Source organism: Polypterus senegalus, chromosome 2, assembly GCF_016835505.1.
Source record: "Polypterus senegalus isolate Bchr_013 chromosome 2, ASM1683550v1, whole genome shotgun sequence".
NCBI classification, from domain to species: Eukaryota; Metazoa; Chordata; class Cladistia; order Polypteriformes; family Polypteridae; genus Polypterus; species Polypterus senegalus.
Window position 1 is genome coordinate 287,936,010 of NC_053155.1, and position 105,414 is coordinate 288,041,423.

Genomic DNA, 105,414 nt, shown 5'->3' on the forward strand with positions numbered 1-105,414 from the left:
CACATTTTTACTAACTTTGTTTAGCCCTGCTGATTTAAATGTTACCTGTGTGGGGTTTGCCTGTTCAACCAGTTGCTGTGTGGATTTTCCTCCCACATTCACAGATCACGCCAGTTAGGATAAGTGGCAGTTACAAATGCGAGTGCGCCATGGGATAGACTTGTATGCTTGGGTTGTTCCGTGTTGTGCCCAGTGCTGTTGGGATAGTCTGCAACCTCATGTCCCTGAACTGGATTTAGGGACTTTGAAATTGTCACATAGAGTAGCATGTAATGTTACCTAGGACTGGATTTAGGGACTTTGAAATTGTCACATAGAGTAGCATGTAATGTTACCTAGGACTGGATTTAGGGACTTTGAAATTGTCACATAGAGTAGCATGTAATGTTACCGAGGGTCGCTTCCTCTTTGTATCCAGTTCTGCTGGCTTTTGACACTGTTGTCATTTTCATTAGTATTTTGCATGAACAGCACTAAACTGCTGCGGTGGGCTGCCTTGCGTTCTGTGTTGGCTGGGAGTGGCCCCAGCAGACCCCCGTGACCCCACAGGTTGGATACTGGATGGATGGTGGCACAGTGGTAGTGCTGCTGCTTTGCAGTAAGGAGACTGTGGAAGATTGTGGGTTCGCTTCCTGGTTCCTCCCTGTGTGGATAGCGCTTTGAGTACTGAGAAAAGCGCTATATAAATGTAATGAATTATTATTATGGATGGGCACTAAACTGGCCATTTATCTTTTCATTTATACATTCATAAAGATGTTAATTTAACTTCATTACTAATTTAAAATAAAGACACCTACATTTATTACCAAGTTGTGTGTAAGTAAATAACATTATTGGATTCGGGGACTTTTACCTGATTTTCAACTCTGTATAGTTAAGAGAGAGGCCTGTGATATTATATACTTTTTAAATGGACGTGTATTGACAAACGTAACGGATCGTTGTAAATATACTAGTATTGAAAAAGTGTAAATCTTCAATTATATTGTACTTTGAAACAGTCATGCATTTTAGCAAGGCATGTCATTTTTTAGTTTTGTTTAGTTGAATACTGAAAGGTAATGTTAAATAATTCTATGATCATTTGTCTGATTATGCAGTAACGATTAAGAAAATCCACCATAAATATGCAGGAAGTTGAGGGCCAAACACTGCTTGCAATGTAATCTGACAACAAAGAAAAGTCTCTCCTGAACTGTGACTTAGGCTCATTTTCTGGATTGGGATGAACTTTCTAATGGAGGTAAATGGGCACATCTGGGTCTCACAACGTAAATCTTCTGCAGTTGAGGTGAGTGAACGGGACAGGTTGCATTTTTAGATACGGATTTCAATAACTAAGGAAGCGGAAGGAAATTATTATTCCTTACATTTGTTGTGCTTTACAGTTCTAGGGTGTTGTACCGTGTTAGCCATTATGAATGTAGTGAAAAGTCAAGCAAAATGACACCTTTTATTGGCTAACTAATAAGATTACAATATGCAAGGGGCTTGAGTTGCCTTGAAAGCTTGCATATTGTAATCTTTGTGCTTTACAGATATTTTTTGTTGTTCTGCTTGATTGCATGATTTTTAAAGAGTTTGAAGAAATATAATAAGAAAACAAGGTTCAACTGTACTTAGCCTTAATAATTGATATTGTTGTGGTGCAGCTAACTTGTTTCAAACAGATATTTTACTTTCAATAAGCTTAACACATTTGATGGTGAAAATGATACAAGACACACAGACCTTTCTTTTAAAGTGTTTGGGTGAGGTTGTTCAATTTCTGTTTTATTTTAGGTGGTGGTTAGTTGAATTTAATTTCTCTGTATGAAATCAATACTATTTATACAAAAAACATTGTCAAAGCCACCAAATTCATTAATTTCAACCTGTCCCCACAGCATCAGGCTCAAGACAGAACTAGGGGTAGTTTATGGCGAGACCAGCGCATGCAGACACCCACATGGAGTTAGTTAGGTTTAGGGTCGTCAAACAGCTTTAGGGCTGTAGAAGGGAACGAGAGGACAGACAAGAATGTGGCAGGCTGCATGCAGATTATTGCATTATAAATAAAACAGCAGTGCTAACCACTGCAGCACACTACACATAATATTCAGTTATCAGTTCATTATTGAAAAGTTAGCGAGTATAAAATAATGGTGCCGTTCGATGAGGTTTGGCTTACAAAGAAATTATTTTAATTCTTTTCAAGGTTTAAGTTGTTAATTTTATACTCTGTCTAAAAAATATTCCTTTTGTTTCAGGTTTTTGGCTTAAATGTAAATATTTAATATTGCCAAGTCTACAATTGCACAAGCAGCAAGTTTGGGAAGCAATCCACAGTATTAGGAAAAAGACTGCTATATTCTGTTAAAGAGACTTGACGGACGGAAGCGCTCAAAAAGTTGAAAATGTGTCTGTCACCCCTTCATTTGGCAATAATGCAGATGAATGGATTGGAAGAGTGTAGTGACACAAGTTTGCTGAAAGCATTTGAGGGATTGCAGCCTGATTACGTCATTACTCTTAATCTTGTCGAGTTGAAGTTTGGTGCTGAAGGCCATACTTTAGATGGTGGCTTAATCTATAACCAGTCACAATTGTGTGAAAATGTCCCTTTTGGTGGCGGAGGTTGCAAACTGGTGGATCAGTCGCAGCTTTTACCAACTGTTGACAATGTTTCTGGCCCGCCTGAAAGCTGCACAGGCTTTCTAAAACAAAAGCAAGAGAAAGAGATGGGAAATCAAAACTCAAAGCAAGAATTACACCCAGTCTGTTATAATTCAGATCAAGAGAAAGCTGTAATGAAATCACACAACTTTAAAGAGGTGGATCTTACTAAAACAGACTACAAAAACGCACAAAGTGGAACATTTCCTTCTGTTTCGACTCCTTTTACCTTATTGGAACTGAACCAGAACCGAAACCCTCGAAGCCCTCACCCTGTGTCTCCTGATTCTGGAACTTGTCAGAATGACTCTTCTTCCTCAGTTGCAAATAGTATCAAGTCCACTGTTACAGCATCTTCTCAGCTATCCTTAAATTCAAGTCTTCCAAAACTATTTAAGACAAAAGATCACCGGGCTTCTATGAACAATGCAGACATGTTTAGAGGGTTCAAATCAAAAGGTCTTGGCAAAAGTAAAGAGGCTGTAAAGAAAAAAATGCTTTTCCACGGAAACCAAACATCAGTGTTGTCAAGTCCAATAGATAATGGGAAAGATATTTCACCTAAACCCACACATTTAAAAAGTAAACTTCATAATGATACTGACAGTCTTCGCTATAAGCTTCTAAAGAAACTCAAAGCAAAAAAACAAAAACTGAGGTCACTCGATAGGCTGTTGAACAGCACTCAAACCGTGGACGAAGGGAAAAACAAATTAAACGGACAACAAGCAAACTACAGTAATCCAGATGAACAGTTCAATTCAAGCAATTTGATTCAACAAGTCACTTTCACTGATGCAAATTCTGTGTATACAGACGGTTCTTATGCTGCAATAGACAGTAACCTAAATTATGAAGAGCTTCTTGCAGATCTTCTTGCTGCAGACGCCAGTGGTAGTTCCACAGGATATATGCAGCCTCTAGAAAAAAACAGCTGGCAATTAGATACACCCTGTACTGTTCATGACTTCTTCAACCATAATTCTTTTGCAATGCAGTGTTTGCCAACTTTAACAACTGAAGTAAACTATCAGAGTCCCACCATTGACGTTTCAGGTCCAGAAAGTGTAAGCCACACATCAATGGGAATTTACACCGACTGTGAAGAACCTCTTAATTTGTATGATCATTTTTTTTGAAGCGTGTTCACTCTTTTGAGTTACATTATTATTAGTTCATTCATTTGCATAATTAAACCCTGTAAATAACTGTTCTGTTGAATAAATTATTTGTCTTTTGGTATATTAGAAACTTAAAATTAATTCTTGTGTGTAAAATAGTTCTGCTGCTTTTTATATTATGGCTTGTATCAGTGAATCTATGGGAGTATAGTTGTTGCATAAGTAAAAATTGAAATATGCAACAACTGGAGAGGTTGATTCATTCATTCAATTTGTGTGTCTCCTCAGAAATCTTTTCATTATTTAAATATAAATATGGAATTAAAAAAACTTGAAATAAGAGTTTGGCATCTCCTTTGTTGTTTAGCTGAATAGCTGAAGAGACACAGTATAAAGCTACCCTCAAATTGTAGCATCCACCCCTCTTGGCCATCAACTTTCCATCTCCATATCGTGCTTTACTGGCAGTACTCGCCGCATTGCAGACTCGTCCATCATGTAGAGAAGATCCAGTTAAATTTATGTGCTCAGGTATACACTCTACAGTGTGATTTGAACATGCATACTTTCTACCCTGTAGTGTAAGAATGCTCCCTTGTTCATATTTAAAAGGATTAATTTAAGTGAAACAGACAAAGCATTTATGGTAAGTTTGGTGATTTGTGTCTCAGCAGTTAGTATATTACAATCTTTAACTTGGGGGCTTAATGGTATGTGACACTATGGAAGGCAAACAAGTGAAATTCAAATGCTCACAATGAATGACTCGCATGACTCTTGTTTCCCACCTTTATTTAATTTCTCAGACACTGACCCGATGAAGTAAAGCTCATAACCAATTTTACTTTATAATATTCAATTACCACTTCTTCAAGGTTAGGAATATGTAAAATGAATATAAAACACAAGTTGAAATTCCCCTTGGGATTAATGAAATAATGGTCAATATCTATCTAAATCTATCGAAATAATGGTCATTATTAATTAAAAAAACTAAACTCACATTTTGCATCTTAAAAACTAAAACACACTTGAACTAATTAATGTGCTGTTCTACACTAAATTTATTCGGTTTTTTTTTCTTCGAATGCAGGGTCACAACTCAAATCAAGGCCTCTAAACCAAAGGCATGCGCCGACCTTGGCCTTTCACATGACATGTCCACTTCCACTCATTGAGGGACAATTTTAAGAATTACCGGTTACCATGCACATCTAAATTAACGCTAATCTTAAATATTGTGCAAAGCTAACTACCCTATACTGTAATTCATATGTGACACAACATCCAATAATTTAAAGCCTGAATCATAAGTTTTATTCTGGCTCCCACAACTATAATCAAATATATATTTTGTTTTCATGTTACTGAACAGTCTGGGTTATCGGAAACATTCCATTTATTAAGTTATAGAAGGAAATGTCAAAATAACAAAGAAGCCACTGTTTTCTTTTTAAACATTTTTTCAACTTTTTTCAGTTCACCTTATTTTTATCCATCCATTACCCAATCCATTATATCCTAACTACAGGGTTTGCTGGAGCCATCCCAGCCAACACAGGGCGCAAGGCAGGAAACAAACCCCGGGCAGGGCGCACACACACACCCACTAGGGACAATTTAGGACCGCCAGGCTACCTAACCTGCATGTCTTTGGACTGTGGGAGGAAACCCACGGAGAGAACATGTAAACTCTCTTATTTTGATGAGCTTTCTTAAAAATGCTTTCACATGAAATTGTTTCCCTTCTACTTGTAAGAACAAAGCCCCCTGTACACAAACATTTGCTCTTTTGCATTTCATTGTGTTTTTATCCACCTCTATTTCTGTCATGAATTCACTTTCTTGCGTTTTTCCATTTTTTTTCTATTTTTCCACACTTTAGGGAGAAGACCTTTTTCTTTTACATGTTTACACCATTCACTATCTTCAATGCTTTCCAGTTTTTGCAGCTCTGACTTGTGCAGATTTTTTCTTAATTTTTGTAACTTAATCAATTTAATCTTCAGTTTCCATATCCCCTTACCTCCCTTGCATCATTTTCTCTTCTTTCATTTTCATTATGGGGTAAGGTGGTCAGAAATGTAAAATCTGGAAGTTTTTAATCTTGTATTCACTAGATCTCAATACAAAACCTATCCTAGATGATTTCTTACTTTCTGCACTGCCCAAAGCATCTCCCTCTTTTCATCGTCTTTTTCTCAAATGCTATATTTTGATTATGTTAATCAAAAATCTTGCTTTTTCAGATCTCTTCCTATTCCAGCTCAACTCTCCTACTGTGACATTATTTATGTGGGCTCTTATTTTAATGTTTAGTTTTATAAAATTTCACATCTTTTTTTTTGCAGGTACATAAACACTGTTGTAAGTTACCTCCCTAAAATGTTACATACAGTTTGGACAATTTTAATCATTAAACCTCCTCCTGTAAATTTTAATTACGAGGGTCGTTCAAAAAGTTTCCACACTTTTATATTTTCGTTGGAAACGGTGAAGACGGGAGTAGTAGTAATTGGGCAATAAAAAGTTGGTACGACACCGGGAAAATTGTATCAGACGAAGGTGACTATGCAGAAAAGTGATGTAATTAGATTTTGAAATCCCTAATAAATAGAGTTAAAAAAAGAGCGGAAACTTTTTGAACGTCCATCATACATTAGTACCAGAAAAAAATACTCTTCTCCTTTTCTGCTACCGTAATGTGATTCTGATCTTAAACCTACTCGTTCCTCCTAACAAGTGAGCCAAGTTTCCTTTCCATCAGTAGAAACGTCATGCTGCTCCAAGTGTTTTCCCTCCTTTTATTTTTCTATGTTGGTGCTGTAAATGGTTGATGCTTTTTTTAAATTACTTTCCATCTCATCTATCTGCTTCTGTATATTTTAGATCATTCTTCCGGCTTTCCTTGTGTATCTTCAACATTTTCTTTTCATTTTCAATTGTTTCCGGGGTAAATCTAAATTTGTCCGTTGTCCATTTTAGACTGCTGCTTGATCCATTTTCCTTCTCTCTCTGCCCTGCCACAGAGTCTAGGATTGTGCTATATTGTCTCCTTTCCCTTCATTATTTCACTTCATATGGGTTTAATTGCAAAAGCCAAATTTTTAAAGTCATTTGTGTCTTAGTTTTATCTTGCAGTTCCTAGCTGGATGGCCAGACTCGCTGCAGTTTCTATGCATCATTGTTTCCTCAGCTGCTGTGTGTCTTACTTGGTCACACCAAAGTCATATACTGTATTGGGGTGATCAGAATAAAAGCATATGCCTCTTAATGGTCCTATCATGTTTTATATTTTAGCTATAATATCCACTTTCGTACCATTTCTAACCATTTTCATATCTTTCAATCACCCCTTTTCTTTACCTTGAATTGCCTATTAAACACCTAGTCAAGGTTGGATCTTTCTTTTTCTCCAGAAAAACAAATCTACATAGTTCCTTCTTTACAAAATTATTTCTGAGCACTACTTGGAAGCAGTTCTTATTAAAATGAAATCAACTTGCCTGGACTGCAAGCCAAACGTATGAAGCAAAATCTTGGTTGACAGGTTCTTCTGGTCTATTCTCTATCCTTCATCCAAGGCGACATTTCTTCATTCCTCTTTCATGTGCTCCATCTGCTTCAATTCTCTTCCTTTAAAAGAAAAAGAAAAGCATGTGATCAATGGGCACATCTTCCTAAAGAGAAGCCTGGAAAGAGTTGTGGCTTTAAATTCCAACAAAGTAAGTCCACCGCACACTGGAGGGTTCAAAAACAGCAGAAGATCTGTCTACGCTTGCTTTTTTTAATTAGGGTCACGTGGCATTCCCTAGTCTTAGACCACAGAACAACCAGTTCAGAGATTAGTCATCCAAACAAACTTCGGCCAAAAAAACATCTACTTCAACCAAAACACCCAAAAATGATTAAAATCAGATGGTGGTTAATAGGGCCAAGCCCTAGCATCTGCCAAGTACACAAATGATTATGGAGACCTTTACCTGCCCAGTAATTGAGAAAAATTAAATATTTATTTTAGTAAAAAATGTAAGGTAAATATATATGTAACAGAAGATATTCTCTCAAAAACTTTAAATTAACAAACAATAAACAGAGGTTCACAAATGTTACACTATCCCATAATCCATGGCAAAATATGCAAATGATGATTTAATTTGCATTTGAAAATATTAAGAGTGGCCTTGTGGTGCAGGGAGACATGATATGATGCTGCTCAAAAGACTTGATGACCCCTGGCCCAGAAACCGTCTCTGCAGAGTTTGCATGTTCCCCACTTTTTTGCATCGATTTTCTTCTCTTTGTAACAAAATGTGCATGCGTGGCTGAGTCCACCCTACACTGAGCGGACACCCACTCCAGGGCTGATTGGTTTCTTTGGCTGGCTTCCTGCAGCCCTATATGAGATACATGGTTGGGTGGCTGGTTAGTTTTCTGGCTACATGTAAAAGTGCATGTTGAGATAATTAGAGAAGTCCATGTGTCCATACTTTCAACCTGCATGTTTTGATTTTGCCTGCCGAAGGTAAAGTCATCTCTGATTGAGGATCGCTGGAATTGTCAGGTAGAGGGGTCTTTTCATCGGACTGGCTGGCCAAGCACTGTCTCAGCTGCGGATTGGCCAATTGGGGGAGGCAGTTTGATGACTGAGGTCTCCAGGACTCTAAACAAATCCAAATCATATTATGTGATATCATCTACTGTTAAATACTGCCCTGTAGTTGTAATATATTTTTATTTTACTATTTACTGTATTGAGGATTACTTGTGTTCAGTTCTGTGTATTGTATTGTATTGACCCCCTTCTTTTTGACACCCACTGCATGCCCAACCTACCTGGAAAGGGGTCTCTCTTTGAACTGCCTTTCCCAAGGTGTCTTCCATTTTTTTCCCCTAAAAGAGTTTTTTCTTGTCTTCTTAGAGAGTCAAGGCTGGGGGGCTGTCAAGAGGCAGGGCCTGTTAAAGCCCATTGCGGCATTCCTTGTGTGATTTTGGGCTATACAAAAATAAACTGTATGGTATTGTATTTTCATTTCAAAATACTGATCTCTAGTGATGTCTTTATACTGAGAGACAAGTACAGAATTTGGGTTGGAAAAAGGCAAATTGTGTCTCTGATGAATGGCCCCATGCGATTTTTGTCATCCCCCTGTTTTCTTTTTAGACCAAATAAAGGTATAACGTCATGAGTAGTCTGTCATATTGGTCCTATGAAAACCTTAACAACGGACAGAAATTTTATTTTGGTTTTTGTTGAGGGGGACACAAAAGGAATTTAATAAAGTGAGAGGAGAATTAATAAAACATATATTGAGCAACAAACTGGGTGAGTTTTTGGGTGACAAAGGAGGTAATGGGAGTAGTTTTAATTGTAAATAACACATATCTTAAAAAAAAAAAAACTTGCAGTATTATCAAAGAATGTCAAGAAGCAGATGTGGACTTAGTATAAAAAAAAATTAAAAATAGTGGTAACAAAATGATAATTCAGTAATTCATCATGTAAGATAGATAGATAGATACAGTGGTGACCATATCCATGGTCCTTGGTGGAAATCAGGGGGGCTGTCCTCTTGCACCCAGGGGAGACATTTCCCCTTTCCCGGTCCTTCCCTGATCCAGGCGTCCCAGTGGGGCAAAGTCCCTGGTCATCTGCCACACTATCTATCTATCTATCTATCTATCTATCTATCTATCTATCTATCTATCTACAGTTGTGCTTGAAAGTTTGTGAACGCTTTCGAATTTTCTAGATTTCTGCATAAATATGACCTAAAACATCATCAGATTTTCACTCAAGTCCTAAAAGTAGATAAAGAGAAACCAGTTAAACAAATGAGACAAAAATATTATGCTTTGTCATTTATTTATTGAGGAAAATTATCGAATATTACATATGTGTGAGTGTCAAAAGTATGTGAACCTTTGCTTTCAGTATCTGGTGTGACTCCCCTTTGCCGCAATAACTGCAACTAAACGTTTCCGGTAACCTTTGATCATTTCTGCACACCGGCTTAGAGGAATTTTAGCCCATTCCTCCATACAGAACAGCATCAACTCTTGGATGTTGGTGGGTTTCCTCCTTCAGGTCCTTCCACAACATTTCAATTGGATTAAGGTGAAGACTTTGACTTGGCCATTCCAAAACATTAACTTTATTCTTTTTTAACGATTCTTTGGTAGAACGACTTGTGTGCTTAGGGTCGTTGTCTTGCTGCATGACCCACCTTCTTTTGAGATTCAATTCATGGACAGATGTCCTGACATTTTCCTTTGAGATTCTCTGATATAATTCAGAATTCATTGTTCCATTAATGAAGGTAAGCCGTCCTGGCCCAGATGCAGCAAAACAGGCCCAAACCATGATACTACCAGCACCATGTTTCACAGATGGGATAAGGTACTTATGCTGGAATTCAGTGTTTTCCTTTCTCCAAACCTAACACTTTTCATTTAAACCAAAAAGTTCTATTTTGGTCTCATCCGTCCACTAAACATTCTTCCAATAGCCTTCTGGTTTGTCCACGTGATCTTTAGCAAACTGCAGATGAGCAGCAATGTTATTTTTGGAGAGCAGAGGCTTTCTCCTTGCAACCCTGCCACGCACACCATTGTTGTTCAGTGTTCTCCTGATGGTGGACTCATGAACATGAACATTAGCCAATGTGAGAGAGGCCTTCAGTTGCTTTGAAGTTACCCTGGGGTCCTTTGTGACCTCGCCGACTATTACATGCCTTGCTCTTGGAGTGATCTTTGTTGGCCGACCACTCCTGGGGAGGGTAACAATGGTCTTGAATATTCTCCATTTGTACACAATCTGTCTGACTGTGGATTGGTGGAGTCCAAACTCTTTAGAGATGGTTTTGTAAACTTTTCCAGCCTGAGGAGCATCAACAACTCTTTTTCTGAAGTCCTCAGAAATCTCCTTTGTTTGTGCCATGATACACTTCCACAAACGTGTTGTGAAGAGCAGACTTTGATAGATTCCTGTTCTTAAATAACACAGGGTGCCCATTCACACCTGATTGTCATCCCATTGATTGAAAACACCGGACTCTAATTTCACCTTCAAACTAACTGCTAATCCTAGAGGTTCACATACTTTTGCCAGTCACAAATATGTAATATTCGATCATTTTCCTCAATAAATAAATGACCAAGTATAATATTTTTGTCTCATTTGTTTAACTGGTTTCTCTTTATCTACTTTTAGGACTTGAGTGAAAATCTGATGATTTTTAGGTCATATTTATGCAGAAAAATAGAAAATTCTAAAGGGTTCACAAACTTTCAAGCACAACTATAGATAGATAGATAGATAGATAGATAGATAGATAGATAGATAGATAGATAGATAGATAGATAGATAGATCGTGTGGCAAATGACCAGGGACCTTGCCCCACTGGAATGCCTGGATCAGGGAAGGACTGGGAAAGGGGAAATGTCTCCATTGGGTGCTATAGGACAGCTCCCCTGATTTCCACCAAGGACCATGGATATGGAGCTATGAAGCTCAACCCTGTGGGGGTCTGTGGCCAAACCCAGGGGGTGCCTGGATGGTCCTTGAGCCCTGGAGGAGAGCACTTCTGCCATACCAGGAAGTGCTGCTGGGTAGACCATCACCGAGCACCTGGAGCACATCCAGGGCATGATAAAAGGGGCCGCCTCACTCCCTTCGAGGAAGACGGAGCTTGCGATGATATAGGCGGCCATATGGAGACAAAAGGCTGGAGGAGTCGTGTGTGAGTTGCTAGAAATCTGTTGTAAATAGTGTGAAATAAACCGTGTGTTGTGGACATGTCTGTCTGTGGCCGGCCTATCTGTTACGATAGATAGATAGATAGATAGATAGATAGATAGATAGATAGATAGATAGATAGATAGATAGATAGATAGTGCTGCCTCTCTCTGTCTATGTTACTCTCTTCTAAGTTCTTGAAGACTTGCCAACTTCCTGGACCTTTACTCTTTAAATAGCCCATGGGGAGGAAATGGTAAAACCCCCACTGCCAAACTGGAAGAGACATCAATGTGCTTCTTTTTTGGGGCTGCAGGTGAAAGAAACAGACTGTTTGCAACCCTGTATCCTAACATGCCTGTTTGTGAGTCCTTAGCTCCAAATTGTTGCATGGATCTTCCCTTGTGTGTATATACATACAGTATATACCAGTATGGGGTGCCTCAATTTCCAAACCCCCAGACCCAAGGCCTAACACCCACAACTTAAATATAACAATCACCACAGCCGATATATACACTTAAATGCTATCTCTCTCTCTCTGTCCTCTCTCTCTCTCTCTCTCCTTCTTTCCTCCAGTGAATTCCACCTGGTGCCTCCTAGAGGTATGGCAGTGGGCTTCTTATAACCTGGACCCGGGAGTACTTCTGGTGACACATTGTGGCTTGTTGGAAGCACTTCCGGGTCATATGGAAACCAGGGAGGTCCGTCCCTGGCAGCACCCTCTATCCTCACCTAAGGACCCCTACAGGGCTTTGCTTCTGAATTACAATACCCATGCAGCCCCGCAGGTGTCTAAACTGGGACTACTTGTGAGGAACAGTGACACCTATTCATTTTGGGGTTGAACTGCTCCCAGCTTCCAGCTCTCAACAGTCCATTCTTCCTCCCAGAATCCCAGCTAGAATCGGAATTATAAGGCATCCCAGCCAGGCAGTGTCTGCAATCTGATCATCCTTCTATTATGGCTTCCCAGCCCTGGCTGGGATGGCCGCTAGCCCTCCTGGGCTCTTAATATATATATATATATATATATATATATATATATATATATATATATATATATATATATATATATATATATATATAGTGGAATATGGCCGGCCATTCAATACCCCCAGGCCGCCCAAGGGAATTCTGGACAATGGAGTTTTTATCCACAGCCCTGCTGGATACCGTGTGGGCCACTAGGAGACTCTGCAGGGAGGAATGATGTTTATTTGCCATACGCCACGGAAGTACGTCTGAGTCACATGGACAAGGGGAATGACGTGCTTCTGGGGTGAAGAAAAGGACCTTTGATCTGACCTGGAAGTGATAGGAGATCACATGGACTGGGGATTGGAACACTTCCGGGTCAGGGATTATAAAAGGATTATGGGATCTCCCAGATGGCGAGCTGAGCTGGGAGGAAGGGTGGCAACGCGTCTGGGAGTGGAGGATTGTTTATTATTGTGTATTGGTGTAATTTAATGAGTATTGTGGAGGAGAGGGTGCTTTGTGCACTGTGCAGAATAAATATAGTCTACTTTTGGACTTATCTGGTGTCTGGCGTCTTGGACAAGAGTTCAAGGGAGCAATAGCACCCCCTATCTGTCACAATATATATAGTATATTATATACTAAATATATTAACTATATATTATAGTTTTTTTTCCTTTTTACATAACAGAAAAGCAAGAACAATTAAAAGGACAATTGATAATATTAATTACAGTCCCAAATAGCACAATATAAATTAAACAAATTATAAATATGTATATACAGTAATCCCTCGCTATATCACGCTTCAACTTTCGTGGCTTCACTCTATCGCGGATTTTATATGTAAGCATATCTAAATATATAATGCGGATTTTTCGCTGCTTCGTGGGTTTCTGCGGACAATTTACTTCTGGTACATGCTTCCTCAGTTGCTTTGCCCAGTTGATTTCATAAAAGGGATGCTATTGACGGATGGCTGAGAAACTACCCAATCAAAGCACGCAGTTAAGTTCCTGTGTGCTGACTGGCTCAGCGACAGAGCGCCGAATTTGATTCCGCTGCATTAACCAGGAAGTCTTGTCTCGCTCATTCAGCATCAACGTGTTTTGCTGTGTAAAGAGTCAACTGTTGTGTTTATCTTTGTGCACAGTCAAGCCCTTCATTATGGCTCTAAAACGATCTGCTCCTGCTACTGCTTCAGGAGCCGTGCCCAGGCGCCAACGGAAGATGCTAACGATTGCCGAAAAGGTAAAAGTTTTGGATATGTTGAAGTAAGGGAACAGCTACACCGCTGCAGGACGTCATTATGGCATCAATGAGTCCACGATTCTTTTTATTTAAAAAGGAGGAAAAGAATATAAAAAAAAAATAAGATCTACGGCCTCAGTGTCCTTTAACCAGGGCGCAAAACGAGTTGTAAGTGGATGTAATAAGGCGGTAGTCCGTATGGAATCTGCTTTAGGGATATGGATTGAAGACTGCCAGAAGAAGAACAACGGCGGTGCCTGAAGAGGCTCCTTTAGAAGGGCTGTAACGCTCTCCTTTGTTGTGCAGTAAAATTAAACTCATCGTTATCGGACAAGTTGTCGTGTCATTGTTGGTGAGTACCCATAACTAATCTTCTACGTACTTAGTACATGTATGTATGTTTATTGTAACTGTACACACATTTTATACAATTTTTCTTGCATTGTAGGTATTTATTGCCGGTGGCCTGTCTGTCTTAATGGCTGTAACATATGTGATATCGGAGATGCTCTACAGTATCTTTAAAATAACATTTTGGTTTTATGCACAGCATTTACATGTTATAGATTTTTCACTTATTTTTATATTACCTAATCAATTACAATATGTTTAAAATTGTATTACGTATTAGATAAACTCCTCAATGATATATGATACGTATGTTTGTGAGCAGTATATAAACAGTGTGTTTACATACATAATTTCAACAAATCTTACCTAATAACTAAGAGAATATAAAGGGTTTATGCTGTATAACTGTGCAGGGAATATTTGTAAATAGTGTGGGAGAGTCTATAAGGGCTTAAAATATATAAAAATAACCACACAGACATATGATTTCTACTTCACGGATTTTCCCTATCGAGGGGGGTTCCGGAACGCAACCCCCGCGATCGAGGAGGGATTACTGTACAGGTATGAACAGCTTTATGCTGTACATCAAATAACAAGCTCATAATAAAAACAATATCTGCCTTATTACACATTGAATGAATTAAAGTATTTTAAATTATTAATTTTTTATTAGAATTTACCACAACCTAGTCTCTCCATTATAATAAAAAAATCCTGGGACGAGACAAGACTTTTTAGCCAGGGTTGAAACCAATCTTTTTTCAGAGAGATACTTTCACGTCCCACGAGACGAGACTTTGTGCCAAGAGATTTAACCATGCCCGGGGCCGGAAATAAAAGACAAAGAGTAGATGACAAAGCAGAACATCGTAAAGAATTCAAAAACGTTGGTGTGATACACATGCAGAGCAGGTTGAGATTATGAGAGTACAGTGGAACCTCTAGATACGAGTTTAATTCGTTCCAGCACTGAGCTTGTATAGCGAATTTCTTGTATCTAGAACAAAACTTCCCCATTGAAAATAATGAAAATCCAGTTAATCCGTTCCGCACCCCCAAAAATATCAACATAAAAATCAATTTTCCTAACAAATAACACTGATAAATAAGTGTGGATACACTTTGTCTGCTGAGCGTCATGTGATCATAACTGAGCTGATGGTTCTTCTCTCTCGTGCGCGTCTCTCTTTCCTTATCTCTCTTGCTCGCTTGCTCGCTCGCCCCCTCTCTCTCCTCTTGAGGGTAGAGAAAAGCCAAGCAAAATTACACCTTTTATTGGCTAAAGGCTATTGACTAAAAAGATTACAATATGCAAGCTTTCGAGGCAACTCAGGCCCCCTCTTCAGGCAAGATGTAATCAAAGCTTGCATATTGTAATCTTTTTAGTTAGCCAATAAAAGGTCTCATTTTGCTTGGCTTTTCTCTACATTCATAATGGCTAACACGGTACAACACCCTAGTACTCCTCTTGAGGGCAATCGTCTCCTATTCTCCGTCTGCATGTCCGCAATATTTTTGGATACGCTTATACGACGAACTGCTACAGCAAAACAATGAAATCACAAGCGCACAAACGCGTAGATCCTCACGCTACGGGAGAACAAGGAACATTGAGTGAGCTGACGGGCTGGCAGCGTCAGCTTGGGTGAATCCCCGAGTCGAGGCGGATTGGCAAACGCGTCACGCATAACCACAGCCTGGCTCGTGGCTCGTTACGCGAGCCAATGCTCGTATTTAGATCCGAATTTTTCGCTCATACTTTCCTCTTATGTTGAATTTCTCGTATACAGAGGTGATCGTATCTACAGGTTCCACTGTACTAAAATTCGAAAGTCTCAAAAAAATGATAGTAAAGATCGCATTAGTGTAAACAAACGGAAAATATTTCTTGGTGAAATAACAGAACAGTGAAAAGAGATCGAATATATTGTTTGGATTTAAACATTAAGTTGGGGACTTGTAGATAGTCTAATTCGTGTTGCCATCAGGGAAAAGTAGTGTTTTTTCCCAATGAAGAGGCGTATCCGCAAGAATTAAAAGATTTATTGTTTGGTGAAAGTGAAATCCACATACGCAACGGCAGAGACACAAAGTGGCTGGAGAGTAGCACAGGCCAAGGGGGTTGGCGAGCAAAGCGAGCAGGGGGCAAAGTAGTAGTTCATTATTACAAACTTAATCAGTTTAACCCAGTCTTTTGCATTACTACAGGTAGTAACGCTGATTTTTCTTCATACCTAATTAGCTATTTAGACAGATGACACGCTTGAAATGCATCAAGAGCTTTTGAACACAGTATTTTAATACATTGCATCTTTTACCTCTATCTATATAACACACTTTTAGAAATCTTGCTCAAAGAAAGTTCAGGAGATCTAAAGACTGTGGTATGATTTGACAGGAGTTCATGATCAGGTAAGAAGGCAGTGGAACTGCCATGGGCCAGTAGTGACCATGTCTCATGAAGTTGTTCACCCCCATTCATCTGCTTCTCTCACACCACTGACAGATGCTTTGATTGAGATAATTGTACTGGACACTATGGGGAAACAACAGCAGCATCAACAACAACAGCAGCCCCAAGTGTAGGAAAACAGAACAAACTTTTTCTTCATGTGACCAGCCAAAGTTGAATTATCCTGCACACTATTTATACCACTCCTCAGATGTCTTTAAAACATACAGTCCAGAAGGTCTGATAAAACAAGGAAATAGTGGATTTTTCAGAAAATGTGTTCTTTAAGGGGAATTAGAGGCAGTGAAGAAGAGGAAGATTGAAGAGAAAGGTCAACAAGAAAGGAAAAGGCCTGATTTACATTTACACAAAGGATTTACACAACGTATTGAAAAATATACTTCTAACCTTCACCCTTCATAATGATCAGAGCATAGAAAGTGAGATCAAAAACATTTAAAGAAAAAGGCTTCTAAAGGGCAAGGTTTCTATAATTCTATAAAATGTTCCTTAATTGTTCTATTGTGCTTCTCTGTTATGTTATCTCTAAATTTATTAGGACAATTTGTGTTTATCTTTCAGCAAATTACTATTTTAAGTACAAAATGTGAATTATTCAGGTGGTGTTTTTGTTGTAATTCATTATGTTTGTAAACAATTGTAATGAGGCTGTTGAATTTATTTTTTATTTAATAAGCCTTGTACTGATTTTATATTGTTGATAATCTGCTTCATAATAAATATGCATTCTCATTTACTGATTTTGAAGGTTTTGCAATTCATCAATCTCAGATAATATGCCTTAGGCATGAAGAGAACAGGTTTTCCTTGTATTCTGGGAAAGCTGAAAGGCAAAGCTGGATTTAAAATATTTTTCTTAGTAAAAAAACATAGACCTTTTGATTCTCGTGGGAAAATAACCTTGAGTTTATGATAATGAGTTAATAACATTTACTTTGTTTGAAGAAACTGTAAAAATGTCAGTCGCCTTGCTAGAATAAGGAAAGTCACGTGCGTGCGCTCAATTTGTGTGAAAAGGGAGGACAGCGGCTGCATTTTACTAGATGTTTTCAAAAGAAGTTTTCAGTTCATTTGCTGCTTTTCTGACATTTTTTGTTAGAATCTCAGTGCTGTTGCAAAAATGGACACTTGCAAGGAGCCATGCTCAAGTACAGGGCTGCCCAATGCATCGATCGCGATCGACAAGTAGATCTCAAAGGTAGTGCAGGTAGATCACGTTGCATTCAAAAAAAATTTTTTTAAACGTTAGTCTATCATATATCCTCCCTATGACATTTGCCACTTGATTGACATACAGGGCGGCCAGTCTGAGATCTCCTTTCTTCTAACACACTGGTCATCCCGCACGCACGATCAAACGCGTGAGCTACTGCAAAACTCTGGCTGTGATCAAGTTAGCGTTCCAATTTATATCAACTAAAGAAGGGATTAAAAAAAAATTGTTTGGGGACGGTATGGGCTGGATGTGGAATTGGAAGAGGATTTTTTATCTCACAATGTCACAATCGAAGTGCGTTTGTCTGACGTCCGAGGTTCGATCCCCAATGAGGGGTGCAGTGGAGCCCAAAATAGGGTGAAACACATGTTGTGTACTCTTTGCATTATTTGACGTGTAACTATGTAACATTCTATGATCTGCTTCTCGCAACTGAGAGGGCACCTGTGGTGGATGTTTGCCGACTTGCAGACCAACCACACGCATTACCTGGTAGGTAACCACCCATAAAATCAGACTGTGATTCAGCCTTCGAATGCTATCGATATTTATATAGTGCATCCGGAAAGTATTCACAGCGCATCACTTTTTCCACATTTTGTTATGTTACAGCCTTATTCCAAAATGGATTAAATTCATTTTTCTCCTCAGAATTCTACACACAACATGAAAAAAGTTTACTTCAGATTTTTGCACATTTATTAAAAATAAAAAAATTGAGAACGCACATGTACATAAGTGTTCACAGCCTTTGCCATGAAGCTCAAAATTGAGCTCAGGTGAATCCTGTTTCCCCTGATCATCCTTGAGATGTTTCTGCAGCTTAATTGGAGTCCACCTGTGGTTAATTCAGTTGATTGGACATGGTTTGGAAAGGCACACACCTGTCAATATAAGGGCCCACAGTTGACAGTTCATGTCAGAACATAAACCAAGCATGAAGTCAAAGGAATTGTCTGTAGACCTCCGAGACAGGATTGTCTCGAGGCACAAATCTGAGGAAGGTTACAGAAACATTTCTGCTGCTTTGAAGGTCCCAATGAGCACAGTAGCCTCCATCATCCGTAAGTGGAAGAAGTTCGAAACCACCAGGACTCTTCCTAGAGCTGGCCAGTCATCTAAACTGAGGAATCGGGGGAGAAGGGCCTTAGTCAGGGAGGTGACCAAGAACCCAATGGTCACTCTGTCAGAGCTCCAGAAGTTCTCTGTGGAGATAGGAGAACTTTCCAGAAGGACAACCATCTCTGCAGCAATCCACCAATCAGGCCTGTATGGTAGAGTGGCCAGACGGAAGCCACTCCTTAGTAAAAGGCACATGGCAGCCTGCCTGGAGTTTGCCAAAAGGCACCTGAAGGACTCTCAGACCATGAGAAACAAAATTCTCTGGTCTGATGAGACAAAGATTGAACTCTTTGGTGTGAATGCCAGGCATCACGTGTGGAGGAAACCAGGCACCGCTCATCACCAGGCTAATACCATCCCTATAGTGAAGCATGGTGGTGTCAGCATCATGCTGTGGGGATGTTTTTCAGTAGCAGGAACTGGGAGACTAGTCAGGATAAAGGGAAAGATGACTACAGCAATGTACAGAGACATCCTGGATGAAAACCTGCTCCAGAGCTCTTGACCTCAGACTGGGGCGACGGTTCATCTTTCAGCAGGACAACGACCCTAAGCACACAGCCAAGATATCAAAGGAGTGGCTTCAGGACAACTCTGTGAATGTCCTTGAGTGACCCAGCCAGAGCCCAGACTTGAATCTGATTGAACATCTCTGGAGAGATCTTAAAATGGCTGTGCACTGACGTTTCCCATCCAACCTGATGGAACTTGAGAGGTGCTGCAAAGAGGAATGGGTGAAACTGGCCAAGGATAGGTGTGCCAAGCTTGTGGCATCATATTCAAAAAGACTTGAGGCTGTAATTGCTGCCAAAGGTGCATCGACAAAGTATTGAGCAAAGGCTGTGAATACTTATGTACATGTGATTTCTCAGTTTTATTTATTTTAATAAATTTGCAAAACCTCAAGTAAACTTTTTCACGTTGTCATTATGGGGTGTTGTGTGTAGAATTCTGAGGAAAAAAATTAATTTAATCCATTTTAGAATAAGGCTGTAACATAACAAAATGTGGTAAAAGTGATGCGCTGTGAATACTTTCTGATGACTGTATATACTATATATATATATATATATATATATATATATATATATATATAACAACAACAACAACAACAATATTTATTTATATAGCACATTTTCATACAAGATACAGCATTTTTAATGTACAGTAGGTAGATCATTTCGACCTGGTCATTTTAAAAGTAGCTCACAAGCCAAGCAGGGGCACCCCTGCTCTAGAATAAAGTGACACCTTCATGGAGCTTTACTTTTGCTTAGCTTTTTTCTCTTGCATGAAATCTTTGTCTTTTGATTAAGGATATACATCATTTGCTTAAAGATTAATGTCGGCATCTCTTTGTGTGATTGCTATTCGTGTATCGTGTATCTAGCCTCATTCCCTTAAAAGCACAAGAAGATGCTCTTGAGAAGAAACTGGGCTGAAGAAAAGGTTTGAATGCAAAGACAGTCCCGGCCAGCAAACAGGTATCCCCATTGTTGAATACACGGCGTACAATATGGATAGTAAATACGGATATTGTATGCAGCGGTTACAGGTAACAGTTGTATAGTTTTGAAATTTCCTCCTATCCTCCATTAAGAAAAAAACTTAAGCGGTTAGTTGGTACCTTTTGTGTTACCTGGCAACATGATAAAACAGATTTAGACATTTTTAGCATCATATTATTAAAGCAAAGTGCATTTCTATGGTATAAAAAGTTGTGATGTTTTTTACGTTTAAAACATGCATCCCATAGACTTTCTGATTTTTAAAAAAAGTCTCATTGGGCATTTGCATCCAGTTTTAAATTCATAAATAAAAAAACAAATAAAAATACTTTATGGATGAGAGGAAAAATCAGTCTTTTAGACATTTAAAGCACCGTTTAAAATTGGCCTGAAGTAAAACTGAAAATAAGCAATAAGGGATTCTCACATGTATAAAACATCAAATAGTAAATATTATTCTATCATTTGCGCATCATTTGAGTTTGTGTTGCTCACGGAGTCCCGAATGAGGCACATTACCTGCATTGTGACGGGACGTCAGTTACGGCACTACAGCCACGTGGCGCGATTCCCTGATTGTGATCCTCGCTTTCGAGGACCTGAGCGGTGGACCAGGCCAAGGGGGCGCCCACGTAACACCTGGCTGTGGCGGACAGACGGTCATTTCCGGGGGTGGACTGGACCGCGGGTCTGCCTTGGACGGTTGCCAACCAGGATCCCGAAGTGTTCCGTCGTGCGGTGGGTGCGCATACCTGAGCTGACCTGTTGCGCATCATTATTTGGAGGGTGTATGGGGGATTTGACCAAGATGCCATCCACTCATTAATCTCCTGGTCCTGAACCCACTAAATCACAACTAACTCAAAGTGGAGGTGATCTGATCCAGTCTCATCAATTTTCTTTGCACGGCAATCCATCGCTGGGCACACTCAACATCATATAAGTAGAAAAACTAAGTTTATTTAAGATAGTACCTTTAACTAGCAAATAGAATTTCACGAAATTTTACCGTCTTACAGTACCTGAGTGTGTAGCTTTTTCGATTCTGTTAAGTGACACGTTTCGAATTTCACATGACAACGATCAATATGTCCACTCAAATTAACCTTTGATAAACGAATCTTGCAAACAAAGTTTTAACTTGCAAATTAAATTGTACAAAGATTGGTACAAAAATAGTTGGCACTCTTTTCAATTGTGCGTGAAAATAACCGTAAAGTTTCGCCACATTAAAGTTTCCATCAGAGAGGGTTTCACGTGTTATAAAACCCTCATAACTTTTATAGTTCATGTGTGCTAAAATAATACCAGAAAATAGTTCAACGAAAAGTATTACATTTCAATATATCTTCCCATATGGTCTAGCGGTTAGGATTCCTGGTTTTCACCCAGGCGGCCCGGGTTCGACTCCCGGTATGGGAACGAAAAACTTTTCATTCAGAATGTTTTAAAGTTACTTTACTCTCAATCTCCTATAAAAGTAAGAACCATCTTTACCGGTTAAATTTAAAAAAGAGAAGTGCACGATTTATATGCTACTGGGGTGCTCAGAGTTACCGATATGCTTTCGTTTATTACAGCTACACGAGTCGTTTTCAAACTACAAAACTCATAAATCACAAAAATTTTTAATACAAAAATAAATAATGAAAACATCGAATATGCTTCCTTTCAGAATATCTTAATGAAACACGTCTGTCGAACTAAGCTCCCGGACTTCCGGTTAACTAGCTATATTTTCCTTTATTTCATTATATTCTAAATGGTATGCAACATGTTTAAGTATGCCAGTGTTGTTGATATTTGAGTAAAATATAGGCCAAAACTATTTTTTTAAAAATCACACCCGTGTTTCCGCCCGGTCTCGAACCGGGGACCTTTCGCGTGTTAGGCGAACGTGATAACCACTACACTACGGAAACTGCTATATACTGCACTTACTACTAATCCACCCATCTAAGACACATACACACATATAGCTATATATATATACACACACACACATACACTTATTTCTTCTGTGGATATTTTTAGTTTCGTTTTTTCGAGTAGTATTATTGATTAACGTATTAATTTTTATGTGTTTAATCAAATCACGTTATTTCCTGAGCTACTGATAACTGATAAAATAAGCCTTTGTATACGTTATTACACTTATTGAAAAGAATCAGCATAGTAAAATACTACAATCAGAAGCCAAATGAACATTTAAATATATTTAATAAGGTTTAATAAGATTTAAGATATCTTAAAATGCAATTCGGTCTATCACATTTCTGAAATTCATTTCAGGATAGAGCAAAATAAATTCCCTTACGTTTCATGGTTTGTTTTCAAAGCTTACTGTTGTACTTGCTGTTAGATCCATTAGTTTATTTTGGTTGTGTTCTGTTACCGTGGTTTGATTTAAAAAGAAAAAAAGATGTCAATGACACACTTTAACACAATCTCAAATGGATTTTAAAATAACTCAAATCAAATATTTCACATTGATATCCTATGATGGTTATTTCGGGGAATCTCAAAATCACTTCCTGATCATTTGAAGAGATGTCGCAATGTGTCAGAGATCCCTTAAAATAACATGGACGTCTGGGCACTGCATTTCCTGTTCCTTTTAAGCACTATTACTACTGACATACTGAGCATCGGGAGCCGTCGTGCTGCTGCTGCCTTGTAATAAGAAGACATGACCTGGGTTTGCCACCGAGATATTTCCCCTGTGGACTCTGCATATTCTGTCTGTGGGGATTTTCTCCAATAAGTCCAAAAGCTCGCAGGTTGGAAGAAATGCTGTTGCCAAATTGGCCTCTGCGTGTGTTCTCCCTTCGGTGGGTGAAGTACTGCTCTGTCCAGGTATGGTTCCTGCCTTGCAACCAGTGAATTGTGTTATAGGCTCCTGCATGAAGAGTTTAAGAAAGTGGATGGAGAATGCATATTTTTTTAATGTAATTTAGCTGAGGCTGGGAATAATTCGTCTACTCATGAAACATTGAACAGTGTTGACAGAGAACTTGAACACAGAGATGGGAGAATAAGGTTTGAGAATTAAACTGACCTGCCCATTTTAATGATGTATGACAAGTGTGTATGTCCATCAGTACCTTATATAAGATCTTCATTAAGTACCTTATATACAGAATCAAAGATAAAGTTCATAACCTGGCTGGAAGAATTCATCTCAAATTGTAGCCCTGCTTCTTTGACACTCTTTATGAAGAGAAGGTGACCTTAACAGGTCAAAAAAATATAACAAACATGAAAACTTTTGAAATTTAGATTTTCACTCATGGATTAGTCCATACTAGCATCTTACTTATAAAAAGTGGATAAACAGACATAAAAAATGGATCTTAAAAACAGATGGCAAAACACATTTTTCATCTGGTCTAATATTGCACTGTACACTACAAGTGCTGTTGCTGCTCGTTTATAATCAGACTTATCGTTTCGGTAAAGTGTATTCTGCATGGTTAAGATAATGCAAATGATCTTGAAGGTAGCATATGAACATTGGTTAGCTCTGTACAACTCAGTTCATGAAAGGATGGTTATATGAGTTTACATTGCAACATAATAAAAGCCTAATGAAAACGTACTATTTAACTAGATACAAGGTGTCCATAAAGTCTGTGTGCAATTTAAAATAGTTGTAACCTTGTAAGTATAAGTGATAGAAAGAATTCGTAAAAAGGATTAGAAAGCTTGATGTATCTTGTTTTGGTTTTTTTTTTTGTATTTAAAAGTTTTATTTTTGCCGTATTTGGGGAACTGAAAATCCACATGACTCTGTTGAACATGAAGGAGATTCTCCCAAAGTTAATGTGTGGTGTGCTTTGGGGAAAAAAATCGAGTCATAGGGCCATTCTTTTTTGAAGGGCGTGTTGTTAATGGCGATAGCTGTTTGGAAATTTGGCAAAATGACTTTATTCCTCAGCCTGAACAATTAGGACTGACAGAGAATACAGTGTTTCAACAAGATGGTGCTCCTTGTCACTTTGCTTTGCACGTTACACAGTTTCTACACGAGAAATTCCCAAACAGATGGATTGGGAGAGGTGGACCTTTTTCTTGGCCTCCATGTTTGCCAGATTTGACTCCGTTGGATTTCCTTTTATGGGGACGTGAGGAAACTAATGTTGATTCAACCAAACCTGCAAGACTTGCAAGCTAGGATGACTGATGTGATTGCTGGTATTACTGAAAATCAGCTTGAAAATGTCTTCCAGAGCAGGAGTTCCCAAACTTTTCAGCTCACGACCCCCAAAATAACCGTGCCAGTGACTCGTGACCCCCACTATCCTCGGAAGTGGTTAAAATATACAAATGTTGCCCGCAACGGTGCACATGCGCCATTAGGCCTATCCAAACATGAGCATGACAACCTGAAAGAACATAACGCTCTAACAACCATATAACTTTTTAAAAAATTGTTATTTACTCATTCGTTTAATTTTAACAAAACACCTCACCTAATGAGATGGGTCGGCACAATGCTTGGAGCACAACAAGTCCATTCTTGTTGTCTTCTTGTTGTTCTCCAATTTTGGAGACCGCGACTCGGAGATCATCCTCCAAGTTCAGTTGTGAACTGTATTTATTTTTAATGTACGTGAGTGCTGAAAAAGTCTTTTCGCACAAGTAGGTAGTGCAAAACGGCATCAGTACATCCATAGCGTCGTTGGATAGTTGTGGGTATTCCCTCTCGACTGAATATTAACCAACGTTTCATTTCAACAAAAATAATATCCTAAGCATAAAGCGATGAAAATTACCTACACGTTACGTGCACATGTCGGAATGTTTAACATGGTGCTGTAAATTGATCTGCTGCAAGTGACGCCATCGATGTGTCGTTAAACTGTCGTAATCACCTCAGGGGTCGCGATCGAACGGAAAGAAATTTGAAAGGCTGATGGCTTTTTAATTTGCATGTTTTTTTTAAATGTAACTATTAACTACTGGTTTTTAAAATTAAATTAATTAATTTCTAAAAAGTTTTAAAAAAGTATTTGATTTCTTGGAAATCATCTCGTGACCCCCCCAATGTCTCACGACCCCCCAGAGGGTCACGACCCCTACTTTGGGAACCACTGTTCCAGAGAACCACAGCATCGTATTACCCTTTGTATTAGTAATGATGGTGGACATGTTGAAAATGATCAAGAAAAATAAAAAATGGAAGTGTTTCTTTTTTCTATTCCTTTTTACAGATTCTTTCTATCACATATACTTACAAAGTTACAACTATTTTAAATTGCACACGGACTTTATGGACACCCTGCATATTAACATTCAAAGACAGGTAACAGAATACATTTAAAAGTATTTAATATTTCATATCTCCAGCCCTACATGTACCTTCAAAGTCAAAGTCAAAGCGAACTTTATTGTCATCTCAACCACATACAGGTATACAGATAGACGAAATTGTGAAGCTCAGGGTCCACAGTGTAACAACATGAAGTGCAAATAATAAATTAAAAATAGAATTCAAATTAAAATTTAAAATTAAAACACAAACAAGACAAGACAAAGAAATAGCAGCAAGTAGTTACCTATATGAACATTGATGTAATGTATGGTATTTGCAATCTAGATACATAAATATAGATATGTAATATAATAAATCAACAAATAAATAAATAAATAATAGATAATACAGAAATTGTCAGTGTATGATAATAGTTGTTTAAGACATGTGTAAACAATGACAGGTCAGAATGTTTCACAGCAGAAGGATATCAAGAGTGTCCAAATACTTAAAGGTCAGTATGAGATCTTCAGCTCTTTTCTACTTGCACACTCGTCTTTGCAGGACAGTGGCCTGCATGTATAAAAGTTCTATTTTAAGAGGAGGTTGAGGCGGTGTGGAAGATCCCAGGTGGCAGCTTGGTCTTAAGGGGGTAAAAACTCTCCTGCAGCCTGGCAGATCTGGCTTTGATGCTGTAGTATCTTCTCTTGGATGGCAGAATTGTGAAAAGTCCAAATGAAGGGGTGTAAGGGGTCCTGCACAATGCTGCAGGCCTTGCGGACACTGCGTGTGTAAAATATGTCCCGTAGTGAAGGGAGAGGCACCCCAATAATGTTCTCTGCTGTCTTCACTATCCTTTGCAGGCCCTTGCGGTCAGATATGTTGCAGTTGCCATACCAGACAGTGATGCAGCTGGTCAGCACACTCTCAATGGTGCCTCTGTAGAACATGGTGATGATGGAAGGGGGAAGACTTGTTCGCTTCAGCCGCCTCAGGAAGTGTAGTCTCTGCTGGGCTTTCTTGGTTAGTGATGAGGTGTTATGCATTCACGTAAGTTCTTCAGTTATGTGCACACCGAGTAACCTGGTACTCCTAACAGTCTCCACATCTAAACCGTTGATGCTGAGTGGGATGTGGGCAGGATGTGATTTTTCTGAAGTCCACAATTATCTCTTTTGTCTTGTCGACATTGAGAGATAGATTGTTGTCTTCACACCATGCAGACAGCTGTTCCACCTCATCTCTGTATGCTGTTTCATCATCCCTGCTTATGAGTCCCAGCACCATCGTATTATACGCAAACTTGATGATGTGATTGGTGTTGTGCGTGGCTGTGCAGTCGTGAGTCAGCAGGGTGAAGAGCAGTGGACTAAGCACACAGCCCTGCGGCGCTCCAGTGCTCAGTGTGATGTTTCTGGAAGTGTTGTAGCCCATCTGAACTTACTGGGGCCTCTCTGTCAAGAAGTCCAGGATCCAGTTGCAGAGGGTGGTGTTCAGGCCCTAACCTGCTCAGTTTTATAACCAGCTTTTGAGGGATGATTGTGTTGAAGGCAGAACTAAAGTCTATGAATAGCATCCTGACATATGTGTCTTTTTTTATCCAGATGTGCTAGGGAGAGGTGAAAGGCACAGCATATGGCATCCTCTGTTGACCTTTTTGAGCGGTATGCAAACTGAAGAGGGTCAAGTGAGGCAGGGAGATTATGTTCCTCATACAGCCTCCCTCAGTATACGTGTGTCTCTGAACCCGTCTTGTCATTTGAGCAGGTTCATGTAAACCCTGCGTCCCAGACTCCAAAGATGTGCTTGTTACAGATTACAGGAGTTTAGGGGGCCAGAAGGCGTAAAATAGCTTTAGCACTTCTATAATCTAATTTCTTTGGCTTAAACTTATTTTAGTTTTACCATTTCAATTAAATCATTTAATTAAAAAAGGCGGTTTTAGTAACCCTAAATCAAATTTTAATAATGAGGCCAGTGCAATGCAAGCCCTGTTGGATGTTGGACTTTTTAGATGATGGTTTGTAAGAGCCAGTTGTCTATGAGGGCTACATCTGCAGGAGATGCCAGCTGATCCAGCACCTCGAGCTCAGGGTCGTTGAATTGCAGGAGGAGTTGGCTGGCCTGCATTGTAGTAAAGAATTGATGGACCTGTTTTTAGGTGTCCTTTAGAGAGAAAGTGTGCACCCCAAAGGTGGCACGGGAGGAGACCAGACAGGCAGAGATAGACGGGTCACAGCCATAAGGCACAAGGTTAAAGGGTGCACATTGACCAGGGGCATCAACAACAGAATTGGAAGTGTCAAACCATTTTTGGGTCCTTGCGGAGCTGGACGGTGTCTCAGAAGATTCTGAGATGGTAGGCAGGGATGAGGAACCCCAAGAGGCCACCTTAAAATCAGTTCCCAGAAAGAGAGAGGTAGTGAGAGTTGTTGGGTACTCAATCATTAGGGGGCTGAACAGTAGGTTTGCTCCAGAGACCGAAGAGTCTCGCATGGTGTGCTGTTTTCTGGGTGCACAGGTGGGAGACTTCCCTGGATGGGTGGATAGGTTCTTAGCCAGAGCGGAGGTGGATCCAGTTGTCATTGCCCATGTTGGAACAAATGACATACAGTACATTAGGGTAGTCTGTCAGTTCTGTGGTCCAAATTTAAAGAGTTAGGTGCCAGGCTGAGAAGCAGAACTGACAAGGTAGTCCTCTCCGAAGTTCTTCCCGTACCACATGCCACTCCAGGTGAGACAGTAGAGATCAGAGGGCTTAACGCGTGGCTCAAATCTTGGTGCAGGGTAGAAGGGTATAGGTTTATGGGGCACTGGGACTCCTTTTGGAACAGATGGGACCTGTTCCACTGTGACGGGTTACATCTGAACTGGAGTGGCACCGATGTGTTGGGGAGGCGCCTGAGTAGGTTAGTGGAGGATTGTTTAAATTAGGGAATGGGGGGACAGGGAGTTTAGGACAGGCCAGGTTTAGAATTGTACTTGGAGGAACAAACAACAGTACAATACAGAAATAAAAATGCACAGTAATGTAAATTCTAACTCAACATTTAAATGTAAAAGTAAAAGGGGTAACACATTAAACACAGCTTGCCTTAATGCTGGAAGTATCAAAAATAAAACAAGTCAGTTAAAGTTGTATGTCGTGGAACATAATTATGATATTATGGCAATAACGGAAATCTGACTAAATAACAAAGATGGGGATGAGTATAATATAGAGGGATATACTGTACATCTCTTAGGAAGGATAGACAGAGCTGAGCTGAGCCTTTCCAGTTTAAGCAAAAGAAGATTAAGAGGAAACATGATAGAAGTGTTTAAAATTATAAAGGGATTTAGTACAGTGGATCGAGAAAAAAAATGCTATAAAAGGAAAGGGAGACATCTGGGGAGAATACTTTTAATGGTTACAAAAGAACTCGCATTTCTAAAGAAAATGAAGAATCGTACTTGTTTTGCTTCTCTGTCACACTGTTAACGTCAAAAACATTTCACTTCTTGCATAAAAGCAAAAAAAAAAGATTCATTCGGTTGAAAAGTAATTGCAAGTTCATCTTGTCCGCATGAATAAAAGTAATATGATATGCTGACAGAACATACAGAATATGTTTCAGACCTTTTTCAATACATATCAGTAAGTATTTAAAGCTACGACTCTGTATTGGATTATGAAGGCTTAAAATGCTACGTTATGAAATAATTTTATAATAAGGCTGTCCAAGCATGAATGGATGGATGGATGGCGAAAACAGGGAGGTCATAAGATCTAAAGTCATAAGGTGACCGGCCCATCCAGCAGCTAAAAGTACTTGGGCAATTCTGGACATCCTGGTGCACTATCCCTTCATCCGCAAATATGACTACTGAATAACAGCATCCACACATCATAAATTTAAAAGGTTGTATATTTTACGAGAACACGTATCAAGTGCGTTAAAAAACAAAAAAATATGAATAAATTTAGAGAAAATGGCACTCCGTTGAGGACCCGTCCCTGCGCTGCATCTGCAGAACTGCATGCAAGTAGTGGACGACACGCAAAATCCTCGCGCGACTCGACGCTTTGAGCTTGTGACTGATACGCGCAGCAGGTGGCAGTAGCGCGCCGCGCTCAGCGCTCCGCAACTCGGCTGCTAACATAAAGCGCCTTAATTCGGCAACGCCGTTTGATTAAAAAGAGCAAATTATATTACAAGTCGAGAAAAGACCAGCAGCAGACGGGATGGCAAGATTTGAACTTTTTTCTTTATTATTTTTTCACGTAATTGCTTATATGCAATTATATATTTATGCGGCCACATATAAGCCTTACTCGATTATTTATGAGGTGGAAAATACATCTAACTCCCCCACATACACACACATATATTACAGGAAAAAAAGTGTTTATTACAAGTTCATTTGAGTTTGGTCAGGTCTCGAAACATTTTATTTCCGTTGTAAAGGATGGGTCGTGACAAGCATTCAACTGACATTATTGCATCTTTTGTAAAAATAAAAAAGGAAAAGTGAATTCAGCGTTGCTGCATCTATAGGAAATATTTCACCACAGTGCCCGATAAGTTAACTTCCTCTTTTTAACACACGATTATTCACATCAACAGAAGCATCACGTAAACGAGACTACAAGTTGTTAGATTTCCTCCACAACGAAGTGAGCCTTACTATTGCAATTATGGACGATGATTTTCTTGACGACATTATACTACTCACGATTGTGACGCTTCTAAGCGCCTTGCAGAATGGTAAGACTTTATCTGTCCCCTTTTCATCTCTGAAGTGTGGTAATGCATCCTTCCTTTGTGTTCAGACTTAATTGATTTAATTCTGTAGTAGTAGTAGTAGCATTAGTAGTAATAGTAGTGTCGTGAATATAGGATGGTGTTTGATCAAATCAGCTAAATCAGTCTAATAGTTTAAAATCAGCTTAACAAAAATGGGGTTCGGTGGAATAGGAAACCACCCTGGCAAAATAGGTTCGACCCCTGCGCTGGGCATAGGTCTGTACCACGACCCACACAATTAGAATATGGGACTGCCAGTTCACCTGACATATTACTCTTTGGGCTATGAGGGAAAAAAAGGCGCTGGACCCGGGGAAAATCTCACGTAGACAAGGAGAGAGCGTGCAGACAAAGCCGACAGATCCGTGAGCATCGCATTAGCGCTAACCATATTACCCTGTAAAACCCTCTAAACAAGACGATTGAAAAACAATTTACTGCAGCGCCCAGATCGAGGCTTAGAAGGCAGACATTGTTAGAATGACGATTTTGCGTTATTATTAAAGTAATGGTGTAGTAGCTCAAGAAATATAAGATTAAACCCGCACCCCCAGTGCCGAATTCTCCTCGTGTCGATGTTGGTTTTCTCTTAGTTGGTATTTTTATACCGTCATCCTATAGACTTGGAGGACAGGCTATCGGCGAACTTAAAATGGCAAGGTGGCTAGGAGTGTACTTGAGTTTGTCCTCCGATTGCCTCGCTCCCGATTCTGTCTTAATTGCCCCACGCCACCCGTTTTGGAATTTGTGTGGTCGAAAAATGTAGGAATGGGTGGATATCGCCGAGTGTTGTAGAACATTAGAAGAACTGCGACACGAGAACAGGCCATTGAGACCAACGAGCTTACTTAACTAAGTGAAACTTCAATGTCACTAAAGGCTAATTCTCCACCGCTGTACATGGTCATTTATTACACCAGTCATGGTTCTTTACGTGAAGAAAGCCTTTCTGACACTTCTGCGAAATCTGTCTTTAACGCGTTTCCAACTATGTACTACGTGTTCTTGTTTAAGAATGTCTTTTAAAACAGCAGGGGTCCTTTCTATACATAACATAGTCACGTTGCCTGTATTTTCTATTTGGCTTGACACTGTTAAGTTAAACTTGTATAAATAGATATTTAAAGATTTCATGTTTCATTACTACATCAGAACCAAAATCAAAGCTATATTTTCTTAAGTTTCTTTCAGTAATTGTTGTACAGTTTGCCTTTCCTATTTCCAGACATATAATTAAATAATGATAATGATTTCTCTCAGCAGGGTCGGTAAATGGTGATCATTTTATATAACCCTAGTTCGTTTTAAGTATATGTGCAGAGAGCAGTTTAAGACTGATGTCATACAGAACTGAAGTTGAGCAACACTGGTGCACCAAAAGTTAAAGTGTTTCTTATGTCCTCTTAAGCCCGCTTATGACAATAAGCAGAAATTCTCATGAATCTGCTCTAACGGTGTGCGTTGAGAAGGGAATGAGGCAGAGTTTAGAGTCGGGCGGAGAACTTTGTTTCTTGGTGCAGACAAAACTGGCTGCAAGTTAAATCAGCCAAACTAACTGGAAGAACCCAAACTCTCCTCTTTTAAGTCAGTTGGAAACCGATGTGTTATATTATTTGAAACTGGAAAAAATCAAATACTCAGTTAGAGGATCCGTACAGACTTTTTTTAAAACATGGCAGGATCTAATCAGAAATATTTTAAAATAAGTTCATGAAGAACAGAGAACTTATTAATTTAGGTATGTTTACAAGCCTTGAATTTAACACCGTTCGGCTTGCTCTCTCACTCAGGGGTGGGGATCGATCTGTTCTTAACTCATTAACTCTTAACTTTTTCTTTTTGTAAAAACTTGATTGCTTTGTATGGATTGTAATAAAATTATTAAAAATAAAAAATAAATAAATCAGCCAAACCAAGGAAATGGTTATTGGTTTTCACTTCACCAAAGGGCCTCAATGCCTGGTCAGAATTCAGGAAGTGTATGGGGAGGTCGTACCCTACTACAGGTACTTTGGGGTCCACGTCGGCGGACAGCTGGACTGATCTTGCCACGCAAAGGAGCTATAGAAGTAAGGGCAGAACAGCCTCTTTTTACTTTGGGGACTGTGTTCCTTCATGTGGGTACTGACATTCTTTATATATTCTACAACTCTAGAATTTCCAGTTTGTTATTGATGTTCTAGTGTTCTGGATCACTTCAAAAAACACAAGCTCGTTTATGGGGCACACATTAGGCCTGATGTAGTTAGAGGTGGGAGAGAGAATGAGGACAGAACTGAGTGCCATTGTGAACAATGCTGCACATCCTCTCTCTGACACTCTAGAACTGAGTACTTTGAGTCAATGGATTACTCAGAAGAAGTGCGTCAAAAAACCCTACTGGAGTTCCTTTTCACCAATGATAACACACCTTTATAAAGCCTCACCGTGACTCTGACTGCTCTTTTTTTAGCCAAGTCAAAAATGTTCCTTTTTAGTAATTCTTGTGTGTATTTGCATATTATAATATTAATTTACTTATTTATTGAGCTTCTGGTAAAAGGCTAAATCCCCCATTGGGAAGTTAGTTTTATCTATCTACCTGCCTACATCAATGAACAATTAAAGTCTTTAGCAGTTACGGTTTCTTTCTTTCTCCCTTTTGTTAAATGTACGTTTTTGTTTTTCATTAGTGGTAAATCATTCAAGTTGCAAATTTAACAGTGAGTCAACATTCATGACACTGTTTTTCCAAGTTATGAAAAATGATGAGGCCAAGCAAATTTTCATATTTCCCATTTACTTTGCATGTCATTATCCAGCCCTTATCTTATTTTTATACTGTGTTTTATTTTTGTTTGCCTGTATCCGGGAGTGAAATGGCAACGCATACAAGACAAACTCACCTTCTGTTCCCATTTTTGGACTAGATAAGTGTGTTTAAGAATGATGGGGTAGCCCAGATACTGCAGGTTTTTCTTTTAGCTAGTTTTTTAATCTGAAGCCATTTCCTCCTTTTAAAAACTGAACCTGAATAATCAGCATTATTTCTCATGTTCTACCTTAAGAGTGTCAAATCTAGAAATTTGTTTGTTTCCCACAAATGTAGTACATTTTTCTGTGTTTCACACAGCGGGATAGATTCCTGTAGTTTTCTTCATACTGTTTTTGTTCTGTCGTGCCATGGTGGTGGGTGTACTATTTACTTTGAAAATGATAAGTTTAAGAAACGGGGTGACACAGTGGGTAGCGCTGCTGCCTCACAGTTAGGAGACCCGGGTTCGCTTCCTGGGTCCTCCATGCGTGGAGTTTGCATGGTCTCCCCGTGTCTGCGTGGTTTTCCTCCCACAGTCCAGAAATATGCAGGTTAGGTACACTGGCGATTCTAAATTGTCCCGTGTGTGTGCGCCCTGCCTTGTGCCCTGGGATTGGCTCCAGCAGACCCCTGTAGCTAGGATGTAGCTGGGTGGATGGATGGAAGTTTAAGAAATATCTATTTTTAAAAATATAAAGGGAGACAACACAAGAACCTTTCAGTTAGTCTGAGATTCCTCTTGGCAATTGTTATTTTACTCCCACTGTAGGCTGCAGGAGACGCCCCTTACATCCATAGGAACACACACAACAATACTCTGTTTATACAATCCATATCATAATGTGATTCCATATATCGGTTCAATAATCCTACCCACACCAAATCTCTCACACCCCCTCTCTCAGACCCCCTTCCCTCCCTTCCTTCCTTTCCTTTTCTTTTTTTTTCTGACACCATCATCCATTTCAAGCACCAGGAAGAAAGAGCTGCAACAAGCAGCATTTAAAAGAAGGGTCTCCTTGAAGATAATGTCTCTGGCCCTGCCACCAGGTATTACAGTACATCTCCTACCTTGGAAGAAACCCAACAGTAATAGTCTGAACAGGACCGATCCATCCACAGCCACAGCTCCCCCAGGTGATAACTCCTGGTTGTCCTCTTAGCATTTTGTTACATCCACTGGCTAGATTTCCAAAGCTAGCGAAATGACTCAAATTCATCTCACGAGACAACAGTCCTACTCAGAGGCTCTCATCATGACTAGCAAGCACCACATGCTATACAGCTTCATTTCCACCATTTATGAGCACAATGTTGTTCATTTTCACACAGTTCATAACATTGGTATGGATGTTGAAGTGTAGTCCATAACAAGACCAAATTTACTTAAAGATCTTCTCTAGGGTAAGCTTCTCCTCTTAACTGCAGAAATTAAGACAATACATTTTGGCCAGAATTCCATTTCTACAAATACTGGTTTACATCTTGCCTGAAGAAGGGGCCTGAGTTGCCTCGAAAGCTTGCATATTGTAATCTTTTTCGTTAGCTAATAAAATGTGTCATTTTGCCTGACTTCTCATTACATCCATAATGGCTAACACGGTACAACACCTTAGTAATACAAATACTGGGAACGAATGATATATAACAGAAACAGTATCAGCCACAAGTTACTCCAAGGACATGCATATGGACAGGGTTGGCCAATTCCCACAATTTTCAAAATACAAGGATGAAGACTTCATCCTTTGTATCCCAGCAAGTTAGAAATTCATGTTGCTTCTCCTCAATACAAAAACACAAGACATGCCATCTGCTCCATGTTTTTTCAAAGATTTAGGAACCACCACCCTAAAGACACTGTTTGTATCTTCTACGTAACATTAAAGTAGTTGTAAACCACAGTAACTCAGCAGATTCCAAAGCCATAAAAGATTTTTTTCATGATTCACCGCCTTGCCATTGTGTAGCTTCTCAGTCACTCACATCAGCTTAAGAAATAAACCAAATTTCCCCAATGTTTCTAGAACTGACTCCTCAAGAAGAGTAAGTCATTTGGTTTTGGGAGTTCCTTTGTGTCTTCCTACAATGTGAGGTTATTGTTTTCAAAGACAGACTAAAAAATGCCTGGACAATGTCCTTCCTAACTTTTCTGTCATCTTGAAAAGTTTGGTAGAACATTTTCAGATTACTAAAAGTTATTCTGTTTGGCTCCTCTGAAGCTCTCCCATCCCAATTCCAAATGTACATGTCATTTCTAAGAAGTTTCATTACATGACTTATAAACCAGTATCTCCAAGAAAGGTCTTATGTATGCAGATTCATCCCACACATGCCTGTCACATGAATGGCATTACACCTTATCCTCATCCTTTGCTATTTAAGTGTTAAACCCAGATAGTGGCATAAATATTACTCAATGTCTTGCTCAAAGTATTGCTGTTCCAGATGAGCCTTGCTTAGTTATAGTTGATATAGTTGATAGTACGAGTTAAAGTTAGATTGCCCTTTGCCTGACCCCTCTGATGAGACCAGTTTGCACAGGCTTATCCTGCTACACGCTCCGAGTGGCTCACAATGCAGCTCGAAGGGGCTCTGGAGGACCCGTGACAACAGATGTCATTACTGCACAAGCTCTTCCAAAGACAGACAAGAAAGGGAGTCAAGATCCAGAAAATTGGGAATAAAAGCAGAAACTAGACATGTGAATCACAAAGGAATACATTTAAAATGGCTCTGATACCCTCTACACAGTTTTTTTAGCCTTGTGCCCAGTGATGCCAGTACAGGCTCTGGGCCCCTGTTACACTTTAGTATATTAGTGAGCTGACTACAGTATATCTGTATAAAAATTACATCCTTCTTATTTTGAGCTCTTGTTTATTTGCTTTCCTATTTGTCCATACTGCTAATTCAGCATTAACTCATAGTGTGAAAGTTACCAAAACTGTTTTTTTGTTGATAATTTAACCCGCTGGTCTAGAGGCATGCAGTTTTCTTTTAGGTAGCTCTCTGGTGATTTGCTGTTGTTAGTTCTGAAAACACAGGCTCTTTAAACTAATCACACTGAGGTGTGAGGGACAATCCTTGTGTGGTTCTTCACCAAGAGTTGTTAGTTCCATCAGTGTGCCTTTATTTTGCAATAAACAATATGTTTACATGCAGTGGCAGTTTTTGATATGGGCGACATGGGCCATTGCCCATCGTGGTGGGACGGCATCTTGGGCTTCGGCAAAAAATTGTCTTTTTTTTTATTTTTGCGCGCGCCCATGCTGCCCCGACATCATGCCAGCACATTTTTGGGATTGCATGGGCACCGATCGGTTTTCTATTGTACATTTGCAGGGAATAAGGGTGCCCTCCATTTGCGAGGTGCGCTTGCTGCTTGCAGAAAACGGTGGAGAGGGTCGGGGCGGGGGGGATTCTCTGGCTGGCTGGCGTGGCATCTAATAACCAGCTCGCAAAATAAAACAAAATAAAAAGAAACAAACAAACACAAAAGCACCAGACATTACGATATAGACTTATAATTTGCACCGATGTGTTTTCTAAATTCTATCACACCCGTATATGTGGGAAGTGAGCGCGAGGGCCAACGGTGTGCCTGCTTGTTGCTGCTGCTGTGCTGAAGTCTCACACACAACCTATCGAAAGGGGAGGGGGGCAGTGGGCTTTCAAATAAAGCACATTTCATTCATAATATTGTCAATCCAAGCCCATTATGTCACAATTCATTTTTCCTGGGTTGTGCGAAATCGCAGAAATCGTTAGATGGGCGCTCCTTGCGCGAGCAGCATAAAGCAGAGTACAGCAAACAAGAAGAATAAATCCTCCTGTGTGAAGCTGACGCCAGCTCAATGTCTGTGCTCTCTCTATTCTTTATCACAGGTTAGTAAATTCGCCATAATTGGAGTGCACATTACAGGCTTTAAAATGGTAAAATATCGTCAATGAGATTTTGAACATGTTGATAAAATGATTTGAGTTAGTAAGAGTTTTTTGCTATGGATATATATGTTTGCGTGCTAACTTACTAATGCAAATGACTCGCGTAGTGGAGAGTGGTAGACGGGGAAAGTTAACCCGAAATAATAAACTGACTGCAGCTCTGAGAGAAAAGGCTTATGTAGTTGTTAGTGACCTGGTGAACCGATGACGACATGGTACTAAAGTGAAAATTCTTTACACAATAACAAAATATTTTGGTGCTGTATAAATGTAAAATTTGATTTTGTCTCTGTTAGACATTACATTTCAAATAGTTTGTTTTATTGCACTGTATTTTTTCATCGTTTATTAGAACGCTGGGGGGTCGCCAGAGGGGGTGTTCGCCCAGGGCACCAAACAGGCTAGGACCGCCCCTGTTTACATGTATTTAGTCATTAACTATAATAGGTATACCATAGAGTGATACTTAGATACAGTATGCGTTGTAAAACCAGGTGGAGTGGTGGCTCTGAGGTTAGGGCTCTGCACTGGCAATCGGAAGGTTGTCGGTTCAAATCCTGTAAATGCCAATAGGGACTCTGCTCCTTGAACAAGGCCCTTACCCTACAATCGCTGAGAGCTTTGAGTAGTGAGAAAAGTGCTATATAACTGCATAGAATTATTATTGTGTGGAGATATATGTTTCAGTTATGGTTACCAATGACACATTGGTCTAAAAGGGACATTTAGATATACAGTATAATTGTACCATCACTCTCTACAAAAAAAAGCATAATTAAAAAGGATGATGATAATTCAAATCTTTGCATATTTAAGCATTTGTTCAACTTTTTTATTGATCATTCCTACTTGGTCTTAAAATGAAGAATAAGCATCCCGCCTTTAATGGTGTCTTAGTCATTTTATTTTCTTGCATCATAAAAAGTGGGTAGGAAGTGGAGTTGCCTAATTTGTAGCTAGTGGTTACTTTATTAGATACTAGTACTACACTGTGTGCACAATTATTAGGCAAGTGAGTATTTTGACCATATCATCATTTTTAATGCGTATATTCCAACTCCAAGCTGTATTAACTTGAATGCTTATTGGATTTAAGCACGTCAGGTGATGTGTATTTGCGTAATGAGGGAGGGTGTGGCCTAAGGAGATCAACACCCTATATCAAGGTGTGCAGAATTATTAGGCAGCTAGAAACGTGTTGAGAACAAAAGATGCAAATTAGCTGCCAAAGATTTGAGAAGAATCAAACGTGAAGCTACCAGGAACCCATTATCCTCCAGTACTTTCATATTCCAGAGCTGCAACCTACCTGGAGTGCCCAGAAGTACAAGGTGTTCAGTGCTCAAAGACATGGCCAAGGTAAGGAGGGCTGAAACCCAACCACCACTGAACAAGAAACATAAGTTGAAATGTCAAAACTGGGCCAAGAAATATCTGAAGACAGATTTTTTCAAAGGTTTTATGGACCGATGAGATGAGAGTGACTCTTGATGGACCAGATGGATGGACCTGTGGATCAGTAATGGGCACAGAGCTCCACTCCAACGTGGAGGTGGGGTACTGGTATGAGCTGGTATTTTTAAAGATGAGCTAGTTGGACCTTTTTGCATTGAAGATGAACTCAAAATCAACTCCCAAACCTAGTGCCAGTTTTTCGAAGACACTTTCTTCAACAGTGATACAGGAAAAAGACCATGATTTGTATGCAGGCCAATGCTCCATCACTTGCATCGAAGTTCTCCACTGCGTGGCCAGCCAGTAAAGGCCTTAAAGATGAAGGAATAATGACATGGCCCCCCTTCCTCATCTGACCTAAACCCTATCGAGAACTTGTGGGCACTTCTTAAACGTTAGATTTACGAGGGAGAAAAACAATACACCTCTCTGAAGAGTGTCTGGGAGGCTGTAGTCACTGCTCCACAAAAAGCTGATCGTCAACAGATCAAGAAACTGACAGACTCCATGAATGGAAAGGCTTATGACTGTTATTGGAAAGAAGGGTGGCTATATTGGTCATTGATTGATTGATTGATTTTTTTTGAAATGTCAGAGATGTTTATTTGTAAATTTTGAGGTGTTTGTTTATTATTCTCACTATAACAGATGAAAATAAACAAGTGAGATGGGAAAATTTTCATTTTTCCTTTAGTTGCATAACAAATCTGCACACTAATAGTTGCCTAATAATTGTGCGCACATATGTATTCCCCTGATGATGTTCACACTCACATTTCCGTTGTGAAACATTCAGGTTTCAGGTTTAATAACATTTTGGATTGACTGATAGCACTGTGTTTGTTCCATATTCAAATTAATCCTCAAAAATACAACTTGCCTAATAATTCTGCACTCCCTGTATGTAGGAGCCTCTTTTATCTAAAGAACAGCCTAAATTCTTGAAGGCATGGATTCAACAAGCTTCTGAAAACACTCCTTTTGGAATTGCTTTGGTTCAAGATGGTTCAGTAGCAGCATACAGTGGATCCTACAGTCTTTTTAGCCGCATATTCATTCTATGAACCTCTCATTCCACCTCATCTGAAAGTTGCTACAATGGATTGAAATGTATCCTAACTCGGCCTGTGTATGTGCACGCCACCTCTGATCTCTATCTCCACCCCATCCTGTATCACACAATGAGGGCTACTTGGATATTGTTGGGTCACCATGATATTTCAGCTTCATTGAATGCATGCAATGAGACATGGGAAAATTTACTTCTGGTAGTATTCATTTTGGAAAAGGGCAGACTGGTCATAAAGGAATACACATTGCTTAGGCTTACTGTGGTATTTAATTGATCTTCTGTTGGTATTAAGATCCCTCATGTGTGCCAAGAAAACATTTCCCACACCAGTCCACTACCCACTATATATACAGTGTATACATTTTTCCAATCTACAGTTGTCCAGCTTTGATGATCATGTGCCCACTGTAGCCTCAGCTTCTTGTTCTTAAATAACTAACTGGAGAGGAAACCCAATGTGATCTTTTTAGGCATCGGCACATCTTCCCATCAACTCACCACTGTTGTAAAGATCAATTGTTTTAATGTTTTTTGACATTCTTCTCGCCTGGATGAGTTGCAGCCTCATGATTGAATGTTTGGAGGAGCAGGCTATTAACATTAACAAGGAGGTGTACCTAATATAGTGGCCACTGAGTGTATATGCTATATTCTGCTGCTGATGATGTATAGACCTTTCACATTTATTGAGCTTTTGAGGAGTTGCTTTTTTTGTTCAAAATAGTATGCATGCATTTTAAAATCATGGACTTTGGCACACTGATAAGATTTCATAAAATCATTGCCTCCCGTGCTAAAACTAATATTGAAAGAATACTTCCTCAAAGTGATTGTAGTTTAACAAACCTTTTCAGGCCAGTGTTAGATTCTGCGTGATGTGAGATTTGTATATTTACAAATAGGCCTAATGTTAAACAAAAGAACCTTGGAACAAACAATGCAACCTTTGTACAAGGGAATAAACTCTGTGGCTTCATCCTGATTTTTAATGCTATAGAATCATTATGTTTTGCTCAAGGGGATTGAGAAAATTACAGAGGAAAAAAAAACATGCAAAAAATGTGCGTCAGCAAAAGCATATGGTTACGAGTGTGAGCAGAAATAATGTGCACATTGGGCAGCTCCTTCCATCTTGTTCAGTTGCTATGGAGAAAACAGTTAGGTGGACATTTAAAAAAATGTTTCCCTTCACTTTAAAATGTTATTAGCTTTAAGTTTTGCCTTTTGATAACTTGCCTACTGTGTCTGAAGAGCTTGTGGATATTTTCCCTCCTTAAAATGCAAAGGATTGCACTAAAAGTGGCTCAATAAATTGCACAGCACAATTACTCTCTGATTTGCATGGTTTTACGTTTACTCTCCATTTGTGTACAGTATTGTGTTTCTCCTCATGTTATATGTTTTGTTTTGCTAGTTTCGTTTTTGATACCCTTTTATTTGCATGGTTTTGTGTTTTCTCATATTTGCATATACTGTATTGTTGATCCTCAAGTTGTATGTTTTGTTTTGAGCTTTTTGTTATAAAGTGTAACTTCTTTCCAGTAAATAAAACAATCCCTTCAGTGGTAAAATCACAATTTACAAAATAATACTGTATACTGTACATATCATAAATTATATTTATATTTGTACTGTATAATGGAGACATTATTGCCAAAAAGGATTTATTAGCAGTGTGCATTTGTCTCAGCATGTATTTGTTGGTGCACTTTCGTTCTACCTACATTAATCACGTTAACAGTTTGATTAATATAAAACAAATGATTTTTGAGTTCTGCAAGTGTGAGATGGAAACATGATGGTGCCGTGGTTACCTCTACTGCCCCATGGCTTTAGCATCTTGGTTTTTTTTTCACGTGTCTGGCCATCATCTGTATGGAGTCTGCACATTCTTACCCATTGTTTATGTAGGTTTTCCTCCTACAGCCCCAAAAGACATATAGACAAGGCAATATGTCGATACAAACTAACATATGTGGTATGTAAGTTGTGTTTGAAAGTTTGTGAACCCTTTAGAATTTTCTAGATTTCTACATAAATATGACCTAAAAAATCATCAGATGTTCACTCAAGTCCTAAAAGTAGATAAAGAGAAACCAGTTAAACAAATGAGACAAAAATATTATGCTTGGTCATTTAGGAAAATGATTGAATATTACATATTTGTGAGTGGCAAAAGTATGTGAACCTCTAGGATTAGCAATTAGTTTGAAGGTGAAATTTGAGTCAGGTGTTTCCAATCAATGGGATGACAATCAGGTGTGAGTGGGCACCCTGTGTTATTTAAAGAACAGGGATCTATCAAAGTCTGCTCTTCACAACACGTTTGTGGAAGTGTATCATGGCACAAACAAAGGAGATTTCTGAGGACCTCAGAAAAAGAGTTGTTGATGCTCATCAGGCTGGAAAAGGTTACAAAACCATCTCTAAAGAGTTTGGACTCCACCAATCCACAGTCAGACAGATTGTGTACAAATGGAGGAAATTCAAGACCATTGTTACCCTACCCAGGAGTGGTCGACCAACAAAGATCACTCCAAGAACAAGGCGTGTAATAGTCGGCGAGGTCACAAAGGACCCCAGGGTAACTTCTAAGCAACTGAAGGCCTCTCTCACATTGGCTAATGTTCATATTTATGAGTCCACCATCAGGAGAACACTGAACAACAATGGCGTGCATGGAAGGGTTGCAAGGAGAAAGCCACTCCAAAAAAAACATTGCTGCTCATCTGCAGTTTGCTAAATATCACGTGGAAAAACCAGAATGGCTATTGGAAGAATGTTTTGTGGACAGACGAGACCAAAACAGAACTTTTTGGTTTAAATGAAAAGCATTATGTTTGGAGAAAGGAAAACACTGCATTCCAGCATAAGAACCTTATCCCATCTGTGAAACATGGTGCTGGTAGTATCATGGTTTGGGCCTGTTTTGCTGCATCTGGGCCAGGACGGCTTTCCTTCATTGATGGAACAATGAATTCTGAATTATATCAGAGAATTCTAAAGGAAAATGTCAGGACATCTGTCCATGAACTGAATCTCAAGAGAAGGTGGGTCATGCAGCAAGACAACGACCCTAAGCACACAAGTCGTTCTACCAAAGAATGGTTAAAGAAGAATAAAGTTAATGTTTTGGAATGGCCAAGTCAAAGTCCTGACCTTAATCCAATCGAAATGTTGTGGAAGGACCTGAAGTGAGCAGTTAATGTGATGAAACCCACCAACATCCCAGAGTTGAAGCTGTTCTGTACGGAGGAATGGGCTAAAATTCCTCCAAGCCGGTGTGCAGGAATGATCAAAAGTTACGGGAAAGCGTTTAGTTGCAGTTATTGCTGCGAAAGGGGTCACACCAGATACTGAAAGCAAAGGTTCACATACTTTTTCCACTCACAAATATGTAATAGTCAATTATTTTCCTTAATAAATAAATGACCAAGTATAATATTTTTGTCTCATTTGTTTAACTGGTTTCTCTTTATCTACTTTTAGGACTTGCGTGAAAATCTGATGATGTTTTAGGTCACATTTATGCAGAAATATAGAAAATTCTAAAAGGTTCACAAACTTTCAAGCACAACTGTAGATAGATAGATAGATAGATAGATAGATAGATAGATAGATAGATAGATAGATAGATAGATAGATAGATAGATAGATAGATAGATAGATAGATAGATAGATAGATAGATTGAGATTGTCTTACATTTGGGGACACATTTTGTTTGGCTCAGACCTTTCCTGCACAAATCTCATGATCTGTGGGGCATAAGCAGGAAACATCCAACCATCCATTTATTTTCCTAACCAGGAACACCCAGGATACAAACACCATTCTCCAGGTTGCAAGGCTACAGTGTTACCAATGTACCACCATACCGCTCAAAGTAGGCAACAGAAAAAAAAATATGTACATTGTGGAGACCCGCCCGGACACAGACAGGCAGACACCGATGGTTCAAAACACCACACACGTTTATTGTACATTTGTACTATTTACAATGTCCCAAAGCACACAGGCCAGTGCCCCTGCACCACACACCCTCACTCCAGGCCTCTTTCTCTTTTGCCTTCCTTCACTGGCTCCACTCCTCTCCTCCAAGCTTCGTGCTCTTCCACCCGACTTCAGCTGACAATTGGAGGGAGGCGGCCCCTTTTATGTTGCCCCGGATATGCTCCACGTGCAACCTTGATGAACTTCCGCCGGCACTTTCTGGTGTGGCGGAAGTTTTGGCTGAGCAAACCGGAAGCACTCCGGGTGTTCCTGGTTTTCCTTCCGCCAGCACCTCCGGGTGTGGCAGAAGTGCTGACGTCCAGGGCTTCATAAGTATCTGGGAGCCCCCTGGCGGTGACCACAGGCCCCTATAGGGTTGAGCTTCCATGATCTTGTTCTGTTCAGAGGGGACTGGGCGGTCTCGTGTCTGGAATCCCTACAGATTTTATTTTTTTCTCCAGCCGTCTGGAGTTTTTGTTTTCTGTCCCCTGGCCATTGGACCTTACTCTTATTCGATGTTAATTAATGTTGACTTATTTTATTTTCTTACTGTGTCTTTTATTTTTCTATTCTTCATTATGTAAAGCACTTTGAGCTACTTTTTGTATGAAAATGTGCTATATAAATAAATGTTGTTGTTGTTCCCGTGGTCCCCATACCAACCAGGGCGGCTGCCCTCTCGTGGTCCGGAGGAGGCGTAGTCCCTCTCCCGGTCCTTTCAGGTGTCCTGGCCGGGTACCGTCCCCAGCCGCCCACAACATCAACAATAAAGCAAAAATTTGGTAAAAAAAAGTAATAGCAAAACTCAAAAATAATTACACAGTATATTCCAAATAAACAAATCTAGATATAAATAAAAAATAGCAGTTGTAATCAAATAGATATAAAAAAGATTTTTAAATAAAAGGTTAACATTTGCCTTTAGCCAGTCTTTAAATTAATACAGCTTTTCTTTAAATAGTTGTTTTCTTAGTTCATTTACTAGTTGTTTTTTCAACTTAACATCCCATCAACAGCTATCTATTTTTGCTTTGTTTTCTTTTGTACACTTATCTTTTTTAACTAACCTTTGTTTCCTTTATTGATTTACATACAAATATTTTTCTCATTATACAATTCCCTGCTTCTTCCTAAGCATAACAAATATATTGCCACTGTAATAAACAAGTTTATTTCTATGGCATTAATGAATGTTTTAATCACAGGGACATATCTTTACTTGCTGATGCCATCTTTCTCTCGGTTATAACCTACTTCTGATTCTACTACTTGAAAGTTTCATACTTTTTTGCAATTTTAACATTGAAATCTGTATTGGGAAAGCTGCTCCTAACATTGCCTAATATGCAAACTAGTAAATGTCTCACTGAATCAGGGTCTGTCACCTAGTGGTCTTGAGGCACCCTAGAATTCTGCCTTTGCTATTAAAAAACAGATGCCTTGCCTTCTCTGGTGAAATGTTAGTGACAATTATTAAGGTAAGACCTTCAGACCTCCTGAGTCAAGTGGCAGTTTATTGTGACATTTGCAAAAGTATGTAACATATTTCTCATTAAATGTCCTTTTCTCAGTATTTTTTGCTCATAAGGTGGAACTAGAATGCAAAACTCAGACCTCAAGAAGTTTCATGAGGACAGGGAGCCCTTCATTTGAACGTGTTTACTGTGCAAAGTAAGTTTAAATTCATCATTTGTTTTAGCTGACGTAGATATGTGTAAAAAGAGTGCTAATGTAACTTAAACTGTTAAGTTTTGTTGTTGTTTTATAAGATTTTCAAATAAGCATTTCTGAAGAGTAATGTTTGGAGTTTGGAGTAATTAAATAGCTACATCATGGCTCAGTGCATAGTGTGGCTGCCTTTCTACTGCAGAGTCCTTGGTTGACATTCTCTGCAGTCACCCTGTCTCTGTGGAGGTTCCCCTTATCTGCCTTGAATTTGTTCACGTTTTGAAATCCTCTAACATCACAAAGACACACGGCTGACCCTGATTAACTTGCCACACACTCTATAAAATGTGGCCTCATGGATTAAACGAGGCTCACCAGAGGTCCGTAACCCATGCCTATTTTATCCTACGTTTGACTTTAAAACTGTGCATAATACCACTGTTATTGTTCATTTTCACTGGAAGACTTCATTGTTCAATATTTAGACCTTTTCTAAAACGTAGCGGATCGTGAGTCAATTTGGTACAATATGTGAATTTGAAAATTTCAGATCCCTGAAGAAATATTGTTTTTTTCCTGAAGATCACTATGAAATGTTCATATACCATACTAAATAATTCATGGAAGACTGTTCTTCTGCAGGAAGATTCAAATGTTTGTATGAAAGATTTTTTGAAAGATACATTTATTATTTCCTTCCTGAACACATCAAATTCCATCGCTAGTAATTCTTAAATTCAAATGCAATTTTACTTTGAACAGAAACTAACCTTACATTAAGGTATGCAGAATGCATGTACATGCAAGAAACTAATTGCTGCCCCTTTAGTTTGCTTCTTTTGTAAAGAAAAGCTTCGTTGAGAACACACTGAAAAAAAATTGCATTTCATGCTACAGGCTTTCTACGTGTCGTTTACATATGATTTAACATTTTGCTTGTATTGTCTGAAGTTATAGACAGTTCATACTGAAAACTTTTTTTTTTTTTAAGAAAAATGAAAGAAGATTGGAAAATCACAATGCCCTAACGCTTGAAGCCTTGTTACTCGGTCTCTTTTTCACGTTGGTCTCCATTTTGGGATCTAATAAGAGTACATTTACACAAAATGATTTGGAATATCTCTACATTTTTCTTACAGTCACTTGTTTGGGAACAATTAGTGAAATAATTAATTTTACAACAAAGTACATATGCGCCTCGCAGTTAGGAGACCCGGATTTCTTCCCCGGGTCCTCCCTGCGTGGAGTTTGCATGTTCTCTCCGTGTCTGCACCGGTTTCCTCCCACAGTCCAAAGACATGCAGGTTAGGTGCATTGGCGATCCTAAATTGTCTCTAGTGTGTGCTGGGTGTGTGTGTGTGTGTGTGTGTGTGCTCTGCGGTGGGCTGGCACCCTGCCTGCGGCTTGTTCCTAACTTGTGTCCTGTGTTGGCTGGGATTGACTCCAGCAGACTCCCGTGACCCTGTAGTTAGCATACAGCGGGTTGGATAATGGATAGATGGATGGAAGTACATATCCATTTAGGTTATACTAATTTAGGCAGACATAATTCAATAGCTTACATTTTTTTGTAACAAATATACACACAGTATATATTTTATCATATATTTTATATTAATTCAATAACTGTACAAATATTAAAACAGATATTCTGTTGATTGGTGTCAGAAAGCCAAATTAAATCCACTGTGATTCAATGTTGTATAACAACAAAATGTGCAAACTCCCATGGGTGAGCATTTACAGTATATAGGCACCGTATGGCTGTGCATTTCACGTATTTTGCCGCAGCACGGGCCCACCTAGCCACTTGGTAAAGATGGTTCTCACGAGAGCTAGAAATGACTAAACCATCCATGTCTATACTGTTCAAGATACTGAAATAAAAAACACAAGACACATTTGTTTAAATTTTAGTTTGGTCCGTTCTCCTTTAGTGGTTATTTTACTAGCAAACATACCTACAGTATGTACTTTTTACAAACCAACTTAATACATTTAAGGTTAATCTGGCAAAAAGCAATCTTGAACAGGACGCCCTCCCAGCACAGGATAAACACGTCTACTAGAGCGAGTTTAAAATCACCACTTAACCTAACCTATATGTCTTTGAGGATGCTGGAGGAACGAAAATGGCTTGTTAATGACAAATTTGCAGTATTTGCCAATTTTCTCTATTACAGACTGCTCAGCATTATATGTAACATACCCACTGTGAAAACCATTTTGACTTAATAGTTTTGAAAGTTGGACACCCATTTTAAAATGTGTAATTAGTTTCATAATAAGTGTTGCCCACATGCATACACTTTTTGACAAAAATTGTTGCTCTGAAAAGTAGCCAGGCCTACATATAGTACAGGAAAAGAAAATGACTTCATCTGACCACATCCTAATCTGATAAGCTGATGCTTCAGTTTTGAATGCTACTAATTACCAAATGTAGGAAGTATATGTTACCATTCTGTGTTTTATTTCTGTATTTTGTATTTCTAGTATTTGACATTACTATGTCTGCAAGTCGGAGAATGCTGTTACGTTAAGCTATTTCCAGGCTGCACTCTATTTCATATTTTTTTAAGACTTACCTTGAGTTTGCATTATATAAATCTAGCTTTTTAGTGTGTTGTGTTGCTTTGTGTTGTATTCTTGATTGATTTGGAGAGTGGGGTTAGTGCTGACTGCTGTAAAATCAGCATTACAAAATAAACATGTTGTCTGTTGCCAACATAGTATTTGGCAACACTTCAGTTACAGCACAACCAAGCAGTTTATACCACTTTCTTTTTTGACATTTGTAAGCACAAGCTAAGGAATTAAGAAGTAAAATTTTAAAAAGGAAAATAAACCATGGATATTTATTGAAGTTAATCTCAGCTGTTGCAAGGAAGGAACAAATAAATGGTGCTGCAATTATATTATCTAGTAGAGTACTGAAAAACGTGGTTGTGTCTGTTCACATGGACTTATTTATATACTTGAAAAAACACACACACTGCATGAGAGCGTGTTATCATATAATCAGAATGATTTGCAATGCTTCTTACCATGAAATATTCTGTAAATGAAAAATAGTATGTCTAAGGAAAATGAAAAATACATATCAGGCTTCAATATATAAAACGAATTTCACTTACAGATGAATATACCAGTGCAGTTCTGTGAAACTACAAAATAGTTTTGAACAATTCAATAATTTACAATGTTTTCTCACTGCTTGTCTCTTTGAACTTTAGTGTTCTCACTGGGCCAGAAGTGTGATAGTTGGAGACAACAACTTAAAATCTTGGTGATGGACAACAACAACAAAATCTGCCACAAAAGGCTACATCCCAAGGGGTTCTTTGTAAAAATCTGCCCCCAATTTCGTACAGTCAATGCACTTTAAACATTCGGGTTACAAGCAAAAACACAAGAATTGTGAGTTTGTTAAGACAACATGAACAGTAACCTTGTAAAATGTTTGTCTTAAGAATACAATTTATTTACAAAATTGTGCTTGATGTATATTCTGGTGTGATATGTTTGGAATTTACAATTAGAAAGTCATTTTAACTTAGTTATTTAAGGGCTGGGCAGCACGGTGGCACAGTGGTAGAGCTGCTGCCCCGCAGTTAGGAGACCCGGGTTCGCTTCCCGGGTCCTCCCTGCGTGGAGTTTGCATGTTTTCCCCGTGTCTGTGTGGGTTTCCTCCCACAGGTTAGGTGGATTGGTGATTCTAAATTGGCCCTTGTGTTTGTCCTGTGGTGGGTTGGCACCTTGCCCAGGATTGGTTCCTGCCTTGTGCCCAGTGTTGGCTGGGATTGGCTCCAGCAGACCCCCCAACCCTAACCCTGTGTTTGGATTCAGCGGGCTGGAAAATAGATGGATGGATATTTGAGGGCTGTTTTAAATTTCATATATCTAACTGAATAACAAAAACAGATCGACTCACTTTCACCATAAAAATACTCTTATCAAAATAGTCACTGCAGCTTACAATAATATATATAAATGCATTTGAAAGCTAATCTTCCATTCTATTTAATAGCTGAAATACCTGACCAGTGAAACTAAGTTAATATTTGCTACTGAGCAACAAACAAGGCGATCCAACCAACCCTCCTGGCTAAAGTCTGCAATGCAGCAGCTAATGTGGCAGGCTGTGAAGACAATGGAGTGTCAGAGAAAAGCTGGGAATACGGCATTTTGATTGACAAAAGACTGAATGAACATCATTAATGATCCCCAGACACTTTTTCTTTTCCATGTGTCCCACTGTCCTCATGCTAGTCACTATTCTTCTTCCTCATACAATTCCAATGCTGCTGTGTACATGTATACTTACTCCAACATCAGACACTTCCCTCATGTACAACAGGTAATGGTCATGCTTACCACATACAAACTACCACTATTTCTACTACATAATTCATGTACACACTTGCATCATCCTGTAAAATGAAGAGAGTTCTCCAAACAAGCAGAAGGGCCATTCCCTGTGCCTTTGTTTCCCTAACCCTTAATTTTGTTTGCATTGATGTTGAGGAATTTAGCTTCAGCCCAACGTTTCCGTCTCAGTAGCTCCTCTTTCAGTTTCATTTCTACAATATAAATTGTGTCCTTTTTCTCCAATTGGAGGCATGAAAATGAATTCTAATTCAGCTTCACCTAATATTTTAATTTTCTCAGATATACTTCACTGCCTTATGCAAAGTTGTGTTTGCTTGATAAGACACATACTCTACAGATTCACTCCTTCTGTTATATATTAATTATGCACACTTCTTATTCAAACTGCTAGACCTCTTTCATAAAAAAAATGATTGGTATTTCAACTCCAAGACCTTCAAATAAGTGGCCCAAATCACTGTTTCCTACATTATTTTTCAAACAATTCACCAAAACTACAACATTCTTTTGCCATCTTGTTGGCAACTTTGCCTAGATTAACCTATCTTCCCTTACTATTTGGTTTTACCTGTTTGACTGATTTTCTAACATCTAAATTTCACACAATTCTCCATTCAAATGCCAACCCTTTAACTTCATACATTTCATTTTTCTTTTACTTATGCTTCTCTCTAAAATATTACCTACTACCAACTAATGCTGCGTTAAATTCCCTCCTCCAGGGAGCACATTCATATTTTTCACCATTCCTCAGTCACTTCTACTCACTAATAAGTAACTTATCATGCCTTTAAATAACTGGATTGAAACATTCAGTTTATTTCCTTCCTTACTAAAGAAAGTTGTTGCCAGAGGCATTCCTATTGTATCTCTAAATTCAAGAACCATATCATTCTGAATATTCCTTATACTAAAGCTAAAGCTCCCATGAACTCCCTAAGCCCCCAACCACTTAAACCTTCCACTAGTGCACTCACCTTCCAAAAAGATATCAGAGAGGACTCAGGCAACATCATGCCTAAACATTCTTTGTTGTCTTTTTTTTTACTTCTATCAACGTTGTAAATTAGGTGCTAAGAGTGTGTTCATCAATACTTTATTAGCAGTCACCTTTAAAACTGCACTGTATTTATTTAGCATAAGAACAATGCTGTCTTCAGTCACAACCAACCCTGCATTATCATCACTGTTCCCTGATAAAAAAAACTGTACCTTCCATTATTTCTCAGAAGTATTCTCAATCATTCATTTTCTTCTTATTTTCATAATGCAGTACACATATACCATCTGACTATATAACTCCTCCAACTATATTTTTTCTGGTTATAACGATAATATACTGAGTCACAATCTTCAAAATGTCCCTTACACATCTCCTTTTACTTTCTAATTCTAATTTATCTCTCATGCTGCTTAATCAATAAAAAATTCAGAAACTGACAACCATGAATACTTGCTATTACTATAATATATTTGCAGAATAGTTAATGAATATATTATATATACACATATTTATGTATATATGTATATATATATGTATATATACTTTGTATGTATATATGTATATATATATATGTATATAGGTATATATATATGTATATATATGTATATATATATATGTACATATATGTATATATATATATATATATATATATATATATATACCTGTATATATATATAGGCGCACGGTGGCGCAGTGGTAGCTGCTGCCTCGCAGTTAGGAGACCGGTTCGCTTCCGGGTCCTCCTGCGTGGAGTTTGCATGTTCTCCCGTGTCTGCGTGGTTTCCTCCGGCGCTCGGTTTCCTCCCACAATCCAAAGACATGCAGGTTAGGTGGATTGGCGATTCTAAATTGGCCCTAGTGTGTGCTTGGTGTGTTTGTGTGTGTCCTGCGGTGGGTTGGCACCCTGCCCAGGATTGGTTCCTGCCTTGTGTCCTGTGTTGGCTGGGATTGGCTCCAGCAGACCCCCGTGACCCTGTATTCGGATTCAGCGGGTTAGAAAATGGATGGATATATATATATATATATAATGTTTTACTATTAATGTGCTATAAACTACTAACTTGGAAAAACCAGTTAGGTATGTTGACAGTAATAGAAGCTGGCAAGTCTATCATTAATCTGCATCTAAAAATATAAACCTGGCAACTCTACTTTTTAGGAAAATCAACAAATGCAGTTTGTTCTTAAAAGCATAGATCAGGGTGTCGGACTCCATGCCTGGAGGGCCGCAGTGGCTGCAGGTTTTCATTCTGACCCTTTTCCTAATTAGTGACCAGGTTTCAATGCTAATTAACTCCTTTTCCCTTCATTTTAATAGCCCTGTTTTTAAGGCTTCATTGCTCTGAATTGATTTCTTTCTTCATTAAATGACAGCCAAACAGACATGAGACGTGAAACAAGCCAACAGATGACCAGCTAAACTGGGGTTACAAACTCCAACCAATTTCACTTGAATCACTTTCTTAATGAGAAGCCGATTCTTGCTGTTAGTTAAACTCCTTATTTAATCCCATGGCTTGTTGGTGCGCTCATTCTGCCACAGCAGACATTTCTAAAATTGTTGATATTCTGTTTTTTCTAAGAACACTGTCAAAAGGTTTTGTTGACCTGAGAGATAAACCTTACTGAGACCTTCACCTTTCTTTATTTTCAGATATGTTGCACAGGTGAGCTGGTCATGTGGTGGCTTGTTTTGTGTCTATTATTTAGCTGCTAATTAAGGAAAAAAAAGAAAGAACAAAGGGGTCTGAGTAAAGTTAATGAAAATTAAGGTAAAAGAAGTAAATTAGTAGCAAAAACTGGTCACTAATTAAGAAGATGGTTAGAATGAAAACCTGCAGCCACTGCGGCCCTTCAGGACTGGAGTTAGACCCCCGTGGTATAGATATATAAATAAAGAAAATACTAAGAACACAGTTTAGAAAAAGGTGACAATTATGTGAATCCAAAAGCAAAACACAGCATTGTTAAATCTGCTTATTCCAACTGTAGGTCACAGGGCTGACTGAGCACACGTCCACACTAGCACAGGATCAGTTTGGAGTACCCAGAGGAAAACTCACAAAGACTCTGAGAGTGTGTGCATACTTCACACTGGCAACATGGGTGCAGGCCTCAAACCCAGGGCACTGAATCTGCTTCACTGTGCCACCTCCAGAAGGAATAGTTGAAAATGTTTTTCATCAAGATTTCTGCTGAGATTGTTATGCATGGCTGCTGATTTTCATTCCTTAGTTTCAGAATGTTGTTCAATTTATTACAGTTATTATTAAGTACATAAAACGCAGGGTTTAACATCAGTAAAAAATAATTTTATTTACTATTTTGCAATGGTATAGCCAATCTAAGCAGTTGGTGATTTCAGCCAACCCTAATGGCAGAATAATACTTTTAAAAAAATAAATCTTGGAGACTTCACTTTCAATTTGATATATGTTACATCCACTCACCCATTTTATGAGCCCATTTAATTTAAGTTCAGGGTCACAGGCTGTCAAAGCTAAATCAAGGCAGCAATCGACACAAAGCAAGAAAAATACCTGCATGGGGTCCCATTCAGTGCAGTGAACATGTTACATTATTTTGTAAATTGTATTATTTTAAAAAGTAATGTAATTAAAATGTATTACATATATACTCACTAATATTTATTTAAAAAAAACAAAACAACATGAAAACAGTTTTTTTTCTCTCTAAAACATTATCTAGTATACAGTACATCATAGTGCAGTTACTGCCCCTTAAAAGAGAAAGTCTTTTCATAGAAGGATGTTTTCCTTTCTGCTGCTTGGCTTATGGCGCCCTGAAAGTGATTAGTAGATCAGATTTGAAACTTGGCCAGTGACTAACATTCAGGTACCAGGAGACACCTTTATTGTTAAGGATGCTGTGTATGGATATGCTTTTCCCCTTTTCTAATGAATTTTCATTTTTTTTTCTGTATTCACCGATTTCACTAAATCCACAATCCCAAGCAATCTTAATATTGTTTGTTTTTCAGTCAAAATTGTATGGATGCCTACCCAACATTCATTGCAGTCTTATGGAGTGCTGGGGTATTCTGTAGTCAAGGTAAAAGCTCATTTTTATTCATGTTTATAATGCATATGTTTTATATGTCCTCTATTACATAATAAACTAAAGAGCATAACTGCTATGCTAACTGGAGAAAACTAAGCTTTTTTTTTAAAATAAATAATTTAATTTATCGATGGCAAGTATACTATAAAGCCAAAGTAACTTTATTTGCAAGGAATGTGAGAATAAGTGATAATACCTAAAAAGACAAAGTAATATTATGGTAATATTAATACAATTTGATACTCTAAAAAGGCAATCATTTTATAGAAAGATATGTGAGCATTCTTTCAAAGTGTGCACTTTTTAAATAAATCCAGCGCAAAGAAAAAACACAATGAATTGTAGCGTAGTTCTAGTAATTCTGAAATATTGGCCAGTAAAAAGATGCACTGAATAAGTGAATAAGTTCTGAACCAAAATGTTTATTTAAAATGTGAGGAAAAATAGAAATGGCATCTTAAGGAATGAACCGAGCATTTTCATGAACTTGATGTTGGTCAGTTGCAGAGTCTCTCTATATTTTACTCTAGTAATTATCATTCACAGAATGCATCACCGTAAGTACTTTAAATGTAAAAGACTAAGACTACACACACACACAAACACACACATATATATATATATATATTTTTTTTTTACTATTTATACATTTTTCTCTTCCCTTAATGTTTACCTTCTTCTTCTTGATAAATAGAACATAATGAACTGGTATGACAGCCAAGAGTTGGTAAATGAAGAATTTATAGCATTGTGTCAGCCTTTCTTTTCTTCCCCTTGTTTATTTGATAATCGCCCATGAAGTTAAGAACATTGATGAAAAACTGGTTGCTCAATGACAAGTAAAATACTTTGTATTTTCATTTTTAAAATTTGAACTAGTATTTAAAATGCAAATCTATGACTTCATCCACAGACTTATTGCAATAAAGAACATTCCCTGTCAACGTTCCCTAGTTGAATGACATTTATACTTTAGATGTACTGAGTCATTCATTTTTGAATTTCCAAATAAGAAAAGAAAACTGGGTTTATTCAATTTTCTTTTTTGATGTCACCTCCACTTTTAGTGCATTATATTTAAATATTTCTTATAAACAGTAAAATCAGCCTTTATTTCTTCAGATTAACTTTGATTAAATTCCTAACAACCCTATCCCGATCACTGACATGGGATGTTGGCTAAACAATTGAAAAGGGTAGGATTGTTGAATAAATTTCAGTCATAGCCAAAAATAGTTGTGCTGAAAATTCCTATTATTATTTTATCACTACATATGCTACTTACTTTTATTGCACTACTATTTAAAAATATTTGAATGTTTGAAAGATAACATTTTTCTGTGTTACTTATTTTCTAGCTCCTGCTGCTTTTGCAGGTTTGATTTATCTGTTTGTACGACAGAAATACTTCATTGGTTACTTGGGGGAAACTCCACAGAGGTACAGTATTATCAGACACAATCTGAATTCTGTTTGCAGCTTCTGTTTTTGCTAACATGTAACATTATGAGTTTTTTCTGCTTTATCACTCTTGAAAAAAATGCCCTATTTGGCAGTATAATATTTTTTAGCAGCACGTTGAAATATCTTCATATCATTTTCAGTAGTTTCACATGTAAAAAATAAAATTCTCAAGTTATTGTTTCAAAGCTTGAGAACAGGTAGGAACGTGCCAGAAAGATCTGTCATCTTTAAGGAAAATGGCAGATATCAGGCCTTAGATGTTTTATAATTTGGACACTGTTTAAGAACTAAAAAACAAATGTGGACTTTTAGACAGTGGCTTCTGCTGCACTGGGAGTTTCATAATTACAGTATCTCTTCTAATATGGAACATTTCAGATACTATGAGCTCAGCTTTTCTAGTAGACTAGACTCATATTCACTCTCATGCTTACTCAGACAGCTTAGAGCCTCTGGTCAGCTTTTCTCAGAAACAGATAAAGAAGGAAACTGCTTTATTATTACATCGGAGTATAAACATTATTATAAGCCAACATGCCCTTGTGTGTATACTAATTATAATAGACAACCCAAAAAACAGAAAGACAGTTGGGGTTTCTCATAGGAAAAGCTCTGTCTAATAAAAGTAAGTTAGGTTGAGTGAGTATTTAGAGTAACATATTCTTCATCAGGTCACAAGACAATAATGAGAGGGATTACACAGTCTTTGTAGGCAATAACTGGTGTGGACACAACTCAGAGTCTCAGTTCTCCTCAGTTATGGGTTTCCTTGCTATGATGAAAGCATCCTGTCTTGGTCTTCCTGCTTTCTCTGCAGAATTGTTTCTGTAATATACAGTAAAATAGTTGCATCTTTGAAAATGCATATAAATGACCCAGAGCAGATTTTGAATGTACAGGCTTTTTCCCTAAACCAGTACATTTCTAAAACAATGAAAGCATGTCCTCCCTTGTGTAGGCCTCTCTTTATGTCAGCAAATGACTGTGCACCCCATGTTATAATGTTGGAAGTGGTAAAAATGCAAGCTTGTTGAGGAAAGACATATTTCCTTATACTGTACATCAGTGAAAGGCAACCTTTTTCGAGTTGCGGCGCCCTAAGACCAAAAATTTTCTTTCGCAGCGCACCTGAGGGACTGCTCATAAATAAAGTCGTAACGACACACTCTATGGACAACCCCCAATAAAAACAGTTAATTTTACTAGTTTGAAAGACATTTTATTAATAAAGGAATCAAAGGATAAATCTTAAATTTAATTAATGTGAACGTGGAGATTGTTTGTCAGCACATATGAGATTGATGCGAGGATCAATTTTCGAAAAAAGACGCGCATTTCCTTGTCAATCATTTGAAGACTTCATTTCCGTATCCGTACAGTGAGCGAGATCTTCTAACAACGAGACTTTTTACGTCTCACGAGATGTGTTTTTTGACACTGCTGGTGTTGATATTTATGATGAATGGTGAACAGCGAAAATTTTAACTTGCATTCAAAATAAATAAATTCGTTTATTCAACAATCTGATTAACCGTTATCTGTTTTTACAACATTAAATATTGTTTTAAACATTATCTTTTTAATCAACCAAAAGATCAAAAAAACTAGTAATTTTAAATAGTTTACAAAAGTTATCACAGAGCCCCTAAACAAATTCCATGGCGCACACACCGGTTGCCCGACAATGCTCTAGATGCTATGGTCACTTTGAATAACGATGTTCAATTTTCTGTATCTTTCTGAAAAAAATAAAGTAAATGCATGTAAGGTATTACATGTATTAAGTAGAAATGTTAGAGCTGAATACACTGTGAGAAATTTGAAACCTGAAAATATACCTTATACGAAGGATCTAGGAGACACAATGGACTCATCACCATCTACATGAAGGCAATGTACAGAAGCAATCAAGAAGGCTAATGGGAAGTCGGGTTATATAGCCTGGTGTGTTGAGTGCAAGTCAAGGGAGGTTACGCTTAAGTTATGTAACACACTAGTGGGATGGCAGGCTTCACCTGGGATACTATGTGCAGTTATACAGGTCGCCATATAACAAATAAGGCTTACCAGCGTTAGAGGAATTCCTGAGAAGAGCAAATAGGATGATAGGAAGTTTTGAGCCATGAAAAGAGATTGAAAGGGGTGAACATTTTCAGTTTAAGTAAAAGGAGATTAAGAGGTGACATGATGGCAGGGTTTCAGATTATCAATGGAATTAGTACAGTGGATCCCTGTGGTTACACTAATTCTTCAACAAGAACGCACAGACACGGCTACAAACTTGTTAAGGGCACATTTTGTACAAATGTTAGATTTTTTTCCCCACTCAAAGAACTATAGAAACACAAAATAAATTAACAAGTTGGACAGTCTAGATGAATAGGATGCATAAGCTTGATGGGCTGAATGCTCTTCACAACTGTCATACCTTTAATGCTGTGAAGAGTTTTGTCTGAGCAACATTTTAAATGTACCTTTATTACACGTTCTTTTGTAATACACACTATTCTTGCTAATCATCAGTAGACAGCCTATACATATTCATCTTAACACCCTGGTCAGCTTTAAAGGCTCCACAACATGTTTTTTTGATGCAGCCATCCCAGAAGAATGTTGGCACAGTGTACAGACCTTCGCTGGAAACGACTATCTTCCTATCTCAGTGGCTACATGATGTTTGTTGTGCAGTTCTGTGAAAACAATAAGAGAGAGGGCTACATATCAAATATACAGTGTGATTATAAAATGGCTGAAAAGAGACAGGCATCGATATACTTGAAATGAGCCAAGATACCTTACTACTAGTTGGCAGCAGACTATCTGCTTTTCCATGCCCTTATTTTCCCAGCCATACCTCTGTCCGATTTTTTCATAGTTCAATAGGTGGTAGTTTTTGCTCCACTCACTTTCTTATTTAGTTGCCAGTTACTACTGCTAAAGCTCCATACTTTTCTTGACATCATTTTAATTGACTTGCTTTTCAAGATGCACAGCACTTGACTGTTTTTTTTTTCTTATCCAGCAGTTGAAGAATAATGAACTAACAAATAACCATCTAAATTTCAGATATTTGGAGTGAGAAGTCAAGCAAAATGACACCCTTTATTGGCTAACTAAAAAGATTACAATATGCAAGCTTGCTTTTGAGGCAACTCAGACAACTCGGGCAGCTGTAAAAGGTGTCATTTTGCTTGACTTCTCCCTACATTCACAATGGTTATTAACACGGTACAACACCCTAGTACGACAGTGCATTTTAAGATAATTTGAAATTGATTTTGAGTCACTTCCTCTGAAATTTCTGTTTATCCTTGGGCTTAATGTTTAATTTAAGATACAGTTATTATGAGAGGAAACTTATAAAGGGTTGCACTGTGTGTTAAACTTTTGTGTGGTTTTCATTGTGAAAGACACAAAACTAAATAAAATTTCTTTGTAACTACAGGAAGACTTTGCAAGTTATAGCATTCTAAGACTTTTAGCCATGTGCATAACATTTATATTTGTATATCTGTGTAGAGATGGAAGGGTTTATTGGCACTGCAACAAAGCTGTATTTTCCTGACAAAGTATTAGAAACATCAATGTATATGGGGCGGCACGGTGGCCTCACAGTTAGGAGACCCGGGTTCGCTTCCCGGGTCCTCCCTGCGTGGAGTTTGCATGTTATCCCCGTGTCTGCGTGGGTTTCCTCCCGCAGTCCAAAGACATGCAGGTTAGGTGGATTGGCGATTCTCAATTGGCCTTGGTGTGTGGGTGTGTTTGTGTGTGTCCTGCAGTGGGTTGGCACCCTGCCCAGGATTGGTTCCTGCCTTGTGCCCTGTGTTGGCTGGGATTGGCTCCAGCAGACCCCTGTGACCCTGTGTTCGGATTCAGCAGGTTAGAAAATGGATGGATGTATATGGCCTAATTAGTGCATAGGGCCACCACAATGTACCACATCAAAAGTTATGCACCCATGTACGACAAGTTTCAGAACTGCTTTGGAGAAACTTGATAACTTTCTTCTATGCGAGGTTTCAAAACGTTGGTGCATACTTTGTATCCTGTGTCGCTCCAGTCTCTATACTATACACAAGTGCTTGTTTTTGATTAGATCCAATGTTTGGGATAGTTTAGGGTTTAGATCATTGTCATGGTACTCGGTTGACTGCTAATGCCTTGTGGATGTGAATTTTGACATTGTCATGCTGGAAGATTCTATTATCACCTGGACAGAAGTGCTACACCATGAGATGAAAGCAGTCACAATAAAGATGACTTTTTATTTATTGACATTTATCTTTCTCTCTAAGGACAGTACGGTGGCGCAGTGGTAGCGCTGCTGCCTCGCAGTTAGGAGACCTGGGTTCACTTCCCGGGTCCTCCCATCTTGAAGTTTGCATGTTCTCCCCGTGTCGGTGTGGGTTTCCTCCCACAGGCCAAAGACATGCAGGTTAGCTCCTAAATTGTCTCTAGTGTGTGCGGGCTGGCGCTCTGTGCTGGCTTGGATTGGCTCCAGCAGACCCCCCTGACCCTGTGTTAGGATATAGCGGGCTGGACAATGACTGACTGAATTTCTCTCTAAGGTAATCATCTGACCAAAACTAATCTAGAAGTGTGCAGCCACACACACACCATAAAAGAACCAATAGATGAAGTAGTGTGAGTGTATGTGACGATTATGTGACTCTTTGTTTGTTGAGCGTATGATTAGGCATGACTAATAGGATGAGATAACTTTTTCCATTGGCCTGCTGACCACTGTTTGCATTGAAGGTGCTGTTTTAACTGCTTAGATACATTTTACAGGGAAACCAATGGTCTGCACACTGCAATATAAGCACACGTTTCTGTGAAGTCACAAATAGATTGTTGTTTGGGAGTCTTCCAATTCAGATATTTGATTAATAATTTGCTGTCAAATGATGCAGACCAGGTTTATTTTCCAAGCACCTATAAGCATTTCATTAACATCACAGTTTACAACATTCTCCACAGCCGATGAGATTTCTACCATTCATAACAATAATGGAATAAAGAGCCTATAAACTGAAAGCCATATGGACAAGCATTCTTGTTTTTATTCTTGGAAGTTTATTTAATGTAATATGAAGCTCATCCATGTCTGTGCTATGGTCAGATGGCCAAAGAGGACAGAAAATGGGGGCAAGGTCCTGGAGACAAAAATTAAACCTGTAGGTGGCCAAAAGGGCATTCGACCTAACATATATGTATTCTTTATTGTTTTGTTAAGCTTCATATCCAATTTTATTCCATTATTACAAACTAAACTGTTTCTACTTCAGTAAGTGGTACTAGATATCTTGTCCTCCTTTGCCACTGAACCCGTCACCATTACCTCACCAACAGAGAGGATATTAGAGGATATTTTCATTATAAAACTACAGAAAACGAACAGTAACTCACTCTTCAAACAATTAGACTGGGACTAAAAAAAATGTAACTTGCATACTGTATGCACTTCTCCAAGTTTAGAGCCTGTAAAATGTACCCAAGGCTCGTGTCCAATGTATGACTAGGAAGTGGGCTTTCTATGACACTGAATTGGATAAACAAGTTCAGAAAATGGGGGAAAGATATTTTAAAAGAACTGCATTAGACTGTCGCAACATAGGAAGCCAGGGAGACTCCATTTTGTGTCACAATAGAAATTATTACTACTTACTAAGGAATTATTAGCTACTAATTACTAACACAAAAGTTGTAAATGATAATAAGCTGTTATTTTTATTGAAATTGTAATTCAAGCATAACAACGATTTTCGTGCTATTACATTTTTATGCTATTTTTTCTGATTTTGTTTTTTTTGTTGTTGTTGTTTTTGCAGCACCCCTGGTTACATATTTGGAAAGCGCATCATTTCCTTCTTGTTCTTCATGTCTGTGATTGGCATCCTCAACAATGTTTTCATTGACTATGTGGGAAGTGATTTTAGGGCATATGTACAGACTCTGACAAAGGCATTTTCTGCACTGTTGCTCATTCCGTAAAGCAAAAATGTAAAACATAATTAATAATTAACCTCGTAAATGGTACAAACTTGCCATTCCTTATTCATAAGGGAGGGAGCTTAATTGTACAAATCTGTGCAAAGCAATCTTTCTTTAGACTGCTTCCTTAAAATTATTTCTGGATCTAATGCTTTAAAATGCTAAATAATTTGAATGCCTTTCAAGATGTTTTTAAAACTGTATAAATAAAATCTTCTCAAGTCTTTTTGTATTTATTAATATGAACCTGTTAAGGTTATTTAGATGTTTGAAAAATAGCCGAACATGAGACAATTTTCCCACATGCATTGTTCAAAAATGTTTGCAAGTTCATTTTTTTGAGAAACACTTTGTGTCTTTCTATCCTGCTGCATTGCTTAGACTTGGGGAGAATATTCAAAAAGGCTGTGATATTCAATTCAATTACTGCCACTAATTTCTACAGCTACAGCTAATTTAGGATTGCACTGGCCTCTTGGTATCTTCCCTGATGAAGTTTCCCTTACCCAGACATCAGTTTTGGAGGGATGTCTTTGTCTCTGCAATTCCTGATGGTGCCATACTTAAGCACTTCTTGCAGTTGAAACTCATCCATAATGTTCCTTGATATAAGAAACACCCTCCTTACTCTCTTCTACAATTTTACAACAGGTCCTCCCTGCGTGGAGTCTTCATGTTCTCGCCGTGTCTGCGTGGGTTTCCTCCAGGTACTCCAGTTACCTCCCACAGTCCAAAGACATGCAGGTGAATTGGTGATCCTAAATTGTCCCTAGTATGTGTGGGTGTGCCCTGTGGTGGCCTGGCGCCCTGCCCGGGGTTGGTTTCCTGCCTTATGCCCTGTGTTGGCTGGGATCGGCTCCAGCAGACCCCCGTGACCCTGTAGTTAGGATATAGCAGGGTTGGATAATGGATGGACGGATGGATGATTTTACAATAGATCCTCCCTGCGTGGAGTCTTCATGTTCTCCCCGTGTCTGCGTGGGTTTCCTCCAGGTACTCCAGTTTCCTACCACAGTCCAAAGACATGCAGGTTAGGTGAATTGGTGATCCTAAATTGTCCCTGGTGTGTGCTTGGTGTGTGTCTGCGTGCCCTGTGGTGGGCTTGCGCCCTGCCCGGGGTTGGTTTACTGCCTTGTGCCCTGTGTTGGCTGGGATCGGCTCCAGCAGACCCCTGTGACCCTGTAGTTAGGATATAGTGGGTTGGATAATGGATGGATGGATGGATGATTTTAGAATATTTTGTACTTAAATTGATGCCAGGGGAAATTAAATCACAATTGCACAAATTTTGAAAATTGATAGGCTACATACAGTAATTTACCAGATGATATACAGGAGACAGTAGTATCTAGAACAGGAACTGAATCAGATGATGAAACATTACAAACAGATTTCTATGAACAAAATTAAATCCAGTAACTGAGACAAAGGCATCATTTTATGTAGTTAGTACTGACTGATTGAAAGTGTAATAGAAGGCAATAAGGAAAAACAATACAGTAATGTTCCATTGGCACCAAATGCTAAAATAAAACAATACAATTCACCTGTCTTAGGGGAAGTCAGTGAAGTAAAATATAACGATACAATCAAAAGATATAAGGGGAATCTTAGAAAGTACCTTCATGATTTTTAAGCATCTAAATCAGGGGATGCAGGAAACAAAGAGGATCTCATGATAATCAGAATAAAGAAAATGTAAAGTAGGAGCTGAAAGGGTTATAGAAAATAAGTACCTAATAAGAAGAAAGAGAGGTGGACATCTTTTGTATTATTCTGTTGGCAGATGAAAGAAACGCATGAAACCACGGAAAAAGTAGAAGAGGGAGAACTGCAAAAAATGCATTAAAAAAAGAATTCATTCTAAATACGGTGGGATTAGCTGTTTGTTTTTGAGGAATTAAAGTCAATAAAATACTGATGACTCCATTTTATTTCCCCTTTCATTTCTTTAGAATATTAATTGAAAAGAAAGAACAGAAAAAGTCTGTTGTTGTGAATTTAACATGCAAAGTCTCATGTAAATGAATGTGGCAGATGCTAAAGCAAGTACTATTGTTAATGACGTCTGTGTTGCCAAACATGAAGGTACTTATTGTTTGCCTTCAAGAACACAAGCATAATATTTTTTTCTTCACTTTGGGCAAGAAATGCAAGGACAGTTTGAAAAACCTAAGAGTCCTCATTTGGTGGAGCACATGAAAACTTAAAACCTTTAATTTATTGTCTGTTTTACAAACAGAGAAGTTAAAATTAAATGGATAAGATAAGTAAAGGAGGTATAGAAGATCAATGACAGTCAGTTTCCAACCTACTATGTCCTAACATGGGGGTCTGCTGGAGGTAATCCCAGCCAGCACAAACAAACCCCAGGCAGGGCGCCAACCCACCACAGGGCACACACACACTAGAGACAATTTAGGATCGCCAACTTAACCTGCTTGTCTTTGGACTGCAAACTCCTCGCAGGGAGGACCCAGGAAGTGAACCCTGGTCTCCTAACTGCAAGGCAGCAGCACTACCACCGCGCCACTGTGCCATCAAGTGGATCAATGTTTAAAATACAAAATGGGGATTGGTCATGTATGCCCCAAACAACAACGGTGAGAATGTTTTAAATACTTTAGGTAGAAAGAAATTTAATATGTTAGGTGATTTTAACTCATCTATTGAAGTAATAAACAAACAGCTAGATTTAGACAGAGTTACAAAAAGTTCAAAGAAATAATGAAAAGATTTACGTTAAATGACACGTGTAGGTTATTGGAAAAAGGTGTAAAAAAGTGGAGCAGGAGATATGAGGTTCTTGTGTTAGGACTGTATGTGAGTATGGCAGACATAAAAAAAACTGACTTGAAATAACATGCGTAACACCTTGTAAAAAAAAAAATATATTAGGAGGAGAATAAACAAAGAAAACTGACAGATAAAAGTGAGAGCATTGAAAAACAGTACAAGAATTGTGGTCAACATAGTCAAGGACGAGAGGCCAAAGAGTCCAGAAGACCTCATCACAGTTTTGTATTAAAACAAGGAAGAAATACAAGAGATTATAAAATATGCAGATATTCATAGAGGCCATTAAAACTAAGCATCTGTGTACTATGGGAAAATGGCAAAGGTAAAGAAAAATTAAGAATATAGCTACAGCATTAGATATAAAAGCAACAACACATCTACACAGAGACTAATCTTTTTTCTTTTTCAGGTCTAAATGTGAAAAAAAGGCAGAAATGTTGCTTTAACAGTCAAGGGGAAGGGCTAAGAGTTCACTTCACTTGGGTGAATGTCACCTGTTAAAGGTATGAGCAAAACATTTCATTTGGGAAGAGAACTGATGCTGCAAATTATATAAAAGGGGACTCAGTGGTCATCACCGCTACCTAACAGGGCCTGGATTCTGGGTTCGACTTGATATGTGATCATCATTTATGGAGCTGTGTCTGTAGAGATACTTCACATTTCCTCCCACATCTCAAAAGCATTTTTATTTACGGAGGTGGAAACTCTAAAATGGCCAGGTGTGTGAAAGTGTCCTGTTGTAGGTCAGTTCCTGCCTTGTGCCCAGTCCTTCCTGAATGGCTTCAGGTACATTGGGATCTGGAATTGGACTGGTGTCGTAAATGGTTTATAAAACACCTTTAGATAAACTGATAGCATTCACATTAGATGAGCAGTATAAGAAAGTACTAAAAGGTGTGAAATCCGCGTAACTGAAAAAGGCAAACGAAACAAGGGGACGTAGAAGGAGTTATTAAGGCAGCGTTTCCCAAACTCGGTCCCGGGACCCCCTGTGGCTCCAGGATTTTGTTCCAACCAGCTTCTGTTTTTAATTGAACTCCTGGGCTAATTAAGTGTTATTACCCAAGTTCTGTGTTTTGGGAACAATATCAAAATTAGAAAACTATGTTTGGTAAATATATATATATATATTAAAATGTATCAAGCAGTTATATGGGAATACAGTAATGTCTTTTTGACAATATTTTCATCTTGACTTTCATTCTACGTTTCTAGGTGTTCTAATTGTTTAATTAATCCATTATTTACTAATTAGTGGGTCTGGCGCTAAAGTAGTTGCAGCCTTTCATGATTCAGTGGTGTTTGTCAGCATGTCTGCTCTGCTCATTTTTAATTGTCATTAATAAGATATAAAGAAGGGGGAAAACTGCACAGAGAAAGGGCAAAATATAATGAAGTCAACAAAAGAGAGTTAAGCATTTAAATCAATAGCAAAATTAGAAATATTCTAAAAATGTCTTATAAATGTAAAAATCATGCTGCTGTGCCTTTCTGAATGTAGAATTAAAGAAAAATAATACCAGCTAATTAAAGGAGCTCAGTGTTATCACCAATTGTGAGTCTGGTTGGAACAAAAACCTGCAGCCACAGTGAGCCGTCAGGACCGAGGTTGGGAAACATTGTACTAAAGTATATTTATACAACACCATAATCACTGGAAAATGTTCAAAATTAAATGTAAAGAGCTATAATATCCAAGTGTACAACACACTACTAAAGAAAACTGATAAAAAGTATCCTAATAACACCAACAACAACATTTATTTATATAGCACATTTTCATGCAAAAATGTAGTTCAAAGTGCTTTACATAATGAGGAATAGAAAAATAAAAGACACAGTAAGAAAAATAAGTCAACATTAATTAACATCGAATAAGAGTAAGGTCCAGTGGCCAGGGAGGACAGAAAAAACAAAAAAAACTCCAAACGGCTGGAGAAAAAAATAAAATCTGTAGGGATTTCAGACCATGAGACCGCCCAGTCCCCTCTGGGCAATCTACCTAACATAAATGAAACAGTCCTCTTTGGATTTAGGGTTCTCATGGAAGGACTTGATGATGATGGTCACGTAGACTTCTGCCTTTCAGTCCATCAATGTTGGAGCATCATGATGCTTTGAGTAGGTGGTGGTGGCGCAGGTCGCCACCACAAAGAAACCGGAAAAAGAAACAGAAGAGAGAGTAGGGGTCAGTACTGATTTTAGAGCCACTATGAATAGTTATTATGATGAATTGAACATACAGAGTATCAGGATTAAATTAAAGTGAAGTTATAAAAAGGCCATGTTAAAGTAATATGTTTTCAGCAGTTTTTTAAAATGCTCCACTGTATTAGCCTGGTGAATTCCTATTGGCAGGCTATTCCAGATTTTAGGTGCATAGCAGCAGAAGGCCGCCTCACCACTTCTTTTACGTTTAGCTTTTGGAATTCTAAGGAGACACTCATTTGAGGATCTAAGGTTACGATTTGGAATATAAGGTGTCAGACAGTCTGATATATAAGATGGAGCGAGATTATTTAAGGCTTTATAAACCATAAGCAGAATTTTAAAGTCAATCCTGAATGACACAGGTAACCAGTGTAGTGACATCAAAACTGGAGTAATGTGTTCAGATTTTCTTTTCCCAGTTAGGATTCTAGCAGCTGCATTCTGCACTCGTTGCAAGTGATTTATGTCTTTTTTGGGTAGTCCTGAGAGGAGTGCGTTACAGTAATCTAGTCGACTAAAAACAAATGCGTGAACTAATTTCTCAGCATCTTTCAATGATATAAGAGGTCTAACTTTACTTATGTTTCTTAAGTGAAAAAATGCTGTCCTAGTGATCTGATGAATATGTGATTTAAAATTCAGGTTCAGGTTCTCTTTATTTAGCTTGAGAAAATTACTATTCATCCATTCTGAGATACAAGTCAGACATTGTGTTAGTGAATCGAGAGAGTCGGAGTCATCAGGTGCTATTGATAAGTACAGCTGTGTGTCATCAGCATAGCTGTGGTAGCTCACGTTGTGCCCCGAGATAATCTGACCTAACGGAAGCATGTAGATTGAGAATAACAGCGGACCCAGGATAGAGCCTTGTGGAACACCATATTGGATATCATGTGTCTTCGAGTTGTAATTCCCACAACTAACAAAGAATTTTCTCCCTGTCAGGTAGGATTCAAACCAATTTAAGACACTGCCAGAGAGGCCCACCCATTGATTAAGGCGATTTCTAAGAATATTGTGATCAATGGTGTCAAATGCAGCACTCAGATCTAAGAGGATGAGAACAGACTAATGGCCTCTGTCTGCATTCACTCGCAAATCATTTACTACTTTAACAAGTGCAGTTTCTGTGCTGTGATTTGTTCTGAAACCTGACTGAAATTTATCAAGAATAGCATGTTTATTGAGGTGGTCATTTAACTGCATAATGACTGCCTTCTCCAGAACTTTACTTAAGAAAGGCAGGTTAGAGATGGGTCTAAAATTTTCAAAAGCAGAGGGGTCAAGATTATGTTTCTTAAGTAGGGGTTTAACTACAGCAGTCTTAAGACAGTCTGGGAAGACCCCCGTATCTAGTGACGAATTTACTATGTCAAGAACATTATCAATTAGTACGCCTGATACTTCTTTGAAAAACCTTGTTGGTACTGGGTCAAGGACGCAGGTGGAGGATTTTAATTGAGAGATTATTTTTTGTAAATCAGGTAAATCTATCCTAGTGAAAGAGTTTAATTTGTTTATAACAGGAGGCTGGGGTTTAGGAGGATCCTTAGTGTTATTTCTAATATCATTAATTTTTTGATTGAAAAATACAGCGATAGCCTCACAGGTTTCACTGGAAATAGGGTGGCATACTAGCTTCAATTACTTTAGGAAGCAACTAATCCATTCTAGAAGATCCCTTCATAAACTTAATCTTCATTGTCTAATTACAATTAAATTTATTTGGAAACTTTCCCTGGTCATAAAAATTGCCCCCTTTTTTGTTATATAGTAAAAACTACATGGACATTCTTTTTCAAATATTTTTTAAAAATAACTCCCTAGATTTGATCTCTTCTAGTTTCACATTTAATGGAATGGCCTTTTGTTTTTTTTTCTTGTGCTTTCCCAACTGTTTCCCAATCTGTTTTGGACATGTGATGCCCAGAATAATGTGAGAAGACATGTGAGTGACACACGTGCTGAGGTGGACATTGCATGTCACAAGCATTCAGCCCGCGTCACACACCCAGCAGGCTGTGCGGAGGTGTTCTCGATGACTGGGTATTAACATCAGTGGCACTCTGTTGTTACTATCTGTGTTTTTGTTAGCTGACTGAGTAAAGAATTGTATGCATTTGTGTAGCCTAGTTCATTATAGAAATATTCTCAAAATATACACAAGTATAGCAACAAAGTATTTCTATATTGTTAATATAAAACACTGGCCCAGTAGAGTGAATAAGTATATAAAAACTTTGTTAAAGAGGTATACTAGTCAGATAATTAATACATTTGTGCTGGCAATTTTTTTGATTGCATTAGTGGATTCAAGGTGAAGACGATGAAATGTTGAACAAACTGACCAGAATTGTAACATTAGAAAATGTACTCCAGTGTGTTTGAGAACTTAGCATGCTGACTGCACACGGCAACAACAGTAAAATGAACGATTCAAATCAGCACCTGGGGTCAAAAGTCAGAAAGGGGCCATGATGGTAAACCAAAGTCAAGGTAAACCAATGAAAAAAACAAGTGCTAGAAACCAGTGAGTAACATATGCGAAAATGAAAGAAAAACTACTAATCAAAAATGGAAGGGAATTTGCAGCCAGAAAATAGGGGAAAAAAAGCTTTTTTCTTTGAACTTTCCACAAACTTGGACAACCAGAAAGGGTACAATGTTTTACACCTTTGACATGATGATGTCATGGGGTGCACACTTCCTGTTAACCATACCTAGCAACACCTTGATAAACAGACCAAAGAAAATGCAGAAAATTGCAGCGCTCATAATAATGTCAACAACATGACGCAGTGGAAAAATGGATTTTCTTTTAAACACTGCTAAAAACATTACTAAATACAATTTAAATGTAGCCATTGAATTCCTTGGCTTTCCAAACACCCGAACCAGTGCCTTTGTGATTTTTAAAAGACATGACTACACAGTTGTGCAGCGGTAGCCCTGCTGCCTCACAGTAAGGATGCCGAGGTTTGTGTCCCAGATGGTCCCTGCATGTAGCTTGCATGTATATGTGGGATTCCTCCAGGTGTTCTGGTTTCCTCCCACAGTCCAAAGACATGCAGATTAGGCGTGTGTGTGTGTGTGTGTGGGCTCACCTTGTGATGGACCGATGCCCTCTCCAGGTGATATTCTTGCCATGTGCCCAAGGGCTGCAGGGACAGGCTCCAGTTGCTCTGCAAGTCTACTCTTTTGCAGGTTAGGAAAATGAAAGGATGACAAATATATGTCATAATGACATTTAGTAAACTGCTTTCAAAGATGGAGCTTTATAAATGTTTGCTTTTTTAATTAATAATAATTCTTTACATTTATAAAACACTTTTCTAACTACTCAAAGGGCTTTACTAATGGCGCTTTTCCACTGCATAGTACGGCACAGCACGGTTCAGTACAGCTCACCTTGGTTCGGCTCAGTTCAGCTCGGTTTGCGTTTCGACTGCAGTTTATTGCCGCTTTAGAGTGGGCGGGATTATTCACGTGTTGTTATAGTTGCGCCGCCTCTACTGCTCGCTCTTCATTTTTTTTAACTTGTCCCTACACTGTTTGTAAGTCCGATGGTAGCCATGTGTGCCCAAGAGCTTAGCGACCTCCTGAAAAACTTTTTCATTCTGCGTCGCCCCATTCAGCTCTCGCTGGATCCGCTCCTCGGCTACCAACGAGAGGAACGTCTGTACTTCCTCAATAGACCACGAAACAGCCATTTTTCATAAAAACAAAATGGTGCTTCCGAACCTTCGCTGGCTGTGCTAAAAATCTAGCGGGTCTGTTGTGTCTCGTGTCGCAAGTTCAGTGACGCAGTAATGACGATTTTCTCCGGCCAACCAGTGACCAGCAGAGTTTACACGCCACGCTTTGGTAATGGTTCGGCGCTTGGAACCTCGGCTGAGGTGGTACTAAAAAAAGGACCAGGTGCCAGGTACTGTTCCCAGTGGAAAACCCCCCAAAAGTGAGCTGAACTGAACCGTGTCGTGCCGTACTATGCAGTGGAAAAGCGCCTATAGTGAGTGGGGAGCTACTTCAACCACCACCTGGATGATGCAACAGCAACCATTAGTGCACCAGTACATTCACCACACATTAGCTATTAGGTGGTTAAGTACTGAGAGATAGCCAGTTAGAGACAGAGGATGATTAGGAGAGACAGAACGACTAGGCCACGGATGGTGATTTAGCCAGGACATTAGGATACACCCTACTTTTTACAAAGGACACCCAAGGATCTTTTATGACCACAAAGAGTCAGGACCTCAGTTTTTCACTTCATTCGAAGGACGGTGCCATTTTACAGCACTGTGTCCCCATCACTGCACAGGAGCATTGGGATTCACACACAGACCACAGGGCAAGCGCCCCTTATTGGTCCTTCCAAAACGTCTTCCAGAAGCAATCCACGCCTAGATGGTGCTGGGCCCGAACATGTTTAGCTTCAAGCGGATGGCCTGTTTTGCAGTGCTTTAGTGTGGCTGCTTTATCAACAACAAATACAAAAATGACAAAGATGTAATTTTTGTTTATTAAACATTTAAGTAACAACAAGTCACATTCAAAAATAACAGTGACAAAAGAATGTAATTAATAAGATTAGTAGATCTATAATAATAAAAGGCAAAGCCCTCACTCACTCACTCACTCACTCATCACTAATTCTCCAACTTCCCATGTAGGTAGAAAGCTGAAATTTGGCAGGCTTATTCCTTACAGCTTACTTACAAAAGTTAAGCAGGTTTCATTTCAAAATTCTACGCGTAACGGTCATAACGGTCGATAACGTTCGACAACGTCCGCCATGTTGAACTTTCTTATTTATGGCCCCATCTTCACGAAATTTGGTAGGCGGCTTCCCTGCGCTAACCGAAACCGATGTACTTACTTATTTCGATGGTATGACGCCACTGTCGGCCGCCATATTGAATTTTCCAAACGTCACTAATTCTCCAACTTCCGTGTAGGTAGAAGGCTGAAATTTGGCAGGCCCATTCCTTACAGCTTACTTACAAAAGTTAAGCAGGTTTCATTTTGAAATTCTACGCGTAACGGTCATAACGGTCAACAACGTCCGCCATATTGAACTTTCTTATTCATGGCCTCATCTTCACAAAATTTGGTAGGCGGCTTCCCTGCGCTAACCGAAACCAATGTACATACTTATTTTGGTGGTATGATGCCACTGTCAGCCACCATATTAAACTTTCCAACATCACTAATTCTCCAACTTCCCGTGTAGGTAGAAGGCTGAAATTTGGTACTTATTTCGGTGGTATGATGCCACTGTCGGCCGCCATATTGAACTTTTAACGGAAACCGATGTCCGTACTTATTTCGTTAGTATGACACCACTGTCGGCCGCCATATTGAACTTTCCAACGTCACTAATTCTCCAACTTCCCATGTAGGTAGAAGGCTGAAATTTGGCAGGCTCATTCCTTACAGCTTACTTACAACAGTTAAGCAGGTTTCATTTCGAAATTCTACGCGTAACGGTCATAACGGTCAACAACGTCCGCCATGTTGAACTTTCTTATTTACGGCCCCATCCTCACGAAATTTGGTAGGTGATTTCCCTGACCTAACCGAAACCAATGCACATACTTATTTCGGTGGTATGACGCCACTGTCGGCCGACATATTGAACTTTTCAACAGTCTTTGTTACTTATGGGCCCATCTTCAAGAAATTTGGTACACGGGTTCCCAACGCTAACTGAATCCTACTTACGTACATATATACGTCCATAGCCTGCACCTCGGTCACCGCGTGAGGTGGCGTTGTCTCCCCCATCCCAACGCCTCCCACGTTGTTGGCTGGCTGCCTGCATATATAAGACTGTCCGTCGCTCCGGTCTCTACATTCCCTTCCTTGCTTCGCCACGGGATTCACGTCTCCCTACTGATAACTACAGCCCTAATTTGTTTAATCCACGGCTTCTCCGCTGTTTTATTGTTTTTTTATTACGATTACAGTTATTGTGTAGGTATTTTACACTTACTTTACATTGCTCAGGTTACATTTCCTTTATCATTCCAACCCCCATTACCATGTCTATTGAGATGATCACTATAGATCAAAGAACTGTCACTTACCGAGTGGTTTCCATGCCCGGAGATAGCACCTACCTTTTCCATTCTCTTTGTTACATATTGCACGGCCATATCAGGCTCACTCTTGATATCCGGAGGAAGATTCTGTCTTATGTATTTAATGACTGGGACAGGTTCAAGGTGTGGACTGATGACGGTACAGGAGATAATTAGACTACACAGGAGCACTAGAAGAGTGAAATGCTTAAGCCCTTCACCTATGGTTCTGCATGTGAGTTGATGGCTGCCGCTGAATTGTTCGGTTGTCGCTTTCAAGTGTACCGAAATGGCCAAATAGTTTACACCTTTCGACAACCGCCAATGCCTCTTAAACATCTTAGATTCAAAAGGGACGATTTCAGTAGTGGACACTTTGATGTTTATGAATGTTTAAACTCTCAAAAACTGGGTGTGATTTTATCAATGAGACCGGTTGTGTGCTTACAACGCTTGACAGATGCCAAATGTCACTTCAACACAACAAATCCTGCAAATACTGTCGTAATTGAAACAAACCATGAAACTCAAACCGATTATGACAGCAGCAATCCAAGCTGTGACATTTGAGACAAGATTACTGTTCACATGGCCAACTGTAAGTTACATGCTCAAGAGTAAGCTCAGTGCACAGCTTGGTCATGTTACAACCGGAGGGCCGAACTCACAATGTGGTATACAAAGAGATCCTTAACAAATAATTATTGGGATATTTTCCCTCAGTTTAAAAAGGTTTAATTTTCTTCTTAATAAAAATTTTAATGCAGTACTTTGCCGCTGCGAAGCGCGGGTATTTTGCTAGTTACATATAAAAAAAACTAAGCCTAAATACTGTAGGCACATGGTAGCTAAAAAGCTTTCACAAAAATCAAATTTCATCTCAAGTGGTGTAAAAATTGCACTGATTGATGTGCTCTTCCTAGTTCTTCTATGGCCAGTTGTTTTTCGTATTTCTTAAGAGTACCATTTTTGCAAGGTGTACCCAATGACAAGTTAAAATCTTGTTGAATGTTGAAGTCTGCCCATGAGGACAACAGAAGTTGTTGTGATGGCGAGTTCCTGGCAGTCAGGGTTGGATTAACTAACTTGGTGAAAGCTGTGCTGACCAGGCCATGGGCACACCATAACCTTCCATTTAATCCAAATGCTTCACCTCTCTGCACCTTACCTTCTGGTAATGACACACAGCATAAATAAAATGCAACTCACTGAGTGGCGCTTGATGCATACAACATTTCTACAGTATTAATATTCCAATGTATCAATTGTGGGCCATAGAAATGTGTGCTATTAAAAAAAGACCAATCTGACTTTAGACCAACCATATAATAGCAATTAAAGCAACTGAAGAAATAGGAAGTGAGAATATTATATGCAAACCACACAGTATGAGCAACAAACTCACTTCTGCTAGTGCATACAGTAGTCTACTGTTGTACGGCCAGTCAGCACATAACATTTACAAAACCTCAGCTGAATAAACAACACACAACCTCATAATAAATGTTCCTACCTTACCTTTTATTATGGTGTTGTCTGCAGCAATGTCCTTTATGATTCCTTTGAGATCCAGTTATTGAAGGGTTTCACTTTCAAGGGGCATCAGTGTTAGACTGCTGAATCACTCCTGTTGCACTATAGTCTGGTTTATTTTATGCCACAGCCCACTTTGACAAAGAGAGCTTCTCATCGATATTAGTGAGAGGTCATCAGGGATGGACTGGTAACAAAAACTGACCCTGTACTTTTTTCCAGACACCAGCAACTTGGGGACTTTGCCCTCTGCTCGCTTCGCTCACCAACCCCCCAGCACATGCTACATGCCAGCCACTTCGCACCACCAACTTTGCGTCTCTATCGCTTGCGTATGTGGATTTCACTTTCACCAAACAACAAATCTGTTAATTCTCACGGACACGGCAACTTTTCCCTGATGGCAACACGAATTAGACGATCTACAAGTCTCTTACTTAAAGTTTAAATCTCGAACAGTATCTACATACTTCTGTCATATCACCTATGTTCATATATTCAATCTCTTTTCTCTGTCCCATTATTTCACTGAATAATAATTTCTGTTTGTTTGTGCTAATGCAATCTTTACTATTAATTTTTTTGAGACTTTCGAATTTTAGTACTTTCATTATCTCTAACCTGTTCTGCATGTGTATCGTGCCCACATTTTTGAACCTCTTTACGACGTTCTATTTTGTCATCTACTTTTTGTCTTTTATTTCCAGCCCCGAGCATGGTTAAATCCCTTGGCTCAAAGTCTCATCTCGCGGGAAATTTAATTATCTCTCTGAAAAAGTCGCATCTCGTCCCAGTCATTTTTTTATATAATAGTGAGAAGTAGTACAGTGCACTAGTTCTCAAGTTTAGTCCTGTAGGTTTTTGCTTCAATGAGTTTTACAGTCGACAAACCATTTTTACATTTTATTGATCTCATGGTTTAATTAACTGTCCTTTATTCCTTCTCTTATCGTGCATTAATAAAAATGCAGTAATATTATAATCACAGTACTTGTATGGTGAGAAAATAAAGAGAAATTATCACGGGTCACATAGTCATTTAGGGGTAATATAGTTAATGTGCATGAAGTGTTTTGGTATGCTTTCTACATTTAAAATATAGAATCTATCTCAGAAGTATTATAAAAGGGTTAATAAATATCAGAAACTTGTTCAAGAATATCAGGAAACCAGATAAAGGTCAAGTAAACAGCAAAGAACAAGAAGGTCCGGGGTGACGGTTCAAGAAGTTGCATGACTATCATGTACAATGTAAGACTTGACAGATATCATGCGCACAGGAGGTCAAGAAGTATTGAAAAGTGTTGTAAGGACCAAGAATGTGGTAAAAATGAGACTTTTATTGGGGGTGTTATGCTGTTTGCTGGAAACACTTCATATCTTTTAACCAATCAGAGTAAATAGTCAGATGGTGTACTGTATGCCAAATGAACTAATCAGAATGAATGCAAGCTAGTGAGCCAATCAGAGTAGGCAATATTTGAGCATTGATATGCAAATGTAGTTATCTATATGAACAACTGTCTGTCTTTATTCTTTGACAACATGCTGACAAAACCCTGCTGTCTCTTTAGTAGATCGTTGTACATACTGCTCACTCATCAAGAAGAGAATATAACGACGCGATGAGCGAGCTTCCTCCTGCTTGGGACCTGACTCAAAAAGGTTCCAATTGAGGACAACATTTTTTTCTTTAATATTTATATATTTCCAATTCAATCTCTTCCACAGTTTGAGCAATTAAGACACTTCTGTGTTTTGCAATATCTTTAAATGCTTAACTTTACTTTGTCATTTTCTTTTTAAATCTGTGGGTTTGTTCTCTCAATGGTATCCGAATACTGAGAGCTGATGATAAGCATAGGAGACCCCAGGGCCAACAACAATAAATGGCAAAGGACAGCAGCTATTTCAGTGTCATCCAATTGTACCCTTATTAGTAAAAATACTATCTTATATAACCAGAACACTTAAAAAATAAAACTATAAAGCCAAAAAAAAAAGAAGTTTAATGCATCTAAAACACAGACCCTTGCTTAATTCAGAAAAATCTAGCATAACCAGCTTTTTATTTCTGGATTTATGCTTTCTTATTTAGCTTTCTTATTCTGGATTTATGCTTTTCTTATCCTGTTCAGGGTCATCACAGTCTAAAAAGATAAAAACTTGGAGAAGGGGTTAATCTAAAAATGCTGGGTTTGAGGAAACCCTGGTTCTGTATTGGGTTGTGTGGTTCCTCATAGAACTATTGCCTAACAATGAACCAAATTCATTCTGGGAAGGGTTCTTTGCATGTGAAATTCATTCTTTGGGCTCTATAAAGGTGTTCTGCCCACTCTGTGCCATCTCTGGGAGCTCCCCTGGTGTACAGCACAGCTGCAGAGGGTTTAAACAACTTGGCACAGCCACGTAAAATGACAAGAGTGAGCTTTCTTTAAGGATTTTATTGGGCATACCTCATTGTACACAGAAATATATACAAAAGAAACATGCAGGTATTTACAGGTTGTCAGGGATGCCAGGGGCAACGACCCGGCCGGGACGCCGTGAGGGACCGGATGTGGGTCTACGCCCACCCTGGATCATGTGGGGGCCGCCTTCCTGGTTGCTTTGGGGGCCACGGGTTGAGGGCATGGAAGCCACACCCTCTAGGGGCCCATGGTCACTGCCAGGAGGCGCCCCAATGCCTTGGGGACCTGTTACCTCAGCACTTCCGCCACACCAGGAAGTGCTGGGGGGAAGAATTAAAAGGGCACCCGGAGAACAGCCAGCACTTCCGCCACGCTGGAGCGTGGCCAATGAAGGAGTGTCGGGAATCACCTGGAGCTCATCCGGTATAATTTAAAAGGAGCCGTCTCCCTTCATTCAGGGCTGGAGTCGGGTGGAAGCAGGACGAGGTAGAAGAGAGTGTGGAGGCGGCCCGAAGAGAAGGCATTTGTGTGGCCAGGACTGTGTGTTGGGGTAATTGTGCACGAACTGAGTCTGAGTGACTTTAATAATTTGTAAATATTGTAAATAATAAACGTGTGGTGGTGATTAAGGAACATGTCCGCCTGTCTGTGTCTGGGTCGGCTCCACAAGGTGAACAACCAAACCAATAAATAAGAAACAGTGATTTACAAAGCAGGAAAAGCAGACAGTATACTTTAAGCCAGCGTTTCTCAACCTTTAAGTATTTGCGACCCGAGTCTTCATAACAGTTTTAATCGCGCCCCCCTAACTTTTTTTGAAAGCAGTCAACTAATACCAATTTGTTCTTTTTTAATGAATGATATATCATACATGCATATTTTATTATACCTACTTAACTTTTATCGACATTTATCTAACTCTATATTTATTGTTCTAGTATCAGAATGTAGTTTAAGTTAATTTGTTTTGGTTTCAATAGATGTATTTTCATATTTTCGATTCTTGTTTTTTTTTTCACATCTTCGCGCCCCCCTTTTTGTTACTTTGCGCCCCCCACCCCACAGATTGAGAACCACTGCTTTAAGCAACAAAGCTGTAACAAAGACATAAAGTCATTACACTTACAAGGTGAGTGATTCCCATGGCAGGATCATGAGGAAAACTTAGCGTTGACAGAGATCCAGATTGCTGTGCACCACAACTGACCAGACCCTGGAGTTCATATACTTTAAAGATATGTATGAGATGTGACCAAAACAAGAGATAAAGGGGGTGCCTACATGATATTCAAGGGGTGCATTGTATTTAAAGTATAACTATGTGACCTATATGCCTTACAAAACCTTCATGGGTACTCAAAACATCACTGTATCGTGTGTTAACGAATAATGAGACAATGGGGTGCATAGTCAAACAAATAACAACATCAGCTAACAACATCAGGGGCAAGACAAAAGGTTCCAAATATGTGAAAAAATAAGAAATCTTTAACGTATCATAGACTACCAAGCAAAATACAACAGATCTAGGAAACTTGAACTTAGCATGTTTGATTGTATGCAACAACAGTCCTTTAAAATTCAGGAGCCTACTGGTATTTTATAAACCTGCTATTATCTATTCACGGTTATTTATGGACCCTAATACTGATCCAAATATATGAAGGATCTTTCTGGAACCTTCATATGGATGGTTATTCTGAGAACAAAAAATGGTTCCTCTGTGACATCTCACTATTAAGACCCACTTTGGCACCTTTAGCTTTAAGAGTGAAGGGCTAAACTTGGGATCCACTTATTAAAGAAGGTCTCACTGCTGATGTCACCCTGTCCTCCTGCCTTTCAGATACTCCTGAAGCTGCTTTGTCTTTCTTCCTATCTCCAGCCCCAGATTCTGCAAATGGCTGAACCCTCTGGTCAGGTCAGGTTAGGTTGGGGAGCATGCACTGGTAATTAGTGTTGCTGCTCTCACCACACAACGAAACAGCTCGGGATCCCGTTGGGAACTCCTCAAGGCAGACACGCGGTCCAGTCCCACCCTACAGAAATGACCCTCTATCTCCCGCAGGCAGGTGTTATGTGTGAGTCCCCTTGGCCTGCTGCAGCCTGGGTCACGCTCGGGTAATCGCACCACATGGCCCCAGTGCCGTAACTGACACTCCCTCACAATGCAGGTAATGTGCCTCATTCGGTCTATGATCCCTCAAACATGATTATTGATGGTCTGACTTGGATAAGGTGAGGTTTTAGTACGAACTAAACGTCTGTTCACGGCTGGCCAGCTACTCCAAGTGTTTGAAAGTTGGCGTCCTGGTAAAATAAAGCATAAAGCAGTGTAGGTACTTAAGAGAAATATTACGACTATGACATTGTCTTCTGAACACTGGACGTCCCTAATTTTTCAATTTACCCTTTACAACTGCAGTTAATGATTAATAAATAACTTACTGCACATATATGCTACTAATTTTTTGTATTGTATTTTCGCCAACTAGTCAGAGGTGACGTGCAAGTAATTTCATTGTATTCGGCACTTCTACAAGCTAACTCTGCTGCTCTCCCTTGAGAATAAATAGTAAATTCTGTACTGTAATTTATTACTACAAAAATACCTCCCTCTCTTATCTCGCCCGTCCACTTCACTTGTTTGCATCGATACCAGGAGAGTCAGTGCGATGATGTGATTGGACAGGTGAGGATGCCTCGCGTCTACGTCACGTTATTTGACGTCACCTCTCTATCGCTCTCTCTCTCTCGTCTCGCTTCTGCCTTCACTCTGTCTAAACCACCTGGGGCACGACAGCTCAGAGCATTGAGGTTTGTCCTGTTGGTCCACATGACAAGCGCCCATCCCTGCAGGTAAAGTGACGTGCATCTGTAATAGTTAAGATAGTAAGAAATTAATCCAACTGCGCCTTTTAGTTTCCAGACTGGGTCCAATAGTCAGTACCGGCGCGACAGCCTATTCATTTATCCGCCCTTGCATTCTAAGCGATTGAATTAGATTGGATTAGTTTCGCTGTCAGGAGCGACAATTGATTATGTAAATGGAGAAAACATACCGAAATAACCTGTCTCATGGGTGAATTTAAAAAGAGTATATTTAAATTTAAAAAATCATCAATGCTTTTTAAATGAGTGTTTTTGATACTTTAAAACTTTGTACAGCAAGCTCTGCTTGCGGTAGATTAATAAAAATTATAACTTTTCAAACAAGTTTCTTTGACAAATAAATGTACCAAACTTAAAAAAAAATCAGTTACTGTGAGCCGAATTGTTTCACGTGGACAGGCAGAAACGACTTATAACTGATTTTTATCCGAATACTCCAACAAAAGTGAATAGGGGTAAAAATTAGATACAATTGCTGGTGAAGAACTCCCTCATTTAATTAACTGACACATTGCCCACAATCATCATACTGGCTACGTTTGCTCACTCTTTAAAGTGTCTCGTCCATGAAGAGCGTTGATTCCCAGGACAAATTCTGTTCAGTCCTGTTAAATCCTAACAAAAGGAAATTATTTTTCTTTCACTTAATGCAGGGGTGTCCAAACTACGGTCCGCAGGCCAACTTAGGCCCGTAGTCCATTTTCAATTGGCCCACAGCAAATACTAAACATATAATGAAATATGGCCCACACATGAAACTTGTTCTTAACTATATTGTACTTCTTAGGTTTAACACAAGGCAGAGCTACTGTCTTGATCAAGGCAGCATCTTCACACACAAGTGCAACCAAAGAACAGGTGACCAAAAATGGCAGAACCATAGAAACACACAATAGCAAATGAGTGCAGAAAATTTCAGGCATGGTGGGAAAATTAATATTTCTTCCTAGAAGTCAAGGGCAAGTGTGTCTATTTGATTTGCAATGAAACTATTGCAGTGATGAAAGAGTATAATGTGTGTCGACACTACAAAACCAAACATCCAACCTACACGTCCTACACTGGTGCCGAGCGAGAACAGAAAGTTAAGCAAATGGCAGCTAGTCTGCTAGCTCAACAACAGTATTTTTTCCGTGCTAACAAAACACAAGAAACTGCCACATTAGCCAGTTATGAAGTAGCGTAAGTCACTGCCTATCATGGGAAACCTTTCTCAGATGGTGACTTCATAAAACAGTGCCTCACTAAAGTCGCAGGAATAATGTGCCCGGAGAAAATGCAGGAATTCAACAAGATTCGCTTGTCCAGAAACGCACTTGTGCAGCGAATTAAAACATCAAGTGTCAGATAAAGCTTGTGCTTTTGATTTGTACTTGATTGCATGTGATAAAGGCATTTTGTAATGCAATAAGTGAAAACCCATTAATGGAGAGCTGTGATGCAGTTTTTTCTTTAAGCATATTCAATTATGAAGCATAGTTTACCTATATTTGATTGATTTTGCTAGCTTAATACACAGGAGGTAAGGCAATATACGTCACCTCTAGTGGGTGGCCCAGCCCTTCGTATATTTCTCTGTATGTGGCCCCCTGTGAAAAAAGTTTGGACACCCCTGACTTAAGACAAAAAAAGAAAACTCTAAGGCACCTCATACAGTGGTGTGAAAAACTATTTGCCCCCTTCCTGATTTCTTATTCTTTTGCATGTTTGTCACACAAAATGTTTCTGATCATCAAACACATTTAACCATTAGTCAAATATAACACAAGTAAACACAAAATGCAGTTTTTAAATGATGGTTTTTATTATTTAGGGAGAGAAAAAATCCAAACCTACATGGCCCTGTGTGAAAAAGTAATTACCCCCTTGTTAATAAATCACCTAACTGTGGTGTATCACACCTGAGTTCAATTTCCGTAGCCACCCCCAGGCCTGATTACTGCCACACCTGTTTCAATCAAGAAATCACTTAAATAGGAGCTGCCTGACACAGAGAAGCAGACCAAAAGCACCTCAAAAGCTAGACATCATGCCGAGATCCAAAGAAATTCAGGAACAAATGAGAACAGAAGTAACTGAGATCTATCAGTCTGGTAAAGGTTATGAAGCCATTTCTAAAGCTTTGGGACTCCAGCGAACCACAGTGAGAGCCATTATCCACAAATGGCAAAAACATGGAACAGTGGTGAACCTTCCCAGAAGTGGCCGGCCAACCAAAATTACCCCAAGAGCGCAGAGACGACTCATCTGAGAGGTCACAAAAGACCCCAGGACAACGTCTAAAGAACTGCAGGCCTCACTTGCCTCAATTAAGGTCAGTGTTCACGACTCCACCATAAGAAAGAGACTGGGCAAAAACGGCCTGCATGGCAGATTTCCAAGACGCAAACCACTGTTAAGCAAAAAGAACATTAGGGCTCGTCTCAATTTTGCTAAGAAACATCTCAATGATTGCCAAGACTTTTGGGAAAATACCTTGTGGACTGATGAGACAAAAGTTGAACTTTTTGGAAGGCAAATGTCCTGTTACATCTGGCGTAAAAGGAACACAGCATTTCAGAAAAAGAACATCATACCAACAGTAAAATATGGTGGTGGTAGTGTGATGGTCTGGGGTTGTTTTGCTGCTGCAGGACCTGGAAGACTTGCTGTGATAGATGGAACCATGAATTCTACTGTCTACCAAAAATCCTGAAGGAGAAAGTCCGGCCATCTGTTCGTCAACTCAAGCTGAAGCGATCTTGGGTGCTGCAACAGGACAATGACCCAAAACACACCAGAAAATCCACCTCTGAATGGCTGAAGAAAAACAAAATGAAGACTTTGGAGTGGCCTAGTCAAAGTCCTGACCTGAATCCAATTGAGATGCTATGGCATGACCTTAAAAAGGCGGTTCATGCTAGAAAACCCTCAAATAAAGCTGAATTACAACAATTCTGCAAAGATGAGTGGGCCAAAATTCCTCCAGAGCGCTGTAAAAGACTCATTGCAAGTTATCGCAAACGCTTGATTGCAGTTATTGCTGCTAAGGGTGGCCCAACCAGTTATTAGGTTCAGGGGGCAATTACTTTTTCACACAGGGCCATGTAGGTTTGGATTTTTTTTTCTCCCTAAATAATAAAAACCATCATTTAAAAACTGCATTTTGTGTTTACTTGTGTTATATTTGACTAATGGTTAAATGTGTTTGATGATCAGAAACATTTTGTGTGACAAACATGCAAAAGAATAAGAAATCAGGAAGGGGGCAAATAGTTTTTCACACCACTGTATAACAACTTAGTTTATAGTAAGTAAGAGGGGACTGGGCAGTCTAATGGTCTGGAATCCCTACAGATTTTATTTTTTTCTCAAGCCGCCTGGAGTTTTTTTTTTGTTTTTTCTGTCCACCCTGGCCATTGGACCTTACTCTTATTCTATGTTAATTAATGTTGATTTATTTTGTTTTCTTATTGTCTTTTATTTTTCTATTCTTTATTATGTAAAGCACTTTGAGCTACTTTTTGTATGAAAATGTGCTATATAAATAAATGTTGTTGTTTATCACATGTTACAAGATGAGGTTCCATATAGAAAAATATTTTTGAAATACACCCAGTCACGTATTTTAGTCGCAGTTCCACAGATGTAACTGCTGCTGCCTCAAAGATTAAGAGGCACCGATTTACCTCCTAGCCTGCCGAGCTCCTGTGAAGAGTTGACACCTTCTTCTTGCATCTGTGTTGGCTTTGTTTTGATATTCTGTTTTTATCTCTACAATTGCCCAGTATAAATGAGTGTGCCCTTTGAAGAACTGGCATACCACCCAGAGGCTTTTGCAAATTTTTACAGTGCTGTCAACGGCACACAAAGCTTTCTCTTCTGAAAGGACCAACTTGATAAAAGTGCAGAAAGCCAACATCCCCTCCTTGTTTGAGCGGCTGAGCTCTTCTGCAGCTCTACCTTCAGCTAACGTTTTGTTAGCTTGCTTTCTGAAACTTATCTGATAGTCAGACAAACATGGGCTGCCATCTCTGTAGAATTCATCTTAGGTAGAAGCTGCACTTTACCTTATAAACAAGTGTAAAAGATAAAGCAACATACAGATAAAGAGTTGGGGCACCAGATGGTGGTCCGTGTGTATTATGGAGTTATTGCACAATGAGTTGCATAATTAAATGAAATAAGTGACATCTTTCCAGACACAAGTCCACAACAAGAATTTTATTCCAATGTAGTCATTGCCATTATTAAGATACCCAACCAGAAGCTGAATGGTTTCTTCCTTCACAGATCATCAAGTCTTAGAGCCTTCTTTCTGCAAAAGAAAGAAGAGAAGATGTGAATGACTGCGCCCTCTCACATCCTGGAGTGGAATTACAATCGGTGCACTGTCCCTAAGAATGCCTTCTACTCGTGTGTGTGTTTGTGACTCCAGGTACAGCACATCTTCACTCTCTTTCGGGAGGACTGTCAGCTAACTCTTTGAATGGAATTTAGTCCTTTCTCTTTGAAATCACCTTGTACCTTTCAGTCCTGACAGCACACTGTCACTTTAAAGTAACTGGAGTTTATCTTACTCAGTAAGACTAGCTTTTCAAAGCCAACCACTCTGCCATTGACTGAGTGCAAAGCTTATTGTACTAGAGTGAGCAGGAGAAATCAAGCTTACCATCATGAGGTTGCAAAGGACATGGCTCAAACAGATGTTAACATGTGCCTTCCACCACTCACAAAGTTCTTGACTTGAACCTCGAGCAGTGCCACTTTACACCACTTCAGACGTGACCTTAAAGGATTGGTATTTTGATGTTTGTGTCATTTACTTATTTGGCTGACACCTTTTTCCAAGACAGCTTAGAATATTTAGGATACAATTGATTACATACTGGTTTTCCAATTGGAGCACAGGCAGGTGAAGTGACTTGCTTATGGTCACACGGTGTCAGTGATAGGATTTGAACCCACAACCTCAGGGTTTGAAGTCCAAAGCCTTAACCAGTACAACACACTGCTTGCCTGTCAAAACAAATGAGAGCTCTAAGTAGGTAGTAGACAGCCAAGCAAAGCCCTGTGATCTCATGTTTAATTGTCACTGTGTAACAAGGTCATGATTAAAGGCCATGTCACATCAGATGACTGTTCCAAAGATTTTCAGTCATAGTCTTCATGTAGGTAATCTTAGTGATGCAGTGGCAGTCAGTGGTGCATTCTCATGAAGTTTGACATACGCAGCAATTCACTCCAACTCGTCTGCAACTCAACTAATTGGTTTGATTTTGTCTTTAGTCATCAGGGTGGTCTCTTTGAGCATGACAGCTTACAACAATGAATCTGGAAGAACAATGCAAACAAGCTCGGATTAAGACACCCATTAACCCCCATGACTTGTCTTGTCTGTTACTATTGTACTATTGCATTTTATTGTATTTCTGAGGTGGTAATCATAGATTAGCCGTCTAGATCTGTAAAGAAGATTGCTTGTGCGCTGTTTTGTGTTTTGTATTGCAATAACCCCATATTTTGACACCCATTGCACACCTGACCTACCTGGAAAGGGGTCTTTCTCTCTCTCTCTCTAACTGTTTCCCTCTCTCTATGAATTGCCTTTCCCAAGAATTCTTACATTTTTTGCCCTACAATGGTTTTTTGAGGAGTTTATGCTTGTCTAAATAGGGAGTCAAAGCTGGGGGGCTGTCAAAATCCAGGGCCTGTTAAAGCCCATTGCGGCACTCTTTGTGTGATTTTGGGTTATGCATGAAATAAATTGTTGTTATCTCCTTATACTGTAGACCATACTTTAACAATGCAGCACGTGGATGCCTGGTGATTTAACGTTACTACGGTGTATTTCTAACTCTTGTATTCACTGCATAGAGACTCTACTCAATAGTTTCGTCAAGCGGAGGGGGCCCCTCTTAGTCATTTTAGGTCATGGTGAAAAGGCCTCTGGGTGTGTACCCAGTAGACCCTGATGGTAGATCCACTTCTGAATGCACAAATAAGGAACACAAGTATTTTAGACCTCACCATCAGAAAGAAGTTAGTCTGCCTGATAACTCGTGTTTTATGTACCAAGACAGAATGGGGGGAAAAAGAAAAAAGGGCAGAGATTACAGCTGAACTTGCCGTACCTGTTAACCCTTCATACAGCACTGGCTCCATCAGGAAAAAGGGCAAACACAACTGTGCGTGAAAGTCATCGCTTCATCATTAAATTTGACATGAACAATGATTTTCAGTTGTGTAAGTTGACATAGTCCATTGATACAATCAGCAGCTACAGTCCTACATACCCTATCCTTATATATAATTTGATACTATCCGTATCTATGGTGTTCGTGTCAAGACCCCGTATGTATTGTGTTCGCGTCAATACCTCGACTCAGTACAAGTTAGAACCATGCAATGGGACTCTGCTTCTGTAGTTAAAACATATTGTGGCAAACGCAGACACAGTATTGCATGATTGGCTAAGAATGTTCGAATGCTTCAGTGACGCCACTGGACGGTCGAGTATAGTAAGTCAGTATTGGTTCGAGCAGATAACAGTAAGTTCGGTTGGTTTTTGGAACATTGGTTTGGTGGGGCATACTTTCCAGGACTAACATCCTCGACTAACTTAAACCCTTCGACATCTACGGAACCGTAAGTAATTTAGAACGTATCGACATTTGCTTGGTACGTCAAAATCTATCTTTGGGCAGTTCGGTTTTGGCATCTGTCCTTCTGACATCTATTGGCAAACTGAGTAATGATGGCTGTGTATTAACAACGGTCATTGTTTAAATTTTAACCGATCTCAGATCTAAAATGACCACGCCAACATAATTATTACTCCGACTCTGATTAGAGTCGTAAAATATGGTTTGTTTTGAAAAATTGTTTGCTGGAAAAATCAAATGAAGTGCATCGATGAGCTGAGTTCATGTCTCACAGCTCCATTTAAACAGGAAGCTCTTCATTACATCGGCCGAAAAGGTCTATTTTAAGCACAAATCATTGTCATGATAACAAAATCATTTTAAGGACTTAAAAAAACAAATAATTCTTTGCAGAGAAAGTATGGATTTCACAAACGTGGAATTTATAGCCTGATTTGATCGGGCTCCCAGTCGCTAGTAACTAAATAAAGTCGCCTAAAGTGACCTTGGCATACAGACTTTGTCTAATTTACCTAGCCATCATTTTCTTCTGGTTATTATCCTTGGTGCTGCCATTTTCTACATAATTTTCATAGATTCAGCCATAGCAGGAAGGCAGTGAAAAAAAGAAAAAACCACTGGTACACATCAGACAGATGCCACTTGTTTTAATTAAATCCATATTATAAAAAGAACTGACTAGGAAATGGATCATAAGTCAAACAGTCAGACAAAAGAGAAATCACTAAGAAGTCCAAAACGTATATGCCAAAGCCAAAACGCTAAACAAAAATCAAAGTCAAAAAGGACAGATGAAGTTTTCAGGATCAGAATTCAACCAAGAAACATGCATGACTCTCTTTAGATAATTTACAATCTTGGATAAAGAAGAATCCATCACACTAGGATATAAAGTGTTGTGTCAATAACATCACGTACTATGACTTCTGGGACCACACCCCCTACAATCTTTTGCATAATAATTTTTTAATCGTAACATAGTGACAACATCTATTACCAGTCATGGTACATGATTTCATCATTTTGCCTTTATAAAAGACTGCATTGGGCAAAGAGTGGTGTCCAAACTTTGGATCTGCTTAATTAAAACCAAGGGTTTGGTGTGTCTTAGGGCTAAGAATTTTGAGATAGTGCTATATGACTGTTTTGTTTCACTTTTTGACTGTGATTTTTGGTTACCGCTTTTAAATTTTTATGCTTGACTTTCTTTCTTCAATTGTTTTGGTATCTAACCCCTGCCTGTTTACCGATAGTACGGCGGTTCTCAACTTGTGGGGCGCGAAGAAGTGAAAAAAGAAAACAAGAATCGAAAATATGAAAAATACCTCTATTGAAACCAAAACAAATGAACTTAAACTACATTCTGATACTAGAAAAATAAATATAGAATTAGATAAATGTCGATAAAAATAAAGTAGGTAGAATAAAACTTGCAGCGGTGTATCGGCAGCAAAAAATATAGGAATACATTTTATTAGGGTTTCAAAAAAACGTTAGGGGGGCGCGATTAAAACTGTTATAAAAACTCAGGTCGCAGATACTTAAAGGTTGAGAAACGCTGCGATAGTCCCTTCTGATTTGCCCTTAAGAAAATATCTTTATGTTCTTGTCTTTTCCAGCATTTTAAAATATTAAATCCTATTGAATGACCATTTTCTCCCAAGGTTGCTAAAGGCTGGAAGCAGAAGCGTCGTGAGTAAAAGTAGATCTAGAAGTGCATACTTGGTGGTTCTTGCTGCAGACGTATATAATGGGGACACCGCATCCTCCATTGATTTATGTGCTGTTTAGTTGTCTGCCATGTCTTCTTGACTCTACCTATCAGTGTCTCTTGTTACACGTAATAACCAGGCTGCTGTCACCTGTCGTCTGGTAGAGACTCCTTGCTATAGCTGTGTACGGTCTGCCTCTGCCATTGCACAAGTCTCTGTAAGTCCCTGTGGCTGGAGAAATGCAACCAGGAGATGGAAGTACAAAAGCAGCAAAGTAAAGAAGTGATTAGAGGCAAGTAAAAGGGTTCAGAAAACTGGAAAATTAGTCAAAATAATGATCATCAAAATCAATACGCAAAACAAGAGTTTATGTCAGAAAGAAACAAGCAAGAGGTCCTAGCACTAAAGCCTTTAATGAAGCACTTTTTCGCTTCAGCCAAACACTAAAAACAATCAACGATTTAAAAGATGCCAGAAGCAATGAGCTGCCATCTTGTATAGTCAGGCTGTGAAAACACAGCAACCTCCATAACAAGCATAACTGCAGTAAACAAAATTGCTGCAGCCATGCAAAGATTGTCACAAAATGGCAGTGATTATCCAAAAGACGAAACATAAAATGTTGTCACCAGAATAATCTACTATATGGTAAAATGCTACTTTCTCTGTGTGTGTATCTGGTCCCTCTGAGCAACCTGATTGGTCAGTTGGGCTATGGTTGCTCAGCAGTAGCGATGATGACACTGTAAATGACAGCAAAATCATTCCGTGCGTAGGGAACGTAACAACATACAATACCGGGAAGTGTGAAGAAACAGTGAGGACAAACACTATCTCTGAAACGGTGACCTTTAGATTTGTTGCACCCCTTGGTAAGCGGAGCGAGGTACACAATTGATTGTATGTTGTTTCATTTGTTCATTTGTTCTGTTTCTTTGTAGAATGTTAAAAAATGTATGTTTATATTTTTGTTATAGTTTTCACAGTGCTCATGACAATATAACGACTACAATAAAGAGCCACAGTTTCAGACATAAATAAAGATAAACACACCAGTCTGAGACTCTCTGCGTGTCGATTCTATTGAAACCAAGCGCTGCTACAGACACAATTCTTTAGGGGAGCAAAGTTCAATTCCGGATTGTAATATAATATGTAAAATAACTTACTGAGCAATGTTGGGTCACTAAATGCTAATTAGGCACAATCTGAGTCTCCTTTAAAGGCAGAAAATTTTCGCTAGAATATGAATGATATTTTCACAGCAGGTAATGATAGCCATCCATGATTGGTGGTAGTCAAAAAGAGGACAAGAGGAAAGCAAGGTGCTTCGAAATGACAGAGTCTGAGAAGAGAACTACAGGAATGCGACTGAGAGAGGAAGTGCCAGATGAGATGGGTTGAGACACGTGAGGATCCCGAGGAGAGGTGCAGGAGGAACACTAGTTTTATACTTATTCTATTACCTGTCTTCAACAGGTAAGCATAGCTAATGATATAATAATTAAGAAAGTGCAAAAACAAAATTCACTTACCCAAAGTGTACAAAAAGGAGAACTAGAGGCTCCAAAACACTCAGATTACAACACTCTTACAGTTTTCCTGTGTTTTGAGCCTTGTGCTTTCTGATGCGTTGCATGCTTTTTGCATGTTGCCTTTGCTTCACACTTACTTTTGTTTGTTCCTTTTCTGCCCTTTTGTGCTGTTGATCTCTCTGCCCACCTTTTAAGTATTTTATAATTTTTGTATTTTCTTATGTTGTGCCACTCATTCTGACCTGCACAACATCTAAAGTGCATGATACCTGACAAACATCACACAGCAGTTTGGCACACTGCTGTCCGGCAGCTCAGGTCTGATGAGGGCTCAGCTACATGTGCTCCTGCTTCTGTGCATGCATCTGGTTGGCATGTGCTTCACAGAAGTCAAAGTAATGCAGGTCCCAACCAGTAGTCAGCCAGAACCTGCAGCATGGTCAGTTTGTTCACTCCGTTTCAAAGAAAGAAAGGCTAATAGAAATTCCTATACCGAAACACAATATTTCCTAGAAGCAGAAAATGCATTGAGAAGCATGTCATACTTCAAGGGTTGTCCGTGCTGAAGGTCGGGTGCAACACTGTACTCTCATCACAGTCAAGGAGCAGAAAAGAGTTAAAAACTGAGGTTCTTTTAAATGCTGAAACAAAAACTCTAGGTATTATGTTGTATCCACAGACTTGGGCAATGGTCGCTCTGTACTGCCGGCATGAGTCGTCTCGCTAATGATGACATTCAGCTCAACATCCTGGAGAAATCATCTTGCAACTCATGAATGCATCCGTAATTATGGTGATCAGGATAGTGGTGCCTATAACAAAAACAAGATGGCATCACAGGAGAAATATTTACTTTTAATGACCATTAAAAATGTTCCACTTTCAAAAATCAATAGGATGACCAAATTCCTTGACCTCCAAAACCCACAAAATTAGGTTTTACTTATTTTTAGAGACCAAGGATAAAGTCTAAAACAATTAAAACAAAATCCAGATCATGACGCTAGCACATGATTTACTGGATGTCATCTCCTTCTTTGACCTTCCTGCAATATTGTGAATTATGTGGATCCATGATCCATGGGTCCTTCCATGTGACTCCAATGATATTTTCTCAGCCTCACCCACCGCCTACACATTCACGCCACCGGATCAGCCTTAGACGTCTCACCTGGGTCCAAGGCAATACTATCTGACATGTTTTCCTCAACTCTATCAGCCGATCCTCAATTTTTCCCGAGATTAGCTGACAGTCATGTACCCAGACCATTGGATTAAGTGGGGTAACTAAGTGCTGCTCTGTAAGTTTTTGATCATCGCACACTTTCTCACTCTGTTTCTCTCTCACTCCCACTTTCACTCTTAAACAACCTCTATATAGCTTCACAGTATGGCTGAACCCCTCCTGACAGTGTCTGCCTCCGAAATAGATGTGGAATCTTCATGCAAGAAATGCCACTGGGAACTTTTAAGATGTAAATGTAAACCAAGAAAAAAAAACGGTCAGCAAATAAAGACAAAGTTTCAGTTGTGGCAGACAGTTTCTCTACTGCCTTAAAACGTGCTTGTCGTGATCCAACCAGAGACTGACCTGCTAGCAACGAGTATAAGACTTGAACCATCCCTGGTTGGGACAGCATACTATTCTAGTCCAGGCTAAATCAGTTGAGCTTGCCATAGAAGCTGGAAGCTCATATTTGAGTTCCTGAAGAGGAAACCAGCGTCTCTAAGAAAACCCACAAAAACAAGGGTAGAATGTATATATTTTTAAAAGCAGCTGTCTAGCTCAAAATCAGCTCTCGATCAAAGATATATGAGACAGCTGTCCTTGCTTCTGCACCATCCAAAACCTCAAAAAGAAAATATAGCCATCTATTATCTGACTCTGCTTAATGTATTGAGTTACTAAGCTACAGGTTTTAGACTCAGTCAAAGCACAACTGCAAAACGGTTTTAGATATCTGCCATTTATCTGATAAGTACAATACAATTTATTGTTGCATAGCCCAAAATCACACAAGGAGTGCTGCAATGGACTTTAACAGACCCTGATTTTTGACAGATCATCCCCCCAAGCCTTGACTCTCTAAGACAAGAAAAAACTAATAAAAACCCTTGTAGGGGAAAAAAATGGAAGAAACCTCGGGAAAGGTAGTTCAGATAGATTGGACATGCAGTGGGTTTTAAAAAATGGGGTAAATACAACACACAGAACAGAACACAAGTAATCCTCAATACAATGCAATAGTTCAATAGTAATAATACAAGTACAATAGTATATGTGATGTCAGAAATGGCAATTATTACCTTTATTACTGAATTGACTGTAGTCTTTTTTGTAAAAACTGGTATACATTCTTTCATATTCAAATTTTATACTGCATCAGCAAGAACATTTTCATGTAATATAATCAATTTACTCCAGTGCCAATGAATTTGCATGTGCAGCTTTCCATTGGAGAGAAAGGAGCATTGTGTCTCATTTCTTCTCCTTTTTCACCAGTGTTCACATGCAAAATGTACTTTAACTTGCCAATAGGACAAATATCAAGGAAGTTAAGAAAGAGCTGCTTAGAACTGCTGCACAATATCAGAATAAAAAGAAGATCTGCTCTTGACAACTGAGACACAGTGACGTCATTAGGTTGGCGTCCTGGTTGGAGCATTTGGATATGTAGTAATGAGAGTTACATGAGAAAATAAGCTAAAACTTTATTTTGTTGCTATTTCAATCGGTGAGCAGGTGGCTCTTTTGAGTGGGCACTGCTACTGGTAGCCATGCCCTTTCTCCATAATATGGCAGCTTCACACTTGAGAAGGGACTGAGGTTACGTTCACGCTAGTACATTTTCATTTTAAAATGCGGACATTAGTCTCGACTTTTGCATTTCTTCCACACAACACTCTTAATTTCTTTGGTGTTAACTCCAAGTGTGACTCAGGCTTGGAATTCTTTGCCATTATGGTTAACCACAAGTAAGATTCAGGCTGATGTTTAATGTCCTTTACAGTGTAATTACAATGTAATTTACATTGTTAGGCCCAAATAATGCTCAGGGCAGTATTCTGCTGCCATCTAGTGGATGAAACAACATCATGAAAAATTATGAAAATTTATATGTGTTTTGTCACTCAAAGGCCACATTTATACTTAATGCGACACAACACCTGCTCATGCGGACACTACTGCTGCGTAAGTGGCATACGGTTTAAAAGTGTGCGCATACTTTACGTAAATTTGGAAGATTCCACCATGTGGCAGTGCGAGATATCATCACTGTGAGAAAATGTTCAGCTTCCCTGTGCTGTGAATTGCCTGAAACATCCGAGGACACCTTGCCGCAATACAGTATCTCTGAAAAGGATGGATGTTTAATGATTACATCCATCAATCCAGGGATACGCCATTGCAGCATGCATTGGGTGTGAAGCAGAAATAATCCCTATATGGGGCATCAACTCATCGGAAGGTGAATACAAGCACACACATACACTAGGGTCGTTTTAGCATCACCAAATCCCCAAACCTGCATGTCCTTGGAAGGAAACCGGAGTCCACTGTTGAAACCCCCCAGGAAAACATGCAAACTCCAGGCAGGGAACACCAGGGACGTGATTCCCTGAGAGGCAGCAGTGTTACCGCTCCGCCTCTGTGTAATTATTAACAGTATTCATTATTTAAATGAAGTGAACGATTTATCAGTAAAACGTAATATACATACTTTAATGTATTTCATCATGAAAGTCATATCAAGTATAAATCTATGGATTCTAAATGTGCAGAGAGCTGGAATATCATACATTTAATGTGTTGTGTGTGGCAGTTGCTGCTTGCCGCTGCTGTCAGTGTAGGAGGACACCCTACAAGGTTGGTTTTAAGATACTGTTTACGATGGTCTACTTTAATGACAAAATAAACAACGAGATTAAAGTGGATATTTAAAGATTAAAGCCGAAAATTCCACTTTAATCACAAAATAGACTCTCAACCTTTTTCACCTTGTGAACCCCTTCAAAAAACCGGAATAAATTGGCATTACGATAGGTTTATCCTTGTACGTTGGCTGTTTTGTTTCAATGTGTCTACGAAGAAGTGATGGTTTTAAACTGCTGTTGGCCAGGACTTCATTACAAATTACACAAAGCGTTTCAGGTTCTGACTCATCCCCAGTAAAATAAAAACCCATTCGTAAATCGTCGCTGTCATATTTTTGTTTCTTCTCTTTTGTCTTACTATGTTCACCTATTTTTTCCTTGCTTTCAGTCTGGAGAGATGGTAGCTCACTACAACTTTCAGTATCGTCACCCTGTGTTGGTACCAAATCAGGGACTGAAGTAGAAGAAGAAGCAATTGAGTGCTCGTCCAGCTTTTTGTCAGACTTGATAAAACTACCCATTTTTAACATCGATCCATAATAAAATTACGGAGTAATAATTATTCACTTTCCCGTTCGACGTGCGCACGTTTAAGTAAAAAGTCTTTAACATAATTTATTTACACACACTATGCACTACCAATTTATCTTATTAAAATCACTTGTAGTTTTTAAGCGCCTCGCAATTTGACTCTACTCTCCCTTGTCTGATCGCGGCGTTTTTATATCGGCAGACATTATTCTCGTTCTTTCAAGCACATTCAGGGTTCTCGGTTCGCTGAATTGGAAGTTTCCGGATCATATGAGAATGTACACGCATCGCCAGTGGCGTAGCGTCTCACCGTGTTACAGATTATTACCTGTTGCGACTCGACAATTTTATGGAATCTTCCGTCGCAATGCGTAAGTGACTGAGGTAATATTCATGAATTTGACATTTAATTGATTTGTTGTCCCATTTTTATTATTGTATTATTAATAATACTGTGAATATATTTACCTACATTTAATATTTCATTATATTTTTCACGTTTGGGATTTAAAGTTCCGCCATTACAATATTGTTACGCGAACCCCCACTGGTTGGGAATCACTGCCCTATATGAATATTAAAGCACCACGAATGCATTTGTATGGCAGCATTTTGCTTCACCACATCAAGCCATTCATCAAACATTTAAGCACGCACATCAATCTCGTAGGACCATGGGGGTATTTTCTATACGTCACTTAAATCATCCGAGATGATTGGATGATTTAATGCCGGTGAAACTCATCCGGGATAAGTCAGCTTTTCAAAAGTAGCGGTGTAGTAGATTAGTCAGCTGGATCTAATCATCCGAGATGAATGCGCGCGCCCGCGCTGATTGAAAAGCCCGTATATATTGAGTCTAGAAAACATGATCTGCAAGTCTTTGATTGGCTGCAACAAAATGACAAAAGAATGGGCTTATTTTTTCACACAAGCGGAGCAGGACCTTTTATTCGAAGGATATGAAGAATTTCAAGATTTAACATGCACAAGGGGTAACACTGCAAAAGCAGTACAAACCAGAAAAGGCGGCTGGCAAATTAAACGGCAAGTAGTGTGCATTGTACTTACTGAATGCAGCGTTTCATTTCCTATGTGTCAGATTAATTATTATTTAATATGTCATAATTCCAGATCAAACGTGAGAACATGGGAACAGGTTAAAGTGGAGTACGTGGGTTTCCTCCGGGCGCTCCGGTTTCCTCCCACAATCCAAAGACATGCAGGTTAGGTGGAATGGCGTTACTAAATTGGCACTAGTGTGTGCTTGGTGTGTGGGTGTGTTTGTGTGTGTCCTGCGGTGGGTTGGCACCCTGCCCGGGATTGGTTCCTGCCTTGTGCCCTGTGTTGGCTGGGATTGGCTCCAGCAGACCCCCGTGACCCTGTATTCGGATTCAGCGGGTTAGAAAATGGATGGATGGACAAGAATATAATTCAAACTGGTAAATATTGGTATATAACTAAAGAATTGTTGACATAAAGAATCATATATAATATAAAAAACATTAATTTTAAAGCTAATAAGAAGGCAGACAAGCAAAAAACAGGTGGAGATCCACGCGGTCCAGACTGTCCAGCAAAATGCCCATCGCCCTGTTTCTGACGTCGTTATAGGGGGTAGCTCCTCCTCAGGACCAGTGGCAGGATGCAGTGGTCACTTCATTTTAGGTAAAGGACGGTCACTGCATATATTTGTCCTCAATGTGTGCTATAGGTATGTTCCATGTAACCCTCTTTTTTGTTGGGTCAGTTGCAGTGAATGTCATATCCCTAGAACTTGTGTCTGACCAACGAGATATTGACGGAGGTCAAATATTTGATGAAGACACTGTGTCTGATTATTCATCAGGAGGAGAGGTACATTTTCCAAACAATGTTTGATCAAACTCCACTCTGATCAGCCCCATGTGCCCCAATCACATTTGGAAATCCTGGGTAATGAGAATGTTAGGCAGATTGTGAGATTCTTTAAGGAACTGTGGGTGTTTTTGCCTGTGCATCTACAATGGCATAAAACGCCTCTTTTATTGTCTACACACGCAGGTGTCCAGGAAACACTATGAAAACCCGAAGGAAATATTTCAGAGCCAAACAGACTTTACGAATTGCCTGGCAAACTGCACTTTTAGGCAGATTTTCCGCATCGCCTACAGTATATTAAAGTGCCGCTTACAAAAAACCTCAAAGCAATGCATACTGTCTGTGTGGTTGTGAAAGCCCAACTTCGCCTAGTTTGACTTTGAATATAAGGTGCTAATAAATCTTTGAGGTACAATATTCCTCAATATAAAGCGGTATCTTTCGAAAACAATTTCCTCCGGGAGCAATAAAGGATCTTGCATATTGCGCAAAAACCTCTCTATATGAAATTCTCTTCTTATAATTTGTGCACCGATATCAATTGGTTGCTCATTCATGAACGGCAAAGCCATGACTGAATGAATTCCATGCATGGAAACTAATTAAGTGTGTGAGCTAATCCTTGTGGAGCAGGTTTAAGGATTTGGATGTGCTGCTATGACAACACATCCAGCAAGAGTTTTGAAAAACCGACAGATCCAGGATCAGGCCAAATCATCAACAACTACATCCGGCTAAACGAGCAATCCACATACGAAAAATACCCCCCTGCAAAGCAGCTTGCCATCACATGTTGATAGTAAACAGAGACTCTGACGTCACGTTCCAACTTGAACACACTGCGCCCCCTGATTTTTTGCTGGTATTGCAACTCGCGCATGCGTTGTATTAATTTCTGAGGATGTGCTAAGAGGACACGTCAAATGAACACAGGGAACGCGTGGCAGCCATGATGTGTGTGCGTATGCGTTCTGATTGTGAAGCATAAACCTACCCTAAGTTAACTCGCCAATATTCATGAGTGGGGAGGAGCTTCCAACAAAAAAATGAAAAGCCATGGCAAACGAAAAGTCATAAATGAAGTTTTAGAATGAACTGAAACTGAACTATTGCTCAGATTGACAGATAGTGATGTTGATGTGAATTGGCCATCAGACGTTGACATAGAAAGTAAAGCTGATGAAAGATATGGTAGTGCATGACCAAACCACTGTGACATGCCTGCTGAATTTGATTGTATAAATCTTCAGCATGATGTGACAATAGCTGCGTAACACAAAGGCAAAATAGTGCAAGGACACACAAAATGTTAGCCCCCTATACATTGTTCACAATGCGGTAACTGTCAATGTCTCTGTCAGGTGAAATGTGGAAGTCAGAAAGCCTTGCACCGTAGTATACTGCAATAAAACAAGGGGCAAGTCAGTCATGCTGGTCAGGCACTGACATTCTACCCTCTCACATGCAATCAAAAAAAAATATAAGAAAAGTGCTCAAAGAAACGCTTATACTGTCCCGATTGAAACATTAGTGTGCGCGTTGGTGACTGTGTCAGAATGTATCACAATGTAATTCTGCATCAGTACAGCACTAGACATACCTTTACTGCTGTATTTCTGTTGATATTTTAGTGTTTACATATTTCTGTTACATTTAAAAACATTGTTTCTTGTTGTAAAATATCAATGTTTTTGGCTCGTAACACTAAGGAGTTTAACACTTGAAAACTGAGACTTTTGAACACTTTTTAGCGCCATATATTTCTGTAAACACTGGCTTGGTGTTGTAATATGGAGAATTTTGAAAACACAGACTCTATAGGCGCACTGTGATTTGTTTCTACTTTTTATGTAGCTCTTCCCTGATTGGATCCTGCTCACTACAGCAGCTCATTCCCTTATTGGTTATCCTTCATGGAAGAAAATCAACATAGTGGAGTTAGACAAGCTGCTGTTCATGTCACATCTTGTGTTGCTCACCTGTATACATCTAAATTTCGTTTTGGACGGTTGAAATTTCTGCATAGATGTCAGTCAGTCAGTCAGTCAGTCAGTCATTCTCCAACCCGCTATATCCTTACACAGGGTCACGGGGGTCTGCTGGAGCCAATCCCAGGCAGCACAGGGCGCAAGGCAGGAACAAAATCTCGGGCAGGGTGCCAGCCCACCTCAGGGCACACACACACACACACACCAAGCACAATTTAGGATCGCCAATGCACCCAACCTGCATGTCTTAGGAGATTGGGAGGAAACCAGAGCACCCTGAGGAAACTGACGCAGACATGGGGAGAACATGCAAACTTCACGCAGGGAGGACCCGGGAAGCAAACCCAGGTCTCCTTACTGCGAGGGCAGCAGCGCTACCACTGTGCTGCCCCTGCATAGATGTGGAAAAGGCAAATAATTTACCACAGTTTTCAGATCACAGCAAATTCTGTGCAAGTGGTGTTACCAACCCCTCAGGGTTTTTTCCATTGATGTACACATATCCAGTGCAGGTGAACAGCCACATTATATGTGTTTTCAGTTTCATAATCAATCTGAAAATGCTAGGGCTGACATAGATCATTTTCATTTAAAGACATCATTTTTAAATGAAAACATGGTAGTGCGAATGCAGCCTGAAAAGCACCGAGTCTTTGACTAGCCTCCCCATTTGAGGATGGAAGTCGAAGAGGCATGAAGCCATGATGGAGTTCTTACTAGTGACAACATCTTAACATTTGAGGCATTCTGTGAAAAGTGGGATTTTTTTCTGAGTAATGAATTTCATTCTGTATAGTCTAAAACACCATTTTGAGCCCCCCAGCCTTATGTGATTTACGCTCAGGTCCTGTCCTGCACACTGAAAGTGAAAAGCAAGTCTGTTATCTAAAGAACAGACTAGTCAGGCTGTTTGCTTTAAAAGAGACTCATTTTCTTGAGGCATATTGCACATGCATTACTGACATCTGACTCATCAAGTTAAAAGTGCATGCAGATTAAATGGTTAGATGGTTATCTTTACAGCTGAGCATCAAATGTATGGACAAAAGGCTGTGAAAAGGTTTCAATAACCATCTTTATTTATAGAGCACATTTTCATTCAAAAACTGTGGCTTAAACAGCTTTATAAAAAGTAAAAAAAAAATACAATGGTAAATACATAAAAACTGAAGAGTTCCCAAAAGAATTAAGCATAAACTAAATAATTAATTACCATATATGCACTTTTCAAGTCCCTAGTAATTACAATAGCAAAATTTGATGAGATACATTATGGTCAGATAGTCAGAGAAGAGAGGAAAAGAAAAAGTCGAGCTGACAGGACTCTGGAGAAAATAAACCTCTAGGGATTCTGCAGTGGAGGACAAACATCTATTTTTTTCAGTTAATTAAATAAAACTTGGAAGATTTAACTTGTTTTAATGTTAGGATTATTTAGATGTAGCTTTTAAATGGATAAACTGTGTGCCCAGTGCTCATAAGGGAAAGCTGGCATTGTCTGTGTTGTGTAATCAAAATGTTCTGTAACTATAACAGCAGGCACATGCAAATGGGCACATTAGATAATAAGGACAAATGATTCATAGGTTTTTCAAGAAAGCTAAAATATGGGATAGACAAATGAGTTTTTAAAAGAGTGTTGGATTCGGGGGGATATGCAAATGTAAAAGAAAATTCAAGAACATGTATTATTTATTAGAACGCAAATGATAAAGCTAAGATAAACTAACCAGTGTGTATAGGCCTGTAAGAAGATGTGACATAGAGGGCTTTAGACTTAGAAAATCAGCATGTTTCTTATAAGTGACTTAAAGTAATCTCACTAAAAAGGAACTGGACCATTGGAACGTATAAAACATTTGTCCAATTTCAAATGATGCAAGATCTTACATAAAACAGCCATCAAAGTCATCTTATAAAGAACATGGTTTTGAAAAGTGTTTTCAGAGATTTTATAGCTGCTAATGAGATAAGACAAATTGGTTTGATTTGTGGTCTACAATGGTCTCTCCATTCTCAAACCCAAGCATCACTCCTGGCTTAAGAAGACTGTACCAGTTAAGGTTACAGCCACCAAATGATACAAAGCTGCTGTGTGGCTCTGATTTGAATTATTTAGGTTGCATGTTTGTCATATGTAATATTTTTGTTTGGTTTTCCTACAGATAATGATTGAAATAAAGTTTGAATATTAGTTAAAGTTGTCTTGTTTACTGATATTTAGCAATGGCCGATGAGCGTTATATGCTAAACTGTGTTCATTTAGTTTACACTCTATCCTTGTTAGAAATTCAAGTGCAGAGCTATATCTTTTACTTTACTTACATGGATTCAGTTAGATATGTGCAGCCCGTTCAAATCTGGGCACTCCTAGGCTCTTCTGGCCTTTGTTGAGGTATTCTGAAGTGTAGCCCTTTCAGTGAAAGAAATCTGAAGACGAATCGAATGAACCCTTACAAGAGTGTGGCGTGTGAGAGGAGTGGACCCTCACACCGGGTAAGGTGTTGAAGCTTAAGTAGGCAAAGTATTGTTGATTTGTATTTGTGGTGTAAGTATTGGGAAGTACAGTACTGGGAAAATCTGATACAGCGGGTCACATTAGTAGTAGTCCCTCCCAACATCTAAGGTGACAGCAGATTATCAGGTGGCAGTGGCGCAGGATGCCATTACATTACACAGAAATAGAAAACAAAAGATAAATGTAATCATTAGTAACTGTCAAAGTGAAACGTCAATGATTAGAACTATTGAATAGTTGTACTTTATTAAGAACAGCCCATCCTTCTTTGTGAACAGATGCTAAGTTGTAACATATGATCATGCATTATTATCTTTAACCTTGTTAAAATAGATTAGCTATAATTATATTTTAGACAAAACAAATTTAAAAAGTGTATTTTAGCATTTGTTTGAATTGCTTAACATTGTACTATCCTGATGTGCCTCTATCAGTAAATTATTGGAGATTTTAGGTGTCACTCTTGATGCAGTTTGTGCTGTGTGGCAATCAGCATCAATATAATGCACATACACTGCAGTTATTTGTGATTGCAAATGCTTAAAAGAAGGACTGGCCTCCTGTCCAGATATGTTGTGGCTTCTCAAGAGTCAACCACATGCTTTAGTGTTGCGCTTATTTGATAGCAGCGGCAGTGAGTGAACAAGAGCATCAGGGAACAAAATCAAACTACTTTTGGTTTTGAATCTGTGAGTGGCAAGCCTTAGTGAATCCATGCTTACTGCTTCTCTCACCACTGTCTGCGACAAATTTAAATTTTCTGATATTTAATTCTGTTAACTTTATCTCAGGGAGGCAGGGTGGTTAACACAGCTCATTTCAAATATTTGGCCACAATAATTAGTCAGCATAGTCGGCAGACATTCCATCAGGGACACTGCACAATAATAATCCACTCAGTTCCTCCTTGCCTTTTGACTTCAATGCATCTCTCTAAGTTTGGTAGAATATTTGGTGTGAATATTTTGGTGTGAATATTTCCACAATTTCACCAAAGTCAAAACAAAGCAAATTCAGTGGTGCATGCTCATCACTAGTAATTAGCTGGGAGTATGCTATAGTGTAGGTATTCTTAAAAGTCACTATTGGACAGCAGTAATATTAGAGCATAGACTCTTGGGAAGTGTGGACTTTGTGAAACAAGAGGTGAACTGGAAGTAATTCCTAGGAGGCAGCAATACCTCTGGAAGTACTCATGAATGTAACCTTATTATGGCCTCCACCTCCTCAGTCAAACAAGCTTTGAGGCCCAGTGAGTTGTGAAAAAGAAAGCTGACAAGTACGAAGAAGTACATTCTTGAAGCAGGTGGCTAGTGACCCCAGGAGTGCTTAGTAAGCCCCAAAACAGGACATACAGTGAATTTATTTATCCACAAAGATTAAGTTCCTGAAAAACCCTGCCAATAAGGAAACAGCAGATATTGAAGCATTGATCCCATGGAAGGAGTGGGGTTAGATTCCAGTGGGATGCTGGCTGAGGAGCAGGACCCGCACGGGGTGATGGATGCTCCAGCCCCCCACTCTCACCTAATGAAGCTCAGTAATGATACTTCCACCGGTTTCCCTATGGAAACCTTCTTATGACATTTACTTCCTCCATAGTGAAGTTTTTCTAGGCGCTCTAAGAGAGGCCACAAGCCGTAAGCAGTGTTGAATAGAGGACCTCACTAAACTATTCAATCAGTAGTAGAGATGGGTAGTACAAGGGGGCAGGAACTTAAACAGTGCAAACATGACTCGCACTTACTGGGAATTCCTCATTCATAGGAAACAACTGCAGTCCTCGGTCCTCATCACAGATGGGGTTTAATGGGTCACCAACACCTCTCGCCACCAGTTAGATCCATCAGCGTAATACACATTCAGCCCTGGAAAACTAATGGCATGGCAGGCCTGTTATTTGTCAATCTCACATGCTGCTCATGCATGGTAAGCCTCTCAGAATTTTACATTTTTTAACACCTCACAAACATAACCCCCTGATGTCCATCCCCTCTCTATCCCACAGCCCATAGTGAGCATCTTATCTACACAAGGGCGTGATTAGACTGCAGCTGTCACAAACTGGGTTATACTTTTATAATAGCAGGTAAGCGTGTCCATGGGACTGGAATACATGGATAGCAATGATTTACTGTAATCTTTATAATTTTGTGACTCTTGAGCCTTATTGACTTATGTGAACTTCAGCTTCACTCATATATTTCATGTGCTAAAATGAAATTACCCTTCATAAGAGTTACTGGACTGGTCTGTTGTCTTACTGGGGATGAGGACTGCACCAGATTGCTATTGTTTTGTCAAATCATGTACTAACACCGCTGTTGACCGTTATGTGCTATGTGACCAAGCTGTGAGTAACACGTTCTGCCCAGCAGCAAAAAAGGAATACACTAATAGCTTTTAAAAGTAAATATCTAAGCATTCAATTTATTTCTACTGCACTGCTATCCATTGAATTCAGATTGACTGCCATATCTGGAACAGTCAGTTATCATTACTGCTTCTGACCAGAACTTCATAAATACAACAAAAGTAAGATGACATGTTTCAGCAATATAATGCAGTAGACACAGATCCGAAAATGATACAATTAACAATAGTAATAATCATCAAAGCATGGATATCCGTAAAGATGTTAATGCTACATTATGTTAAGTGAGTTTGGAAAATGGATTGATGTTCATTCCATATCTACTGTATATGCAATATGAAAAACCCCTGTTAAAAATGAGTGCACAAAAAAAAAAAACACCAAAAGGGTATGATGTCTCAAAAAAAGGCTTATAAGCCAGACCAGAGCCTTCCATAGCCTGCCCAGAAATAGGCCTCACCCTAGGAAGCCTGACCTCAAATCGTATTGGTAAGCTTCAATGTGTCCAGGCCCCCAAAAATGGGGAAACACTTTTAAAGTTCAAAAATAATATAAACAACCCAAAATATATATAAAACTGCCTGTTTAGGGAAAGGAAACTGGAAACCTCTGGCTAGACAAACAAATCCAATGAGTAATCTTTACAAATTAAGAATTTATTTCTTCTTCTTTCGAAATCTCTGGTTAGGGGTTGCCACAGCGGATCTTTTTTTTCCATATCTTCCTGTCCTCTACATCTTGTTCTGTTTCACCCATCACCTGCATGTCCTCTCTTACCATATCCATAAATCTCTTAGGTCTTCCTCTTTTCCTCTTCCCTGGCAGCACTATCCTTGGCATCCTTCTCTCAATATATTCAGCATCTCTCTCTGCACGTGTCGAAACCAATGCAATCTCGCCTCTCTGACTTTGTCTCCCAACCGTCCCACCTGAGCTGACCCTCTAATGCACTAATTTCTAATCCTATTCATCCTTGTCACACCCAATGCAAATCTTAGCATCTTTAACTCTGCTACCTCCAGCTTTCTAGTCGGTGCCACCATCTGTAACCCATATAACATAGATAAGCTAAAACAGTACAAAAATGACAAAAAGGAATACCTAAAAAGGAAATGCAGAGCAAACAGTCCAAGTCCACAATCCAGTTATTGGACAATCTCGATGCCAATATCTGGAATCTGGAGTTTCATTTGTATGATCTGCAGCTCCAACACTCATCTCTCCATCTAAGCTAAGATCTGTTGGCCTGAGTGTACAACTGCTGGTGGAGCTTCAGGCAGATCAGGGTGCCACTGCACCCCAGTGTGAGGTTGGGTTGGCAATGAGTCTGGGCAGGGAGAGGACAAGTCAGATTGTAGGGGCATTACAGAGCAGCCATAGATGGAGAGTCTCAAAGTGTCAGTTCAGGAAAGAAAGACCACTCCTCCTTTTCATGACACTGACATGTTACATACCCTGGTCATAACATCATGATGAGTCAACAACAATATGAGCTGGGCAGTCATGCAAATGAGGTTCTTCAGTGCGAGTTGCAGGGGAGCTTATAAAAGGACAAGACTGTCAGAGCCAGATAAATTCTAACTAGTGCAGCAATAGCAAGCCATCCTTCTAAGTACAGCAAACTACCTAAAAGAGCGACGGGATGGCAGCAAGCACTGGCATAGCACTACAGTAGCTTCCATAGGAGCTGAAAAAGGGGACCAGAAACTGTATGTAATGGGGCTTACCTGCTGCAAATAATGATTTTTGGAAGTCTATCTGTCCACTAATGGAAAAAAAGTAGATACGGAAGCTTACTATAATATTTGTAACAATTTCCATTTTATAGGCTTTCCAGGGCTACGTTTTAATGTAGTGTTTCTCTTTTGAAACTTTAGCATGACATCACAGTTGGATCACCTTTGCTTGAATTCACACCCGTGGGTGAGATGGGGCTAAAGTGTCATATTATGATTCAAGACCTTCTAGTTTTCAATTTAGGAAAAAGTCTGTAAAGGCCTCAAGTTTCTCTGACACAGTTATTCATGACCTTATAAAAAATATCAAAGAAACATGAGAAAGCAGGTCTTTAGCTGGCTAATTTTTGGATGCTTCGAGATCTAATTTTTCTAAGCACAGGTAAAGAAGTCTGTTAGATACCAAAACTTTACGGAGATGTCCACTGCTGTGTGAACTGGGGGGGATGGGTGTTGTTCCTCCAGGTTTATGAATGCGCTTGTTGTCTTTTCTACAATGGCCTTAGTGAACTTGGAAGCATCTTACCTTCCTCAGTTTAAATTTAAATGTTAGACTCCTTGCATTGTCCTTTTCAACTTTATTGAGGCAAGCATGGCTCACAAGAGTCTAGGAACCAAGCAGTGCTAATTCTCACAAACTGCCTGAACTTGATTTGGAAAGCTGATCTTGGAGCTAGTGATCCCTCAGGGTGTTTAGAAGGATAGCATACTTACAGGCCATAAGACAGTAAACTTCCAAATTACAAAAGGGTTAACTCTTTGGGCGCAAAGAAAGTGGCGAGATAAAGGCCCCTAATGCTAATGGATCGATTCCATGTTGAGGTCTGCATGGTGCTAAGTGATGTAATACTCATTCTCATACTTCCAACCACACCAGGCACAGTATCATCCCACATTTGGGCACTCCCAACAAAATTCCATCCTGTTTCCACCTGTTGTCTCCTGCAATCGCAAAAAGTTCCATTCTGTTCCCATTCTATTGTATTTTAATCTTGGTTGTGCTAACAATCCTTTACTAGACTAAGCCTTTATAATATATGAATATACAAAAGCATCTTTAGCATATGGCTAATAGCATGCTAATCTAATGTAAATAGGTCCATATATGGGACATTAGATCATCCTGTATTAGACTACTTAGAAAGGTACTGCAAACTAGAATCATTTACCCCGAATAACATGTCTATTCCAGTGATCACCGTCGATCACAATTTCGCCGACCTGTATCCTAAGCTCAGCAGACAGCTTGGTCATTTTACAGCCCGAGGGCAGAACTGCAAATGTCATTTACAAAGAGATCCTTACATCCTAAAAATGTGCATTTCTCATACACAACATTTACATTTATAAATTAAACTCTTTACAATCATCAAAGTCACTGT

The 105,414-nt window shown here is 39.1% G+C and overlaps 1 protein-coding gene and 2 non-coding genes across 3 annotated transcripts; 2 read left to right on the forward strand and 1 right to left on the reverse strand.

Annotated features, from left to right (window-relative positions):
• Positions 1-21,773: 21,773 nt before the first annotated feature.
• Positions 21,774-21,845, forward strand: trnae-uuc. The gene has a single exon. It is a non-coding gene; the product is annotated as a tRNA-Glu (tRNA).
• A 427-nt stretch (positions 21,846-22,272) lies between these two features.
• On the reverse strand, positions 22,273-22,345 carry trnav-aac. Its single transcript has one exon. It is a non-coding gene; the product is annotated as a tRNA-Val (tRNA).
• Positions 22,346-30,139: 7,794 nt separating this feature from the next.
• On the forward strand, positions 30,140-61,550 carry LOC120523974 (arachidonate 5-lipoxygenase-activating protein). Its single transcript, XM_039745729.1, has 5 exons — positions 30,140-30,425; positions 45,296-45,395; positions 53,789-53,859; positions 55,227-55,308; positions 61,164-61,550. The coding sequence occupies exons 1-5, from the start codon at positions 30,356-30,358 to the stop codon at positions 61,324-61,326; spliced, it is 486 nt and encodes a 161-aa protein (XP_039601663.1). The 5' UTR covers positions 30,140-30,355; the 3' UTR covers positions 61,327-61,550.
• The last annotated feature ends 43,864 nt before the right edge of the window (positions 61,551-105,414 follow it).

Excerpts from the sequence above, each read along its gene's own strand:
- LOC120523974 (XM_039745729.1), top strand. The coding sequence starts at position 30,356 with ATGGACGATGATTTTCTTGACGACATTATACTACTCACGATTGTGACG. Across the intron at positions 45,396-53,788 it reads GAACGTGTTTACTGTGCAAA|TCAAAATTGTATGGATGCCT; the intron begins GTAAGTTTAAAT and ends TTTGTTTTTCAG. Across the intron at positions 53,860-55,226 it reads TGGGGTATTCTGTAGTCAAG|CTCCTGCTGCTTTTGCAGGT; the intron begins GTAAAAGCTCAT and ends CTTATTTTCTAG.